At 37.8% G+C, this 144179-nt stretch overlaps 3 protein-coding genes and 1 long non-coding RNA gene across 5 annotated transcripts; 2 read left to right on the forward strand and 2 right to left on the reverse strand.

The window, feature by feature from the left end:
- The first annotated feature begins 48226 nt into the window (after positions 1-48226).
- LOC149829009 (enoyl-[acyl-carrier-protein] reductase [NADH] 1, chloroplastic-like) lies at positions 48227-55783 on the forward strand. Its single transcript, XM_090017026.1, has 13 exons — positions 48227-48455; positions 50419-50733; positions 51694-51803; positions 51891-51946; positions 52040-52124; positions 52255-52302; positions 54023-54097; positions 54183-54294; positions 54747-54798; positions 54889-54940; positions 55034-55091; positions 55275-55373; positions 55450-55783. Exons 2-13 carry the CDS (start codon positions 50460-50462, stop codon positions 55605-55607), a joined length of 1179 nt encoding a protein of 392 aa, XP_089873152.1. The 5' UTR covers positions 48227-48455; positions 50419-50459; the 3' UTR covers positions 55608-55783.
- Positions 55784-69979: 14196 nt separating this feature from the next.
- LOC149829010 (uncharacterized) lies at positions 69980-71292 on the forward strand. Its single transcript, XR_016434100.1, has 2 exons — positions 69980-70259; positions 70771-71292. It is a non-coding gene; the product is annotated as an uncharacterized LOC149829010 (long non-coding RNA).
- Positions 71293-74673: 3381 nt separating this feature from the next.
- Positions 74674-108750, reverse strand: LOC149829011 (protein N-terminal asparagine amidohydrolase family protein). 2 transcript variants are annotated; one of them, XM_090017864.1, is made up of 8 exons: positions 108543-108750; positions 101471-101535; positions 101271-101367; positions 101146-101184; positions 100849-101037; positions 96910-97088; positions 77008-77127; positions 74674-74945 (listed from the first exon to the last, which is right to left on the reverse strand). In XM_090017864.1, the coding sequence occupies exons 1-8, from the start codon at positions 108600-108602 to the stop codon at positions 74816-74818; spliced, it is 879 nt and encodes a 292-aa protein (XP_089873990.1). In that variant the 5' UTR covers positions 108603-108750; the 3' UTR covers positions 74674-74815. The 2 variants fall into 2 exon arrangements, with proteins under 2 accessions (XP_089873990.1, XP_089873989.1); XM_090017863.1 differs by having other exon boundaries at positions 100849-101040; positions 108543-108749.
- A 9184-nt stretch (positions 108751-117934) lies between these two features.
- LOC149829012 (uncharacterized) lies at positions 117935-118381 on the reverse strand. Its single transcript, XM_090017196.1, has 2 exons — positions 118274-118381; positions 117935-118138 (listed from the first exon to the last, which is right to left on the reverse strand). Exons 1-2 carry the CDS (start codon positions 118379-118381, stop codon positions 117935-117937), a joined length of 312 nt encoding a protein of 103 aa, XP_089873322.1.
- Between the last annotated feature and the right edge of the window lie 25798 nt (positions 118382-144179).

Raw genomic sequence — 144179 nt, forward strand, 5'->3', positions numbered from 1 at the left:
ACGACTAGGATTCAATTATTAAAGTTTTTTTTTTATAAGCTTACTCTAAAGAATACACATATCTCTTGTAGACCGTAGATGGATGTGTTGTTATATATTGTTTACAAACATAAATAAGAGCAATTTTTAAAAACAAAAATCCCGTGTTTATGTATAATCAAGTGAATGCTCGGATTACAAACTAAAGTATTCAAAATGCATCCTTTTGTGGTGACTCTCCGGGGGGGGAGTGGTAAGCCTTGGCAGCCAGAGCCAGCGTGACTAGGTCTATGATCTTGGGGTGGTTGCTTCGAGTAAAAATAAAAAAATGCACCCTTTATTTTTGCATCATCATTGTCAAAATTAAGTGGACCTACACGAAACGGTTTGAGGTTCGAACTTGCGATCTGAACTGCTTGCAGCTGGTTTAATTTAAAATTTCTTCTGGTTGATGGCTAAATTATTGTGAGAAATGAATAAAACAACAACTAAATGTCCATTAATTTCCCATGAGAAATTGAAGTTTCTCGTATTCTTGTGTTTTCATCAGCAAAAGATATTTAACAAATTAAAAAAAGAAGAAAATAAAAAATGTTTAGAAAAATATAAATGTCATTTTTATCCCTCAGCATTGCTTTAAAAAGATGAATATCATGATAAATCATGACATTTAAAAACAATAGAAAGATTATGATATTTTGAGAATATTGTGATAATTTAGCTGTTTGAAATGGTTGGCAAAAATATTGTGGTTTTCTTGTAAGCACTTGAATGCCCATATACAAAATTATTGTGGGGGTGAAGTATATGTTATTACACTCGAAATTGTCAAAGAGGTCCACACTCTCAACTCACTTACAATTTGGATGTCTTTCTTGTAATCGTATGCTTTCATACTTCTGTTGTATTACATTTATAACTTTGTAAAGAATTCAAGTTTGGGACACATTCCTGAGAGAAATCCCTTTAGCCTTAAGAGACATGTCGCTTTGCATTTTAAACATAGTGACTCTTGGAATAGCCCCCAAGAGTCACTTTATGGTCATATAACCTTATATCTCTCACTTGGCCATAAGGGATATCTTGTGTTTATATGCTTGTTCTCAATCGAAACCTTGAATACACACTTTCTGAGTGATTTTTACTCACTCACCACTTAGACATATCTGAGTCTCATCTGACTCACACGTCTAGTGAAAACATCCTTAGTGACTGCCTTGGTTAGCAGCTCTGCTACCATGTCACTTGAAGGAATATAGTCCACTGTTATTTTATTTTTCATAAGCATATTATGAATATATTGATATTTAACTTCAATATACTTACTTTTAGAGCTATCAACTCATGTTTGTATTAGTATTATAACAGTTTTATTGTCACAATAAAGTTGAATTAGATATTTTAGAATATCCAATTTCAACTCATTTAGAAAGCGATTTATCCACACACCAAATATGGTTGCCATATTACAGGCAATATATTTAGCTTCCTGAGTATGTTGTGTCACACACCCTTGTTTCTTGCATGACCATGCATTTGCCCCACCTCCTAACATAAATACATAACTAGAGGTAGACTTTGCTTCATCTCTATCATCAACAAAGTCAGTATTTGAATAACCTACAAGCTTTAAACTATTTGACTAATAACATAGTTTGAATTCCTTAGTTTTCCTTAAATATCAATTTTTTTTTTACTGCTTCTCAGTGAGAGAGCCCAGGATTACTTTGATATCTACTTACTAGACTTATAACAAAACTTAAATCAGGTCTAGTGCAAAGCATTGCATACATCAGGCTTCCAATTATCTGAGCATAGAGAACATTCAACTTTTTTTATCCATCTTTTGGACAATCATTCTTACTAAGTTGTAGACCTTTTACTACAGAAATACCCTTTACCTTGATACTTTTCATTCTAAATTTCTTTAGAATGTGGTCAATATATTTTTCTTGACTTAGACATAGCAATCTCGATTTTCTATCTCTTTGTATCTTAATTCCAAGTATATACGAAGCTTCACCCATATCATTCATTTTAAATCGAGAACTTAACCATGATTTAGTCATATTTATCATGTCTATGTCATTTCCTTTAATTAATATATTATCAATATAGAAGGATAACAAAGTAAACTTACTCCCATAATTCTTGGCATATACACATTGGTCTACACTATTTGCCTCATAACCCAATTTGGTTATAGTATTATGAAAAGTCAAATACCACTATTGGTGATTGCTTAAGTCCATACTAGAATTTATTCAACTTGTATACTTTATCCTCTTAACCTTCAATTTTAAAACCTTCTAGTTGCTACATGAAAATAATTTCATTTAGTTTACCATTTAAGAAGGCCGTTTTCACATCCATTTGATATAGGTCAAGATCAAAATAAACTACCAATGCCAAAAAGATACGAATAGATGCCAGTTTGGCTAAAGGAGAGAAAATTTCTTCATAATCAATCTATTCTTGTTGAGAATAACCTTTTGCTACTAATCTTGCCTTTAATTTATCAATAGATTCATCAGCCTGGAGTTTTTTTTTGAGAACCCACTTACTACCAATTGCCCTATATCCATTAATCAATGTGGTTGGTTCCCAAAGTTCATTCTTTTCTATCGAGTCCAACTCATATTTCATTACTACATTCCATAGTTCAGAATCATTGGAAGCAACTGCTTCTTCAAAACTCAAGTTAAAAGTTTTATCTAAATCTATGGAATGACATAATTCCTCACTCAAGAATGTATAATAATCATTCAAATAGGACTAAGGAGTTCTTGTTCTTTTTTGTTCAATTACTGGTTATGAGTTTTGCTCATTATTTACAACTAGATCGTTATGTTCTAACTCTTGAGTAGGTACCTCCAGATCATTTATGATATCTAGAAAAACATCATCATTTTCGAGATCAAAATTTCTTCCTTTTGTTTTCAAGAATTCTACCTCTCAATCTTTATAAATTCATTTTCAAGATTATATAGACGATATCCTTTTGATCCTTTTGGGTATCTCATGAAGGTGCATTTGATAGTTTTTCTATCTAACTTGTCTCTCATTTGACCAGGAATCAACAGATGAGCAGGTGACCCCCACTTTCGCAAATGACTCAAATCTGACTTCCTGCTAGTCCATAACTCATGAGGTATAAGCTTTATAACCTTAGAAAGAACCTTATTTAAGATATACATAGCAATGCAAATTGCTTCTCTTTAGAATTTCTTGAAGAGATTTGTATGTGCCAACATGGATCTTGTCATATCCATTAATGTTCTATTCTTTCTTTCTGCTACACCATTCTGTTGAGGTGTATAAGGCATAGTTGTATGAAGAGTTATGCTATTATCATTGCAAAAATTCTTAAACTCTTTAGAGTTATATTCATCACCTCTATCAGATCTAATAACTTAGATTTTTCTTTCTAGTAATCCTTCAACTTCATATTTATATACTTTAAACTTTTCTTGAGCTTTAGATTTCTAAGAGATTAGGTATATGTATCCATACTTTTAATTGTCATATATAAATGTGATGAAATAAGATTTCTTTTCATGTGTTTCTACTATTAAGGGTCCACATATATCTGTGTGTACTAAAACTAGTAAGTCACATGATTTACTTCCTTTAAGAAAAGTTTTTCTGGTCATTTTACCTGATATGCATGGTTTACATCTTTCAAATTCTATATTTTTAAGAGAAGGTAATAATTCCATGCGAATTATTCTTTTTATTTTATTGATATTTACATGTCCTAACCTTAAGTGCCATAAGTATGCATCAACATTAAATGCACAATCAATATAACTAGAAATATTCATTGCATTATTAATAGGAGTTACATTTAAACGGAAAAGATCATGGTCAACATCATAGCGACCCGTGAGGTTCACTTTTCTATCTTTTTCAATAGTGACCTTTTAACCCCGAAAGCGAATTTAAAAACCCTTTTTAGCAAAATCTCCTACTGCTAAAAGATTCATTTTCATGAAAGGTACATAAAATAAATTTGTTAGTAGGAGACCAGCCCCTTCTACTTGGAGCATGTAGGTCCCTATCCCGACCACATCACTATAGGTGTTATTTCTCACATACACTTTGTGATCTCCAAGATTTAGCTCCTTTAACTCTACGAGACCTTCCTTTAACTTAGACACATGTCGCGTTGCCCCTGAATTAATCCACCATCCTGAGAGATCATTATATGCGATCAATGATTCAGACACAATGCATATTATTTTTCATTCTCTATTTACTTGCTTTCTTGGATTCTCTTTCTTGGTTCTATTTGGGCAATTATTCTTGAAATGTCCAATTTTTTTGCAAAAAAAACATGCTCCCTTGATTGTAGACTTGGAGTTTTTGGTTTGCACTGGACGCTTCTTGTTGAATTTATTCTTTTTAAATTTTTTGAAGAATGTGCTTTTAGGCTTGAACTTGTGAGAGGTTGCCGAGAATGATTCTTGGGTATTCATGACTTCTCCCTTCTTGTCTTTTGACATGTACTCTTGCTCGGGGGCTAATTGGAGACGAAGCTCAGTTAGAGTAAGACTTTTCTGGTTTAATCTCATGGTAATTGACACCATCTTCGAAGTTGGAGAAAGACTGTTTAGTATGGTAGAGATTTGCATTCGCTCAAGAATATCATTTTCAGCTATGGCTAAGTTCTTAGTCATTATCAGCATTTGATTCACATGATTGACTACATTGTCTGACTCTTTCATCTTGCACGAGTTGTATTGCTCCATAAAAAGTTGAATGTGGGTTTCTGAAGTCATATCATACTTTTTTCTAACTTCTTCTATCATTCTATTTGCAGTGTCAAAGTCTTCAAATACTCGGATAAGGTCATCTTGAATAAATGTTAGAAGAGTTGCTCTAGCAATTGTAGATCATCTTCGATAAACTTATTATGAGCTTTCTTCTCTTCTTCACTTGATTTATCAGTTAGTGAAGATTTTACATTACTCAATACATATAGAGTCTTGTCATATGTTAATAGATATTTTATCTTTCTTCTCCACTTTCCAAAATTCATCCCACTAAGTTTTTCAATTTTAGACAACTCAGTCATGACTATTCGATTTGCCATTTTCCTAATTATAAACAAATATTAGAATTAAAAAGTTTATTTCAACTAATATTTATAAATGTAACTAGTTTTGATCCTTTTAAACAAGTTTAGAATATAATAAGATACTTAAATGTGCAAGAATGTGCACAAAAGTGCTAAATTCTAAATATTTTTAACAAGAAAATATGTACTAGGTGGTTTTCCGAATTTCATGACTATTTTTCTGCAATTTCAGAAAACAAAAGAAGATGCTTTATGTAAGCAAAAGCACATAAACCTCTTTCTGCACCTTTTTGAGTTAAATAAAAAGTTTTTAACCCTTTTTTTGTAAAATAAAAAAAGATTAGATGTTTTGCTCTTAAAAAAATCAAAAAAAGCAGAACACTTTCTAAAATTTTTGAGTTTATCAAAAAAGATGAAACACCTTTCTGTAATTTTCAGAAAAGCAGAAGTCTTAATAAGCAAAAACGAAAACAAAAACTTCAAACTGAATTTTTTTTGAGTTAAACAGAAAGATTCAACCCTCTTTCTATAATTTCAGAAAATATCAGTAGCCTTTCTATAATTATCCAGCAAGCTATATATATGTTTAAAATTTCTCGAGTTTAATAGAAAAGAAGAGAATCACTTTTCTGTGATTTCAGAAAAGTCAGTGTACTATTTTTTCTGTTTTTTAGAAAAACCTGAATTAACTTGTTAATGAGACCTGATTTGGAATTTTTAGAAAATTTTACTTCCAAACTGAAATATATATATATATATATATATATATTTTAAGTAAAAGCTTATAACAAAAAAATGAAAAAAGAAAACCCGATTAGGGTTTCTTTTTCATTTGTTTTTATTGAGAGAAGAGAATGACAACTGGAGCAGCGAGGGATTTTTCTGCAATGGGTGGCAGTCTTATGCTTTTTTCTGGCAATAGGTTGTAGCCTGGTGCTTCTACCGGTGAGCCACTGCCTGAGAGTTGAATAGAGCCGCCTTTTACTCGGAGGAGCGTCGATGGCATAAGAAGGTGAACCGCATGAGTTTTCTGGTGAGTTACCGACAACCTCTTGCGGTGGCTGATGGCGGAAATAGGGACGAGGAGGTTCAGCTACCTCTTTCGGCCTGTTCGACGACACCTAAGCACCAACAAAGGTAAAAGCCCCTTTTCTCTTTTTTCGTTCTGTCTCTTTAGAAATGAGGGTTTTTCCTCTTTTCGGGTAATCGACCACCACTGTTTAATTAGTGGTATCCAGCTACCGAGAAAATGAGTTTGAATGTTTTACCTTCCTCGACAACCAACGATGAATATGGAGACACTCAATTTTTCGGCGACACCATGGCTACCGGTGGCGAGAACTTCCGCCACCGTACAGATAGAGTATGATCTCAAGCCCCTTTCGGCTTTCACAAACAAGATTTTTTTTCGCTGTTTGTTTGTCAAAAAACAAAATTTTTTGCTAACCTTATTTGGTTAAAATATTCTTTCTCGTGTTTTTGCCAAGATCGACTGAGTTTCCCGCACACACAGACTGCTTTCGACACCATCAAGGATTTGTCAAACCCGCTCTAATACAAGTGTAAGAACTTGAATGCTCAAATGCAGAATTATTGTGGAGTGAAGTATACCCTATTACACTCAAAATCACCAGGGAGGTCTACACTCTCAACTCACTTATAATTTGAATGCCTTTCTTAAACCCATATGTTTTTATACTTATATATTGTATTTATAACTTTTTAAATAGTTCAAGTTTGTGACACATTCTTAAGAGAAATCCCTTCTGCTCAAGATAAACGTCTCTTTACATTTTAAATAGAGTGACAGTTGAAATAACCCCCAATAGTCACTTTATAACTATATAGCCTTTCATTTCTTAAGATGTTCTTGAAAATATCATGAGAGTCGTTTCCTGGTCATCAACAAGAATTAATAATAGTTCCCAACTTTAAACATCATGAAAGCTGAGCTAGTTTTGGTCACCCTGTGTTGGGACAGTACAAGTTCAAAACCCAATGGTATAGCTTATAACTGGTGGGGGTCTGCCTAACCCTAGCTTGCATATAAAAAAAAAAGTGAACATTTGTATTATGTCCTATTTTTTTGGTAATTAAAAAAATACAATGGTTAAAATTTTCAAATTTTTGGGATTTGTTTTTTTTTTTTTTATATTTACATGGAGAAACCGCCCCAGGATCAGAGGGGTACTAAGATGGGGATGACATAAGAGAATCTTTGAAGATTGATCTAGTGGTCCATCTACCTCCATCTATATATTTAATAAGCACAAAAAAATATGCATTGGGACAGACTTATCTTAGATTGGAACTTTTGAACATTGGAGGATTGGTTCCATAATTACTCTGTCAACCTATGTGTCGTACTCTTCTTGCATCAGTGACACCACTTTACTTGACAATATTCATCTTGTATTGAATAGCACTCTCTCTCTCGGTCAACATATTTGTCATACTCTTCTTGGATCAGTGACACCACTTTACTCGACAATATTCATCTTATATTGAATAGTACTCTCTCTCTCTCTCTCTCATACACACGTAAATAACAAAAAGCTGCCAAGTTTGGGTTGGGTCTAAAAGTAAAACCCAAACCCGACCCAATCTAATTGGAGTTTGAGTAGGGTTAGAAAACTGTGGACCTATATAGTTTAACGGGTTCAGGTATACATCAGATCAGGTATTTAATTGATCCGTTTTGATTCATGCCGGGTTTGAGTATGGGTATGGCTAAAAAATTAGACCCATATAGGTTAGCGGATTCGGATTCGGGTATACATCAAATCAGGCATTTAATTGATCCATTTTGATTCGAGTTGGGTTTGAGTTTGGGTATGGCTAAAAAAGTAGACCCATATAGGTTAGCGGGTTTGGATTTCAGCTTGGGCCTTGATATGATCGGTATTCTAGGTCTAATTACCATTCAATAAAAAATATGTAAAATTAATGAAATCAACTGTTTGTTAAGAAGATTATATGTTAACAAAATAGAAGTTTAATAACTATTCTAAATAATGTCAAAATTTGTATCTATGCTAAACAAACATTTTAAGTTGAAACAAAAAAAATGATATATCATATTAAAAAATGTATGTATCAAGTTCAATGACTTCTCGAGTATTATTCTGGGATTCACTTCAATCCGACAATTTCCACGACAAAAAGACAATATGAAGTATACGAAAAATGAATTAAAGTTTAGATTACTAAAATGCAATGCATATTATTTCTAAGTTTATCAACATCTTTAAATGTTTAATTGAAGATATAATATTTACCCATTAGAAACTTTCAAATAGATCGGGTACAAAATGGGATCGGGTACAAAGCGAGTTCGGGTACATAATCAGGTCTGGTTCAGTTTTAAAATATCAAGAACCATTTGGGTTTGACTACATAATCGGGTCAGGTCCATTCGGGTTTGGGTTTTCATTTACAATACCCAAGACCCAACCCGTTTTCACTGTGGGTCTATATTTGGACTTGACCCAAACTCACGTGTCCACCAATAACGGGTTACACCCTTAATTCTCAGTCATGATCTTAATAGAGTTTGATTTGGATGACATGCGATATTTGTGCTTAATCTTACGTACACTCTACGGCATGATCATTGATGGAGAGCTCTCTATCAAGAAATGATATCCTGCCTACTTGTTTTGTGTAGGCATGAGTAGAGTATGGTATGCATTAACTGCCCACTTGACCTGATTTGTGTCGGCACGAGTAGAGTTCTGGTATGCATTACCTGCCCACTTGATTTGTGTAGGCATGAGTAGAGAGTATGGTATGCCCCCAAAGGGGTTTGGTGTAGTGGGACGAGGCAGATGGTCTAGGTTCAAATCTTATGGGCGTCACCCCTTGCACAAGTCGAAACTTGGTGACTCCAAGGCAGATGGTTTAGGTTCAAATCTTATGGGCGTCACCCCTTGCACAAGTCGAAACTTGGCGACTCCAAGTTTCCCCGCATACGGCTAAAGTGGCCGGCGAAGGCCCTTGTAGAATCAATTGGAGAATCCATGTAGGAAAAAGCCAGCACAGCTAGGTCTCTGATCGTGTGAGTGGTTTCTCCGTATAAATATCAAAAAATTGAAAACTTGGTTTCCCATGTTAAAGTTTTGCACATTAGAGTCATTTAAATTTTTTTTTTCAAAAGATGCTGGGCTGATTGCCTAAAAGTTGATTGAAAACTGGGTTTTAGATGTTAACCTGATTAATTTAATAAGCTAACTTGTATCTCCTTTTGGCATTGTCTCAATCAAATTGATTGTGCAAGACTGTCAACTGTCTTTTTAGTGTTGCCTTATTCCATACTCCAAAAAAGCAACAAACGAAAAGCCCACGCCTATCGTATGAGTAGGGGCGGGCATTGGGCAGCCTGGCCCAGGGCAGTTTAGAGCACGCCAAGTGCAGCTTGGCCCGTTTACTAATGGGTCTGGTTTCGGCCCGGTTCTTAACGGGCTCGGATATAAAGAGCAAGCCATGGTTCGGCCGGGCCTGGCCTGGCTCAAATCTATTTGTAAATAGTAATAATTAACAAGTTCCCAACTTTTCATGCACCCAATTAATTATTTTCTAGTTTCCATTAAATTAATGTAACTAACTAATTAGGTAAATAATAATAGTAATTAATTAAGTTACTATGCAATAGTTATTTTTTTTAAATTTTTTTTATTAAAAAATTAATAAATAACTCAGATCCATCAGGTCGGGCTAGGTTTCAGCCTAGTACCTAACGGTCTCGGGCTTTACACCTTGTCCTAAAGCCGACCCATGGCGGACCGAGTCAGCTTGGCCCATCGGGCCTCCCAACCTGTTGTCCACCCTTACATATGAGGGCTTAAACCTTATATAGAGGTTTAGGCATCTTTAGGAGGCCTCATTTTCCATCAGAGGCCTAGGCCTTGAGGCTTCCTTATCTTTTTTTTTTTTTTTCTCAAAAGGTAAACTTAATTTTATTAATCAATACAATATAAATGACGGCCATGAGGTATCAACCCCAAGCATCATCAGATAGTATGTGTGCAATCGGCGGAGAGACCGGCCTAGCCCGGCCCTCAAAAATCCTGGCGTTGCGCTCCTTCCAAATTGCCCACCAAGCAGTCAGAGGGCCATGCCTTGAAGCTTCCTTATCATAGAAAAGGCGCCTTTAACACCCATAGTGACAAATATTGCGAGATTTATGAAAATCTTGCGATAATATCATGAGAAATTGCCTGAAAGTTTAAACGGCAATTTCTGGCGAGATTTTCAAAATATCGCAAGATTTATGAAAAAACCCCATAAATACCATGATTTAAATACAATATTTATGTTTTAAACCACTATTTATCATGAAAAAACCATGTATTTTTATTTTTAAATAATTTGTATTAATATTTTCTTACAATTTTTATATTTATTAATTTGTTTTTTATTGCCGAGATTTTGGCAAAAAATGTGAGATTTATGAAAATTTTTTAAATTCTGGCGAGTTTTTGAAAAACGAGATTTTGCAGTTTTTTAACATTTGTCACTATGTTAACACCTCTATGAATGCCCTTAAAAGCTCTGGGTGTAGTTTCTTGATGTAGGGCAAGAGTATGATGTATCTGGGTCTAAGATCCATTTTGATCCAGTTTTATTTGAGTTTTTAGGATTGTGTGTTTTTTTTTATTGGATCTATCTTGGTTTAAAATTACATTTAGGGTTTTCATACTCTCACTATAAATACACTATAGGGACTTTTGTGGGGAGGGTGATTGATTGATATATAGTCTCTGGTTACTTTTTTTTTTAGTTTTTGCAAATTTTAATTCTTGTATTTACATTAGCTTGCTGTTTTCCATAACTTAGCATAGTGTAGGAGTAAATTCGTAGCGCAGATCTTGCAACCTCGGATTGAAGTTGCATTACTTCCGTACCCATTTAAGTTTGGACTAGATACATGAAATAGAGGCATATCAAGAATCAACCCGTTCATCAAGAGCACCTAAACATATTTCTTGGGTAGATCATGGAGTTGAGCTGGATTCTGGTTAGGAAGAAGTTGGGTCCCGGTCAGATCCACTCAACAGGATCAGATGGACCCAAGTGGGTTCACCAAGTTTCATGCAGTCTGATTTCTAATTGCTAGGGGGGTCCAAGCAGAAGTGAAGTGCCCCGGATGTCTCTCCTACTTATTTAAGATCATGAATGAGAAATTGAGAATTAAGGGTGTAACCGGACCCAATCCAACCCGATGTCTCAAACCGTTTATACCCAACCGGAACCGATATTGGTGGACCTGTGATTTTGGGTCAGGTCCAAATATAGACCCGTAGTGAAAACAGGTTGGGTATTGTACATGAAAACCCAAACCTGATTTTGAATCTGATGAAAGGTTAGATCCATCTAGTTACAAGCAGAGTGAAATATCATGGCCAAACACACATGCTTAGAACAAATATGAATGTGTGTAAGTGAGACCTCGGGGCACTGATTTTGGATCAGATACAAGTTGGTCTGGGTAAGATCTGGATTTGCACGAGGCTCAAATTTAGTTATTATTTTTTGTAGTTTTGGTGCGCAGCGCCAGTGAAACCTCATATTCTTTGGCCAGAGAAACCTCGTTTTACATGCAGGGCGTTACTGGTGAGATGTATTTGGGCAAGTTGAAGTTGCGCCAGAGAAACTTGGTGAAGTGTAGAGTTGCGTCAGAAAATATATTTTCACTGGCGCTAATTTTCCTGCACCAGTAAAAACTCGTTTTACACTGGCGCTACAGTTTGTGCGCCAGAAAAACTCAGATTCAAAGAGTTGGAGAACCTGCTCTGCATCTAGCGGATCGACTGAGATCATACCTTTGAGGCACTTGAGCTAGGTTGTTTGGAGTGTCTCCTGTTACGAATCGGGTTGGTCAAAGTGTGCCCCTGGCTGAGTGGTGTGCATCTAGGCAGGAAAGTCAAGTCTTTTGTTGTGTGTTTGACACTGTTTAGGTAGACTTGGTCATGGCATTGGTGAGTTGCAAGATTATGTTTTGAAGAGCACAAAAACTCAGAAGTCCATATCACTTTTTACAAATACAACAGTCCATCACATTCACAGTACCATATGAGGATCTGATCCAAAGAAAATGATAAATGGTCCACCTTAAACACGTTCCAAGGTTAAGTTCAAGCTTTTGATGATCTACCTGATGGATCAATTTTCGGATCACCCGTTAAAGAATCTAAATATCCACAGAAACTTTGAGCAAAAAGATACTTTGGTCTTGATTGGATATGGCCTTAAAGGGCTAATTACCCCAACCCGAACCCCTTTTTCTTAGGAACAAGTGTAAGAGTTTACATGTGGGTTATAAAGCTCACAATAAACTCAAACACCATCAATATGAGACTATTCCACATCATCAAAACCAAACTTTCTCTAAGCCCACGTTTCTTTTTTTGAATTCTCTCTCCCCTACCTTCTTACACCTAACACTACCAAAACTGAAAGTATGATACAACACCTCTCTCTCTCTCTCTCTAGGTGTGGATGAGAAGGCTTTAGATGCCAAAAAATAAAAAATAGTAATAAATAAATAAAAAAGAGGTTGATGATGTTCTATCCCCTCTTCATGAACTTTTGTAGGTTAGGTAGCCAAAATTTTTAGACTATCTTCCCATTAGATGATTTTATATTACACCCTGGCTTGCCATGATACATTATGTGTAGAGCACCCGTGCAATTGTACGCAGGAGAAAGAGAAGAAGAGAAGCTTGGCGACTCCCTTGGGTTGAGGGGTGAGCCCTCTAGTTTTACGCAGACAGGACAGCGACCGTAAGTATGGCAGGCTGAGCCAGCGCGGCTAGGTCTCTGCGTCTGGGGCAGTTTCTCCGAGTAAAAATAAAAAAATGACCACATAGCATATTAGCCAGTAAGATGTATATACTGACTATTCAAGTTGGGTACATCAACCAACGCGATCTATTCACTCCTTTGCTTGGCAGTTTTGGATCTACAACAGTACATTGATAAAAATTATGTTGGTTTAGAAGCATCAAACATAAACCAATAAATATCTTGGCGGATTTATACCCAATTAAACTAATAAAGTCTCAACCCCATTGGTAAAATGTAACAAAAAAGGTTGGAAACAAGTTGGGTCAAGAGGACCCATTTTTTGAAGAATAGATCCTATTAAGGATCTGGTTCATTCAAACATCATGTCTAGGATCCAGATATCATATGAGTCAAATATGTATTGGATCCACTTAAAATATGTACAACCATATCGATTTCTAGGTGGAAATGGTAAAATGGCTCATATTAGATCCAAGTTAAACTCAGATCTGATGATAATTTTTACTAGATTCTGAGTCAGATGCAACCAAGCACGACCATATTTCTTAGCAATCCAAAATGGATTTGGATATACAGCATCTGGATCTGATAGTATGGATCAGACCAGGTCAGAACTCCAACTCATTTGGCATCCATGCCCAAACCTAGAACCTGCTTCACATTAGCTCAGGTTAGTTCAGGTCTAATTTTAAACATTTGAATATGTCAACATTATACCAAAAAATAACCCGAACTCAAAACATATTGGGTAGATTTTGGTGTAATTTCAGACCTGGTTCAGTTATGGGTCTAATTATGAAAACCTACCTGACCCAACCTAGTTATGCCCCTCATAAATAGTAGGGATGAAAAAGGGGTGGATATACATGGCTTAGCTAGGTCAGGGTAGGTGGTAGTACTGGATCCAATTTCTGAAGGGTGGGTCAGTTCCAGATCCGAATCTGACTCAAATCTTGCAATGAAGTTCCAGATCCAGCTCAAAATTGGATCCAGGGAAAAAGGAAAGAATCCATCAATTTTTAAGTGGGAAAGATAAACAACTCAGGTTTGGCCTCATTATAATCCAGAATCATTTTCTTATGACTATCTAATTTCAACTTGGATCTGAATAGAGCCAAATTTTCTATTCCGGACCCAACCTTGGTTCGGATATGTACTATCCTGATCAGATAATGTAGGTTGGATCCACTTATCCGTCGCAAACAGGACAAGAATGGTCATCGTGGAGAATACATCAAAGCAGAAAATAATTTTGTATTTAAGGAAAAAAGTAATTTTAATTTAACATGAAGATAAGGGCAATATTTGTAAAAGTAAAATGAGAATTCCAATTCACGAGCCAATGTTCACTCAAGGTTAAGCTAACGGTGGTTCTCATGCATTTGCTTAGCAGTGGCATACTCTGGTGGACATAAAAAAAGCAAAATACTCTGTCGGTTATATTAATTAATGGAGAAATTTTGGTGGTTATTGGAAAATTACCCCTATTTTTGTGCAAAGATCAATCGAAAACACGATTTATTTCATTTTCATTGTCAAGCTGCTTTTCTTATAGTTGGCATAATTACTTCATTGATTAACTAAGAGATGTAACAGCTTTTTCCAGGTTTTTAGCTGTGCATAGAGGGAAACTAATCTCTCTCTCTCTCTCTCTCTCTCTCTCTATATATATATATATATATATATATATATATATATATATATATATATTCAAAATTTGCAACCAATGATGATCCCACGGTGTTATTTTCCTAACGGTTGTGTTTTTTTTATTGAGCAGACTCTAGATATTGGATTTTTGTCATTTATTTAGTAAGCGATGCTTTTAAGATATGTTTATTTTATATTTAGACATGTTCTTTAAAGAACTAAAATATGATAGCCCACAATAATTTGTATTATAAAGTTTTAAAAAGCATTGTGTCATATTTTTAAAGACATGTTTAGATATTATAAAATCTTTGTGGAAAGCAGATTTCTTACTAAATAAATTATAAATAATAATAATATATAAGATCCAATCAATGAAACAATCAAATATTAGAAGAGAGCGGTCGAACCATCATTGATTGAAGATTTTGGACATTCTTGTGGTTGGATACTCTCTCTCTCTCTCAGTGGTAGCTGCCTACCACCAGCCTGCTGCCAGTGAATGAGTGTTTTTTTTTTGTTTTTAGCAAATTTGGCTTTGCAAATGTATTTGAGATGGTCTTTTTGCTAAAAAATGACAATTGGATTATTTTTTATTAAAAATATATTTTTTGAGCCTTGAATATTTATGAAAAATTTAGACCATCCGTTTTAAAACTTTATACCTCCTTTGTTTGGCAACCCGATGCAATCCTGTCCCACCATGAATGAAACAGCATCAAAACATCACCGTGGAAAATTGACACAAGTAGGCCCCAATTTTTTCCACCATAAATCACTTTATATACCTAAATCCATTAATACATCCCCTTATTAAAGCTTTCACATTGACTAAGCTGACAGTATTTTTTTAGAAATCAGTGCTCGTTCTCATAGAAAGGCTTTACATGGTAAAGAAACAAAAGAGAGCTAAGAGGTCATCTTATAAAAAACAAGCATGTGGAAAAAAAAACTGAAAACTGAAAACAAAAAAACTTTAAAAGCCTGTTAGGCTGGTGGTATGTCAGAAAAGTGGCAGGCATAATATATATATATTTTAAATGAGCAAGCAACAGTGAGATCTGAAAACTTTTCAAAACATTGAGCTTCAGGCATATATAATAAACAAACAATAATTTAGGGCATATTGTTTTGCTCGCATGTGAGAAAGTAGAGATTGTGATTGTGAATTACAAGGTCAACCTTGTGGTCAAGTTTTACAAGCAAAAACAATCATACAATCGCAGCTAGCAATTACGATCACAACTTTTACATTTTCATGTTCCACTAACCTTAAGTACGAGTGGGCAATGGGCCATGCGGCCCAGTACACCAAGCCAACCTGGCCTACCATGGGTCGGGTTTGGGTCAAGGTTTTTAGGTCCTAACCCGTTAGCTACGGAGCTCATGTTGGCCCAGATACTACCGAGTCAACCCGATGAGCCTAACCTATTGCATAGTGTTGGTAAAAATTTATAAGGTTGGAAAAGAAAGACTTACCCAGATTATGCAAAATTCTTTTTAAAAGTATGGGGATGTCATATGCAAGTCTTGACCGTCTTATGCCGGAAGAAAAGGTAAAGTTTAGATCAGTTTCTCGATTCATATAACTCGAATCACACAACCGCGGATTTAGCTATGCGAATAAAATGAAAACATGTATAACTACCAATCAAAATATTAAATAAAATCAAAATAAACAAATTAAGGATATATAAAGTATCTTTTTCAGACTCGAGGGTATGTTTTGTTCTTTTTTACTATCTTTAGTCTGGCACCACCTCCGTGTAGGAAAAAATGTCCCACAATGATGTCAGAACAGACTATAGGCAAGACTTGAGTAAGCTTGTTATGCAGAGCCAACACATGTGCATATGATTTTCAGATAACTAGACTCTAGGGGTGGGCCCCTATTTATAAGATTCAGAATAAGATCTGAATCATGAGATCGTCTGGGTTTGAATCCAACCCAAATAGATCCGAGTCTATCCTAAATGGAGATAAGACTCATCCAAAAGAGTCTCCCATTCCTGAGAGGCACGCAAAAGAAAATGGAACGGTTAGGGATGATATAGGAATAAGCCAAATGGCTTATCCGCATATTCGGTGTAGCAGACGACAAAAAAGTTTCAATTTGAAGACCGGATGACAAAGCCTTTTGCCGTCCTCAAAGCTGAATGTGTCAAACGAGGATGGGATGACACTATATTGTGTCGTCCCCCTAAGCTGGACGATATTAATGGAATGTCGTCCCTAGGGACAGAAGGGGACAAAATGGGTTGAAAAAGATTGGACTGCAGAGACACTTTGTCGTCCCCAATACTGTATGGTAAAACCTACCAGACGACCCTCCTGCCGGACGACAAAAACCTAAAAATTAAGAATTTTTGCTATATTTTAGGTATTTTTGATATTTTTGTAGGATTTTTTTAGAATTCTAAGGGTTATACCTAACTTTTGGGGAGTTTTTTCTAAACTAAGGTAAAAAATGACTCAGTTTTGGATTTCTTCCTTAGGATTTGAAAAAACGCTTTCTAACAATGTTATTATTTAGGCATCTTAGAAAAATTGGGTGTCTACAAATGCTCTTTTTTGTTATTAATCGAACGTGATTCGATTTTTGACAAAGAAATAGACACCCTTATATTTTGAAATATTGGGTTGTCGAGACCAGTGTTTTAAAACCCAGTGACTCATCACTCAGCTTGTCCTTGAGTGACTCGTGACTCGGCTGGGTCAACTCGATGAGTAAGCCAGGTCATGTTAACTTTTATTTTATATAAAATATATAAATATATGTATATTATCAATATTTTATAGTATTTTACCAATATATTATATATAATATACATTATATGATATTTCTTGGCTCTCTTCAATTCATCAACACCTCCGTGTAGGTACGAGGGTTCCTCAGTGACGTCAGAACAATGTGTAGGTAGTGCTTGAGTAGGCTTTCTTTGCAGAGCCAATACTTAGGTATGTGATTTTCATATGACTAGACTCTAGGGATGGGCTCATATTTATAGGATTAACAACAGGATCTGAATCATGAGATCTTTTGGATCTGGATTCAACCCAAATGGATCTGAGTCTATCCCAAATAGGGATAAGACTCATCCAGAAGAGTCTCTTGTTTATGAGAGATGCACAAAAAAAGGATGAAACGGTTAGGAATGAGGTATAGATAAGCCAAATATCCACACATTCGGTGTAGCGGACCACACAAGGGTTTTGTAGTTCAAAGACCATACAACAAAACCTTTTGTCATCCCCAAAGTTGGACAGGTCAAACGGGGATGGGATGACACTATGTTGTGCTGTCTTCTAAGTTACCCGATATTACTGGAATGTCGTCCCTAGGGACAAAAGGGGACATGATGGGTTGGACAAGACTGGATGGCAGAGATATTTTTCCATCTTCAATATCGGACGACAAAACCTACCAGATGATAGTTCTGTTGGATAACAAACATACCGAACGACAAAACCCTAAAAAATGAAGATTTTACTATATTTTGCTATATTTTTATATGTTTTTTAAGATTTTGCTAGAATTTTAAGGGTTATACCTAACTTTTCGAGGATTTTTTCCTAAACTAGGGTAAGAACTGACTCGGTTTTGGGATTTCTGCCTTAGGATAAAAAAAAGCACTTTCTAACAATATTATTATTTGGATATCTTGAAAAAATTGGATGTCTACACATAGTAACTTGCTAACTATTACTATTTACCTAATTAGTTACATTGATTCTATGAAAAGTAAAAATATAATTAGTTGGGTGCATTAATCTTTTATTTAATTCATTATTTTTTATATTATAAGAATTAATTTTTGAACTTCATTAAAAAATAACCTACAAATGAGTTTGAGCTGGGTTGTACCGACCCACTGAACCCATTGGTCAGGGTCATGAGCTGCTCTTCAAACCCGTGCCCGTTAAGAACCGGGCTAAAACCCGGCCGTCGCCGCGCTTAAAACCTGATGGGCCGAGCTCTAAACCTTGAGAAAGTGTGGCAATTGTGATTTTCAGTCACAAGATCGAAGAATCACATGGCATTGCAAACATGCCCTTAAGTTCTCAGATTTTCTTGATAAGTGGGAGACTACCTCCAACAACCTTAAAAGGCATGGATGACATTAGCTCTCTTCTAAGTCTATGCATGCATTTAAAGAAACCTGTTGTGTTGTTTCGTGTTAGGTGGGGGCATTGAGAAATTTTGTTGCACAGTCGTTTTTTTCCCTGCTATTAAGGGAAAACATGCAATTTCAATACTATTTTAAGATGACTTTAGCGAAGAGCAATCTCTCTTACTGTGGTATTCCATACAGAAACTTTTTTTTCTTAAGACAAGAAAGCCTCGCAGAATCAAGGAAAATCTCAAGTGGGGCCCTATGATCACCTTGCCTTACGTGGCCCACCTTTGAAAGCTACGAAAACACCCGCGTGCTAGTGGGGTTTGATCTCATGCCTTCGTCTCAACACCCTCACAACTACCCTGCTAGCACTATTCCATACATAAACATGCTGTAGATCTTTCAGTTCTGCTCAAAGCCACACAACTCACCCTAAATATAAATAAATCAGCATTTCATAAACTGAATGTGTAAAAAGGAATATCAGGACCAACACATCACATTCCTTTACTTAAGAAAAAGAGTGAAGATGGTAACAAAAAGCAGGGTTTGCTTATGAGAAGGACGTGTCCATTGCACTCTGATACGACTTATCAGGAGGAGTAGGTTCGTCACTACCCCATGTCCTTATCACATGATAAGCTGTCTCCCACTCCACTTTTATGATATATAAGTGTCATGCTCTTTCACCTTTATCTCATCTTTTCTATGTTGAAATTTTAGGAAAAAGTTGAAAATGCACCGAGCACTATTCAGCTTGACCCTAGATTTGGAAGGAGACAAGAGGTCCATTTGTATGCAAGGCAATTTGTCCAATATCATACAAGAAATGTATATCAAAGTGCCAAGGTAGGTGCTCCATTGTCAATGAACTGGATCTATAGACATGTTTTTTTTTTTTTTGAGTTTTACTCGGAGAAACCGCCCCAAGTGCGGAGACCTAGCCGTGCTGGCTCAGCTTGTCGTACTACGGTCTCTGTCCATGTCAGCGTAAAAGTCTGAGGGCTTACCCTTCGAGCCCAGAGAGTCACCAAGCTTCTGCTTATGAAGGGGGTGACACCCATGGGATTTGAACCTAGACTGCCCGTCTAACAGTCTAGGCCCCATCCCACTACGCCAACTCCCATGGGTCTTATAAAAGATATGTTTGTAATGCCCCGTGATTTTTTATTTTTTATTTCCAAAAGCAAGCTGGAGTTAGGCACACCTTGATAAGATTCACACTCTACACCAAAAAGATATTTGCAGTATATCCATGGAAGTAGGGCTGGGAAACAAGCCTAGTTGCTCGTGGCTCAGCTCATGTTCGGCTCATAAAGAGCTCATTCAAATTTGTAAAATAGGCTCGGCGAGCTAAATATGAACAATAGGTGCTCGACTCGGCTCAACTCGTATAAGCTCGTTACATAGTAAGAAATATATTTTACATGAAAACTGAACATATTAGGCCCGCTTTTTTGTTAGGTCTAGTTAGACATCATAGTTTTAAGTGTTTAATGATAAATATGAACCTTAGATGTGTTTAGCATGCTCGATTTAGTAGGAATTGACTCTTTGATCATGTTTTTTCGATGAAAAAAATGTATTTTATGAGCTGAAAAAAATTGATGCCTTCGTAGCCACTGATTTTTGGATCACCGAAAAAATCTGTATACAAGTCAGATTCTGGCGATCCAAAAGCCGGTTCCCACTAAACAAAACCTATATGTCACATCTATGGTGTTAGATGTGAGAAAAAAATAATTAAAACTACTATTTTTTAAGGGGCCTAACAAGACCTAAGGAAAAAGGCAGCCTAAGGAGCGCATTACTCATTTTACATATATTTTTTTGTAATTCTATTTCTTCCAAAGCCAGCTCAAACTTGGATCATTTAACTCGGACTCCAACTCAGCTTGGCTTGTCGCAAGAATGAGCCAAGCTTGAACACTTCAAGCTCAGTTAGTTCAGCTCATTTACCAGACCTAAATGGAAGGCCTCCAATGGGAAGGTCTGTCCTTCCATGAGTGTTCAAATGAGGACACTGTCAATCTAGCAAGGTGGCAGGCCATAGTATTACACACTTGCGGGGGCATAAACAATGCTGAAGTGATAAAATCCATATAAACTATTGACGATTCTTGAATTTTCTAGGCTTTGTATGATTGCAAATGACAATTCTAACACTTCTTAGGTTTAGGGCACATTTAGAAGCAAAAAAAAAAAAAATCGTAAGAAAATAAAATTTTGCCTACGAGAAGTTTTCATATATATGAGACCTTTTCATTAAAAAGAAATACATTCTCTTGTTAGTGTGACATGAGAAAATTATTAGAAAACCGCACGTATTCATCCATCAACCATTTCATATCCACTGTTTGCCTCATCCATGAACCTTTTGTTGAATCGTTTCCACTTCTCCATCCGTTTTTTCCTGAGCACAAGTATTTATACTTGTTACATGGGTTCTGTAAAAGATATAATAGAAAGAAAACCTTTGTTTTTCCCTGTGGACGTAGGCCAATTGGCCGAACCACGTACCTCTTGTTTCATTGTTTGACATCTTTCTTTTTTTCTTTGTTCGTTGCTTTCTTAACTTGGTATCAGAGCCACGTTGAGCCTGTTGATCCTTTGCTTCCATTTTCACCATGGCAGACGGGTCCACCCCAGTTCATAGTGAGTCAACCAAGGTTCTTGTTGCAGAACAGAATCCAACCCTCAAAATCACTACGATCCCCTTGAATGGCTCCAATTACGTTGGATGGGCAAAGGTTGCTACTCTATTTTTGAGTGGAAAATTTAGGCTGGGTTATGTCAATGGTAAGATTCAGCCCCCAAGCAAGGAAGATCCGAAATATGAAGATTGGGAGTCTGGAAACCATCTAGTGATGTCATGGTTACTGAATTCCATGGATCCACACATCGTCGAGAGTTTCCTGTTTTTGGAAACTACTCGAGAGATCTAGGAAACTCTACAAGAAGTCTATGGCGTAAAGAATTATTTGGCTCGAGTATATCAACTTCAGCGTGAGATTGCGTCTCTCAAATGGGATACAAAGCCTTTCCACGAGTACCTTGGTACGTTTAGAGGCCTATGTGATGAATTAACCCAGTATTGTCCAACTACCCATGATCCTGACATTGCAAGACAATGTGTAGAGGAGGATAAAGTCTTTGGTTTACTTGCCGGTCTTCATGAAGATTATGATGCCATCCGAAGCCAGATTCTTATGACCATATCATTACCCTCCTTCAACACAGTTTGCTCCATCATCCAGCAAGAACAAGCAAGACGAAAAGTCATGCAGCCCAACGTTAAGGTAACTGATAATGAACCAGAAAAAATGGCATTTCAGGCTAATTCGATTTCCAGTAATCCCTCAGTGCAGACTGCTATAGCCCACAACAAAAGGGAGAAAGACAACAATACCGAAAAAGCCAGAATGCGATCCAGGTTCAAGTGCAACTATTGCAAGAAGCTTGGACATACCCGCGATAGGTGTTGGGAGCTCACGGGAAGACCCGCACGTGATAATATGCAAAGCACAAAGTGTGAGATAGCCCAAACCGTTACTATGGAAAAACTTGCAAAATTTTTCCAACAAATGAGCAAAGCTCACTTAGCCACTACGCAGCTGCCAACCGTTGATAAGGATGCACCTACAGGTAACTATCTTGCCTTTCTCACTAGAAAAGAACACCAGGGATGGATAGTTGACACGGGAGCCACCAATCACATGATGGGAAAACTTGAACATGCTACTAATATCCAATTATCCCTTAATAGACCTGTGTTTATAGCCGATGGCACGTCAGTTCTTGTTCAAGGAATCTGAACTTCACATTTTTTGGATCATGACAAACCATCTGACGTTTTATATGTGCCAAGTTTTCCTTCAAGCTTAATGTCTGTCAGCAAGATTACTAAAGAGCTAAATTGTATTGCTATTTTCTCTTCTAAAAGTGTTATTTTCCAGATGAAGAAGGAGATTGGTAGAGGATATGAACGTAATGAACTATACATTCTTGACTCACCTGACAGAGGAATGACTGCTTGCCAAGAAAACATGATTGATTTATGACACTTTAGACTTGGGCACCCATCTAACCGTGTGGTGCATAGTTTATTTTCTGATTTACCTTTGATGATGCATGCTTGTGATTCTTGTGAGTTTGCTAAATCTACTAGATTGCCTTTTCAATTATCAGAAAATAGAAGTGACATATTTTTTGATTTGGTTCATACCGACATTTGGGGCCCAACATCCGTTGACTCTTACATGGGTTACAAATACTATATCACGTTTATTGATGATAAGTCTCGGGTGACATGGATCTATTTTTTAAAGGGGAAGGATGAAGTTCCTAAAGTTTTCAAAACATTCTATCGTATGATCCAAGTACAATATGGTGGCAAAATTAAAAGGGTGCGCTCAGATAATGGTGGTGAGTTCATCAACCTCACTATGAAAATTTTTATGGATGAGCATGGTATTGTTCCTCAAAATTCTTGTGCTGGGACGCCCCAGCAGAATGGAGTGGCAGAGCGAAAAAATAGGCACCTCTTTAACGTAGCCCGGTCATTGATGTTTCACATGAATGTGCCCCCTATTTATTGGTCAGAGGCCATTGCCACGACTTGTTTTATGATAAATCGCCTACCCAGCAGCAGTATTCAGGATGAGATTCCCATGAAAATGCTTCTTAACAAGCCTATATCCTTATCTCATACTCGCATCTTTGGATATAAGTGTTACGTACACGTTCAAGCAGGACTGAGAAACAAATTTGAAAAGCGGGCCCTTAAGTGCATATTTTTAGGATATTCCAACATCAAAAAGGGCTACAAGTGTCTTGAATCTGAAAGTTCCAAAATATACATATCTAGAGATGTGAAATTCTTTAAAAGAGAAGCCTTCTTTGAACCCGATCGTGGTAAGAGAGAGTGTAGATCAGATTGGAATCAATACAGTCTAACACTACCCAACATTCAGTCGGTTGATAACACCCTCAACTTCCTTAAGTCGCCTAATACCAGTGGTCATCTTGAACTTGATCCCCATAATGTCGACACTCATAGTACTACTGGCGTCATTCCCAATAGTGAGACCCCTAATACTGATACCTCAGACTCCACTTCACAATCAGACCAAATCGAGCCCAAACGAAGTACTCGTGTATCCATACCTTCCACTCGACTCAAGGATTTTTACACCTATAGTGCTTCAACATCCACTCCTTATCCTATTGAAAAATACCTCAACCTTGATCATTTCTCACCAAGCTATGTCACCACTCTTGCCAAAATATATTCTCTTCGTGAACCCAACTCCTACCAAGAAGCCAAAACCGACACCCGTTAGAGAAAAGCCATGATAGAGGAGCTCGAAGCCCTTAAAAAGAATAAGACTTGGGAAGTTGTGCCATTGCCAGAAGGAAAAAAACCTGTTGGATGTCGTTGGGTCAATAAAATTAAACACCATAGTGATGGGACAGTTGAGAGATATAAAGCCAGACTCGTTGCTAAGGGTTATACCCAAACTGAGAGAATCGATTATAACAAAACTTTTGCCCCAGTTGCCAAGATGAATTCTATACGAATTCTTCTTTCTGTTGTTGCCAACAAAAATTGGCAAATTCATCAACTTGATGTCAAAAGCGCCTTCTTATATGGTGAGTTAGAAGAAGAAGTTTTCATGGAGTTGCCTCCTGGCTATAGACGGGAAGAAGGTATGGTCTGTAAATTAAAAAAAGCCATTTATGGTCTCAAACAATCCTCGCGTGCTTGGTTCTCTAGCCAAGCTCTCAGAGAAATTGGTTTTAAAAAAAGCATTGCCGATTACTCAATCTTTATTGCTCATAAGGATACCGGTACTACCATTTTGCTGGCTTATGTTGATGATATTATTCTCACAGGAGATGATGAATTATTCATTAGACAGGTTAAAGAGTTTCTTCATCGAAGGTTCGAGATAAAGGACTTAGGTAAGCTTCGTTACTTCTTAGGAATTGAAGTTGCGCACTCTAAGGAAAGGATATTTATTTGTCAGAGAAAGTACGCACTTGACCTCCTCAAAGAAACCAATATGCTTGATTCTAAGCCTATCGACACTCCTATGGATCAAAACCACAAGATTCGAAAAGAAGAAGGGCAACCTCTTAAGGATAAGACGAGTTTTCAAATACTGATTGGGCGCCTCATCTATATGACTGTGACCAGACCTGATATTACTTTCGCCGTTGGTACCATTAGCCAATTCATGCACCAGCCTTACACTGTTCACCTTGAAGTTGCTCATAGAATCTTAAAGTACGTCAAGGGAACTCCTGGAAAGGGTATTCTGTTAAAAAAGAATTAATCATTCGTCATGGTTGGAAACGCTAATGCAGACTGGGCAGGAGATCCGAATGATCGAAGATCCACTTCAGGTTTTTGTATCATGGTCGGCGGCAACCTTGTCATATGGAAAAGTAAAAAACAACACGTTGTTGCACGATCCAGTGCGGAGGCCGAATATAGAGCAATGGCATTATGTGCCTGTGAACTTATCTGGGTAAAAGCATTGTTAATGGATATGAGATTTGAAGTCAACTCACCCATGGAGCTGTGATGTGATAATCAAGCAGCCATATATATAGGCGTCAATCCCGTTTTTCATGAAAGAACAAAACATATAGAAGTTGATTGCCACTTCATTCGTGAAAAGATTCAAAAGAAGTAAATTTGGACTCCTCATGTTTGAAGTGAAGACCAAGTTGCTGACATCTTCACTAAAGCTCTTGCTCGGGAAAAACATTGCCTGAACGTTAGCAAGTTGGGGCAAATAGATATCTGCCACCCAACTTGAGAGGGAGTATTAGAAAACCGCACATATTCATCCATCAACCGTTTCATATCCACTGTTTCCCTCATCCATGAACCTTTTGTTGAATTGTTTCCACTTCTCCATCCGTTTTTTCCTGAGCACAAGTATTTATACTTGTTACATGGGTTCTGTAAAAGATATAACAGAAAGAAGACCTTTGTTTTGCCCTGTGGACGTAGGCCAGTTGGCCGAACCACGTACCTCTTGTTTCATTGTTTGGCATCTTTATTTTTTTTCCTTGTTCGCTGCTTTCTTAACAAAAATCAGGTCAAAAAATCGTTAAAGAGTGTTTGATTAAAGTGAGGGCTACCCTCAAAACTGATTTTTTTATAGGAAATGCCAAAATCAAAGATAATTACAAAATTTTTCTTTTCAAAATTTTTCTAATGTTTGAAACAAATGGAAAAGTTGTCACTTTTCTGACTTGCAACTTGCATTTTTACTAGCATGTTCCTGCTTCTCAACACTCTCATAGTGAAATATGAGAGTGTAAGTTGGGATTGTGATTCTCACTTGAGAATGCTTCTTCATTAAATCCTATAAAATTGGTCATAATACTGACCTTATGACCAATAATCACAGCTTTTGGATTCTTGGTTGTGATTGCTCGCCCCATCCATGACTCAAGTAAGGATGTAGATCTGGACTGCGAGCTCCATTGACAATGGATTGGATATAGATTTAACAAGATTGAGATCCAATTCAAATGGCTGCAAGTGTTTGTGATTGGATCTAAGAAAAATTCATTAAAAGAGGTGGATAAAAGTTGTATAATGTAGAAACCAGACCTGAACCTATGCCATGTGTCCAAAGCATTTTTTTTATAAATGAATAATGACAAATAAATCTACAAACTCAGAAAACACCTAGCAATGATCTCTCTGCATGGTCTTAGCGATGGTCCTAATGAATGCACGTGCACACACACACACACACACACACACACACACACACACACACACACACACACACACACATATATATATATATATATATGTGTGTGTGTGCGTGTGTGTGTGTGTGTGCGTGTGTGTGTGTGTGTGCAAAGCAGGTTATATGTTCCCCCCGAACAGGGCAGTTAGCTACATCTCATGTTCGGGGGTCCCAAAGAGCACCACGTATGTAAGCATGTGTGTCTCGTATCCCCATGTTTGTCAGCATTAATTAGCGTTGGAGTTTGATGCGATTGCAAAGACTTAAGTACCCTCTCCTCCATTGGTGCAAAAAAAAATGACGGTTCTTGAAAAGGAGTGGTTGTAAAGACTTAAGTGCCCCAAAGATGATTATTTAAGACCCAGTCTCTGCACTGCAAGATTATCCGAGAAAAAAATCTCCCCTGGAGGAGGCCATGAACATCAACCCTCTCTCTCTCTCTCTCCCTTCTATTTCTGCTTCTGTGCACATCCATTAGAAGATCATACATTGCTCCATCAAGCACCGACTGACCCGCACATTGACTGTTGTGGAGCCTGATTCAAAGTTTTTACCCTTACAGGAGGAGGGTTTGGGGGCTCATCCCAGCGTGGGTAGCATCATTCAACTCTCACTCTCTCTCTCTCCCTTTTATTTCTGCTTCTGTGCACATCCATTAGAAGATCATACATTACTCCATCAAGCACCGACTGACCTGCACATTGACTGTTGTGGAGCCTGATTCAGAGTTTTTACCCTTATAGGAGGAGGGTTTGGGGGCTCATCCCAGCGTGGGTAGCATCATTCAACTAAATGAGTTGTAAATCCTGATTCAGAGTTTTTACCCTTACAGGAGAGGGGTCTGGGGGCTCCTCTCAGCGTGTGTAGCATCATTCAACTTGAAGAGTTGTGGAGTCTGATTTTGAGTTTTTACCCTTACAGAAAGGGGGGTCTGAGAGCTCCTCCCAGTGTGGGTAGCATCATTCAACTTGAAGAGTTATGGAGTCTGATTCAGAGCTTTTACCCTTACAGAAGGGGGGTCTGAGGGCTCCTCCCAGCGTGTTCATGGCCTTTTGCCCTTACAGGAGGGGGGTCCGGGGGCTCATCAACCCTCTCACTCTCTCTCTCCCTTCTATTTCTGCTTTTGTGCACATCCATTAGAAGATCATACATTGCTCCATCAAGCACCGACTGACCCGCACATTGACTGTTGTGGAGCCTGATTCAAAGTTTTTACCCTTACAGGAGGAGGGTTTGGGGGCTCATCCCAGCGTGGGTAGCATCATTCAACTCTCACTCTCTCTCTCTCCCTTTTATTTCTGCTTCTGTGCACATCCATTAGAAGATCATACATTACTCCATCAAGCACCGACTGACCTGCACATTGACTGTTGTGGAGCCTGATTCAGAGTTTTTACCCTTATAGGAGGAGGGTTTGTGGGCTCATCCCAGCGTGGGTAGCATCATTCAACTAAATGAGTTGTAAATCCTGATTCAGAGTTTTTACCCTTACAGGAGAGGGGTCTGGGGGCTCCTCTCAGCGTGAGTAGCATCATTCAACTTGAAGAGTTATGGAGTCTGATTTTGAGTTTTTACCCTTACAGAAAGGGGGGTCTGAGAGCTCCTCCCAGTGTGGGTAGCATCATTCAACTTGAAGAGTTATGGAGTCTGATTCAGAGCTTTTACCCTTACAGAAGGGGGGTCTGAGGGCTCCTCCCAGCGTGTTCATGGGCTTTTGCCCTTACAGGAGGGGGGTCCGGGGGCTCATCAACCCTCTCACTCTCTCTCTCCCTTCTATTTCTGCTTCTGTGCACATCCATCAGAAGATCCTACATTGCTCCATCAAGCACCGACTGACCTGCACATTGACTGTTGTGGGTCCTTACTGATGAGCTGCCTCTAAATTTATTCGACTTTGGGTCCTTACTGCACTTGAAGTTGAGTCGTTGTATTTTTTGTTGTTTGGTGGGTGGTGAGGCCCTCCTCTACTCTCTCAAGACTCTTAGCTTGGGCAATCTTTCTTTTGATGATTGTGGTTGTAATATATCGTTGAAGTTAAAATGGGGAATGAAATGACAATAGAAATCACTGACCCCCCTCCTGTAAGGGCAAAAACTCTAAATCAGGCACATAAATAGAGAGTGAAGGGAGAGAGAGTGAGAGGGTTGGTGTTCATGGCCTTCTCCAGGAGGAACTCTTTACCTCCCTTGATTTCTTCTCTAGAGAGAGAGAGGGTTTTACAGTGTTTTACGAAGAAGAAAGAAGAAGAAGATGATGATGGAGCAATGTAGAATCGTCTGTTGGATGTGCACAGAAGTAGAGAGAGAAGGGAGAGAGAGTGAGAGGGTTGATGTTCATGGCCTTCTTCAGGAAAAACTCTTTGTTTCCCTTGATTTCTTCTCTAGAGAGAGAGAAAGGGTTTTACAGTGTTTTACGGAGAAAGAAGAAGAAGACTTTGAAGAGTCAACATCATCCTCGACTTTCTGGATAAAGGACATGTTTGTCCTTTTTTTGAACAGAAAAAGAAGAAGACTTTGAAGAGTCAACATCATCCTCGACTGGATGGAGGACATGTTTGTCCATTTTTTGAACTGTTTGTTTTTTCTTTTTTAAATGAAGGGCATTTTTGTCATTTTCTCAAACCATCACTTTATGAGAAGAATAGCAAGAAAGGGTACTTAAGTCTTTGCAACAACACCAGAGTCCGATGCAAAGTTATGTCAACATACACGGGAATACGAGCCTCATGTGTTTGTATACGTGGTGCTCATTCAAAGCCCCGAACACAGACGTGGGATTCAGTGAATCATCGGGGGCGAACATACACCACCCTCTCGTGTGTGTGTGTGAAAAGTTTTTATAAGGTTTATAAAACCAATGGCCTGAAATCTTTGTAAATCTTGGAAGCTTGAATAAACATATTTTTTTTATAAAAAATATATGATTCAAGGTGTTGATTTCTAGTAAATTGACCACGCTGAACACATTTACGAGGTAAAATTGTGAAAACAAGTGCTGATAAACCCATTTCATCCTTCAGCACTATATATATATATATATATATATATATATATATATATATATATATAGAGAGAGAGAGAGAGAGAGAGGTCAATTTTGGACACTAGCGCACGTATAAGGTAAGATTTTTCTTTTATTATGAGGAACCTCACCAAGAACCGGCTCACTTAATTTGGCCTGCTCCTTGTGAGATAGACACCGGGTGGCCCACGAACACCCAAGCTGTTATGGAGCCCACCAGTTCAAAGCACTTGCACACTGGGTGAGAGACAAACCTAGGATGAAGGGGTCAGCACCTTCTTTCCAAGCCCGCGCCCGCTGCCACTCGGGCCGTCTACGGGCAACTGTATAATTAGGTAGGATTTTATTGTCCAGCTGGCCCTGCTGGCCACATTTGTAATTAGGTATTATCAATCCAAGTGATGGATCCACTAAGAACAATGCTTGCACCCCACGACGAGGGGATCTCAGTTGGTTGGATCAGATTGATTGATTGAGAAGTTTGAGCTCAGGATTCATCTGAGCCTTGTGTAAGGCATAAAAAGTCTCTGTTTTAACACGACACATTCATGCTTGCAAATCATGCTTACACGTGAACAGTATATTTGACATCACATGAAACCAAAGCAAGTTCATATTCTGTCAAAAAAAACAAAAACAAAGGAATTTTGAATTTAATTTACACATAATTTCAGAAAACCAGCTGGTAAGGGTGTCAACGGGTCGGTTTTATCCAGACCAAATCTTATAGGGTCCCGGCATGTGACAAATAAGAAGACTCCATTAAGATCTGGGTCTAGACCCGAACGTCCGATTAATACATGGACTCAGGTATATAGTTTGTGAAATATTTTACCAGACCCGGGCCCAACTCGAGTTTCGATTAAGACCCGCAAATTTTCAATGTAAAAATGACAAAATATTATTTTACCGGGTATGGTCTGAGTCTGGTTAATGTAGTTCTTATTAGATCCGGGTATGATTTCTCTTATAATAGACTCAAGTTCGACCCGATATCATACCGAAAAATCTGGTCCAAGTCTGATTTCACCTGGTCCAAACCAAACCCGACCCGTTGACACCCCTACTATATGGCATTTTTGAGTTTCTTTTACCACCTTTCTCCACCACCACTCCCCCTTAAATCCAAATAATAATACAGATCAATTACTTTTACCTAGCACATAACATCTACCAGAAGACTACTACTCGCTAATTTGACTTCCCGTCTTCCATCGAATCTCTTTTCTTTGCTTGTCTATCAGAGCATTGGGAAAAAGTTGTTGCTTTTCATCCCCATGTTGAACTTGTTGCACCATGTTCAATTTCCTAAATGCATGAGTCAATTGTTCCATTCTCATGAGCTGTGTCAGCCCCCACATTAGATATTTTTTATTGAAATTTCAAGTGAAAATTTGGTCCTCTTTTCTCATTTATAATCTCTAATCTGACATTTCATCAAGTATCAAAGATTCATTAAAAATGATTTTGCATGCACACACAAGTCTCGTACTTTCATCATTGCTGGAAAGCAATTCTCCATTAAAGACGCAAGTCTGCAGTTATCAAAGATTCCTTAAAAGTGATTTTCACATGCACACACAAAAGTCTCATATATACTTTCATCATTTCTGGAAAACATTTCTTGATAAAGACAATTAATTAGTCTCTGAATGAAGGTGCAAGTCTGCAATTATAAAAAATTCATTAAGAAAGATTTTCACGTGCACACACAAAAGTCTCATACTTTCACCATTGCTGGAAAGCAATTCTCCTATAAAGACTCAGTTTGATCTCTGAATCAATCAGCAAGTCTGCAATTATCAAAGATTCAGTAAAAATGATTTAGCATGCACACACAAAAGTCTCATACTTTCATCGTTGTTGGAAAGCATGCAATTCTCCGATAATTAAAGACGCAATTTGATATCTGAATCAAGCAGCGAGTCTGCAATTTGTTAAAGCAAGTCTTATGACCCGGATGACTGAGTGTAGCACGCCAAACTTGAGAGGAAAAGAGCTTTTTCACTGCATATGCCACATTGATCTGATTTGAGTTGTCCTTGTGCACCGGCCATATGTACATCCTTGCCTTAATCGGTCTGCTTTGAACTATTTTTCTTTTCTAACAATCCTTCACATAGAAATCATGAGGATGAAACTCAAAAAGCATTTATGATCTTTAGCAAATTTAGAAACCAAGATCATAATTTTTTTTCACATTTGACACATGTAACATATTCTTTAGGCAAAAATGATTAGTTTGAAATGATAAGAGAACATTACTGATTCCTGAAATAGGCAGATTGTTACCATTCGCCACCATTATTTCCTCTATGCCATGATAATCCTTTTTTGAATCATCACCTGTTACATGATGAGATGCCACACTGTTAGGGTACCAATTTGGATCCACCCTGCTGTTCAGGGCCATATCTGTAAAGGCCTTCAATATGTCGTAGAACTATCGGGCGGTGTAGTTTCTTCTTCCACAAAACTGATTAGTGACCTGTGAGTAGAGTTGGAATTATCCTGCAGACCTCCTTCATTATGATAATTTTTTTTTTTCCAAAATTTTGATTTCCACAATCGTAGTTACTATTCTGACCACACGACCATGATTGGTAAAAATTTTCACGGCCTCTTTCCCTTTGACTAAAGACAATCATGATAGTATTTTGATAATTGCTTGAAGGCTTAGGAGCTATTATTTATAAACTTTTTTTTTTATTTAATAACATTTCATATATGTTAATGAAATCAGGAAGAGGAGTCATAGTAGTGAATGTAGTCACGAAGCACTCATAGTCAGATGACAGACCATTGAGCGTAAAACTAACAAGATCATTATTAGATACTTGTTCATCCAAAATACTTAAAGAATCCGCAAGAAACTTGACCTCATTCAGATAATCAACCATAAGTTTATCTCTTTTCTTGATATTTTGTAACTCTCTTGAGTTGCAAAATTCTTAAACTCGAGTGGAATGCATATGACTGCTCTAAGGCAACCCATGCCTTATGAGTCGTTGGTACGCAAATGATTTGAGAAAGAACAGACTCACATACCGTGGCTTTGATCCAACTTAGGAGGAGCTGATCTGCCCTTTTCCAAATATCATATTCTGGATTTTGAATTTGAGATGAATCTGCACATTGAATAACCGGAGCTGGGGCTTGAGATGTCCCATCCACATATTTTATCAAATCTTGGGAGTACATAACAAATTCAATCTGTGATTTTTACATCAGATAATTGTTGCGATCGAGCTTGATGAAAACTAAACTTGAAAAAGCGATCCATATAATCGCTTGATTGAGAACAAGGTTGCCTAAAGACACCGACAATGAGGACGTTATTGGCTCTGATACCATGTGAAGATAGAACGATCTCAAAAAAGTCTGCAAACACAAGATCAAAGCTCACGAAGAACAACACAAGTAAGAAAAAAAAAACTCTCACAAAGAAACAATTTTTTATGTGGTTCGGCACTTAGCCTACCTCCATGGTTCCTCTATCAAATCTGTGTTTACCATATTTTTACTTGTATTTAGAAAATAAATTGTGTTTTAGATTAGTGAAAATGTTGTGAGTGCATGTTCACCTTTTATATCAATTAATTTGAAGAGAGTAAGCTATAAAAGATGAAATTAACAAATCAAAGAGTTGTTAAACAAAACAATCAAATTATTACTTCTGCACATCTCAGCCTAATCCGCACTCTACATTCTTACTTTTTTCTTGGCTTGCTCCCAACTAGCATGTTGCTTCCAACTCATGAATCCACCATCGAAGGCTAGCATTAGCTGTCCATAGGTTTACCTACTCTGGGCCTGACCTTCTAAAGGAAATGAGCCACATATGGTCCATCAACATCTATGAACAAGTAAGCCATGCGTTGAGTACTGATGGGCCAACTTCTGATAGCCTACCTAACAATGCCCCAAAACACAAAGATTTCTTAGGGATTCTGTTGTTGCCTGGATTGTCCTTTGCGTTGTGGGCATGCATGTCGAGCCCACAGGCGGGCCATGTGAGTCATGACTAGGGTTATGATGGGTGTGCACAAACTAATATGTGCTTCCCACAAGTGATTTCATGACTAGGAGTATGATAGGTGGGCCCAATCTAAAATGTGTTTTCCCTAAGTAGGGCCTGTAAATGAACCAAGCAGCCCGCGAGTCGGTTCGGTTGGGCTAGTCACAAACTTATTTGTGATTGGTTCATATAGCTGGCAAGTTGAGCCATGAGCATCTCGTTTAGCTTAAATGAGTCGAGCACGAACATAGCATGCTCGGCTTGGCTTGGCTCAGCTCAGCTCAGCTCGGAAGAGCGCATATATAATATATAAAAAGAAAACTGCATAAAATATATATACAAAGAAAAGGATGCATGAAAAATATATATACATAAAATACGAACTAAGTGTGATATATAAAACATACTTATTTTAAGTGTAATATATGAAAAAACATGTATTCCATGTATAAATAACATGTAATGTTTTTACCAGAGCCAAGAGCTTAGCTCGGCTAATCACGAATACCAGCCGAACCGTGAGCTCAATCCACTGGCCAATGAGCTGAGCCTGAACACATCCTGTTCGGTTCGTTCTGCTCGTTTAATTACCAGCCTGATCCTTAAGTCATATTCATGACTAAGAGCATGATGGGTGGGCCCAATATACTATGTACTTAACCTAGGTCACCCCTTTCATGATGTCTAGTGCCGTTGACTGATAAGAAAGTTCTAGATCATAGTGCTTCCCATTTCAAATCTGATATGTCAAAGTCTACTCAATGACATCATAGAAGACATGTTAGTTTTCATTATGTGCTTACAATCTAGAACAAGGAAATCATCTTGTGGAAAAAGATGAGAGAGATGTGTGAAAGATCGTAGGGGACAGAAAAAATCATGAGCATCATCACACTAAGTAAGAAATTGGTCTGAGGTCTTTTATTTTGGTCCATGGAACTCGGACCAACCGTCTTGTATCCACAAATAGGCACAAGAAGAAAGGAACCAAGAGGAAAAAAACAAGAAAAAAGAAAAAGAAACACTAGGGCTTGAGAAAAAGGACAGTATGTAAAGACAAGAAACTCCTCCATAGGACAGATTAAGGCAATACCTGATAGCCTTTGTCCTAGAAGGAGAATTCTCTCTCTCTCTCTCTCTCTCTCTCTCTCTCTCTCTCTCGCGCGCGCGCGCGTGCGCGCTTAATGTCAATGAAATATTTACCAAGTACTGATCACTTGCATAGACTTTTGCTTTGCTATTGATATTTAAGATTGGGGTGGTGGTTGATGGAATTGTATGTTATACAGTTTGGTCAGCTCATCCCCTATGTCATCCTCAGTCTTCATATCCCTCTTAAATCTTATGATATTCCAGTGATTTTGATCAAAGCTGACTCTATAGATGGATTCAACATGGTCAATTTAATATGAATAGACTCTTGGCCCTCTGCTAAAGTTTCAAAAAAATGAAAGAAAGTTTGAAAATGATGGTTGATCTCGAGAGCGGATCCTGTCAAACGCTGGGTGAGATTAGCAATGTCACTCTGCATTTACAACCACAAACCCCGCACCTCTTTACTAGCTTAGTACAAGTGGGAGCCACAGACGGGTTTGTGGTTGTAAACGCTGAGTAACATTGCTAATCTCACCCAGGGTTTGACAGGATCCGCTCCTGTTCTTTCTTTGCATGGTGAAGAATTTGGGAAGAACCTAACAAATGTCTCTTCTCGTTATTTAGTCATTACAAAATAATGTTGTCCTAATTAGGGGTGCCAACGGGTCGGGCTTGACCCAGACCAGACCCATACAAAACCCTATAGGGTCAGGGTTTGGTGACAAAAAAGGTCCGCTAAAAACTGGGTTGGACCCTTTGATTCTATTAGTATATGGATCCAGACATGGTTTGTGAAATTTCATAACAAACTCGAGCCTAAGCGAGCTCCAATTAAGACCCATGATTTTTTAATATAAAAAGATAAAAAATTAAATATATTATTTTACCGGACATGAACCGTGTCCAATTCATGTAATCCTTTGTATGGTTTTGCTTATACCAGACCCAATGTGAACTGAGTCCGCACCTGGTACCCGTACCTCAAAACAGATCTGGGTTTGAACTCATCTGGATCCAAACCAGATCCAACCCGTTGACACCCTAGTCCTAATATACAAGTCACACAACACCAAAGAGCATAGTTGGCAACTCGCCAAGTGAGACCGATGACTCGTGTCTCAATCTGATGTGGGACCCAAATGAGTTACACACTGAAATAAACACAGAAATTACCAAAAATTTAACATAAATCGATCTAACTCAGTGCTGAGTTTATTCTCAACCATTCAAATTGGCCTCTGCTTGTCTGGCAGGAACAGTTAGTGCATGTCACCTTGTGTTGGGATGTTGCAAGTTCGAACCCCAAATAGTATGGTTGTATAACTGGTAGGTGTCTGCCTAACCCAGTTTTCCCTGTCGAAAAAAACAATCATTGTCACCATGCCAGCATAATTTTTTTTTTCAAACATATAAGTGAAGATGGAGAGGTGCTCATAGAGCACACTTTCATTGTAAAGGAAGCAAGATTAATAACCCATAGATCATTTTGATGATGTAACTGCTCCAAGTGCTAAAGAAACGATGATAGTAAATACATACAACCATTGCTACCTATAAATATGTACAAAACAATTTTTACAAATTTTTCATAAATCCAAACTCATGGATATGTTGTTAAGGGTCTATTTGATTGACTACACGTTAGATGCTATTTTTTAATTAAAAACATGATTTTTTGAGACTTGAATATTTACAAAAATTTTAAGACGTCTAGAGCTCTGAAAAAAACTTATTCATGTAACTTAATCTTTCAATTTAAGAGATAATTTCCTACAAAATCGGGTATCTATATATATAAGATTTGTGTGGTTAAGTTTCCAAAAAGAAAAAAACTATATGCTAACCCAATTTAAAATATTTAAAAATGACTACATTTTTTTCTTTTGTTGGTTTTATGGCTCGTTAAGATCTATATTTAATGCAAACCAAGCTAGTTGACCATTGTCCGTGGCTTGAGAATAAAATTGATATAAATTATGCTCTTGTGGGGCCCCCACTTGGGGTTTTCCTCGCTTCGGCTAGCCTTCCAGCAGGTTGTATGTTACCCCCTGAACACGGGGCCGCATGTTCAGGGGTCCGAATGAGTGCCACGTAGCACTCATTCGGCTGGTTATGTATGGAGGAAGGAATATTGCAAAACCCAAGATCTTCTTCCATACATAACCAGCTGAATGAGTACCACGTGGCACTCACTCGGACCCCAGAACACGCGGCCCCGTGTTCCAGGGGGAACATACACCACCCTCTCAGCCTTTCGCGTTATAAAAAAGAAAGAAAAAAGGAAATCACCCGTGCAAGAATTAATGGGCAATGCCCCTTCAGGGGCCAAAGGATGAGGTACAATCACATTGTACACCATCAACTGGGGCTCTTGTTTGGCAGAAGCAGTTAGTGCACGTCTCCTTGTGTTGGGATGTTGCAAGTTCGAATTCCAATGATATAGTTGTATATCCCGTAAGTGTCCGCCTAACAGCAGCTTTCTTTGTCAAAAAAATCACATTGCACACCAAAAGTGTGCTGCAGCATCTAACCGCGGCCCATATCATTGTTGGGCCCCACAGCTGACAGGTTGTACCCAGAGATAGACGGGCAGTCGGGTGTGGTGTGCAATGTGATTGCACCTGTCTTCCTTACCTTTAGGGGCCTCAACTATTCCTTACATAATCATCCTCTCTAGTATAAAACCTAGAGGTACCCCCCACACTTGCCTACCAAGAATGTCTCCTTACTGCTTCAGTGTTACAGAGGGATATTCTGAATATACACTACAAGGATAAAGGGACAGCAGTGATGACTTTTTTTCAGCTAAAAAAAATCTAATTACTATTGATAAAGCAATAACAATGAGATTTTTGTCCTAGGTAATAACAGAAACATAAATATATCACCGTTATTACTCTACCGTAGTCACGAATCTTGTCGCTATTAGCTTCATCAACAATGATAAACTCTTAAAATGCTTTGTCTTGCACACATATGGCTGCTAAAGACATATGTATAACGGTGAGATTCTTTGGTCGTTAGATATTACCATTAAAACACTTTGACGAATATATTTAACGGCGAGAATTAAGATCACGTTGTTATAAATCAATAAGAGTAAAATCTGACTCTCACCTTTATGGAGCGACGTCTATAAAAAGAGCCCGAAGGGCAGAAGCAAAGGTAGAGGCACGTTAAATGAAGGGTGAGAACATGCCCACCCTAACTAATCCGCTGAAACCCATCAAAGGGTTATGGATCAGGGTTGGCATTGCTCACACTGACCCAAATGAATATAAGGTTAGGGACCAACCTAACCCGTCAGTGCCCACCCTGACCCAAAAGTCGGCCCCCTATATATATCAAACTTGCAATATCCTTAACCTTGAAGCTTCTTAAGCTAACCATCTATCTAGGTGTGCATATCCCTCGTAGGCCTTATATATATCCCTACTCAAGTTATCCATAAGTTGGAGTCATCCTTGAAGAGGTTCTTATGGCACGAGGAGTTATCATGTCCATCTTCTTAGCTGGATATTACTTAACGTATGCTCAAGGGAGGATTAAGAATTAGAACTCTACACAATGCTACCTAGTTTTCTATTGTATGGGGCAAAGGCGGAGCCACGTTAACATTCCTGAAGATGGATATTGGTCAGGGTGGGCAATGCCCACCCTGCACTGCCCACCCTGACCAGCGTATAAGGTGGTCTGTGCCCACCAAGGTGGGCATTGGTTCCCTGACCAAAAGGGGGCCGACGACCATCCTCTCCCTCCGAGTAAGGCGAGCCGAAACCCGATGCTGGTCGGAAATGCTCCCGCCCCTCCGACGACAGTGATGATGAAGACTTTTGGTATGATGATTTTTCGGCAAAGTTTCCGGCAAGGTCATGCAACATCATCATCTACATCATCGTATCCTCCATCCAGATCGGCGAGTCATTGGCATCAAGAAAAAACCATATACGCGAGTCATTTGAGTGTGAGTGTTACAAAGTAATGTAAAATGGAAAGCGAGATGTGGTTGTAAAGCAATCATGCAAACACACGAAAAATAAAATGGAAATACTGACAGCAATATGAAGCACGGGTAAAAGCAAATAAGAAATAACATGAACACAAGTATAAATAAAATATAAGCTAACATGCAAGCTTGTTATAAAAATTTTATTTATTTTAATATAAAAGTGAGAAAAAAAGCAAGTGAAAAGTGATAAGAAATGAGAGAGAAACATTAAGCAAGCCAGAAGGAATCAATTTAAGAAACAAGGATGAAGCCATCTACCCACTTAAGGGAATCAAGTTTCCCATATTTTGGAAGTGGGTTTACCAAAACTTTCTCCTTTAGGGAAAGTGAAGAGTTTTTCACTTCCGAAGCAAGCTTACGGATGTAACAAGAAGCTTCCGGTAACAATTGTCTTACCTTCATCTCACTAAAACCAAATATCTTCTATTTGGTTAACTTTGAGTTAGTTGGCAGTCTTATCGCGTGTAGGGCTCAAAAACTAGATAATCAACTTGTGGCTCGGCTAGTGTTTGGCTCATAAGGAGCCTATTTGAACTCATGAAGTAAGCTTAGCAAGCCAAACATGAACATGGTGTTTAGCTTAGCTTGGCTCATACAGGCACCTTAACCAGTGATAAATATATTTTGCATATAGTTTATACCATAGAGTGTAGATGGTTAAAGTGTTTGACTTGCAAGTAATAAGCTTAGAGTTCAAATACTGTTGCTTATAACTTTGAAACAGTACAGTTATTTTGTAAATGGGCTAATTCAAGTTTGGATCAATAGGTTTAGAGTCTAAATTCTATTATTTTAAATTTACAATGTTTTGTTTTTAAATGAGCCAGCTCAAGCTCAGTGCATTTAACTCAGGCTCGCCATGAGCTCGAGCTCAGCTCAACTCACCACAAAAATTGTGCCAAGCTTGAACACCCTTTGTTTGGTTTCTTCGACTTATTTAGCAGCCCTAGTCGCGAATCATTAGGAGTAGAAGAATCTTAAAGAAATAATAGGTGGCATTAAGAAAAGGGCGCATATAGGCGCCTGAGTGGCTTTCGAACACCACTAAGTTAGATGTTAATTGATCGGGGTCTGCCTAACCCTAGCTTGCCAATCAAAAAAAAAAAAAATCTTCCATGAGAGGTTATCTTCTGGAAGCATGGAATTCCATGAAGAAAAGCATTTGCAGTAGCATCCACTTGATTTTGTTCAGGACACGTGCCCACAAGGCTCTGCACACCTGTCTAGAAGGACCAGCTTAAAGGCTTTCAAGTTGAAGGAGATCATGTGTTCAATACCCAGGGTGCTCATTCTTTACCTCAAGGGGGCTCTTGTTACACTCCCACTCAAATGAAGCTTCTTTCCTTTGAAATGACCACTTTGAAGGGAAATTGCTTCTCCAGGGGGAGGCTTGAAGGGAAACAGATCAGGTTATGCTGAACATGAGCTTTTTTGCTCGTGTTGTGGCGGTCCGTAACAGTTATATGCTACGTGGCACTCATCCAAAATGCAAACAGACCGCCACAATGTTGGCATGAGAAAAAAGCTCATGTTCAGCAAGACCTAATCTGCTTCCGGTTTGAAGCCATTTTAAGAGGAAAACAGTTTTTTCGCATTTATTATGTGAGTTCCACCATATGTTTTTCATAGACATGTTTGTTTCACCCTTTGTAGGAGATAATGTATTCAATACCCAGGGTGCCCATCCTTCACCTTAAGGGGGCTCTTGTTACACTCCCACTCAAATGAAGCCTCGTTCCTTTGAAACAACCACTTTGAAAGGAAAGTGCTTCTCCAGGGGGTGGTTCCAAGAAAACTGCTTTTTTACATTTATTATGTGAGTCTCAATATATGTTTCTCATAGACATGTTTGTTTCACCCTTTGTAGGAAAGATGTCCTATTTCCTACGAAGGAGAGCTTCTTTCATAAGAAATGGAACGAAACAAACGCCCCCTGAGAGTAGGCCAAATGGAAAACTATCACTTGTGGGGATAAGAGAGAGTACTCATAGAGTTTTACATTATGCATAGACATCAACTCAGGTCCACGGTCAACATGACACCTCTCAGCCCGTAACAGAAGATCCAAACCATGGTGGTGGGTTCTCCATGCTAAATTAAAAAGAAAACATGTGCCCTAAAAGCGATCTCATGTTTGAAGTGTCTAATAGACCTCTTGTATCAAAGATTAAGTAAATTAGGAATTTGCCTTGTTGGGTCATGTATTCTTCTTAGACATGTGGAGTTGACCCTTTCCCATATGCTTTTCACTTGCTTGTTTTTTATATATTTACACTGAGAAACCACCCCAGGATTAGAGACCTAGCTGCGCTGGCTTTATCTGCCGTACTTATGATCACTGTCCTGGCAACGTAAAACTCTGTGGGCTTACCTCTTGCCCTCTGAGAATAATCGCCATGATTCGGCTTGCGCAAGAGGTGACGCTCATGAGATTTGAACCTAGATCGCCTGCCTAGCCGCCTAGGCTCCATCTCACTGTGCTTTCACTTGCATGGTTAGTAAACAAATTTGAGAAAAAATCACCAATCTCTTTGGCACATGGCAAAGTACTCCATCTTTGGGGGAAGGAACAAACTTCAAAAGCTAAGATTATCAATTGTTCTTGGGTGGTATACTTACATTTATCATCTTAACAATATGGGATGTAATCCTAGTATGATATTTGAGGAGTCTATCAACCAGTAAAATTGTTCCCTTTTTCTTTTTTCTTTTTGCTAGGCAAGCTAAGGGGAAAACCTCCATGAGGTTCGAACCCGAGACCCTTTGGTTATGATAGTGAGACTTAACCATCGGATTGTTGCGAAAATGCATCGATGCTATGCCAGAAAAGGTCTTGTATATAGCATAGAATTATATAAGTCCCACATATTCAAACTGGCTTCATGCTGTAAGTTAATACAGTGTGTGCTTTTATAAATGGTAGGTTAATAATTTTATATATGGGAAGATATGTGGCAGTTCTGTGGTTCTGGGACAAGATACCTTACTGTCCTACGCATTCTTGATTTCATGGATCTAGTCACCAAGTCTTGGATCTAATTAACCACATACATGTGCTTTACATATGTTATGGTGGTTCAGTACCATACTAGAAGCATCCTATATATGTATATAAGTTATGGTGGTTCGGATCAATAAGTTTTATCCGAGTTGGTAAACCTAGGCCCAATATGGTCAGGATCTACTATAGACAGTGCCTGGGTCCAGGTCCTGATTCAATCAAAACACCCGAGAATTAATCTAGATCGATTCTAGCCTCATGTGCCTGGTCCACATTATTGGGATTTCGTTGATGCAAGTTAGCTTCTGTACTAGGCTAAGGCACATCCCCTATCTTCCTACCCATTCTTGGGATTTCGTTGATGCAAGTTTGTTTTGATCAAATCGGACTTCGCAGATGTGATCTACATCATTCATTTAGTGAAGATCAGCATTTAAATCACCGAAATCCGACTTGTGTGAGATTTTTTGGTGATTCAACAAGACTTAAAAAATCATATTTTTGCATTGAAAAAGTATGGATCCAAGGGTGAGTCTTATTAAATCGACAATATTGAATCCATCTATAAGGTCAGATTTGATCAAAACAACTTGCATCATAAGATTTAAGAGGAGTATGAAGATAGGGGATGACATAGGAGATGAGTGAAACTGAACTGGATTGGCACTCTGGTTGGAGCCAAGAATGGGTCAGAGTTCAACACTGGGTCCCTTGTTCAAACTCAAGTTAGCTTGATTAGGTCTGGCTTGGGATGTGAACAGGCCAGATTTGGATGGGATGTAGGCTTTACTGAACCCGAACTAATTGGATACTATACCTAATTGGATTCGAATTAAGATAAAAAAGGGTACTACTAAATCAGATCCAAATAGCTTGGAATAGGTAAAGGCTATACTTTTACACATAACCCGATTTGGATTCGGTTCAGACTCCGAATGAAATTCAGGTGTAAAACTGAACACCGGATCTGAATCTGATTGTTAATTGGATGCTACCTATTTGATCGAATTTAACTAAATGGATTAAGATTTGGTCTGGCCACCCTGAACCAAGTTTTATTAAACCCATATGGACCAAACATATTTTATCCATTTTCTTCGAACTAATTAAGTGTGAGAAAGAACCGAACTCCAAACAGTTTCTGTACCTAAATCAGGATCCTAACTGCCATTGCCATGCACATAATTCCTGTTGATCAAAGAGGTCGTTGGAAAGCTGTTGATATAAAACAAGAACATTAAATATTAAATTAGCTTAGCTAAAACATGTTTTCATATTTGCATTGAGAATTGCTAAATAACAACACATCTAGCGTAGGGGTGGACATCAGGATGACCCAACCCGGCCCGATCCAAGGTACGTTAGGGCCCGAAAGACCCTGGCTAGTCCCTGACCCGTCGAACCTGACTCATGCCTTATCAGTCTCTGTTAGAGATGGTAGGGTCAGGCCTTTCTAAACCGGAGCTGTAAACAAGCCGGATGGATCAAGCTCCATTAGGATCATCTTCCATTCATACCTAGGTGGTCATCTAGCCTGGCCTGATAAGGGCCAGGCCTAACTGGCCCGAATCCTGGCCGGACTTGGGTATAATTGGTCTCAAGTCGGGCTTGGGCTGGGCCCTCTAGGCTTGACCCAGTTAATAGGTCGGTTCTGTTTAGTCCTGTATATTTTATTAACCAAGCTAAAATGATGAAAATGTGTTTTTTAATTTAACAAAAAATAGATTTAAGTGTTTTTTATTACTATTCAAAACTTAGTTATGTTTTTTATTATCTGCGAAAGTTTATATACGTTTTTAAAAGATTTCATTTCCATAAGTGCGCAGTCTGAGCTTCGACGAAGTTTTGACGTCACCCAACCAAATGGGCTGCTTCTGTAACATGCAAACGCCCCCTAAGGACTCAATTGTTTATTGGTAAAACTTTTGAGAAAGGAGAAAGTATTTCTCAAATAGGTGGGATCCATGCATTTTACCAAGTGCAAAACAAACATGAGAAAAGTTTTCCCCTTAAAAAACTTGTATTTTAGACAAGTTTTTATCCACTTTTTCAGGAGAAAAAGAAGTCTGATTTAGAGAAGTTTGGCTTTTTTTTATCCAGATAAACTTTATTCCAACTCTTTTATTGCTGTCATCAAACGGGTACACGTTTTTAGCCTTATAACCTGATAAAATTAAAAGTTAAAGAAACAGTTCTTTGTTAATTATTAGGTCAAGTTTGGTTAATATTTTGAACTGACCCACCTAATTTCCTGGTTTTGTTGGCCAAACCAGCAGGGTCTATTTCTGGCCCGACCCGGCGAAGGGTTACGTGCCCTGGGCTGAGTATCTGCTAACGGGCCAGCCCAAACTGGGCCTAGGCCTGACCCATCAATTGATGGGTTGGGGTTTGATCGGGTCGGGCCTGATCGGCCCGGTCCATATGCAGGGGCCGTTGCTCACCTCTAGGCTTGGCTTTATTGCCTAACCTCATGTTACATGGGGCTAAATGTGATATATCTGAATTAACGAGTTATCTTAAGTTCTATCGGCTCAGGTTATGGGATATCGTGGATAGGACTTGGGTCGGATATAGTTGAATCTAAGATAATTGGTTTCAGAGTCAGATTTGGACTCCGATGAATAGAAGCTATACTAAATATTGATCTGATTAAGGTGTGTACCCTAATCAGATATATGTTTACATGTCAACTGATCGAAATCCATCAGACTTTGGGTGAGTCAGATTCGGATCTAGGTTTGAATGTGAATATGCTAATGCCAAAAACTTGATTCTCTTTATCAAAACCGACTAAACGGACTCAAATTGGATCGAATGTTTGATTCAAATCTGAACCCTTTCTTTCTGTATATAAGGAGTGCCTACTCAGTTTTTTTGAATTTATAACTGGAAGAAACCGCACCAGCAAGACCTGGTCGCACTGGCTCAGCCTGCCATACCTACGGTCATCGTGTCGACAACGTAAAACTCTGAGGCTAGGACCCCTGCCCTTAGGGATGGCAGGGGACAAGGCTCCACCCCCGCCCCGTCTCAAAATCCAAACCTTCATCCCCGCCTTCATCCACGCACGGGGATGGATTTTAACCTCCACCCCGCCTCCATCCCGGTTTCATGTCCTCCATCCCCAGTCCAAACAGGGGTGAGGCGGGGCGGGGCCCCGTTTCCCCTTAGTCTATAGTCATCCCTTAAAGGATTGGGGATGAGATGGGATGGGATGGGGTGGGGTGGGGCGGGATTGGGACGGGGACAGGGACGAAGACGGGGTGGGGAAAAGTGTAAGTCCATCCCCGCCCGGGGATAGATTTTAACCTTCATCTTCGGTCCAAACGGGGCGAGATGGGGCGGAGCCCCGTTGCCCCCCGGTCCACTACCATCCCTACCTGTCCCCAGTGCCTATGCTATGCATTGGCTTGCGCAGAGGGGCGACGCCCATGAGAATTGAACCTTAACTGCTCATCTTGCAGCCAAGGCCCCACCCCCACTACGCCAACCCCCTTGGGGCAAAAAACAAAAAGAATTAGGGTGGGATTTGCCGTGCTTACCTTGTCATTCTTAGAATTGAGATCAGGTGCAATATGATCACACATTTTAGAGGGTGTTTGATTAGTGAACAGGCCTGGACAAGGATAACCTGTTCTGTTTTGTTTGCAGGCAGCCCTGGACGAGAATGAAGGACACTATTAAAATGTTTTTTTTTTCAAGTGTCTGTCCTGTTTGGGGACAGACCTGGACAAGGATGATGGACACTATTAAAATGTTTTTTTTTTCAAAAGTGCTTGTCCTGTCCTGCCCTCTTCAATTTCAGGAGGAAGGGCAAAATACTCTCGGACAGGAAAAAGTTTTCCTCTGCAATGCTTTTTGAAAGCGCATCCCACGTTTGGGTAGGCATGTGGCGTGAGTTGGTCCATGCATTGTGCAATCCGTGGACACTGCCATCTGCACAATCAAATGCCCCCTTAGGGTATACTTGATGGCTTGTCCAAGATTGCCTTAAATGAACCAAAAAGAAGGAATTTGTTTTTCACCAAGTCTAATGTTTGTTTCAATTGTACTAAGATGTGTTTCAAATGTCTGTTGTTTGATGATGCTGTGTATAGATAATGGGTCAAATTACTTATCGTATGATCCGATTTGCCCAACAATATGAGTGTTTCAACAGGTTTATCATGGATTTTAACGTTGGATATAAATATTGAATTTGATCTAAAAACTACAAATTAATTATTTAAAATTTGAATAATTTGAAAAAAAAATAAGAATTGATATTATATATATACATATATATACACACTTTAAATACCGATGGATGACTGTTTCAAATATTTGGGATTTATCATTGAAAAGTATGGAGAAATTGATGGAGACGTAAATCATAGGATAAAGGTTGGGTGGATGAAATGAAAAAGTGCAACTTGAGTGTTGTGTGATCATAGAATGCTATTGTGGTTGAAGGAAAAGTTTTATAGGACAACTATTAAGCCCACTTTACTATATGGTACGAAATGTTGGGCTGCCAAGAGATATTATATTAAAAAAATGAGTGTAGCTGAGATGCGTATGTTAAGATGAATGTGTAAAAATACAATAAAAGATAAGATTTGGAACGAGGAGATACGTTTGTACCCATTGAAAATAAGATGAGAGAGAATCGTTTATGGTGGTTTGGACATATTCGGCGATGGCCTAATGATGCTCCAGTTAGAAGGATGGAGAAATGAGAAAATATATTAGTTAAAAGAAGTCGGGGTAGGCCTAGGAAGATTTGGATGAAGATGATAGAAAAAGATATGAATGCTTTGAACCTCACCGAGGACATATAATTGGATATTAATGATTGGAGGAGAAGGATTCATATGGATTTGGTTCATATCGCCGACCCCAATTGTTTTGGGATGAAGGCGTAGTTGTTGTTGTATATGCTTTAATGGGTGTCATATTAGATGTAATTATGAAAGTTTATCCAAAATTTATAGATTGTAGCTCCAAATATATATCGCAAACTGGATCCAAGAATGAAAAAATGTTTAAATTTTAGGTAATTTGAGAAAAATAAGAATTCATATTTTTTTTATATATAAATGCAAAACCTATAAATAAATTATAAAACCTTAAAATATAAGAAAATAAATTATAAATAAATCAAAAAAATCCTTAACTACAAGAAAAATAAATTATAAATAAATAGTAAAATTAAATATAAAAAGGCCCATTTAAAGATATTTGATTCAAAGCTCCAATCAAGAAAAAAAAGCCCTAATCAATAAAAATCAAAGAAAAACCCCCTAATCAATGAAAATCAAAGAAAAAACCCTAATAAATGAAAATCAAAGAAAAAATCTTAATTATTTTGAAAATCTAACCTAAACAACAAAAATCAAAGAAAAATGCCCTAATCAATAAAAATCAAAGAAAAATCCCCTAGTTAATGAAAATCAAAGAAAAAACCTTAATTGGTTTGAAGATCTAACCTAATCAACTAAAATCAAAGAAAAAACTATAATCAATGAAAATCAAAGAAAAAAACCCTAATCAATAAAAATCAAAGAAAAACACCTTAATCAATAAAATTCAAAGAAAAAAACATCCTAAGTAATGAGAATAACACTTTAATCAATAAAAATCAAAGAAAAACATCCTACTTAATGAAAATCAAAGAAAGACTCTAATTATTTTGAAGATCTAACCTAATAAACTAAAATCAAAGGAAAAAAAATAACTAATCAAGAAGAAGAAGAAGAAGAAGGGGGAAAAACAGAAAAAGAGATGAACGAGGAAGGGAAAGAAAGAAGAAAACGGGGCAAGAGAGTGAGAGCTCGCCGTTGGCCTCCATCCGCCAGCCTCACCACTGCCGATTTCACTGCTGCCCCTACGCCGGCCCCTTCGCCCCTCTGGCCGGTGCACAAGAAAGAGAGAGGGTCACCCTCCTTCGCCCATTTTTTTTTTAAATTTATTTTTCCCGTCTCTGTTCTCTTCGTTTCTGCGCATCCGCAGTGTCCAACGTTTGTTGTGATTTATGTTTCATCCCGCTCACGTGCTCTTAAGTGCCCCGTAACTGTATTTTAAAGATGATGATGATTAGGTGCAGCAGCACACAAAAAATGTTGCACGCTTTTATGAGAAGTTCAGGCCATCTACCGATGCCCACAAGCCAATTGTTTAAACCTTTAATATATCGTGTGAACTTGTGTTATATTGAAAATGTAGCAAATTCACCCTTTAAAATTGAATACCTTGTGATATTTACGTTTTTTAATGGTTAAAAGATTAAGAAAAATGTTTATCTTATTTTTACAGTATTAACTTTTTTATTCCTTTTATTATATCTTTTGTATTGTAAGTTTTGTTTACTTTTAAAAATGCGAGAAAAACAAAAATTTCAAAACACACGAGAAAAAAAAAACAGCTGCAAAAGTGTCGTTTTAAACGTCTTCCCCGTGAGAAGACAAATAAAATTTTCCGCATCCCATTTTTATTTTAGTTTTTTGTTTTTTTTACCTCCTCCGTTATCCTCTTTTTATCCTCTCACTCAGCTCCCGTTTTCCCTCTCTGTCCCTCTCATCTTCGTTTGAATCGCCCTAGTCTGGATCTTCGCTCCCTGGCCGTTGATCTAAAAGAACGCACGGCTCGGATACTGTTGAGTTGTTAAACGACGGGCATCCCTCGGTTGCATCGACACACTCTTGGAGTGAGGGGTACACGGAGAGCTCTGCAGAAAAAGGCTGAGTCTCGGCGATAGGAACGGGGTGGATAGAGCTCTCTCTAAAGGCAAGCTCCTCTATTCTGGCTCTATCGCCTATCGGCTTGGAGAATACCCAGAAGCGGCGAAAAAAAGAGGGATTTCTCTTGCTAGAGAAGTAAAATTAGAGCAAATCGCCTGATCTCGACGTACATTGGAGTAAAGTGGGTGATTAATCTTCATTTTTCTCTCAGATTCGTATAGATATGGAAAAAAAATAGACGGAACTAGACTAGGATTTTGTTCGTTTGAGTTTCTGTGATGCATTAGGATGGATTTTGCTTGAAGTGCTTCGGTTTTGGTTTTTCTCTCGGATTTTTGTGCAAAATCGTGTTTTTTTTTCACCTTCTGTGGCTTTCAGTAAGATTCTTACTTGAAATGATGCTCAGAAAGGTAAATGTAGAGAAATAACGGCCCGATCTCTATGCACGTTTGAGTAAAGTAGGGGTTAATTCCCGTTCTCCTCTCAGATTCGTATGGATGTAGGTGACCATGAAATACATGAAATTTGTGCTGGATTTCGCTTGTTTGGAGTTTCTGTGATGCGTTAGGATGAATCTCGAACGAAGTGCTTAAATTTTTTTTTATTTTTTTCTCGGATGTTTGCGCAAAATCATGTTTTTTGACTCTGTGGATTCCGGTAAGATTCTTGCTTGAAGATGATGTTCATTTGGATGCTTAACTTTTTTTTTAAAAGTGTTAACGCCAGATTTTGACAAATACTTGAAGATGATGTCATGCGGATTCTTATTTCTTCTTCTTTTTTTCTTATGTATTAACGCCAGATTTTGACAAAATATGGGGCCTGCAATTGTTTGAAAAGTCCATCGATTTTCTATTTACTAGGCCGCAGTTGAAAAATGTTCCGCATTTGCGTCTAATATGCTGATCTGCTGAATATCTACCTATCAATCGATACAGAACCATGCCGCAGCTAATTAATCTGTTTCCTTTTTCTTAATTCTCTTGTTCGTTTTCTTCGGATTCTTGAGCATGCATAGGAAAAATCGTTGGTTGTTCTTGCACCACTGTGTTCGGCATGCTTTTCAAGTTTTGCGTTTCGTAATTGTGTAGGAAATTTTACGCACTTTTTGTATACATGTATTGTGTTTTGGCTTGTGATTTTGTAATTTCTCTGCTTTGGCAGTTTTCTTCATGGTTTCGCTAATCTTGTCTTGGCATCTGCTTAAACTTTCCCGACTAGTTTTCTACTTTGAATCCATACTCTTCAATTTCTAAGTGCTTCTGAACTTTCTATTCACAATTTCTACAGTTATAGGTCAAGCCAGTTGAGTAAGAGTAAGACTGAATATATGGAATGTCGGTTTAGTAAGCAACGAAGTAGTGATGGGAGTGTAGTGAAGCTTGGTGAGCAAGATATACCGGTGAATGATTATTTCAAATATTTGGGATCCATCATTCAAAAGTATGGAGAAATTGATGGAGATGTAAATCATAGGATAAAGGTTGGGTGGATGAAATGGAAAAGTGCTACTAGAGTGCTGTGTGATCGTAGAATGCCATTGCGGTTGAAGGGAAAGTTTTATAGGACGACTATTAGACCCGCTTTACTATATGGTACGGAATGTTGGGCTGCCAAGAGACATCATATTCAAAAAATGAGTGTAGCTGAGATGCGGATGCTTAGATGGATGTGTGGAAATACAATAAAAGATAAGATTCGGAACGAAAAGATACGTAAGAAGGTAGGTGTTGCACCCATTGAAAATAAGATGCGAGAGAATCGTTTACGGTGGTTTGGACATATTCGGCGAAGGCCTAATGATGCTCCAGTTAGAAGGTTGGAGAAATGGGAAAATATATTAGTTAAAAGAGGTCGGGGTAGGCCTAGGAAGACTTGGATGGAGATGATAGGAAAGGATATGAATGCTTTGAACCTCACCGAGGACATGGCGTTGGATAGAAATGATTGGAGGAAAAGGATTCATGTGGAAGACCCAAAATGAATTTCTTTTTTGGTTCATATCGCTGACCCCAATTGTTTTGGGATGAAGGCGTAGTTGTTGTTGTTGTTGGAGAATTTTCTTTTCAATTGCATATTTTGATTCTGTATTGGAGTAACTCTGTCTGACCCAAAAAATGTGACTCATTTTGATCTTGTAACAGGTTTTTCTATAGTTATTTAGATTACTTTTGGTCAGTTGAGGATGGCTGCAGCAACAACATCAAAGTTTCAAATGGCAATGGCCAGTCCTTGTGTTTCCCCCGGAAAGCTTCGGAAGCCACGGTTTGCATTGGTTAGAGCTGATTTGGGTGGAGATTATATGGCCAAGCTTTCAAGTTCTTCATTTATATCATCAGTGCGTCCACTGTATCGGAGCTATGAAAATCAGGCCAGGAAGCACAATAGGGCTGTGACAAAGGCCATGTCTAGTGCAGATGGAAATGCTTCCACTTATGGTTTACCTATCGATCTTAGAGGTCAGACGATACATCTGTCAGTTACTTTCCTCTACAAGTAATACAGTTCTTTTGTCAAGGAAATATCTATAATGACTGGTATGAGATGCATGAAAGAAGTCAAGCCATGGAAACTTGTTATTTGTTTAGTATGATCCGTGTTGGGTTTAGTATAAAAAATTGGAGGAACATTTTCTTTTCAAGCAACCTCATCTGGATTCTCTGTTGTGTCAATTTTGTGTTTAATCGATTCAATCACTCCTATGGGATTTTGATGTACAGATGTTTTTTTTTAACTTTTTTTTTCTGAATATTTTGAGTCAAACCCAGTTATCAAAATTAAAAGAAAAAACTGAAGAAGTTGCTATCGAGCTTCTCTTAACTAGTCTTAAATGGGAAGCACTTTGATTGTGAACAACATGACCTTTGCCAGATAGACTGCTTGCTTGCATCTTAGTGTACTTTTGTTCACCAGATGCCAAGGCTTGAGGGTGCTTTTTAGTATGCTTGGTCAGAACATGTAATTGATGGTCAGACAATTGGAGCACCGGTAGCTTCCTACTTAGGTGCTGGATGAAGGGAAAAGTAAAGAACTGGGTCAACCATTGGATGTCCTCATCGTGTTATTTCTGGCTTAACCATAATCATCACTATTTCCATGACAAGGCCTCTTAGTTTCTTCAATCGATGTGTGGATTCAACATGTACTACTTTTTCTATGGTAGGACAACTTAGGTAAATGAGGATTAGCTTTGCTGGGGATGATTTTCTTGTAATTGAGGTTGTTACAAGTAAATAGGACTCTTCTGCTTCTTAGGAGACTGCTTATCACCTTTGCTTTGCACTCTCTATACTTTCTTTATATTGTTCTTAGGAGTCTATAAAGATGGCTAAATCCTTTCCTCTTTGTTACCATCAAGAGTTCGTGAGAGTCCCTGGATTTTTTGTCTTTTTTGACTCCTAGTGTTTTGTAAATTTCAGGTAAAAGGGCATTCATTGCTGGAGTTGCTGACGCCAGTGGTTATGGTTGGGCAATTGCCAAAGCACTTGCTGCTGCTGGGGCTGAGATCCTGGTTGGAACTTGGGTACCTGTAAGTCAAATTGTTTTTTGTTTATATATTAGGTGGTCTACAATGTGAATAAAATCATTCCATGCCTAATTCCTTGTAATTTCTCAGGCACTAAATATTTTTGAGACAAGCTTGAGACGTGGAAAATTTGATGAGTCACGTGTGTAAGGATTCATGTTCTTATTTTGGTTCTTTTTTCCTTTTCAGTGAAAGACTGCTTCTGTTGATCTTCATGTTTTTATGCTTTTATTTGGCAGATTGCCAAATGGTTCTCTGATGGAGATAGCGAAAGTTTATGCTTTGGATGCAGTTTATGATTGCCCTGAGGATGTTCCTGTAGATGTAGGGTTCAAAACATGATTCTTTGTTTCTTGACATGTAGCATGTGTATTCTCTTGTGTATCTTTTTTTGCTACAATTAGAATCTGTTGGACGAATATGCTGAATTACTGGATTGATGATATATGTCCAGGTTAAAACAAACAAGAGATATGCTGGGTCCTCAAATTGGACTGTTCAGGTGTGTGATTTCGCTTTGGTCATTGAGTAGTATATTCTGCCTTTTATTGCTACTACTTATCTTAGACCTTTTTGTTTCTTTTGGGTTCAATTCTGGGCGGACACTGATTTTTCATGGTAAGATGCATAATGAACTTAAAGGGTCCTGTTGCTTGCAACTTAGGCTCTGTTTGGGAGCTGGAGATGGGATGGGAGATAATAAGTGCTGCCTACCCCATTTACCATCATTGGTGTTCAGAAGCCAGGTTTTGGGAAGATGGGAAGGGTGATGTGAGTGGAGGAGAGTAGAGATAGACCTTTTCCAACCACCTTACGAGGATGTAGTTGAAAACTCAACTCTCATCACCCATTTTCTTTTTCACTCCCATCACCCCTCTCATCTCATCTCCAACATCGGCTCCCAAACAAAGCCTTAAAACAACTTCTGAAACCCACTATATTGTTTGGCTATGTTGTTTTTACAAAGTATTGGTTTATTCCATGCGATGTCTGGTTGTTGTAGCAGATGGCATATTTTACTGTTTCTGGAATAACTCGAGTCATTTGGGTAGTCCATGCACGAACCTTAGCCAAGTTGATTTTCTCCTATGTCACATGGGCGCGGGTACGGGTACGGGTGCGACACGGGTGTGGAGCAATTTAAAAAATTTTGGACACGGGGACACAGCTATATATATATATAACAATAATAAGATTGTAAATTTTAAAGCTCAAAGTTGACAAAATATATATAACAATAATAACAATAAATATATATATATATATATAACAATCATAAATGGACAAAAATAGACTCGGTCAAAGTTGACCGAGTCCAAAAATGTGGACAGACTCGACCCCGGTGTGTTGACCGAGTTCGACACTTAGTTGACCTTGTCTGCCCCGTGTCCGAAGCCGCACCCGTGTCGGGGCGTGTCGACGCGGGTGCGTCAACCTTTTAGCCGAGTCCTTGTGACTTAGATTTTCTCCCTTGTTTTCCTTAGTTTATTCCAAGTCTTTTGCATGTTTTCTATTTTCTTGTTTATAAGTCACTTACCAAGTCTATATTCAGTTTGTACTGCATTGACATTGTCAATCTTAATCTCATTTATGCTTTTACCAGCCATAATCTGCCTCAATAGTTGAGTGGTTACCCAGTACACTGTGCGCAGCTATGTCACCTGGGTACAGGTGCGGGTATGGGTACGGGTACGGAGGGTACGACGCGGTAATTCCAAAAAATATGGGTACGGGGATACGGCTATATATATTAAATATCACAAAAATACAAAATAAATTCAAAATAAACTGAATATAATCTAAATATATATGTTATATCTAAAATATGTATTATATACTGAAAATATAATTATAAATTATAAATTAAATGCAAACTTGTATGTACGGAGGGTAAAATGGTGTGTCCGGGTGTCGACGCATGTCGACACGGGGATATGCATGTCAACACAGGTATGGAGGGAAAAATGGAGTGTCCAGGTACCATAGGTCTGCAGGTTATCTCTAGATGTAGATGTTTTGTGCCTTTAAAAGAGGTCACATGATAGCTGGTCGTGACTGCATTGCTGCTTTGATATTAAAACTGCTGTTAACCTTAAAATCAAGCATTTGAATAATCTCTTTCTATATTTTTTTTTGCTGACATGTTTTAAATATTGTAGCTTATTTAGGTGTCATATTCATGATTTAACCAAATTTTGTCAAATATTGTTTCATCTTCTCAGGAAGCAGCTGAATGTGTTAAACATGACTATGGAACCATCGATATCCTTGTTCACTCTCTTGCTAATGGCCCAGAGGTACAGTTTGTCATTCATTTGGTCATGGTTTTTCTTCTTCTTTTTTTCCTATTCACCAGTTCTTAGACAGAATACTTTTAATTAGGTCAAGAAGCCATTGTTGGAAACCTCAAGGAAGGGCTACCTGGCAGCAATTTCTGCATCAAGCTATTCTTATGTTTCTCTGCTTAAGCATTTTCTTCCAATAATGAACCCAGGTATGTAATATCAGTCTGAACACTTTTTCAGCTATTTTTATCTTATAGATCATTTTCCTGTTTCCTTGTGAAGCTCTGAGTTTCTCCCCAGTGGCATATATGAATGTTGTGTATGGGCATCCACGTGCTTGCTTTTTTGAGGGTTTAATTAATTAGTTTCTCTTTCATAGCATCCTTTTCTTAGACGGTTGCCCTTTCAAGAAAACATATTTTACCTTTGTCAGTTGCATATGCTGTGATTTGTTGGTTTAGCATGCAAATCTCTGAGTTTTATTGACTGCTTCTGATTGCCAGTATGCACAGTTTCCTGCAGAAAGAAATATGTTTGCATGTTATTTAAATTATTAAATGCACTTGCACAGGTTTATGTAAGCCATTATGGTGTATGTATATATATATATATATGTGTGTGTGTACAAAATTAGCGTGCTCATAGTATTTACATTGTGCAGGTGGCTCATCAATATCTCTTACATATATTGCATCTGAGCGGATCATTCCAGGGTATTAATGGTTAAAACTTTCAACCTGCTCTTATTTAATGAATGCTTGATGCATTGTTTTCTTTCCATTTATTTCTTGTGGAACAATCAGATATGGTGGCGGCATGAGTTCAGCAAAGGCTGCCCTTGAGAGCGACACCAGAGTAAGCTACCCCAAAGTCGAGCATCTTTTGTGGAGGCATGCTGAACCTGTATGCTTGACTTCAGCTCATGGCTTTCTTTTCCTTGGTTTGCAGGTGCTTGCTTTTGAAGCAGGAAGGAAGCACAAAGTTAGAGTCAATACCATATCTGCTGGTAAATATTTTAATTCTGATATTTTGAGATGGCTCCTTATTCATAGGGCCTTGAAATCATCCATCCATTACTGAAGAAAAGTAGTTTATTATTACCATAATTTGATCGTTGCTTATCTTCTGTTTCAATTGTCTATCTTGCACACTACTAGGATTAACATGGTTGTACTATGAATTTTATCAGGCCCATTGGGAAGTCGTGCTGCGAAGGCCATTGGGTTCATCGACATGATGATCAACTACTCGTTAGCCAATGCACCACTGCAGAAAGAACTGTTTGCAGGTGCGCAGATCATGAGAAGAAAAACTTTTTCAGAGTTTTCATAATTGATATTTATTCTTCTTTGGAAATGTGGCAGATGAGGTTGGCAATGTAGCTGCATTCTTAGCGTCACCATTGGCTTCGGCTATGACCGGAACTGTCACTTATGTCGACAATGGGTTGCATGCCATGGGAGTGGGAGTGGACAGCCCAATTTTTACAGAGCTTGATATCCCTAAAAGCGAGGAAAACTAGGCATACCAGTTCCCAAGCAGAGCCTTATTAATGTAATCCAGAAAATCCTATTTAAGTTAACACGTTTAATGCAGTTCCTATCAAAAAGTGGTTTCATCCTTGTGGATCATAAACCACCACCTGAAATGCAACTGCACAGATGACGAAGAAATTTAAATTGGAATTTTTCACCACAATTACTGCAAGGCTTTATGCATTTTTCTTCTTTAAACGAAACAATGATTTTGTAATGTTTCATCTTGCTTAAAACAATGTTTTAATCTTTCATCTTGTGCTTAAGTTGGGCCATCTCAGTCACCCTGTCATGAAGACGGGGATTGCTATTATATATTTTTTATGTTTGAGGCTTCACCAAATAGTAGTTTGGCATGTCCATGAAGCTCATGACCTGCTTCTGTCCTTTCAGACAATAAGCACTTGAATAGGTTTCTCAGTTTCAATTCGGTTTTGCAATGGCTTCCTTCTCTGACACGAGCCTGGCTATTAAAAGTTAAAAAGGTGGATGTGCATATAAGAGAGGCAGCAATTGAAGTCCCCATCAAGATCCATTTAGCTTTGGATTCTCAGGCTAAGATTTGGGATGCAAACTGATCAGATCAGGGCCAGCTAAATACATATGAAAGTCGCATCCAGATCGGGTTAGAATAGCCAAAAGTCATAAAAGTTTCATACTGGATCCAGTCCGTTTGCATCAGCAGGCAAGGGGTACCAGATATAGGACATGATGTTCAGGGTTGAATTTCATGAGGTACCTGGCCCATGATGAGCTGGGTTTAGGCTGCAAATGTAGCTGGATACGTACAAATATTAATTTCGTATTTTAATCATTTTTAATGCTTTTTAGTAATCTTTTAGTAAAATGTATTTCAAAACATTATAAAATATAAAAGAAATAGTTTTTTGTTTATTAAAAATTCAGAGTCCTCATGTCCTATATATTTTCTAAGTATCTTTGTAACATAGGTGGTCAGACGTTGGAGACTGATGTTGCATGATTTTTTGCAGTAATAAAAAACGTTTAATATCACTTGAGAAAGCTGTTGTGCCGTATTTTTCAAACTGGATACCGGATATCAAATCATTTTATCAGCTTTGGCCAACTTGGGATCCACCATTTGATGGAACTTAGAACCTTAAGATGTCGGTTCCCACAGATCATTGGAGTGCCCTTCAATGGGAACCCTTGCAAGCTTGATCTTTTCTCCAATTTCGTAAGTGATCCCACTCTTTGCTACTTGTATCTTGCCTTCTTTGATCGCTAGCCGATTCGCTATTGCCACCAAACACTGCTATCACAGGGACACGCCATTTTGGCCTTGTGCCCCCGGTGACACGGCGGGACAAGACCAGACACATGGATGTGGATACTGACAAATATGGATATTATTTTAATAGTTTTAAATGTTTTTTACAACATTTCAATAAAACTAATTTTTAATCAAAAATATTTTTATTGATTAAAAAAATTAAATCATACCATGTCATGAAGTCCTATTTTAAAAAAAAAAAACAAATTCAAACATGCACCTCAAACGCATGTCAAAGGTCGAGTCATACCTGTATCTTTGTGCCCCTGGTGACACGACGGGACAAGACCAAACACATGGATATGGATACTGTGTTCATATTGCGTTCTCGTCAGAAGATACACATAACGAAAAAAAGGAGAAATGTGGACAATATCGATAGACAAATAGGGTTGCCTGTATAAGATCTCAACCATTTTCCTAGGATTTGAAGCCCCATCAATATTGTGGACAAGGATAATAAGGCTTAAGCAAACCTCTATTTGATGAAGCATGTGGTACAAAGAAATTAAAATTTAAGCAAACATAGAATCATGTCCTAAGAATGACTTGGCTTAATCTGCTCCTCTTCAAAGCAAAGCAATGCAATATAAACTCATGCTTGAGATCCTATTTCAGGGTGGAGAATCACAAGAGGATACAAATGCAGGAAAAGGATGGCATACAAGACTAAAATGATAGGAAATCAAAACCAAGACAAAAAGCAAAATATAGATTTTTCCAGTAGTTGGTGTCCAAGAATAATAAGTCTTGGTAGCAAAATACAACAATCAGATTTTTGCACTACACAATGCATGGCAACAATCATATCCTCTTTTGTTTTTTCTTATAATATCTGCATGGATGCCAAAATTCCCCCTTTAGCAAGAAAATATATATTCAAAAAACTCATAAGAGACGCTTGCTGTAGAACAGATCAAAACAAACACTTTGACCAGGTGCACCCTTTGTTCATCAGCCAAAACCTCTGCTATAGTTCGTGCAAGTGACGACTCTCAAATTCCAGGAAAACAGTTGTTTTTTTATTACACAACAGTTTCTTCAATGGTCTGACTACGTTTTCTTGTTATCCTTCAAATAGGAATTGTAAGTATTGCCTGGGAATCGCTTGTAGTGAGACGCCTCTGTTGCAGAACTGCTGGCATATGCAACACTTTCCCTACTGCATGGCATCAACTCCTCCCCAACCCCTACTTGGTTCATCATTAGCTGAAAAGGGAAAACCACCAAATCGGACCCTCTAAACATCAAATGAATAAATACACGTTGTCAACCACATTGTTTTCCAAAACAGCATGGTGAAGAGAAAAAACTGACAATTTTAATGAACCAAATGGAGTTGTGATGCAGTTGCAAATATCCACAGATGATTAGACAAACTCAGCTGCTATATCCATTTCACCTGATTGTATGAGCTATGACAAAGAACACTAACTAGGAATAGAACCATAAAAAGTATCTCAATTCTTTACTATATAAAACCCTTTAAAACTCCAAAACTTCAGAACTCCCAAATAAATTAGGTAGCTCTACCTTTTGATCTTACTAAATGGACATATACATCTGACATTGGGTTTACCTTTCTAATATGAACTCCCACCAAGTACCCTGAAAACATGCACAAATTCCATCTATCTCATTACGAAGTGAATTTGACTAAGCAATTATAAAGTTTAAGCTTCAATAGCCTGTCCCTTGTTTGACCACATTTTAAATGTGATGTTCTCATACATGCATAGTATGACCCAGTCCAAACCACACAAGAGATTCAAACCAGGTGAACCCAAACCTTTCTATGTTAGTTTAGGCCCTATGTTTCTCAGGCCTGAGTATTTTTAATTCAAAGTGAACCAAGCAAATCATAGTTTGATACCAGGATGCCAGGAAGGGAAACTGAAATGAGAAGCAAAAATGAAAAACGACTCTTTTTGCACTCATGTGGAACAGAAAGCAGGAAACCAGACGCAAATGTCTTGGAAATCAAAACAGGAAATAAATCATAAAGCTTTTTTAAAGTGTTTGAAGACCAAAAAATGGCTTTTGTTTTCATTAAACAATAATAGCATAAACTTGCAATGTTTTTGCTCGCTTTTCCAAACTCCTAATCAATATACACACACACAAGTGATCTAAACACCTATATTTTTTTCCATCCTCCACCTCCCAACTTCAATAAAATGAACACACAAGTATGGCCTCCACAATCTAGTATATAACTTTGAAGATGGTTGCTAAAGTGGTATTAAATAACTTAAGATGCTTGCTAAAGTAAACATACAAATGTTTTTGCTCACTTTTCCAAACTCCTAATCAATATATCGTGTCACAGAAATAGAACACACACAGAGAAGTGATCTAAACACCTATATTTTTTTCCATCCTCCACCTCCCAACTTCAATAAAATGAACACACGGGTATGGCCTCCACAATCTACTATATAACTTTGAAGATGCTTGCTAAAGTGGTATTTGATGAAATATTGTGATGATGATCATTATTTCTTCCTTATGGAACAGAACAAGCACGAATTTGTTCAACTCCTTGGTGAACTTTACTATACTTCATGACAAGGTAAAATAGCAATTTATTGTTTAAAAGATGAATAATAGATCTCTATAGCATTTACTAATCGATTCTTCCATGTGCAAGCCCATGGTGAAAGACTGGTATTGACTCTGCTTCTTTTAGCTACCAGATCCTTGATCTTTATTTCCACTTAATTTTTGTTGTTATCTACCAAACCGTGGATCTTTGAACAAGCTGCTTAGTTTCAACCACCAAGAAGTCCTATATGGGCATGATTCTTCACTGACCAATGTTTGTTATACTGGGACAAGCTATTGGTAAATTATTTATGTGTTTCATTGGTCTTTACCTTCTTCCATTCTTTTAGCTTGGCCCTGAAGTTTTCTTTTCCTTATGAAATACAGGGTGGCCATTGGTTATGAACTGGTTCCAACCACCAATCCTTAATCTTCTCGTCATTATGGAAAGTATATGTAATATAAAGTAGTATAAACATGTGCAAAGTAAGTTTATAAAGTTATTATGTACATACACTATAGTAAAGGGGGGTATACTTGTCTTTCATCTTTGATGTACTCTAAAGGAAGTCGACCTTCTTAACATGTAAGAGAGTTCTCTCAAAGTATTGAATATAATGAAACCTCACTCTCTTTACCAGTCTTCATCTTCCATTGCCCTTTGCTCTCTTGTAGCCTTCTTGAGTTCTAATATGGTATCAGGATTGTAGCAAGAAAGAGATGGTGAGAAGGTGAATCTGAAGGAGGGAGCTTCATTCTTGCTGGCTTAGAGTTGCCTTGAAACTCATGCTGATGACATCATCATTGACTGCATCTTTGGTAAGGGTTTGATGATTTGAGTTAGGGCTTTGATTAAGCTCTATTTTAGAAGTTTTTTTATTCAAAAATCGTGTCTATCGGTAGAGATTTGGATTCATTATCCATTTTTCTATGATTTTCTAAAAAGGCCGGTAGTTTGGGTACATATTTTGGTTTTCTGCTCATTGTGACCAAATCAGAGGGTATTGGTCACTGCATATTGATGCATCTGGGTCATTTTTGTGAGGGAAAATGACTAGAGATGGTATTTTGACCTAACATATATAGTGAAGTTTTCTCGAATTTCTTGAGGGTGAGTATAAGATGCCACCTACTATAATATTGTGTATTTTAATACTTAGTTAAATTCATAGACTGTTGAAAATTTGGCTAAATATTATAAAAATATAGGTAGAACCCTCGATGTTAGGGTGTGATATTTAAGTTTGGGCTTGGCTCGGGTCTCATCAATAATACCTAAACGAGTCAATTAAAAGGTGACAAAAAGTTTTATTTTTGACCTTTAAATCCAACTAAAATTTGAGTGAAATTCAAGTTAAATTCTAGTGGATTTCAGAGGCAAAATTTGATTTTTATATCGTTAGATGTGCTTCAAAATTCTGAGTATAATGGTATTTTACTTTTTCGAATTCGGGCTATAGTTGGCCAAAAAATTGTATTTTTTCTAAAAAAGACCACCTCGACGGGTCAGGTTTGGATTTGGATTGGATCGGATCCAATACCTATAATCCAAATTAATATGGATCTGGACTCAGTTCAAGACCCATATTAATAAGGAATTGATCTAGCTTAGGATTCAAATGAATTTTAGATATGGATTCCGATAATGGATCTGGGTTCAGATCTAAAATCGAGATCAAATTAAAATATAACTTTAAATTCAATATATAGGTTTAAATTGAAGTTATTTAAAGTAAAAAAAAATTCCTAGTGGGATAAGGTACTCTATGAAAGCTTTTGGATATTTAATTAGTAATAAATAATAAATAATTAATTAATTTATAATTAATTATGAATTTCAAAAGTTGCTAATGGTGGGACTCTAGAGGAGTTCACACTTGCCAAAAGACAAGAATAAATAAAAAGGAGTAACAAAAAAAATGGGAACAAAAGAAAGGTTTGAAAAAATGTCAAAGATTAAAATTTTATGAGAATAGGAAAGTGTGTTGGAGATGGACTCCTATATGAGAAGTCCAATCTCCAACACACAATAGAAGGTGCTGAAAAAATAAGGGGGTATTCTTTCTATTTAAACCAAAAGAAAGGAAAGAAAGTGAAAGAAAGAGGAAAAGAGAGAGAAAGAGGAAGAAGAAGGAAAAGGGAAGAGGGAGAAGAAGAAAAGAAGGAGGATGCTCCACCTTCTCCGGGCATCCGTCTATTTTTTCGTTCTTTCAAAATCTTTTTTTTCAGTCTTTTTAATCTTCAAGAAAAGGTATGAGTGTTTTCTCTTGTTTCAGATGAGAAAAAGGGCCTAAATAAGCTTTAGGCAATATTTGTAGATAATTATAGATTCTATTTTGGTTTTTCACCTTCCGATCCATGGAAATCGATGAATGCATGCTTAGAATATGTGCTTTTGGTTCCTATACTAATATACATGCATATATCTATGTGTTCCTTTTTATGTATATATATATACATATATGAAAACTATGTATATATGTATATATTTGGGGTCGATCTAGACAGATATGTTCCATGGAATGAGTGAACAGATTTGACCATCGTAACGATGGGCAGATCTGGACCCTTATCCTTTCTGTCCGATTTGGACAGATCTGTCTACTGTACTAGTGGACAGATATGGACAAACTTAAAGTATTTTTTTTTCAGCAATAAATAAGATACCGAATATATATATATATATATATATATATATATATATATATATATATATATATATATATAAGCGAGTCTCCAACCGACTCAGTCCGCTGGACTGAACTGGGATAGCTCAGTCCCAGCTGACTGATTCGGCTTGGCTGGGTACCTGTCAATTTTTTTTTTGAATGAGTTAGAAATAGATTGCAATATGTTTATAAACTATGTTTGTTCTAATGACATGATGAACTGGGTTATCTTGGATGAAGGACCTTAATTTCAATCATGAAAATGTTAACTTTTCTTTAAAAATTACTTGTTATTAAGGATTATGGTGAAAAATGAAGTATGCCTATCTTGTCACCCGAACAACAATTTTTATGTAACCAAGTTGGCAATAGGTTATCACTTGTCACCCAAATAGGAAGACTAGGTTTCAGAGTGTTTATGAAACCAGGCTTTCAAAGAGGCTTTCAGAAAGCTAGGCTTCATTAAACAAAGTTTTCTCAATTTATCATCCAAAATTGGATCTTAGGCTGAAGTAAAAGAAAAACTATTATTAGGTAAAATATTTTTTTAATTGTGTTGGGCCAAGCCGATCCACTGTTGGCTAGGCAGTTGGCCAGATTATGCCCAGTCGATTGGATCAGCTGGGCAGGGTTTAATCCCCAGCCGACTAGGTCGGCTGGGCTGAGTCAGGTCAGCTTGAGTAAAAAAAAAGATTTATTTATATTTTTAACAGGCCCAGTCGAGCCCTTGGTTTGACTGGGCATGTGTTTGTAAACCTTGAACCCAACCGACTGGGTGAGGTTCAGTAGGATACAGACCCAACACAAACTAAAAAAAAAATAATAATAAATGCATTTAGTTATTAGAAAAAAATATCTATATATAAAAATTTTATGAGCCTCAGCCGACTCAGTCTGCTGGACTGAACTGGGACTATTCAGTCCTAGCTGACTGGCTCGGCAGGGTCCCCATAAGAAAAAAAATTGGGCAATGCACATACTCAAGATTTCGGCTTGTACATGCTTACGTTTTCGGCCTGTGCACACTCTGATTTTTCGGTCTGTGCATGACCGAATTATTGGCTTGACATAGGGTAGATTTTTAGTTTGTCATATAGTTGATGCATGGCCTGTTATATAACAAAAATCTCAACATGTCTTATAGCTGATTTTCAGCCTATTACATGACATATTAATGGACTGGTTAAATGCATAATCATGTAACTGTTTATGAATCTCGTTGTTTATGTTCAGATTTATGTATAGTTGAGGTTCAGATTTGAGTATGATAAATATTCATATTTTTCACATTAAATGCATTGATTTGAACGTAAAAAAAATTCAGTTTGATGTACTTATTTCCAGAATTTGCCTATAATGAAGGATTAGGTTGTACACAAGTTAAAAATTGGGTTTCACATGCTTATGATTGATTTATTATGCATGACCGATAATTCTAATGCAGTGTTACTCACGTGTGCATGTAGTGGGCCTATGCAAATCCTAAAAATTTATGTTATTCTGTATATGCATATTTGCATGATGCTTACATAACGAGCATAAGAGGATTCATGTAAAGAAATATATATTTTGCAAGATCATGTGAACACATGCACGTGAAAATTGTTATTCATGTGCATTTTTGTCTTGCATATGTGAATGTGCATTTGAAAATATGATAAATGAATGCATAAGTAAAATGCACATGATAATTTTTGCATTTAGATATATTGGTAGTTAAAAGTGGATCATCGTAGGTCGTGTGACCCTCCATGTTTAGCTTTTTCTTATACATCATAAAAATCAACTTAATGTTTATTGAACTAATTGCATTGTTCTATGTTGCCATGGGTTGTGGTTCCGTGATGAGTTTCACATGTTGACTTGTGAAACACATGTTGTGGTGTTTTGTATGTTGAATTACAAAATAAAGAATTAAAATAAATTATTTTTTTAATAAAAAGAAGAGAACAATATAATTTACGTTTTTCCTGAATGTCCCTTCTTTAGTGTGGAAATCTTGTACTGCAGTTATGGAAAACCGTAAGGATATTAAAACTTCGTGTGTGTTTGTGCCTCTAAACCCAACTAAGTGGTTCACCTCCTGACCACGGTTTTAGAGAGATTTCATAACTTTTGCCTAGGGGTGGTGTGTAGACATAACTTTTGTTATTGGTGTACCAAGAAACTAACACCATCAGTGGATGTTGATTTTTTTAGTGTTGCGACATTAGATGTTGATTTCTAATGCTCCGATGAATGATATTAATTTTTGATATCGATCGATGGATAAATATGAAATCAAATAATAAAATACAATTTGCGTGCTAAGCTACAACTGAGAACCTAACTTGACCTTGAGAAATGTTGTACTCGTTTTCAGTATTTGAGGCTTATGGTAATAAAAAGAAGAATGCGTGCATTTAATAGAGACATGCATATAAAAGAAAATCTGACAAAAGATAATAAGTTACTCATGCATGTGCGCAAATGCATTAACATCATGCATATTTACATATTCTCTTATTTATGATATATTAATGATTGCATGATAATAATTTTCTAATGCATGATAAATGTTTTTTATTGCTTAATAGTTGTTCCCTGATTAATTGAATAATGAATTTATTGTAATTGTCACTCTTTAAAATGTTGCATGAATCTTATTTGTGTTTTTTTTACTTATTTGATTCATTAGAGAGGCTCGTACACATGATCTATAATTCTGACACCCTTATTTTTATGTTCTTTATAACCTCTAAGACCTAGTGAGAGGACCTACTACTACAAGGAGCTACGGGAGTTACACGACTGCTTGACAGTTTTTTTAGTAATAGAGTGTCTTCACTTTTTTATTTATTTATATTCTTTTCATATTGTTCTCAGATTGGTTATGACTGTAACTGCCCCAAGTCTTTGAGAATAATTTTGCAAATATTTAAAAAAAAAGTTTTTCACTTTTTAACGGGTTTGAGTTGAAGTCGTTATTGTTGGATCTGAGGCAGCAAACGCAACTCTAGAAGAAGCAACAACAGTTTGAAGTTCCCGAGTTATAGAAGAGAGAAGAAAAGGGGAAGAGGATAATTGAATATCGACTTTGAGGTTTGCTTTGAAGGCCTCTCTCTTTACAAAGTTAGATTTCTCTGTGTGTATGTTTTAGGGGTCGAGTCCCTTGTACTTATAGCCTTCTGTTTCTCTCTCTCGGCTCAACAGTTAGTTGAGAGAATCACGGTGAGTCCGAGGATTTTGATAAAGATAAAATATACATTTTGAAATGCTTTGTAAAACTAACTCTGCTTATCCATGAGCAGGCCTACTCATGGATAAGCATAACATGCAACACATGACCACACACACCATCTCCCACTTGGACATAAGAATGCTCAGTTTTCTTCCACTAGCATGGGCTTCCTTGAACTGATTACAGATTTTTCCATTAAGGATTTCTTTCATAATCATACATATCTCAATCCCATACGAGCAACATGCTTGGTAAACAAGTCTTCTTAAATGCCTTTAGTTAAGGGATCAACTACCATATCCAATGTAGGAAGATAGTCCACAACTATTTCATTATTCTCAATCATATCGTGTATGTAGTGATATTTTACCATTATATGCTTGCTCTTGGAACTATCAGCTTCACTTTTCATTAAAGCAATGACAACTTGATTATCACAATATATCTGTACAAGTTCACATAATAGATTTATCTTTAAGTCTTTAATGAACCTATTGATCCATACTGCAAATGTCGCGGTTGCATTACACGCGATATACTCAGCCTCTTGAGTATGCTGAGCCACACAACCCTGTTTCTTACAAGACCAAGCAACAACAACTCCTCCAAATAGGAAGATATAGCCAAAAGTAGATTTGTTGTCATCTTTGTACCCTGCAAAGTCAACATCAGAGTATCCAATCAGATCAAGGTTGTCAGCTTGAAAGCTCAGTTGTAAGCCTTTAGAGCCTTTTAAGTATCAAAATATTCTTTTAACATTTTGCCAATGAGATCATCCTGGATTACTTTGATATCTGCTAACAAGACCTACAACAAAACTTATGTCAAGTCTTGTACATAGCATCACATATATTAGGCTTCCAACAGCCTGAGCATAAGGAATTTCAAAACTTTGTTGGCCCTCACTTGGGCAATCACTTTTACTTAAATTTACTCCTTTTACAACTAGAGTCCCAATGGGTTTGGAGTCATGCATTCTATATCCTTTTAGAATATAGTCAATGTACCTTTCTTGAATTAGAAAAATAGTCATTGAATCTCTGTTTCGGGTGATTTTAATTCTCAAGATATAAGAAGCTTCACCCATATCTTTCATTTCAAAGTTGGTGTATAACCATTTTTTTGTGTTGACTATCTTTTCATTATCATTATCAGTCAACATAATATCATTAACATATAATGATAAAATACAGAATAGACTCTCACTTTTCCACACATATACACAGTAATCTAATTGATTTGGTTCGTATCCGATCTTTGTTATGGCCATATGAAAAGCCAAATACCATTGTCTTGGTGATTGCTTTAACCCGTATAAGGATTTTTTCAACTTGTATACTTTATCATTATTTGTGACATAACCTTCTGGCTGAGTCATATATATAACTTCTTTTAAGTCACCATTTAGGAAGACAGTCTTTACATCCATCTGCCATATGTTCATATCATAATGAGCAACTATGGATAATATGATCCTGATGAATGTAAATTTAACAACTGGCGAATAGGTTTTCGTATAATCAATCCATTCCTTTTGAGAAAAACCTTTCACAACCAGTCTTGCTTTAAATATGTCTATAAATTCATTAGCTTTATATTTTTTCTTAAGAACCCATTTACAACCAACCGGTTTCCTTCCTTCAGGAAGATCAGTTAAATCCCAGACTTGGTTCTTTTCGATGGATTCAATTTCTTCATCCATAGCATTTTTTCCATTCTGATGCCTCTTTCGAATTAATTGCATCAACATATGAGAGATTATCGGTCATCTCATCAAGGTCTACAGAGTAACAGAGTTCCTCACACAAATACACATAGTAGTCATCCAAGTAGGATGGAAGAGCTTTAGACCTTTTATGACCACTTAGTCCTTGAGAGATAGAGGGTTCAAAATCAGTTGGTTCATTGCCTAACTGTTCCACAATTGGTTTATTACCTAACTGTTCATCCTGATCATCACAATCATCTAGCAAATCAAATGGATCCTCAATTGGACCATTGGATTCATTGTTGAGATTTTTCAGAAACTCAACATCTCTACCCTCAATCGGTCTCAGCCTTTGGTGATACAATCTGTAGCCTTTTGATCCTTTTAGATAATTAATAAAGATACATCTTGTTGATCTGTTATCCAATTTATCCATAGTTGGATCTAAGATTTTTACATGAGCTACAGATCCCCATCTCCTAAGATGATTTAAATCTGGTTTCATACCAGTCCATCTTTCATATAGAGTTATTGGGACAACCTTACAGGGCACACTATTTAAGGTATACATAACTGTATTTACAACTTTACCCCAAAAAACTTTGGGCAGTTATGCATCTGCCAACATGGATCTAACCATGTTCAAGAGGGTTCTATTACACATCTCAGCAACACCATTTTGTTGCAGTGTTCTTGGCACGGTTCTTTGCCTATTAATGCCAAGATCTTTGCAATAATTACAGAATTAGTTTGAGGTGTATTCACCACTTCTATCCGATCTTATAATTTTAATGTATCTACCAAATTGTCTTTCAACTTCATTCTTGTATTATTTGAATTTTTCAAGTGCTTCTGATTTGTTTCTGATGAGATATAAATATTCATATATTGAGAAATCATCAATAAATGTTATAAAATGTAACATGCCACTATGAGTTTGGACTCTAAAAGGTCCACAAATGTCTGTATGAATTATTTCTAACAATTCAGTGGCTCAAATAGAATTAGGTAGAAAGGATTTTCTTGCCATCTTTCCGAAAATACAAGATTAACACTTTTCAAAGTGAGATTCATTAAAGGTAGGGATTATCCCTTATTGTGCCAGATTTTTCATTTTCTTTAGGCTTATATGCCCAAGTCTTTTATGCCATGCATTCACATCAATAACTAAGGTACAATCAATATAAGAGAAAAAGTTTTCTTTATTGTCAGATAATTTGAACATTCTGTGTTCTTTATCAAAATTTCTCTCAAACAAGATTCTACCATGTTTCTCCATTGCGACCTTTCTAGGAACAAAACAGACCTCAAAACCTTTTTCAGTCGGGGCTGATACAGACACAAGGTTCCTTCTTATTGAAGAGATATAAAGAACATCTTTAAGTAAAACACTAGTTCCTCCCACATTGAGTCTGTAGGACCCAACTCCCAGAACATCACTATAAGAGTTATTGCCCATGTAAACCTTGTGCTCTCCTGATCCCAGCTCTTTGAGATCCACAACTCCATCAGTGGACTTGGCTATGTGGTGAGTAGCTCCAAAGTCCACCCACCATCCTGAGAGCTCTTCATTCGCAAAGTGACATTCATATATAACACAGATGACTTCATTTTCATCATTCTTCTTGTTTGAGTTGTATCTTCCATTACTCCAATTGCTCTTATTGTTGAGAAACTTTATCCTGCAATTCTTCTGTATGTGCTCCATCTTGCCACACTTGACCTGCGAACCTTTATTGCCTTGAGGTTTGAAACCTGCATTTTGCCCTTGATGGAACTTGCAATTATCCTTCTTCTTAAAGTTATTATGCTTAAAGGGTACTCGGCTATGAGACGGTGTGTCTTGAACCACCATCAATTCAGACTTCTTTTCTTTAGCCATGTGTTCTTGTTCTATGACTAATTGCAAGGACAACTCAGTCAAGTTTAAATTCTTTGAATTTAATCTTAATGCAGTTGTCACCATTTTTCATGAATGTGGGAGACAATTTAGTATGATGGACACCTACATTCTATCTGAAATTATATTTCCAACAATGGTTAGGTCTTTAGTTATGACCAACATCCTGTTTACATGGTCTACTACATTGCCACTCTCTTTCGTTCTATATGAGCTGTATTGTTCGAGTAGTAACTGGATGTGGTGTCATATTTTGTGGCTATTGCCTCCATCATTTCTTTGTCAGTCTTATAGTCTTCAAAGACCCTAATCAAATCATCATCCATATAGGTGAGCATGATTGTTCTCGCCATCAGGTCATCTTTTTGAAAATTTCCAAATTTAGTTATATCGTCTTGAGTTGCTTCGTCATTCAATTTATCCATAGACATACTAAGGATATATTTCAGTCTTTCTAGGGTTAAAGCCAAGGGGATCCGCCTTTTCCAAATAGGAAAGTTGGTCCCATTTAGCTTGTCAGTTTTTGCTAGTTCGGAGGCATAGGCACGGCTAGTCATTTTATACTAAAATATTTTTATTTTATATATATTATTTATTTATTTATGACAAGTCAACATAAATAGACAAAAAAGAAGAAGATTGCGTCAGTCTATACTGAGAACAAGCCTCTAATTGTAAATAGACCTATTTTTGAGTTTTAAATGGAATTTCAAAAAAGTCAAGTATTTTAAATTAAAAGGAATAGAGTTATTTAAAAATTAAAATAGTTTTGGGTACTGAAAAGGAAATACTATTATTTTTGACAAATTTTCAGAAATTTCAAAGTCGCAAATTTGTTTTTGCAAAAAAAAAAAAATTAAAAAAGATACGCGAGTTAAAAATAAAACTCGTTTAACCCTGTTTTTGAAATATGCAGAAATTTCAGGGGCAGCGAGGTCTTTTTACTCGTCAGGCTATATAAACCCTAACCCTTTTGAAACAACATATTATTTTTTTGGGTTTTTCTCTCTCCTCTTCGGCGAAGCTCCAGAGCGGTCAAAGGCAACCGGGGTGTTTTTTGGTCATTCTCCGGTGGCGATGACCCGACTCTCTGGTTGGGTTTTCTCCTCTCGTTGCATGATCTCTTTGTGTGCAAACCCACGGCCGTTCCACTGGTGGAGCTTCTAGAAATGACTAAAAATTGATTTTTCGGCCGTTCACCGACGACGATGGCTCAACCCAGTGTTTGGGTTTTCTTCTCTTGATGCAGGCTTCTTCTGCGAGCAAACCCGAGGCCAAACAGTGGCCCAAAATCAATTTTCTCGGTAATTTAGGGTTTTTCCCTTTTCTGACTTTTTATTTTAAGATTATGTGTTCTGGTGAATTTTTTCTAGATAGGGAGAACCAGAAAAACGTCAGAGGTCTTCTGTCCCTGCTCGTTCGGTGCTGCCAGAAAAAATGGCAGCCGATCGATTTTATCCAGCGACAAAAAAAAACTATCTGATTTTTTTTTTCTTTCTCGGTTTGTCTTTCTGTTTTTCTCTTTTTTTTCTTTTGGTTTGCATAGACGGACAGGAAAAATATCGCCTCTTTCGTGAAGAAGCCGAGTCTCTTTTTGCCCTTTTAGGTTTTCAGAGACAGACAGGGAGAAGAAACACTTCTTTCATGAAGAAGTTGAGCCTCTGTTTGCCCTTTTGGGTTTTCAGAAATAGACAGGGAGAAGAGACGCTTCTTTCGTGAAGAAGCTGAGCCTTTGTTTGTTCTTTTGGGTTTTTAGAGACAGAAAAAAAAACGTAGAGCAGACTTACCTGTTTAACGATTTTCCTTTTCCCGCAGGTTGAAGGCAACATAGCTTGGGGAGCGTCTTCGAACCACGACTCTTATACCACTGTTGGATCTGGGACAGCGGAAGCAACTCCAGAAGAAGCAACAATTTAAAGTTCCCGAGTTACAGAAGAGAGAAGAAAAGAGGAAGAGGAGAATTGAATATTGACTTTGAGGTTTGCTTCGAAGGCCTCTCTCTTTACCGGGTTAGATTTCTTAGTGTATATGTTTTAGGGGCCGAGTCCCTTGTATTTATAGCCTTCGGTTTCTCTCTCAGCTCAACAATCAGTTGAGAAAATCACGGTGAGTCCGAGGATTTTGATAAAGATAAAATATGAATTTTGAAATGCTTTGTAAAACTCACTCATGAGCAAAGGGCCACAAGCACCAACAGTTACACCTACATTCTTGGATATCAATAGTTTTCTTGGCTGTTGCGATATAACAGTTGTATTGTTGTGAGGAACTCATATTGGGTTGTGCGAATCTGGTTACGGCAATATATGTGTATGCTGTCCTTGGTGTTTGCTTGCATAGTGATGAATCTTTGAAGTAATTGGCATATCAGTTTGTTTTCAGTTTTGTGCATCAATCTTGGCAGCAGATCAGTGATAGTGTACGACCGGTCCCAATCTCCCTGTATATGTATATTGACCCAGAACATGACAATCAACAAAATTTAACAGTGAAGGATCAAGAAGGAAGAGTGTGCAATGTTCTGTTCCATTGAACCAAAGAACCACGATCTCACTATTGCATTATTTATCTTTCATTCGTTCATTAATTTATCGTACTCCAGCACTCCCAGCTTCGGCTTCTCACGTGTCCCATCCAAGTAGCCTCGTAGACTTCGACCTTCTATCATGGCCATCACGAACTCTGCCCAATATGTGTGATTTTGTCAATCAAGCTTTACTATATTCGTGAAATATCAGAACAAATCTGAGACAAACGAAAAGGAAAAACACTGCCAAAATGTGTTTCAGGTTCTATGAAGACGTGCACAAAGCTAAGAACCATTAGACGATGTTGTCCGACTAGGACTCTAATCTAGCACTAATATTTTCAAGAGCAACTTTAATTTTTTCTCATCTCTCCCATTCATTGCAGATGATATTATCCCTGTATTCCAGGATATTGAGTCTCGAACAGCCATTTCATCAAACAAACAGCATTAAAGACCAATCAATAAAACATCGCACCGGTTTTAACAATCAACCCATGAATCAGATCACCAAATTTGATCCCCTGCATCAGTTGACGTGCACTAACAACCATCCATAAACGAAACATCCGGTGGATGCACATCCACCCTCCGTAGCAATTCACATAACAATACGGATGCATCCACTGAAAACCCAAGCTTATCAAACCCCAAAATCATCGTTTTCCATGTCACTACGTTTGTTCGAGGAATTTTATCAAGCAATTTCAGGACATCATGTAGACAACCATCTTTCGGTAACACATCCGGCAATGTGATGCCGACGTAAACTTCGTCAGAAAGGCCAGTCTTTACCATCAACCCATAGAACACAAGGCCACACACACGCGCACAGAGAGAGAGAGAGAGAGAGAGCAAAACTGGCCGTAAGAAAAGTCCGGAGACCTTTTGTGGCCAGAAAAGAAAAAGGGGCAGAGAGAGACGTACCATCATGACGAATTCATCGATTGAGCCCAAGAAATTGAATCCGGGAGAACCCCAACAAAATTCCATTCTTACCAAAACTCATGATTGAACAAAACACCATAAACCAAGAAGGGGAGAATCGACAGAAAAAAGGAAATTGCCTCTTTGAATAGCAGCTTTTCTCAAACAAACAAAACTCGACAACAAGAGATTGGCGGGCCACACTATCGTTCACAGAGTGCACTAGAGATTCAAGTCACACGAAGTTCTACAATGAGAGAGAGAGTTGGGCCCTCTGCTGTTTATTTATTGCTTCAGAAGCAGCTCTTCTTTTGGGGGGACTGGGAACGGGTCGGTCTCCAGATGGACCCAGATGGATCCGTTTTATTACGGGTCTGGAATATTTGGATCAGTCTCTGGATCTGGGGCGTCCTCGTTTGAGATGCAAGTCTGTGGCTGGTCATCGGGTTGGATATGGGTCAATATGCCAATGGAGCTCGGGCCTACCCAGCCTGATAAAGGTAAGGTTTGAAGGGCTCAAAATGAACTTGAGAATACATGTACAGTTCAGGTTTCCGGGCAAGTCGGGGTTGGGTCTGTTGGGCCCTAACAGGCACCGGGTCAAATAGGGGGTGTAACCGAGTCAATTCGGGTTGGGTTTGATCAAACCCATTTAAAATGGATCCAAATATCGGGCTCAGGCCCAGTCTAATCTGATTCGGGTTCAGGTCTCTGTCCAAATGTAACTGAAATTGTAGGCCTGTATGGGTTAATGGGTTCCAGTAAAACCAGGTCAGATGCAAAGTGGTTGGGTTTTAAATAGACCCATTTCTTTATCAGGTCTTAAATTGGAATAGAACCCTATCCAATTAGATTCATGTTCGAGTTTGGATAAACATTTGTAAATTGAAAAGCTTAATAAAAATCGTTATTCTATGACACACCGAATTTTGAGTCTGAAAAAAAAAATAATTGAAACAGGTTTGGATACAATTAAAGGTTTGACCCGTTTCAGTGATGGGTCGACTCAGGTTCTGGTCAGCAACCAAATGGGTTTGGGTACAAGCTGGAATTGGCTTTGGTCTGCTTGAGTACATATTGCATTAAACCATTTGAATGAGAAAAAAATGGCTATAAACAGGTTTGTGTGAATGTGGCTATATTTTTATCCAAAAACTAACCCATTTTAGAGATGGGTCTAAATTTCCAACTCAACCCAAACCTACAGATCTATCAAGATTGGGTTGAGTTGGGTCTAACCAGACCCGAGTCATATATATGTGACCCAGTTACACCCTTATGGTTGGGCCAGCTTGTTGATTCAGATCTAGCAAAAAATACCCAAAACCATGATTTTTGGAGGGTCCTAACAGCGACCTAACGAAAAAGGGAGCAAGATGATCCCCATTCTCGTCAATGTTTTGGATTTTGTCAAATATCCCAACAAATCTAAATCCATTTGGATTGATTCAGTAGGGTAATGTTCAGATTTGTATAATCTTATACATCTGAATATGAATAAAACCAGAAGCCATCCAAACGAGATCATGGCCTGACAACCACCGCCAAGCCCCATCCCTTGCCACAAATCTTAAGCCCATTATTTACCCTTTTTCATAATTCAGATTTACCTATAATATTTGGTAATCATGTTTAATCACCCTTGATTAATCAGTTAGATATCTTTAGAAAACTTAACCGCTACAATGCTTAAACAGCTACTATTGGGACTTTGGAGAATATATGGCGGATCTGAACCACGATACCATATGGTGGCACTCGTTCTTATTTGCAGGATCTAGACACTAATGATGAATCTAATCATACAAATGTGTTTAACATGATTTATTTATTATATTTGAGAGTTTTAAAAGGCCTGATATTCTACAAGATTCAAGTTTTAAGATTGTGAAAATTCAGTGGCGCCATATTAGTGAAGATTAAGATAGTTTAAATATGACCCAAAACATCATGTTGGAGTCAATTTCAACACATGAAACTAGTAAATAAAACATAGTAAACATGATGAAAAAAGATAGCTTTTGCTTATGGAGATTATATCTACGCAAATCAACTGAAGCGTGTATCACCATAAGTTATGATTGTTCAGTCCCAAAATAGAACATACATTTTTAGAAAATGCCATTATTTTTAAGGATGCCATTTCAATCAGTTGAATGCAGCTAATGTTAAATGCAATATATATATATATATATATATATATATATATATATAGAGAGAGAGAGAGAGAGAGAGAGAGAGAGCACTTGCATGAAATCTAGTAGAAAAATCCGAGTACATCATTATGATTTTCATTAGAATTACATGGGCCTATCACATGAGACCAATTTGTGTAGTATTTGCATGGAACACAAATAATCTTATTAACATCAAGTATACTAGCACATAAACATCTAATGAAGCTTTTCAAGCTGAATCGCTGTAAATCAATTCACATCTAGTCCATCCCCCATTGGCAGTCCTCTTGAAAACACGTGGTTTCCTTAAAGGAAAAGTCTTCCTCCAATCCGGATTCTCCGCAAGATATCTGTAGACCCTGCAAAATCAACATATCATTAGCAAAATTACTGCAGCTAAGTTGCTAATAAATGCTATTAAGCAGTTATGTCAGGTGTCAAATAATCCATTTGGGATTCCTTCGCTGCAGATTCATTTATGGAGGAATGAGGGGTACTTGGTAAATTTACAAAAACCAAGAACAAATTTTGCCATGAAAATGACATTCTTCTGCCTTGAGCAAGACTCTATTGAACCTTTGGAACAATTTTCTGCCTCATTTCTTAGGAACAACTGTTCATGACTAGTGAATATGGATAGGTCTCTCTATACAATGTATACATGTTAAAAATGCACCTGCAATTACAATTGGCGGATATAAATAATCTGGTAATAATTCATTTTATTACCAAAAATCAGCACAAGAGCACATATGCATACCATACTAAAGTCAATTGCTACCAGTTTCTTTAATATGTTTTTACTTGTTCAGGGATAATTTCATCAATTATACTTATCTCTACATGGATTTAAGAAATGACCAGAGGGAAATAGTAAGTAGAAGTTGCCCATGTACAAATGCATCCTAATTTTAAGCCGTGCAACTTCATTCATCCTTGTTCATGAGACTAGTGCTGTACAGGCCTTTCATGCTATATGGTTCATCTGCCCGACTCAATCTATTCGTTTAAACTTGGAAAAATGTCGAACTTATTTGAGATTGATTGGGTTCCAAATAGACACTAGGGGGGTGTTCATTAATTTTAAGTGGTTAGTCATTAATTTTACTTCCTAGACAGATAATGAATAAGTAAGCAAGCCTGACATAACCGGACAACTAATGGATCCACCTGTGCAACCCCACAATATGAGCTTCTGAGCACAAGTATTTCTCCAAGTTTGAAGGAGAGTGTTGAAACATATATGTAATTTAGCTTTTGCTTAGTTTTTATTCTTTTGTATATAGTCTTATAGGTAAGGGGTAAACTTGTAAAATAGCTCTTTATGTTACTTTTCTTTTGACCCAAATATAAGAGGGCACTCTCTCATTGCTTCTTCAAATCTGCTTGCTTTGTAACCCTAACTCTTCTCTTTCTCTAAACCCTTAGATTTCAACAGGAGCCAGTAGCAGATCTGCCCAGATAGCAGATATCATAAAGAATAAGTCACATACATGTATAAGTACTTCATAAAGGAGACAAACAGCGTTTAATGCCCCCACTTAGGGTAAAAATCAAGGAGCAATATCATCAGGAGAGTAGGTCATGAAGTGATGCTAACTGAAACAACTTTGAAATTGGTCACACTTGATTCGTTTGTTCAAACTTGAGAGGAAGTATTTTTCCTGGCCCACCTAGTGTTCTACATCATATTTGCAATTGCAAGTAAGTGGTATTAGTTTTGGTCAATTCTTTTTGTCATGTTATACATAATAACATAGTGAATAAATTACTTATTTGATGCTCACAAGAGTTGTGACCCAATGGGTGCATTTGACTGCGCATCCAGCAGGATGCCGAGGACACACAGTCAAACGCCAGATGCACAGAGCGCTGGAACAGCATATCCGTGTGTCCTGCAGCATTACGACCCCCCCCCCCCCTTGAAATTGAGTGGATAGGGACGGGTGGACGGTTTTCTAAAAAAAAGATCATCAGACAGTGTGCCCTGGACAAGAACATGTCTGTGCTGGACAGGACAGTGTGTTCTGTCCAAGCTTGGACAAGCAGTTAAATGTGCCCAACAGTTTCACCATCTCTTTTTCTGATACCCCCTTGTCTTTCTTCTATCCAACTCTTAACTTCATTCTATTTTTTCCATGGAAACACTTAATTATATGTAAATAAAAACTCTACAAAAGCTGGGCCAAATGTAATAGTACACACACAATCCTTAACCAAAGGGGTCTCAGGATGTATCCTAACAGAGGTTGTCCTTAGATTGGTCAAAAAATAAGAATAAGAATAGAGGGCAGTTGGATTGTCAAAATGCATGCACCAGACTATCTAGTTTCAACAACAATTAGATATACAAGTATAATGCAAAATTTTAACCTGCAAACAAGATACTATCAATGTGAAGGCGCTCTCAACAGTACATACCGCCTCTCATTTTCTACAAACTCAGGGCCCTCAGCATCAGGTGAAGTTGAACAAGTGTTCAGCAATTCTAAATCTGAATATTGTAGGACTTTTAAAGCAAAAAACTTCCAACCTGGGTTCCTGAATAGAGAATGCATACCACATAAGTTACTAACCAACAAAAAATGTTCATGTAACTTGAATCGAGAAGCAGAACATGGAGAATTGCTCATAACATAAAATTAACTGGGTAATTTGAGTCCTTGTTCAATGTTCATAAGAGGAAAAAACACAATTATTATTGATCATTAAATGATGTGTGGCCATCTTTCTTGTTTTAGAAACTCTCTCTCTCTTCCAATTTGATGTTCATGTCACACAAACAAAAGAAATTTTTCTCGTAAATTTGTCTTTTCATATGGGCACAAAGAATGCGCCAATATGCTAATGATTTCCTGCTATGACAAATAGAAACCAGTGCAATTAGTGCTGCTTAAAAGGGTGATGTTCCATCTACAAATATCTGGCCCTGTGGCCAAAATCCAGCAGGAGTTTATCCCATTACACTCACACAGACAACTTAGCAATAAGTGAAATAATTAAGTCCAAAGAATACTTCCTAGTAAGCAAACAAAGACAAACACATCAAGGTTCAGATTAAGCAAAAAGTTATCTGCAAATACAACTCTGGATAGGGGTCCACTAGATAGCATGGTACCATCAACAACAAATATATTCCCCCATACAGTCCCTGTTAAGTTGTATATATATATATATATATATATATATATATATATATATATATATATATATATATGTATGTATCTTCATATATATATTTGTTTCACATTGTACATATATACATATATATATTCTATTTATAATGATGTAATAGGTAATACCCTCTAGGGGTATTTTGATCATTTCACAAGTATTATTATAGGAAGTAACCATTAGGGGAACATTAGTACTTTTACTTTATTCTTTTTTTTGTCCTTTTTTGTTTTTATAGGGACTATTTGATCAAATATCAAATAGAGTTGTTGGGTTCTGTTTGACTAGTCAACATAGAGTTGACTAGTCAATAGAACTATTGGAACAGCAGTCCAACAACTCTATTGAGACTGCCTCTTGTGTATAAATAGGGGCTTTGTCCCCCTTCATTCTCTAATGCTTCTCTTAAGCATTCATACTCAATAAAATATATATTTTTTATATTCTTGTGTTCTTATTTTAAATTCCTTAATGTCTTGTAGGCACTTAGTGCTTGTTTAGTGCCTTAGTGCTCTTGAATTATCCCTTAGTTGGACTTGTGTATATGCATGTGCACTTTATGTTTATGATCATGTAAGCCCTTAGAGGCCTTTGTATTTCCACATATTTCATTAGAGTCCCAACTGTGTTTTATCAATTTTATGTAAAATTTGACACATCTATCGATTGTATTTTGGGAACATAAATGCATCAAACTAATAACTAGAACAGTAATTTCAGTTAACCATACTCATGTAAAAAATTTCAACTATATAAAAGGTGAGAAACACTTTCAATAAATATGATTTCATCTCTTTGTTGATTTTTTTATCACTTCTTTTTGTAGAATTATAAAACAATAGGCTCAACTATTTTCGTTTTTACGGCTGATTTTAAACTGATTGTATATAACGTCAGTAACTGTAGGTTGGAATTTCACAAAAACCATGGTTCAATAGCCAAAAGAGGTATCCACTTAATTGAGTTTCCTCAATTTTCCTTTTTTAAATTCTCAATAAATTGGTGGCTTTATTGGCCTAATGTTTTCATTAACCTGATACAGGCCATTTTGGTGGCTACTTGTCTTACATGTAGCAAGTATGAAGTGCTAAAAAGAGATTTTGTATATATCTTATTGGATATTACTTGTGTATGTAATACTTGTTACAGATAGTTCTTGGTGATACTGTTGTAACTTTTCCTTTTCCTTTCTTTTCTTATTTTATTTGGGTATTTTTGTTACTTTATTCATTTATGATGTTGTACGTACTTCACCTCATTGAACTTTGAAGCATTGAATGAACCAATATTTTTATATTACACAAGCCTCTTCTCTCTCAAAATCCTACTTCAACTTGTATGGAATTAGATACAATAAGGTTCGATCTCCTGCTGCCTGTACTGAAGAATCTGAATTCTTCTTCTCATATGTTGTTCATATCAGCAAAACCCCTAAGTTTGCACTAATCATTTCTGTGGAAATAATACGTTTGTGACTAGGAACATAGTCAGCACTTTTTTTCTTTGTTATGTACCATTTGTAAATATGCATAGTTAGTCTCTTTTAGTGTCCTCTGTATATATTCTAAGGGGTATTTAGTCCTTGTTAGACCTTTTTGGTCATGTAACCTCATAAAGACGGTCAATCTTATTCTTATGTGTTTCTTTAGTTTTTGGTCAATAAGATTCGATAGAGGTTACCCCTCTATATTGCTTGAGTTCTTTTCCTAAACTATCTGGAGCATTCGGGTTGATTAGAAGGGCTTTATTAACTGGGCATAAGAGGGAGTGACATATGAATTATGAAATCCTAGGTGTTTTTTATGGTACTTCAAGCTGAGATGTATTGCACCTATTAGAGCACTACAAAACAGATTTTCTGAGACAAATCCCATGCCATTTGAAATCCTAGAGAGTAATTTTTGAATTTTCAAAACATTTTCTGGTTATTTTCTGAAAAAAGGACCTGAATTGGTTTCTTGAGTTTAGTTTTTTGTTGGAACTTTTAAGGCCAGAATTGTTTTCATTAGGGTCAATTTTATATAAGGCCCTGTTAGAAGAGTAATTTCAGCAATATATTCTCTCATTTGAGAGTAGTAACCAATGTCCGCACTTGTGGAGGGGTGACAACCAATTTTCCTATAACGGTTGGGTTACATCAAGGATTTGCTTTAAGCCCTTTCCTATTTGCTATAGTGATGGATGAGCTTATGAGATCAATTCAAGAAAATGTGCCATGGTGTATGTTGTTTGCTGATGATATTGTTTTGATTGATGAGTCTAGAGCTGGGGTTAATGCTAAGTTAGAATTATGGAGACAAACGTTGGAAGCAAGAGGTTTTAAGTTGAGTAAGAGCAAGACAGAATATATGGAATGTCGGTTTAGTAAGCAACGAAGTAGTGATAGGAGTGTAGTGAAACTTGGTGAGCAAGAAATACCGGTGGATGACTGTTTCAAATATTTGGGATCTATCATTCAAAAGTATGAAGAAATTGATGGAGATGTAAATCATAGGATAAAGGTTGGGTGGATGAAATGGAAAAGTGCAACTGGAGTGTTGTGCGATCGTAGAATGCCATTGCGGTTGAAGGAAAAGTTTTATAGGACGACAATTAGGCCCGCTTTACTATATAGTACGGAATGTTGGGCTGCCAAGAGACATCATATTCAAAAAATGAGTGTAGCTGAGATGTGTATGCTTAAATGGATGTGTGAAAATACAATAAAAGATAAGATTCGAAACAAGGAGATACGTAAGAAGGTAGGCGTTGCATCCATTGAAAATAAGATGAGAGAATCGTTTACGGTGGTTTGGACATATTCGGCGAAGGCTAGGCCTAGGAAGACATGGATGGAGGTGATAGGAAAAGATATGAATGCTTTGAACCTCACCGAGGACATGGCATTGGATAGAAATGATTGGAGGAGAAGGATTCATGTGGGAGACCCAGAATGATTTTCTTTTTTGGTTCATATCGTCGACCCCAATTGTTTTGGGATGAAGGCGTAGTTGTTGTTGTTGTTGTTGTATTCTCTCATTTGGGAGACTCATTTTTCAAACTAGTACCAAGGGGCAGCATTCTTATTTAAGAAGACTTTTATGTTTTCTGAGGTTCTCCATTGGTAAATGTTGAATGGTTTGAGTGAGTTTAGAGTTTTGAAGTGGTTTAAACTGGTTGATTTACTTGTGTTGTTTGACCTAGAGTTGTATAGTGTGAAGCATGACCACCAAGTGTTTGATCAAATGCATGAGAGATTAATGGTAGTTTTCACTTTTCATAGTCGTTTAAAGTGTGCATTGGAGCATGTGCCTTGCGTTTAAAATGAGATGTTGATTGATGTTTTGTTGAGATTCATAAGGTTGCTTGATATACTTTGTGCAGACTAAGTGCTTCATGTTTTGCTTGAGTGACAAATAATTTTTTAGAAGTTAGTATCTCAGTAGTTGTTGGTTAGTTAACCGTAGATGCCAGAAATAAAGAAAAAATCAAGAAATGAGAATACAATGAAGTGTAATTACCACAAAAAACATGATCATATGAAGTTCTCATGTACTACGTTGGAGAAAAAAATAACTATTTTGCCTGCTCTTGAATCATCTACCTAGTGAAGCTATACCTATTGATAACAAAGTTTATATGCATACTCGGGTGCTAGAATATATTCAACGACTTCTAACTCAGTTAGTTGTTCTTGTGTTTTCACCTTCTTCATCTTGTACTGCCCCAATAGGTATATCTGATTTTAACTCTAGTTGGTTGATAGATTTGGCAGTGTCATGTCCTAAGATAGCAGATGAATTTATGTTAATTGTAAACTTTGTCATGTTTCCTTTTGTACTGTCAATAGTGCTACCATGCTAGTTTTTCTAGGTGGGATCTATCTCATTATGGTTGGATTTGAGATATCGGTTGCATATCATTGATGTGTATAATGTTCCTTTTTCTATGAACTTGAGTTCTATTGAAATTATAACTTGCCATAATTGTGATATATATATATACACACACACATTGTGTTTTCTCATGATGATTGTGTTTTACAACACTGGCAATTAGGAAAAAGAATGGAACAGAGCAAGAGGGGATATCTGTATTATCTTGATTCTTTGGTCCTGAGACTTAGCCAATGGTTGTTTTGAGTATGATACTGCAGCCTTAGATTTGTCAATTTTGGGGCATCAACATCTTTGGCATGTATCTAGTTCAAGAGTTTTGCATATATTGTCCATTGGTCTAGTCAATGAGTAAAAAATAGTTGTACCTAATGTGGTCAAGAAGTACAAGAGTTCTAAGCTGGCCAAGAGTCATACATTGCTATTTGGAATTAGTAGTTCTGAGCAGTGTTGTGAAAAGCGTTGAGGCGTAGCGAGGCGCTCCACCAAAAACCGAGGCGAGGCGTAAGCCTCAAATAATTTTTTTGAAAACTTTAAAAAAATAATAAATAAATAAATGCTTTATCAACCAATAAGAAATAGAAAATCTCAAATAAGTACTAAAAAATATGAGATTAACATATAAAAGTAACTAAAAACTGATTACATAACTGGAAAATATATGAGATTAACCAAAAAAAGTTAAAATATACTAATAAACAAATTACATAACTGAAATAACTGAAAAATATATGAGATTAACCTCCAAAAGTTAAAATATATGAGATTATTCTAAAAATTATGAGATTAACATATAAAAGTAACTAAAAACATGATTACATAACTGAAAAATATATGAGATTAACCAAAAAAAGATAAAATATACTAAGAAACCGATTACATAACTGGAAAATATATGAGATTAACCAACAAAAGTTAAAATATATGAGATTATTCTAAAAATTATGAGATTAACATATAAAAGTAACTTAAAAACTGATTACATAACTGGAAATATATAAGATTAACCAACAATCATGGTGGAACGAGGATGTCAAATTAGCTATTAAGGTTAAAAGAGAGTGTTATAGAAATCTAAGTAAGAGTCGTGATAATGAGAATTTGGAGAAGTATATGATAGCAAAGAAGGAAGCTAAAAAAGTAGTTCGAAAAGTGAGGGATAAGGTATATAAGGAGGTTTATGACAAGTTGGATACCAAAGAGGGCGAGAAATATATTTATAGGCTTGCAAAGATGAGAGATAGAAAATCGAGGGATCTGGGTATGGTTAGATGCATCAAAGATGAAACGCAAAGAGTTGTAGTCAAAGATGAGGAGATTAAGGAGAGATGGAAAGATTATTTTGATAAGCTATTTAATGAAAGTCATGCTCAGGATCTTGGAGACTTCTCCATTCCTTTTCATGAGATGAATCGTGACTTCATGCGCAAGATTCAAAAGAAAGAAATTACAGAGGCTTTGAAGAAAATGAAATCAAGAAGGGCAGTTGGCCCAGATGGTATACCTATCGAGGTTTGGAAATGCTTGGGTGAAAAAGGTTTAGAATGGTTGACAAATCTTTTTAACAAGATTTGGCGGACAAATAAGATACCTAATGAGTGGAGGAAGAATACTTTGGTGCCTCTATATAAGAATAAGGGTGATATACAAGATTGCACAAACTATCGTGGTATAAAACTCATGAGTCATACTATGAAACTTTGGGAGAGGGTGATTGAGTATAGGTTGAGGAAGGTTGTCATGATATCGGAGAATCAATTTGGTTTTATGCCTGGAAGATCAACTATGGAAGCTATACATCTTCTTAGACAACTTATTGAGAGATATAGAGAGAGGAACAAAGATTTGCATATGGTTTTTATTGATTTGGAGAAGGCATACGATAGAGTACCTAGGGATGTTCTCTAGTGGACAATGATGAAGAAAGGTGTTTCTCTCAAGTACATTAGTATAATTAAAGATATGTACGAAGGAGTAGTAACCAATGTCCGCACTTGTGGAGGGGTGACAACCAATTTTCCTATAACGGTTGGGTTACATCAAGGATCTGCATTACGCCCTTTCCTATTTGCTATAGGGATAGATGAGGTGTATGTTGTTTGCTGATGATATTGTTTTGATTGATGAGTCTAGAGCTGGGGTTAATGCTAAGTTAGAATTATGGAGACAGACGTTGGAAGCAAGAGGTTTTAAGTTGAGTAAGAGCAAGACAGAATATATGGAATGTCGGTTTAGTAAGCAACGAAGTAGTGATAGGAGTGTAGTGAAACTTGGTGAGCAAGAAATACCGGTGGATGACTGTTTCAAATATTTGGGATGTATCATTCAAAAGTATGAAGAAATTGATGGAGATGTAAATCATAGGATAAAGGTTGGGTGGATGAAATGCAAAAGTGCAACTGGAGTGTTGTGTGATAGTAGAATGCCATTGCGGTTGAAGGAAAAGTTTTATAGGACGATAATTAGGCCCGCTTTACTATATAGTACGGAATGTTGGGCTGCCAAGAGGCATCATATTCAAAAAATGAGTGTAGCTGAGATGTGTATGCTTAAATGGATGTGTGAAAATACAATAAAAGATAAGATTCGAAACAAGGAGATACGTAAGAAGGTAGGCGTTGCATCCATTGAAAATAAGATGAGAGAATCGTTTACGGTGGTTTGGACATATTCGGCGAAGGCCTAATGATGCACCAGTTAGAAGGATGGAGAAATGGGAAAATATATTAGTTAAAACTTAAAAGAGGTCGGGGTAGGCATAAGAAGACTTGGATGAAGATGATAGAAAATGATATGAATGCTTTGAACCTCACCGAGGACATGGCATTGGATAGAAATGATTGGAGGAGAAGGATTCATGTGGAAGACCCAGAATGATTTTCTTTTTTGGTTCATATCGCCGACCCCAATTGTTTTTGGATGAAGGCGTAGTTGTTGTTGTTGTTGTTGTTGTTGTTGTAACCAACAAAAGTTAAAGTATACTAAGAAACTGATTACATAACTGAAATAACTGGAAAATATATGAGATTAACCTACAAAAGTTAAAATATATGAGATTATTCTAAAAAATATGAGATTAACATATAAAAGTAACTAAAAAGTAAAAACTGATTACATAACTGAAAAATATATGAGATTAACCAACAAAAGTTAAAATATACTAAGAAAATTATTACATAACTGAAATAACTGAAAAAATATATGAGATTAACCTACAAAAGTTAAAATATATGAGATTATTCTAAAAAATATGAGATTAACATATAAAAGTAACTAAAAAACTAATTACATAACTGAAAAATATATGAGATTAACCAACAAAAGTTAAAATATATTAAGAAACTAATTACATAACTAAAATAACTGAAAAATATACGAGATTAACCAACAAAAGCTAAAATATAGTAATATACTAAGAAACTGATTACATATCTGAAATAACTGAAAATATATGAGATTAACCTACAAAAATCTTGTTGATCATGTCTCAGAAATCTTGTTGTAAAAAAAAACAATTTTTCCCCTCAAGGCACATTTTTGATAACACTAGTTCTGAGTCTTTGTATGCCTTTGATCTTGTGCATTTTAAAGTATGGGGACCTTCTCTAGATCATCCTAAAGGAGAATCTATCTACTTTATGAAATGAACACCCACAAAGAAGATCCAAGAGCACCAACACCACGAATCCGATAAGCACAATAATCCACCAAATCAGCCACTAAGGGCACAAACACAAGGGCCACTAAGGGCACACACCAAGGGAGCGCACACAAGATAAAAAATAATAATTTATTAATGGGTTAAATACACAAATAATACATAACATACAAGGGGGAAAGAGTCCACATCAGTGTTGTTAAAAATGCGCCTCAAGGCGCAAAAAGCGCGCCTCGCCTCGAGGCCCTTTTCGCCTTGAGGTGCACTTAAAAAGCGCAACACCGTTAAGGCGTACGCCTCATGCGCCTTGAGGCGTACGCCTTGAGGCGAGGCACGCATTAAAAATCGGATGGCCCAGACCCGAGTTCGACCCGGATCTGGGCCCGTATTCTCGAAAGATCGAAGCGCCTGTGTCTTTAAAAAAGACACAGGCGCTTCGGGGCGAGGGAAAGCCCTCGCCCCTTCTCTCTCTACTCTGTCCCCTCTAGTCCCCCGCCACTGCTGTCGCCGGCCACCACTCACAGCCGGCCACCACCCGTAGTCGATCATCGTCGTGCGACCATAGCCACCGTCGTGCGACCACTCGCCAGCGACTCACAGCCGTGCCAGCGACTCACAGCCACCGTCGTGCTACCACTCGCCGCCGCCACTGCTGTCGCCGGCCACCACTCGCCGCCGGCAACCTCTGCGTTTTCCGGTAACAATTTTCTGGGTTTATCACCTTGGGCAAGATGAAGTGGTTGCTCCGCTCCCTTGGCAACCCTCATCTTGAGTTTAAGGTGCCACTCGAGATCAGAGCACCACTATGTCTAGTGCTTCCAAAAGAAAGCTTTTTTCGATTACATTCAAAGGCTGATTTTTTCACTCACCCACATAACGATTGTGTCTTATGTTCTTCTCTTCATCGATGGAAATACATTGGCTCATTGTTGTCGCTGAGATTTTTTCTTTCTCGAGAAATTGTTTGATATTTTTGAAGACCAATTTTCACCATATTGCATGCTAGGCTGCTTGAATCTTTATGTGCAATTGCTTGAAATTTCTATTTATGTTTGCTACAATAGTTGACATGAATTTGCTGAATTTCTCTCCCCTCCTTAAACTCACTCATTTGATTCGTTGTGCGTTTAGGCTGTCCACATTTCTGGTACCAAGGGAAAAGGATCAACGGCCCAATTTATCTCTAGTATATTGATGGGACCTTTCTCTTTTAATGTTCTCTTGTTTGTAATGTTCAGTGGACTTCACCTTCCACAGTTCATGCTTTTATGTTTGTGTGTTATTTCCTTTTGGTTTTTCCAACTGTAGCTATAGAAAAAGGCTCAAGTGGATGTTTATTGTTCTTTGCCATTTATGTTACTTTTACATGTTAATCTCATATTTTTTTCGTATTTATTTGAGATTTTTTTATTTCGTGTTGGTTGGCGCTTCATCAATAAAGCATTTCTTATTTATTTATAATTTTAGATCATTTTTATAGTTTTTTTAAGTTTAAAAAAAAAAATTTTGAGGCTTACGCTTTGCGCCTTAAGGCTTACGCCTCGCCTCAGATTTTGGTGGAGCGCCTCGCTACGCCTCAACGCTTTTCACAACACTGGTCCACATTATATACACCAAAGGCAGCCTCAACTAGCCGTTAGGCTAGTCCTAACGGCTAGAATCCTAGCTCTAAAATACAAAAATAAAAAATAAAAGAAATATAGTACAAATAAAAAATATAAAAATACATATATTTATATATATTAATATGTACATACATATACATATGTACAAATATAAATACAAATAAATATATATATATATATACAAATATGTACATATATATACAATTCAACTCTCCCTCAAACTTATGGTACAATAATCAAAGTTTTCCAAAAAGAAAGTGAAATCTAGGAGTTGGGAGAGGTTTGGTGAAAAAATCTACTAACTGGTACTCTGATGTGGTAGGGAAAAACAATGTTCCCTTGAAGATACTCCTCTCATTTTATAAGTCTGGGAGGAAAATCGTTTGAGGCTCGATTTTTAGACTGATGTCTTTGAGTCTGGGCTTGACTCAAGTCTCATCGACAAAGTCGAAGCGAGTCAATTGAAGCATGAGAAAGTTTTATTTTCGACTTTTAAATTTAAGCGAAATTCGAGCAAAATTTGGGTTATTTTCGGGCAAAAATCGGAAATTGATATTAGTGTTATATGCCGTTGGATGCGTCGTAGAATTTTGAGCGCAACAGTGTTTTACTTTCCTCAATTTGGGTTCCGGTTGGCCCCAAAATTGCATTTTTTTTAAATTGAGCAGTTTGTCAAAACAAATACATAGTTAGATCGGATTGAATCCAATGCATAAGATTTGAATTATTATGGATTTGAATCTTATTTAAGACCCACTTTAATATGAATTTAATCCAGATCTTGATCCATTTTCGTTTTGGGCATGGGTTTGGATTTCTGGATCCGGATCCAAATCCAAGCCCCACGATTTTCCAGCTTTAAATTGAATATAAAGTTTTAATTTGGGGTTTAATAAGGTTAGGGAGCCTTCTGAGTTAATTTGGTCATTTTTGAAAGATTTTAGATAATTTTAATTAATTAATATTTAATAATTAATTAATTATATTATATTAATTCTGAATTTCAAAAGTTGCTTTATGGTAGGCCTCTAGAAGAATCTACATTAACCTTAAAACAAGAAGAGAAAAAGGCAAGTAAAAGTAAAACAAGGTAAGTGAAAAAGTTGAAGTTTGAAAAAGTTGCTAAAAAGAAGGGAGTTAGAGAAAAAGTAGGAAAAGTAACTTTTCCTCCAGCCCCAAAATGAGAAACCCTAGAGGGGCACCACCTCTAGGGCCTCTTCTTATTTAAAGTAAGAAAAGAAAAGAAGGGGGGCGTGAACTAGAGAGAGAAAAAAAGAGAAGGGAAAAGAGAAAGAAAGAGGGAAAGAGGAGAGCGAGAAAGGGAAGGAGAGGAAAGAGAATGAAGAAGAAGGGGAGTCTTCTTCTCCAACAGCCCCTTTTCCACCATCGTTTCTCATATTTTTCTTCAACTTTTGCAAGGTACGGGTCTCCTCTTTTGAAATAAGTGAGAAATCGAATGTCGGTTCGATTTTATGTAATATCTTGGATGAAATCCATGGAAAAAACGCATTTATGGTGGATTTCTCAAAACCGCATGGAGGATGATCCATGGATCTTCCTCCATGGCTGGATTCTTGTTTTTCTTGCATCGTTTTCATGAAAAAAAAATTGTACATGTTATGACAAAATTTTATTTGATGTAGGAGTGTGTTAAAATATGTTGATCCTTAAATGTACCTTAAATGTACATATATATATATATAAAGATACGTATACATATATATATATGTATACATATCTCTATTTATATATATATATATATAAATATATATTTTATCTTCCTAAAATACCCTCAAGGGTATTCTTGTAAATTAGCATATTACGCATATTCCAATTGGAATATGCATTGTAATTTTTGTTTTATTTTTATTTTTTGTTTTTTATATTTTTGGATTTCGTACCACATTGGGGGCCTCCCAAAAGTGACGTTGGGAGCCCCCAACGGTCACAAATGTGACCTTTGGGGGCTCTCCAACGTCCCCTTTGGGAGCCCCCAAGGTGGTCCCTTTTCATGCTTATAAATAGGGGATTTCCCTTTTGTATTTTGTATTCTTGAGGGAGCTCTTGCTCCATTGTAATGGGGTTTTTACCCCTTCTCCATTATTTCTTCAATTATATGCAACTTATGACTTTATGTCATATTTTTCCCTTTTTATGGGTTTTATGTGTTAGCACATTATGTGCTTGTGTTGTTTCCCTTTAATGGGTATATTTGCACTTCACGTGCATAGGTATGGGTTCATTATTGAACCCAATGTATTTCAAGTCATTTTCTAACATGGTATCAGAGCGAGGTCACGATGGGGTTGTCCTTTGGTGCAACGGAAAGCGTGTCGCTCAAGAAATGGTGAAGTATTCATTGCTCTTCCCTTTTGTTTTGAAGTTATTCGGTATGTATCCCTTTTCTTAAAGTATTATGCATTTGAAAATATGTTTCTTGCATATAGTTTGTTCGTTTAATGGTTATGATAGTTGTCTTTTCGCATTTCGTGTGCTCGTATATTTTAAAAATATCTCCCTCAAATTTGGTAAACTCGTTTGTTGTTCAAATATATAATTTGTGTTTATCGAACTACTCATCGCATATAATAGCAATTTTATGTTTTTTTAAAATTACCTTCAATTATGTGAGATTTATAATTCTTACATAAGTATCTCATGATTGACCTATAAGTTAATTTTTTAAAATTATATATATGATTTCTTGCTAAAGTAATGATCTTTGCTTAAAATTTTTTAACTCTCATATGAACCCTAATTTGATTTGAGTTCCTCTTTTGATTATGAATTTTAGTGCATTTTTTGAAAAATTTGATATAATCCTTATATGAAAATCTCTCACATCTAAAATCTTTGTTGAATCCTAAAGTAGTTCTTGTTAATGATAACTTATAAGAACTCCTAAAAGTTTTTCAATGTTTCTTTTTTGAAAAATTGTTTATGATAAACCATTAGGAAAGATTTTTTTTAAGGAATTTCTCACACTACATAGAGTGCATAGTTCATCTATTGCATCCTTTTGGTATAAATGATTTCATTTTTCATCTTTATAAACTTGTTGGTTTGTATTTTTCATAAGGTTTCGAAACCTCTTAATAATATCTTTTAAAAATGCCTACATTGGCCATAATATGGTTTTCTTTCTCCTCAATTGCAATTGTTAAAGTTTGAGAATTTCAAGCATTGCTCTTTTTATAAAGTGCATACTTGCTCACTTTTGTGTATTTTTGTATTTTGTGCACATTTGTTTCTCAAATATTTGCGCTTGTATGCATTCCCTTTTTTTATAAAATACATGCCTTAGTGCATGTTTGTTTACACCTTGGTGTGTATTTGCTCAAGTATTGTATGAGTGCCTTCGTGCACATCTTTTATAAAGCCTTTTGTGCTTACATGTGTATTGTCTCTTCGTAGACATTTTTGCATTATGGAGCCTTTATGCACATTTCTTTTTGTGAAAAATATAATGAATTTAGATATTGAGTCCTTTTTAAATCATTGTAAGTGCTTTTAGCACTTTGTATGTTTCCGCATATCTCATCACAATCAAAGGATTTTTAAAAATTGTTGTATGGGATTTAATCCCAAATCTATAAATTTTCAAAGTGTTTTAAATATTCTTTCCTTGAGTATTGTGTTAAAGCCTTCTTTGTGAACCATTACGGTTCTTATGATTTCTTTGATTAAAAGCTTGATTGTCTTAATGAATTCTTTATGTTGTTGTGTTTATTGCTTAATAAGTCTTTTTTGGTATAAATGACTTGTTTGAAGATTAAGCATAATTTGTGTTTATGCAAAATTGTTGTTATAAAGCACATTATTGATTATTGGACCTTTTGATTCAATTTTTTAATCGGTCCTCTTTTCTTTGAAAAATGATTCTTAAAGTGTTTATTGCCTTTTTGTGGCATTTATATTTGTCCATCACATGTTATTTAATGCATCTTTTATTTGGCCTTATTATTGTTATATTAGAGATGTTTGTTGAGGTGAGTTATGGGCACCTCGTGTTATATCATTTTAGTTTGTCCACCCTCCATATTATAGATGGTTGTTGAGGTGAGTTATGGGCACCTTGGGACTCTAAAATGATTTGTTGTATGATCTCTAATTATGAGTGTGTCACTCATTTTTTCTCTTGTGGCCTTTGATATTATGGATGCTTCTATGTAAATGTGATGGACATATGGTGTTTTGAGACCTTAAATGTTTTAAGGTATATTAAAATCAAGGGTTTTGGGATTATTGCCCAACCTTTTCTTGTTTATGAATCTTATGAGTGCATTTGCACATTTATGATTTTGTGTTCTTGTGTTTTTGCACAAGTATTCTAAGTGTTCTTGGTGTGTGTATGTTCACACATTTGTTCTCAAGAATTTTATTTTCTCAATTATAGTATATTGTTGAAGATATGTTTTACATGCATGTTATTGTTTTGAGAAATCATTTTAAAAGGAGTATTGTTTTATTCAAGGTTTATTTTCATTACAAGTTTATTGCCTCAAAGGTTTTTTTTTCCTTTTATGCCCATTATCTAAGTGTCATCATATGTAGACAAGAATTTTATTACACCTTCGTGTGTTTTTAGCCCTTTGTTGGCTTTTGCTCTCTTGGTCTAGTAGATGAACACACTTGTCTTGAGTGTTTTTATATGTAGACAAGGCACGTTGATTCACACCATGGTGTGTGATTTTTAGCCTATGTTGGCGTTTGTGTCCTTGTTCTAGTCGCTTAAGATGTATGCTCATGGTTGGCTTATTTCACTCATTTCAAGTGCTATCATATGTAGACAAGAGATGTATTATGTTTTACCCCATGGTTGACTTATTACTCTTGTTTTAGTAGCTGAACATACTTGGTTTTAAGTGTATTTTTTACCTAGACAAGAGATACTTTTTAGTCCATGTTGGCATATATTCTCTTGTTCTTGTCGTAGATGCACTTATTTCAAGTATTATTATATGTAGACAAGAGGTTCTTTTACACACCTTTGTGTGTGTCTTTGGCCTTTAATGGCTTTATATTCTTGATCTAGTAGTTTATACACTTGATTTATGGGTTTTGGAGGACTAATGAAGAAGATGTTTGTAATGGATAAACTATTGTTGAAATTTGCAAAATTTCATTCATGACTTATGTTTTTCAAGCAAATCATATTTTTGATATGCATATCAAGTTGATTTCTTAGCATTTAATCTATATATTAAGTGCTTATGGTTTTTGCCACCCTTATATGCAAAATGTGTATTAAGTATGTCTTTCATAAATGATTTTAAAACCTTGTGAACTCTTGGGTTTATTTTGCCTAAAGTATGCTTGGAGACTGTGTTTCTCTTGTTTGGCACTTCATTACATGTTTGAAGCATGTTCATTAATGAGTTCTTTGAGTATTAATTCATTTCATGATAAGTATATGCATATGCTTTTTATGGCCTTTTTAGGCCCTCATTCAATAATGTTTATGTATATCATGCCTCTTCGTAGGCTTATTGTGGTGTCCCTTAGTGGACCATTTTGTTATTCCCCATTATCGGGTTATATTTGTCCAACGTTGGACCTTATAAATGCATTATGCATTCTTGCAATTTATTTCTGCATAATTTGCTTCCGCTCATTTTGTTTTAAACATGATATATGATTTTGAAACTTTGGTGTCTTTTTTGCATAATTTGCATCTCTTCTAACCTGTGCTAGTTAGAAATGTTTCATTTGAATAAAAGTACAAAGATTTGTTTTACTTGTTTCTTTGTTGTTATTTCACAGGATCTTGGAGATAGGACAAAGAGAAGTACCCTGAATAGTTCGGGAAATTTGAAGACAATAGGAGGAAGGCCTTTTCAAGTTCCATTGCATCCTTGCCGGAGCCTCTTGGAGTCTTGCCCTTTGTTCAATCTTTTCGTTTCCCCGCAAAGATTGAGGGGGGGGTGTTAAAATATGTTGATCCTTAAATGTACCTTAAATGTACATATATATATATATATAAAGATACGTATACATATATATATATATGTATACATATCTCTATTTATATATATATATATAAATATATATATTTTATCTTCCTAAAATACCCTCAAGGGTATTCTTGTAAATTAGCATATTACGCATATTCCAATTGGAATATGCATTGTAATTTTATTTTTATTTTTATTTTTATTTTTTGTTTTTTATATTTTTGGATTTCGTACCACATTGGGGGCCTCCCAAAAGTGACGTTGGGAGCCCCCAACGGTCACAAATGTGACCGTTGGGGGCTCTCCAACGTCCCCTTTGGGAGCCCCCAAGGTGGTCTCTTTTCATGCTTATAAATAGAGGATTTCTCCTTTGTATTTTGTATTCTTGAGGGAGCTCTTGCTCCATTGTAATGGGGTTTTTACCCCTTCTCCATTATTTCTTCAATGATATGCAACTTATGACTTTATGTCATATTTTTCCATTTTTATGGGTTTTATGTGTTAGCACATTATGTGCTTGTGTTGTTTCCCTTTAATGGGTATATTTGCACTTCACGTGCATAGGTATGGGTTCATTATTGAACCCAATGTATTTCAAGTCATTTTCTAACAGGAGTGGTTCTTTTAGAAACCACTTTGATGGGTGTTGATTCCCATGGATGGATCTTGATGTGGGTGGTTTATATGTATAGAAGTATGTGTTGAAATCATGTAGTGTGCATGTATTGTGCATAAAACGTGTGTAAAATGGTGTGCCTATTGAAAACATTATATATATAGGCAATATCGAGTAAGTATCTTCAAGAAAGTTATTGTCCATATGATATTTCTGAAATTGTATAAGTTTTAATTCGTTTTGAAGGCATATGTCAATGTGATTACGTTTATAGCATGTTTTGCTTTTAATATGTATTCAAGTAACTATGCACAGTTCACGCATAGCTTGAGAAAAAAAAGAGGGATAAAGCAGGGAATCTGTTTTTCAGCAGGGTTCCATTAGTGGTCTGGTCGGCAGACCAGTCGAGCTCTGCTCGGCTGGCCAACCGACCAGGCCAACTTCATGTCCTGGTCGGCCTGACAGGCCTAGCTTGCCAGGCCAGCCGACGTTGCTGAACCCAACCGAGCCCGCTCGGCTGGGCAGTTTTCTTTTATAAAAATAAATGTGTCTGGGCTGCCCTGCCCTGACAGCACCTACACAGGCCCGGGCTGGGCCTGTGCAAGGGCTGTCAGGCCCGGTTGGGCTGGCTCAACTAACCCAGGGCTGGCAGGGTCTTGCCAGGCCCAGTCCGACCTTGAGCAGGACTCGGACAGGCCCCGGCCTGGGGGCAGTTAGATATAAACCCAGCCGACCAAGGTCGGCTGGGCCTATTTGGAACCCCAGCCAACTGGGTCGACTGGGTGTAAACCCCTTTGTAAAAAAAAATTTGTATATGAGTACAGGTGTTTGGCTCTTGTATTCCAATTTTTTTTTAGCATGTGTTGTGTATGTATTGATGTGCATATATTTATTCCAAAGTGAAACGGTGCATTGACAGGTAAGTGCAATGCATTGAGAGTCATATGCAAACCTAATGAAAACATGCATCTACAGGTAAGTGCATATTCAAAAGAAAAACATTTCATTGATAGTTATGTACGCACTTGGTGAAATTATGCATATTCAAATGGAAGCATGCATTGATAAATATATGTACACTTAAAGAAAATATGCCTTAATGTCAACACGTGTATGCAATTGACATGAGTACGCGTAATTAAGGGAAGTGTGCAGTTGATTTAAAGAATGACAATAAATGAAAGCTTGCATTTGTCACTAGCATATGAAATGAAATAAAGCATGCTTATGAATATTTTTGTGCCATGTGCATAGCTAAAGAGTTGCGTATATGAATGTGCATTTGAAAGGCATGTAATTTATCTTATATATGACATGTTGTTTTGGTTTTTGCATATGGTGCATCGATGATCGAAATGGATCATCGTGGGCCTGGTGGTTATCGAGCTTTGGTTTTGCTTCTCTTTATTTATTTTAAATGCATCACAAAAATTATATTTATTTTTATTGCATTATATTGCACTATTCTATATTTTTCTACGGGCGGGAGTCCCGTGATGACTCTCGCAGGGGTAGATGCGAGCTTTTACCTTTGCTTTTGCATGCTGAATTGCGAAACTTAATAATTGGCATTTAATAAAAAAATAATAAATAAGAACAGTATAATATACGATCTAAGATCTCTCATCGAAAGAATGGGCATCTTAAAGATTCGGTTTGGGGGGACCACGAGAATACATAAACTTCGTGTGCTTTATTTATTACCCCTAAACCCGATATTGAAGTCCTTTCTCCTGACCACTGTTTTAAGGAGAGTCTGTCACTTGACCTGAGGGTGGTGTGTTAGACACAGTTGTTGTTTTGGTATACCAAGAAAGTGACACTATTGGATGTGAAGGTCCTTAGTGTCCTGACATTAGATGTGGAGGTCTAATGTTCCGAAGGTGATTCGGTCGAGGGCTAAGTTTGAAACCCAGTAATAAAATACAATTTGTGTGCTAGGTTACCCTGAGAACCCTACTTGACCTCAAAAAATTTTACCCGTTTAGTGTATCCGCGAGCAACAATAATTAAAAGAAGAACTTAAATTGTGTGCATTTAATAGAGACATGCATATAAAAGAAAACTATAATGAAAGATAATAATTTACTCATGCATTGCACTGAAGTCATGCATATTCCTGTTATGCATTAGATCGTGCATGTTTACCTGTTCTCTTAACTGTTAAATATTAGTGAATGCATAATGTTGTTCCCTATTGTATGAATGCTTAATTGAATTATGTATTTGTCATAATGACATTCCTCCAAGTTATTGCATGAATTCTTATTTGTATTCTTTATGCTCATTTATTTCATTAAAGGAATTCGTATGCAGAATTCATCGAATTTCTGACACCCTTATTTTTGTGGTTTTCGCAGCTGAAGAGGATCGGTGAAGCGACTAACTTCTAGGAGAGCTACGAGTGTCACACTTTAGCTAGACAGTTCACAGAGGGACAACGTGACTCAGTTTTCTTTTATTTACTTTTATGTCATTTAAATAACTTTGATATGTCTCTTGCAATTATTGTTAAATACTTTTTCTTTCAGGATTAATAAATAATGAGTTATGATTTGGGGTGATAAATATAAGATCTCTTGTGGTGTGTTTGGCTATTCAATTGGAAGTAGAACTGTAAAGGCCTCGGGTCTCTGGGAAAAAATTCTGCATTTTCAAGATGTATGAGTTAGGGTCATTACATTTATGTTGTTTGTATACTATTTGTATATATTACTTTGCTTAAATGTAGTTCAGATTCATCAAACGAATGAAATGTTTCCTCAATTCATATGGGCTTCTTCTCTCCTAAACCTTACTTAGAGGCAGCAATATCTGCATTAATAATACTTAATAAATTAAGGTGACATTGACCACTTTCAGTTACCATAGAAAATGATATCACAAAAGGTACGAAAAATAGCATCCTGCCACACCATCTAGGTTAAGCCACTTATATGTTTAATCAAACTGTGCCAATCATTTTCAATAGGCATGATGTTCTGCATATCCATGGGACCTACCAAAGCTAGAAGTCTGGAAGAAAGGAATCAGTACAACTGGAATACACTCTTATTCTCATTTAGTGAGCAACTGATATAACATATTTAATAAGCATGTGCACATAGAAAACGTCATACATGTTTTCAATAACCTAGGCATGAATATTGCTATAAATGGCAAGATACTTTTGTAGCTACCCCAACTAAGAAACCTAATGAACAACCACCATCATACACCTGCGTGAGGGGGATGTGTTGGCTGACACCAGCAGTTTCCAGACACAAGGAATATAAAGATGACAAAAATGGGGTGCAATAAAGAAACTGAATGAGGACCAGATTTTTGTAAAATTTCCAAATAAATTTTCATTATATATTCAGATTTATGTAAAATTTCCAAATAATGGTAAAATATGTTACAAGACAGTTTTCAGATTTACCAACGGCAAGGGGCAATATAGAACTTGTCTTGATGAGTATCATAAGTCTCCAGTAACTTGCCATTCCATGCAGGATCTTCAAATGAGAGACTGATTCTAAGTCTCCTGACAATTTCATCAGGAGCCCTAGAACTTCTGTCAAAACAGGCTGGTCTGATGAATCCAGTTGATGTTTCTACCTAAAAGCAAGAAAGAATGACTCAACAAAATTTGCACCAAGAGAACATGATCTCAAGTATTCACAGCAAGCATGTGAACGAAGAAAATACATGTGTAAACAGATAAACCAGATGCTCTAGCATTAAAAAGGAGTTTCATATGCCTGAGAAAGGGGTTTATCTAATGCTCTCCAAGTACTGTCCAAATCTATGAAAGCTAGATTCTGCATCTCCAAGCATAGTTACATAAAGTTTTTTTTAAGAAAAGGCATCATTCTGCATGAAGAAATGCATCACAATACAGTAAGAATTGATGATGATCATGTTCACCAAAAGATATCAACTAATTCACATATGCTAAAATATATCAGAGGGGTATGTACAACTATTGGGAAATAGTGAAATATTGACGTGTTCATCAAGGCAAATGACTACTGCACTGTAGCCTTGCCACAGATTCCTAATAGTGTACACTTTGGCTTCTTCTGTATATCTATTACACTGTGAACTGGTAAATGAACCAGGCCTCTACTGACTCTGCCTAGCTAACAGCTTATTCAGGATCATAAAACAGGCTGTTGAAGCTGAATATGGGCTTGTTTTACATGATCGTAGTATTCAACAAGTCCAAACAAGGTTCTTGCCTCGGTTAGGCTCAGATAAGCTTGTTAAAGAAGAATACACACCCACAACGTCACCATTGATCATGTAGAATAATAGCCAATTAGGGGTTGTGGCTCTCACATAACATTAAAGAAGATACTAAGAAGATTGCTGTTACAGAAGCACAAAAAAGGAGAAACAAGAGTAATCATGTGCCCCAGTATCATGGATAGTGTGGGTCCCCACTGTTAACTTTATAATCATCCTAATTAAGGTATTGCAAAATAATGTTAAAACAATAAAATATTACATCACATAACTGGATCTTTGTCTGGATCATAGTCACAAATATCGGTATCGGCTATATCTCGGCGAGGCTATTTCTTGCGATATTATCGGTTTGGTAATAAATCTTGGGAAAATCTTGGGACTTAAAAAAATAAAAAATAACAAAAATAAGAAAATTTCATGTTTAGACAAAAAAGTACATAAATAATAAAAGAAATAAGCAAAATATGTAAAAGAAAGAAGAAAAACATATTTAAAATGTAAAAATAAATAAAAAGTAAAACTAATTGATAATATCGTGATAATATTACGATATATATATTTCTAATATTTTGAAAATATCACGATATTTTACCTTTAATCTCGGTTTTCCATCATATCTCAATATTTTCAAAATATCGCTGATATCCGTGACTATGGTCTGGATGCACTTAATTACTATGATTCAAATCTAGAACTGACCCATTTTTCAGTGTGATCTCATGTAAATGTGTATCAGGTAAAAGCAGATGCACTACTCTAAATACCACGTAGATCAACAATTGAATCAAAAGATATGAAGGCCATAATTGTATTCTTGGAATGCTAGGAGCTACATTTTTTCATTCTCCAATATAAAAAAATCTTCAAGACAGATTTAGAAGATAAAGTCACATTTTATTTTCCTTTCTATTAATGTTCGACTGTGTTGGCAGATACGAAGCACATAAAATGGAAATACATAAGATATGACATTGCTACCTATGCCATGTAAACTACAGCAGGATAGAACAGAAACAGAGTTTATATTCACAGCATGAACATATTTGATGTGTGTCTTCAAATATGAAAGAAGCAATAGATGATAAGGCATGAGGCCGGCAAGTGGTTTTTACAGCACGAAGTTTACATCAAACATTGAAAAAGTGGGACCATTACATGATATGCCCACTGTGCCTTCTCAAAAAGATCAAGTACCAAGTTCATTTAAGCATCCATGGTGTACAAAAAAAAAGCTCCAATCCAGTAAAAGCATTAAAAATACCAAAACCTTTTAGTTTAGATTTATGCTGGAGATTATACTTAAAAGTAATGGAAATGTTGGCAGTATTCAAACATGAATATTATGAACTAAAGTTCTTCAAAAATATTGTCCATGACATAAGATCATAATACTGGAATTTAGAAAAGACTTATTACCATCTCAACTAATAGGGAATTTTAGAGAGAAGATACTTTTTTGAAACCACTGAACCTGTTATTTCAACCTTTTAAAACCACTGAACCTGACATTTCTAGTGCAGATGGAAACCTTTAAAAACTTTCAAAGAGAAAATAAGGCTCTGTTTGGAAACTGGCAGCTGGGATGCGAGTTTATGCATTTGGTAGAGACATGGTCAAACTACATTGGTGGTGGGTGTTAGGAATCTGGTAGCCGGGATGGGAGTTTTATGCATTTGGAAGAGGAAGTGAGACTGTATCATCTTTATATTTGCATTAAAGAGTGGATTTGGTTGCCATGACCTCCTAGAGGTGGTAACTACCAAATCCAGGATTTGACAGCTACCACTTCTCCAAATGCATAAACTCCCTCGGATTACCAGTTTCCAAACAGAGCCTAAATAAGAACCACTCATGGAAATTCATTGGCACGGAATAGAAATGATTTCCTAATATATATTGCCGCAAACTGCATCAAAAAAATAATAAAAATGGAAAATGACTGTATTGCACGTCAAAAATGACACATCTCCTGAAATGCCTTATAATTTTTTAATCTGCCCGATGTCCAAATTCGCAAGTTTTTGGCTATAAAAGGACCTTTTTACCCTTCACACAAGCGAATTTACTCCAGATATGCGAACTTCCTCCAAAATATCTAAATATGTTTATTTTTCCCACATATGCGAAATTCCTCCTAAATATGCAAGTTTCCTCCCAAATATGTGAATTTCTTTCCAAATATGAGAATATGCAAATTTTCTCCCAAATATGCGAATTTCCTCCTAAATATGTGATTTTCATCCCAAATATGTGAATGTCGTACTGTATTTATGAATGTCCTCCTGTTTGTGCCATTTTTTTTAATGAAAGTTTGCACATGTGTGAGGACATTCACAAATGTGGGAGTATTTAGTAAAAGGAGGTTTGCACATTTTAGGAACATTTGCAACCATAAAGTACGGTCATTTTCCACATATATATATATATATATATAGAGAGAGAGAGAGAGAGAGAGTGGTAGCTGCTTACCACTCACCTGGCGAGATGCTAGTGGACTCGCGCACGCTAAAAGGCAAAGGACCTTTAGCAGCGACTTTGAAGTATCTCTAAAGGCTTTAGCAGCACTTTTGAAGATTTTTTTACCTTTAGTGGCACTTTTCCAAATACCAAGCACGAGGCCCTTTGCCTGACATTCGCAAAAGTACGACATTCGCAACCATAAGTTGCAAAGGTCCCCAAAATGTGCGAACTCATTTTACTAAAATTGCATAAGGGGCACAGACAGGAGGACATTCACAAATGTACACATTTTGGGGACCTTTGCAACTCATGGTTGCGAATGTCACTAAAATGTGTGAGCCTCCTTTTAATAAAATCGCATAAGGGGCACAAGCAGGAGGACATTCGCAAAATGTTAGGAAGAAATTTGCATATTTGGGAGGAAGTTCGCATATCTGGAGGAAATTCGCTTGTGAGAAGGGTAAAATGGTCCTTTTAAAGCCAAAAATTTGTGAATTTGGAGCGGATTTCAAAATTTGTAGGGCATTTCAGAAAATGCATCATTTTGGTCGTACAATACGGTCATTTTTTCGTAATAATAAACTGATTCATAAAATTAACAAATTTCATGCACAAGCTATAGATGAAGAAAGAAACTGAGAAGTCATAGTATGGACTATGGACTAACCAGAAAGCCATTGACAATGGGAAGTAAGTTTCCAGAGTTATATCTCCGAGCATTATGACCCAGGACACACAGAGTTCGAATGTGAAAAACTGCATCACTGTTCTGTAATACTTTGATTATTTCAGAACACAAAGGCCAAGAAGAGCCACCCATTTTTCTGTCGCCTTCTGATTCACCACTATGATCTAGCTGCTGCAACAAAAACTATGTCAATAATGTATATTCCTACATCTTAAATAGAATGATTGTCTTTCTTTTTATTATTAGCAAAAGATAATTATGGAATCTTGTACAAACTTCAAAAGGTAAATCCTCATAGCCACCTATCAGATGCACCTGCAGATTTATAAATTCCTACAATGTTAATTTGTGTTGAAAAAGAGATGCAAATCATACTTCAAGAAGAAAGATAAAGAACCCACATCTAGCTCTGCATCTAAAACATTATTAAATAATGACAACATTCTGTTGAGGCCCAACGCAATAACTTTTGGAGAGTCCAGATGCGCAACACAGGTGCTGTATCAAAGAATAAAATAAATAAATAGCACTTCTGATATGACTGCTAAAAATCTATAATATTTCTAAATCCACGTCAATAAGTTTAATTAATATAACTTACATTCCATCTTTCTGGCTGCGAAGTACAAGTCCAACACATGTAGTTGCCTCATCTGTTCCAACAAACTGTTTTGCATATAATAGAACAATATAGTTGTGAACTTAGAAAGCTAGAATTAGAATCTGTTAAGATAAGTGGCATTACAGTGGTGGTATTTTTTCCATTTCATTCATAGTGGACTCCTCTATGTGTATCAGCGGTACCCCACTCTATGTATTTTATTTCAGATGTTGTTTACATGGTGTTTCCTTTGTTTTGCATTTCTTTTCTATGTAACTTTGTAATATGACTTGGAGTGGCATTGTTGTAATTCTTAACATTGACTTTTCTGTACCACTAAAATTAGGGCCTCTCTTATTAATAAAAGAAAGTAGTGTGCAGCCTCCACATCAAGAATAAAAGTTTTGGGGCTAAACTCTCTTCCCACAAGTTTCTCTCCCCCTTTTACTTTGCTCCAAGAAGAATTGTTAGGAAAAAATCCCAACCTATGCAACCAAGATACCATTTTCACTCATGTACATCATGGGTTCATATCTTGTCCTGAAGTAATGTGCCACCTAAATTAGCTTTACCTGAACTACAGTTGTGTCATGAAGTGGCACAGAATCCAAGACAAAAGAGGTACTAAAGAAAAACAATAATTTCATCAAACATAAATGAAATCCAAATGCATTATAATGCATTTGGCTAGATCAAATAATACACACCCATGAGCAAAAACAAGACATGAAAAATTAATACTTTATTAATGATAAATATTCACACAAATATAGAAGGTAACCTCATAAGTATATTTATCTCATACTAATAAGTATACCTATCCTAAAATACATAAAAGTGTATACCTAAAGTATACCAGGAGTACAGCTCAAATAAAATATACAGGAATACACACAAAAGAAAGAAAAATATCTAAGTACACTTGGTTTATACAAGACAAATACAATTACATAAGAAAAGACTACATATATCTTAACAGTATCTTAATAATGTAGCCTGAAATGACATAAAACATATCAATTACATCTTTCTATGATTCATTCTGTGATAGAATACATATAAGGAGATTTTCACAAGTATTCATTAAAAAGTAGGGACCTTACAAGAGGGTAAGGGCAGAAGAGTTCAAAGGAAATATATCAGTTACACAATTTAGTTCTTCAAGAGTTTAACTAATGAACTTAATCAAGCTATTGAAACGAGAATCAGGTAGAGAACACCATATAAAGAGAAAAACAGGATTAACCAGTCACAAAGTCCAACACTGATAACAATAAATTGACCAAAGAAGCAAATAATTCAGATTACAATTCCTAAAAAGCAGCATAAAAAATAAAAGGTCTCATTTTTCAAGTGCAGATTGGCAGATAAGATGATCTGGAAGCTTGATTTTTCAGTTGGATTTCAATATTTTGGGTGATGGTTTTAAATTATGCAAAAGGGGAAAAAAGGACAAAGAAGCCAAAGAGATAATGATAGTGAATGAAAGCAGCAAGCCAGCCGTGCAACATCCTGAATAGTCAAAAGGTCAAAAGAAATCACAAAAAAAATAAGAGCCAAGAGGATAGAAAAAACAGACAAGACACTGCAGCTAAATTAAACGCCTAACATTTTTCTTTTTATTTTATCATCTATAACTTGCCCAGGGTTTCAATGTCCTAAAATCAGAGTAAGGTTATTCCTACAATCAACTCTGATTCAGGTGAAATGACTAATATAATAGCAGAACCATCCTGACACTACCTCATTCATATTCGCATATTATATCACACATAATACAAGTACTTATAGTAGGACAAGAACAGACCTAAATAATCTTTATCAGGTCAAGATGGACGTAATTGGTCAATCATAAGTAAAAAAAACTCCTAGGAATGGCAAGTGTGTGCAACCATTAATTTTGATGTGAAACACCATCTATTTGATAAGTGCAATCCAAAGCCAGCATATAAACCTCAACAACAGAATTGATGTTTGAAAGAGGGATTCTCAAGTATGAAGAAAAGAACTTGGTTGATACTCATTTATGATTTTATGATCTGCAAAACAAACAAGTACAGCCTAAATCGAGGAAATAGCTGTCACCTGGGTAAGGGTGCGGGTGCGGGTGCGGGTAGGAGTGGGTATGGGTACAGAGGGTACAACACGGCAATTCCAAAAAATGTGAGTACGGGGACATGGCTATATATATATATATATATATATATATATATATATTAAATATCACATAAATACAAAAGAAATTCAAAATAAACTGAATATAATCTAAATATATATGTTATATCTAAAATATATATTATATACTGAAAATATAATTATATATTATAAATTGAATACAAACTTGATGTGCGTAGGGTAAAATGGTGTGTCCAGGTGTCAACGCGTGTCAACACGGGTACGGAGGGCAAAATGGAGTCTGTGTGACATAGGAAAATAGCATTGGAATGGCAATGCAACCATAAACTAATATTTGGTTTGCACTGGTCTACTAGATTCAAGCTTGAGAAAAATCTACAGCCTGAAAAGCAGATGCAGAAACAAATACACCATGATGAGAATTTGTGATAGAATGGTCATTTAAAAGGCACCTTTAAAAACAATAATCTATGGTTTTTCAAGAAACCAACATACATCAACATGTGCAGGATCAACAATTGCATATTCCCTTTGGAAGACGTAAACATGCTTCAGTGGGCAAGAGCTATCAGTTTGCACATCAGAGATTTAGACTTTCCATTCTGGTATTTCTTTAAATGAATTTGTTCCAGAGACCAATACAGGGTGCTCTAATAGTTCAACCAAAATTTCATGTCCCTGCAAACAATAGAGCCAGTGCATTCATTATGCACAATAAATTTAACACAACAAATACAATTGCTTCCAACAACTGAAATTATAAGAAATTGATTGCCAAGCTCATTAATAGTACATGAATAGTTAGTAATGCTCTGACTACACTGGATAGGCAGTAAGCCATTAAAAGTAGAACCAGCCATTGCCAGAACATCTGAAGAAACAGATGTTCTAAGTCAGTCTTCATGATATTATGTCATCACTAGATCATTCTTATTTGTCAGCAAAATCAGTACACAACAAATTATGCCAGAGATGTGATTATCTAAGATAAATACATAAGAGAGAATTACAGTACAAAACCATACAAAATATTAGTGCTGCAAACTAGGAAGAATTAATATCTGAGGTCATAATTATGTTGAATAATTTGGATATTCTCCAAAGGGTGGAGCAATATTAGTGCCATGACATATTGAGTTAGAGATCAAGAGTAATTGACTGAAAACATGAATGCAAGGTGTCACTGAAATCTTGAATGATGAAGGCAACATGTTTCAAAGTTTCACAACGCATGCCCTGAAAATCAAGCATCTGTGCAGGCATTATGTACTAAAACCCTTAGGAAGAACGGACAATTTTGGATATAATTACAACTTATGTTCTATGTCGCATGGATATGGCTGGGGTACAGGTTACAACCATTTTTATAAACTTTTCTATAAGACAGTATAATGGGGGCCAAAATGGAGTATCCGTGTGAATAGGTGTCTTTCAAAAATAAGTAGTTGATACTTTGACAATACTTTTTTGTTTTCTCAATTATTGACTATATAGTGAACAATGATGATGTCTAGCATCAAATAACCTTTGAGTTTTACTTTTCCAACAAGCCTTTTTTCCTCTTAACTTCAAGGATTTTACAATTTACATATTTCTTCATTTTTTATCATGCAATACCCCCCCCCCTCCCCTCTCTCTCTCCACCCTTTTTCCTCTTCTTTTCCTTCCCTGTTGACTATAAGAGAAGATTTGTAATCCTCTTTCTTACTCTTACACACACACACATACATACATACATATATATTTCAAATTCTTCAAACATTAACATGTTTGGCACTTCATATATAGAATAAAACACAAGGCAAATTTGAAATACGTGGGCACAATTTATTCAAAGTTAACTTGAAATATCATGACTTATAATTCACCTTAATTTTCCTCCACAAAAAACCATAGTTAAATATCCAACCTAGTGGCACATATAATTGAGTGTGGAAAGAGGTGCAAATGGAGTTTTTGGTTTTAAGGCAACAGCAGCGAGGAACCAGCAGTATTTTGAAGACAGGGGTTGGAAGATATATATATATATATATATATATATATATATATATATATATATATGTATATATATATATATAGAGAGAGAGAGAGAGAGAGAGAAATTTATACAGTTCAAATATCATCCTTGAACCTTGACAGTATGATGCCTTGAATATAGTTGATAAATCACGATCATGACCAACTTACCACCAATAATCTCTATCTTGTACAAAATGACAATGAAGGACCTCAGTAGAAATGTCAAGATTGATAGAAATTGACAATCAGCCTCGCTGCATTTTTATCATTTGTGGAAATACCTTGAATATGGGTAGCTATTTGACAACTCAGAAACCTCAGAAACCAGGACACTCCATTTTGGCTTACATACTAGTTTCAACATGAAACTGCAGCGACCACACAGGATGCTCGATAACACATTATGCACATAACTGAAGGTGTTTTAGACAACTGTTTAGCCACATATTTTTAATTCTGGAAACTAACGTCAAAAATTAAAGACTAAGTTTAAGAACATGTCAAAGACTGTATATAAACATAATATTTTCCTCTCATTTAATGAGAAAATTATAATTGAGTGATTGCATTGACACAACCCTTCATCTAAACATCTGATCTCACTCTTCCGCATACAAATACACATATATACATGCATGCATATATTCACCATTATATATAGGACAGTTTGAACTTGGAAGTTGAATGTGCCAATTTTCTTAGACTCAAAACTTGACCTACACATAAATTGCTTACATCAGTATCCTAGGAATAAATGTTCAACTTGTTAACCTTGTATTCTATCATCTAGAGAACCAGCAATTTTGGTATCCAAGTATTCTTTTTCCAAATGGAGTTTCCTTAAAGAGCACAAGCCAACTAACGATTACAGCTTGAACTAATGGCAGGTTTAAATATAATAAATAATAATAATTAAAAGAGGAATATATTTAAGTAATATTTTTACTAAAATGATGAAAGATTTTTTAAAATATGAACACAATAAGATTGAATAAAAGTATTGTTTAAAACATCGAAAATAAAAATTAAAAATATCATTGTTAATACCATGATAGTATCGTGACATACAAATTGTCGATTTTCAAAATATTTTGTTATTTTAAAATTTCAAATTATTTACTGGATATTAACCAGTAATATAGTGGTATTTTGATAATATCCAATGTTTGAGATAATGCTTAGGTCACTCTACAAGCAGCTGACTTCAGCATGAGTTAATGCATTTGCAAAATGTATTCTTTTAAGCAAGGCTTTAACGATCTTATCAAGCCCTTAATTATCCCATGTTCAACATCAATGCTAGCTTGTTTAACTAAAAGATCACAAAATAAGAATAAAGTTCAGCTTGCTTATTAAACGAGTAAGCTTGAGGCTCTCACTACAGGCTCCACCCATTGTGCAACCTTAAATTCTAATATGGCAGTGCAGTACTCTCATTCATCCTTCTTCCTCCTATTCTGACTTGCTAAACAGGAAAAAAAGGGAAAGCAAAGTGCTTTCCTTTGGAGCAAGCTCTCCAATCAACATCAATAATAATGAGAAGAGAACAATTCACTTAAAAATAATATTTTTTTATATATCTCACAATGCAAAGAATGGCGGTTAATATGTACACCAGTGGGGGCTTACAGGACTTGGTATGAACTGCATATGGGGTATCTGGTCAAGAGATGGTTCAATAAGTACCCACTAATAATTGTTTGCATGAAATAAGAGTAGGTAAAGGCACACCATGAATAGTTCTCGTATTGGAGTTTTTACAACTCAGGTGTGTTGACCAACTCACTAGATATGTAGGATCTTGGTACGACATTAGCAACAAATTTCATCTGAGGGAGGAAATATCCATTGGGTGAGAATATGCAACTTCAATCATCAACTAGAGAAGATACCCCAAAATTATAATCTCAAAGCTTTCACAAGTTGATTTTCCACTTGCACAATGACTTACAATTTCTAATAATATTTATACCATCTACATAATGTATGAGGATGAAAATTTCAGCTTCTGATGACCTCCCCTTACAGACATAGTTGTATCAATATAACATGACGTAAATCCAGCAGTTATCATAGCACTACTAAACATCATCCATGCTCTTGGAGCTTAATTGAGCCCATAAAATCAGTCGTAGTAGTAGAACCTTGAGGTAATTCCAGTGCTGCTTCTTTCAATATTGCAATTTCAACTTTCAGTGGACAAGGTGATTGGTGATTTTCTAGAGGATAAGGATACCAAAGATCTATCAAGGCAAGTGCTGTATAACTTCTCTTCACCCTTGGCATGCTCATAGAGACATTTCTGTTGCATGTTAGTAATCCTGCATCAGTTGAATGCTATCACATGTTTAACTATTCTATTATATACCAACAATCCCTAACAGACAAAGTATTTTCATTTTTAGCATTCTTCATATAGAAACTTCTCCTTGTTCCTCTTGCAGAAGCAATAGAACTATTCCCTCATATTCCTAATATTTCTTGATGACTACCGACGAGATATATTGAGGTTAATCTGATGCGAGCATTTTCACAAAATCATGCAAACCAATTTGCTTAAGTCGAAACGTCCTCTCGTTTAATTGATCCCCAAAAACCAAAAACACCACCCGTTTTCAGTACTACTGAACTGTCTTTGAATAGGAACAAACAGAAGCAAAAAAACGATTTTTGAAGAAAATAATTTACTGGGTAGTCGAAATTTCAGCAGAACAAGATATCCCGGTCCCCTGCATTCAATATATATGAAGGAAAACTAAGTATATTTTCACAATTAATCAACAATACATATTAATAGAACAAGGAAAGAACCAACATTTGTTCGAGGAATACTGCGGCAAAATTAAGGTTAATTTATATCTTCTGCAGCAGATTACTGGCGGAAACTCTTTAGTGGTTGGGAGAGAAAGTTCGATACCTGAAGAGGGGATACCGATGAAGAAGGTGTGGAGAAGGGGACCCCGCCAACGTAGATCATGATCAATTTATATGAATTCCAACCTCAATTCTGTATATGTTATATAATTTAGGTGGAACGAAGAACACCAAGTTTCTGAGGAAGAGGAGACGAAGATGCAGAAGAAGACGGGAAACTCCTTCAAAACAATTGAAAGGGTGTGGTTTTCGCAGGTTATTTTTTCTTCTATTTCTTAACCCTTGTGTTTCAACTGGTTTACATAGGAAAAGTTCACAGTAGCAGGCGGGTCGTTTCTCAAACAAACGCCTTGGGAAAAATTACGCCTACCTGGACCGGCCCGACCCGACCCGATTAAGGCCTGACAGGCCTGACCCATATTCCAGCCCGAGCTCCACCTGATGCAGTTGCAATCGGTCTGGGGTGGGGCTTGGACCAGACTTAGTTAACAGGCCGGGTCTGTCAGCCCCTGTGCATTTTACACATGGGCCCGGCACATTTCAGGCACGATTCAGCAATCGGGCCAGGCACCAGCCTGACCCAAACGGTTGCCCGTTGATCACCCCTACCTATAACAAACCAAGCCACTCGTAGCTCAGTTTGTGTTGGGTTCAGATCGGCTGCAATCACATGGCACAAAATTTATGCCTTAAGCACCTGATCGCCATTCATCAAGCTTTGGGCCCCACAACTGACAGGCCCTGTCCCCAAGATGAAGGGTGATCAGGTGCTTAATGCACAAATACTTGTCCAACCATATTACACATGATCTTTTCACGTTTGTGCTTGGCTCGTAAAGGAAGCGCGGTTCTACGTTCAGGGCCAAACACTTACAAAGTCTTTGGCCCTTTTAAGAGGGGGCGGGGGTAGTATGCCTTAATCTTTCTTGTCCAAGGATTCATGCTTAACTTTATAAGGGTGTAATTGGGTCCGGTATACCCCACCCAAACCAATGTCCCAAACCGATATTTGTGGACCCGTAGAGTTGGGTCGGGTCCAAAATGTAGACCCGTAATGAAAATGGGTTGGATCTTGGGTGTTGTAAATGAAGATCCAAACCTAAACAAACCCAACCCGATTATATACCCGAACCCAAACCGACCCATACCAGACTATATACCTGAATTGGTTCACTTGGCCGAGTTGGCAAGTCAGCCTGTTCAGACCGAGTTTAGGTAAATTTGTTTTTTCATTTGGAATTTAGAAAGTTCCTTGGAGATGGAAACCAGTTGCATGGTCAATTGATATTCCCCGTGAAGATTATCACTTCATTGGTTCTTAAAAGTCTCAAAAACCCAACTGTCTTGTTTTCTCTTGGCTTCTATTTCATCTTCTCACTAATTTTTTGCCTGATTGCAGCTTTTGAGAGTTGAGACTTGAGTTGAAAGAAACCAATGAATGACCATTGTAATGGCTTGAAAGTTGCATCTTTCTCTGGTTTGCATCTAATCAGAATCTCTCTCTCTTTTGCAACTTGAAATGATTGGTTGGCATGAAAACATTCTTTCCAAATTTGAATTTTGACATTATTGACAATAATTAACAAGTTTTTGATTTGTTAGCATATAATTTTAATAAAATAGTTAATTTCATTAATTTATATATATATATATATATATATATATATATATATATATATATATATATATATATATATATTGGCAAGTAATGAGGTCTAAAATACCAATCATATCAAGGCCCGAAGTTTAACCCAAACCCGTTAAGACCCGAACCAATAATACCCTAACCTGTTAAACTATATGGGTCTATTTTTTTCAGTCAACTCAAATTTGACCCGAATGAAAACGAGTCTATTAAAGACCTGAATCGATCATACCCAACATGTTAATCAATATAGGAATTCATAGTTACTAGGTATACTCGAATCTGAATGAGATTGGGTCAGGTTTGAGTCCTACTTTTAGACCCGATTCAGAATTGGGTCTTATCAAACCCGAACCGAACCCCAGCCTGGTTACACTCCTACTTAACTTGATGACCATATGTTTTTCTTTTCCACTTATGACGTAGAAACGTGTTCACCATAACCCTCTATTTTTTTCTTCAAAAACAACTTGATAATTCTTTTGGGCTTTATCCACCGAGGAGGAATAGCACGCGAAATCTCTAAGATTGAAAGGATAATTGGAAGCAATATTTTTTGTTTAATAGTCAAGCTTGGGTTAGATAGACCTCCATTAAAATTTGAACTTGTAACGTCCCAACACAAGGTGAAGTGCGCTAACAGCTCCTATCATACAAGGAGAGCCCAAACACAAGGTGAAGTGCAATAACGCCTCCTAGGAACCAAGCCCCTCGTTGGTATAATTAAAAGCAATAAGTATACGTGTCACGGGCCTATTTCCTTCAATGGGTCAGCGCGGCGCGACGATCTCTCCTCACCATCGCAAGCCTACTTGTTAGCTCGTTTGCCGATCGCGGAAGCTTGTAATCAGAGTGCAAGAGAGCAAGAGAGAATAGAGGAAGAGAAATTACAATCACAAGAAGCAATCACAATAAGGGTGAACAAAAGAAAGCTCAACGCATTTACTTCATTCACAATTTTGCCCGCAGGTGATTATAGTTCAAGTATACAGGCTGCCCCTTCGGGGTATTGATTCACCTGAACCGGGCAGCTTACATCAGACTCAACAAAAGCAAAACAGACTCTAAGCGTAATTGTATAATGTAAGTCGTAAGGGAACATGCTCTTCCCTTCAAATCATGTGTCATCCTCGGTGTCATCTATTTTGTGGTAAGCCCTAACTTCAATCGGGTAGCGATTGTTCATTCAGAATGCAGGCTCCCGCGTTGGTTTCATTGTTTCCTCCCACTGCACCAAGTATTTCTTCGTTTGACCCAAGTAGTTGACCTTGTGGCGAAGGATCTGGCTGAGGTACTTTTCGACCCGTTATGCTGCTGGGGCCCTCTGCATGATAGGAGCGTGTTGTGGCACACTGTGTTCTGGGTCTCCATCATCTGGATGGAACTGCTTGAGGTTGCACACGTGGAACACTGGGTGCACCTTGAAGTCTGGGGGCAACTCTAGCTTGTATGTCAGTTTGCCTACCTTCTTTGTGATGGTGAAGGGTCCTTCATACTTTCTTAGCAGTCCGCAGTGCCGCCCACGGAAGATGCCTGTGGGACCAGGATATAGCTTCACCAACACTTGGTCCCCAACTTGAAACCTTGCGGGCCGACGATGCTTGTCCACCCACTTCTTCATTCTCTTTGCCACCTTATGTAAGAATGCTTTCGTCAACTCATTCAGCTCGTGTCAGTCGTGAACAAACTGATAGGTAAAGGATGTCCTTCCCTTTTCTTGTGTAGCAAGAGTGTGTGAGGCCAGTGGTTGTTGCCCCGTGACTATCTCAAATGGGTTGTGGTCTAAAGACTCACTCTTCTGCAGATTATAACAAAATTATGCCACGTCAATGAACTTCACCCAATTTTTCTGATTGGCACTAACAAAGTGCCTAAGGTACTGCTCAAGTAGCATGTTGATGTGCTCTGTCTGCCCATCTGTCTGCGGATGAAAGCTTGTTGAAAACAGCAAATCAGAGCCAAGCAGCCGGAATACTTTATGCCAAAACTTGCCTGTGAAGCGAGTATCACGATCGCTCATAATGCTCTTTGGTATGCCCCAGTGCTTCACCACATGCTTTACGAACAACTCTACAGGGCACTCCTTCAAAGCTGGAATGAATGTGACATACTTTGAAAAATGATCCACCACAACTAGGATGAAACTGAGGCCCTCTACCTTTGGCAGACTAACAATAAAGTCCATAGAGATGCTATCCCAAGGACGTTCTGGAATTGGTAGAGGCTCAATGAGACCTGCAACCTTCTGGTTTGTCCCCTTATCTTGTTGACAGATGAGGCATGTTCGCACATACCACTCTACATCATCCCTCATCTGCGGCCAATAATAACCTCGCTCAAGGAGTGCTAAGGTACGCTCCTGACTAGGATGACCGCCCATAATGTATCATGGCACTCCTTAAGCAATTATCGGTGGAGGCTTCCCCACCGCGGTATGAAGATGCGTCCCTCTTTTGTCACGAGGAGGCAATCCTGTAACCAAAATCGTTGAGTCTTCCCTGCTTACGCCAGAGAAACAAGGTGTTGTGTTGTCGGATCCTGCTGCATACCTTAACGGATGCGGCTCAGCAATGTGCCCTCCAAATGCACTTTAGAAGGCTCCGCACATGCAGCTGCCAATTCAGCCTTGCGGCTCAAGGCATCTGCCATAATTTATTTTCTTTCCAACCTTGTACTCTAGGGCAAAGTGGAACTCAGCCAAAAACATCTATCACCGAGCTTGTTTAGGCGTCAACTTCTTTTGTGTCTGAAAATAGCTCGTGGCCACATTGTTCGTCTTGACGACGAACTCGGCACCCAGAAGATAGTGCAACCAAGTCTTAAGGCAATACACGATGGCTGTCATCTCACGTTCATGCACCGTGCAACGCCTCTCTGCATCCTTTAGCTTACGACTCTCATATGCAATCGGATGGCCATCTTGCATAATAACTCCGCTAATGGCAAAGTTTGAGGCATCCGTGTGGACTTCAAAGGGTCTCGAGTAATCAGGCAGTCGCAGCACTGGCTCTCTCACTAAGGCTTTCTTTAAGCCATCAAAAGCATCTTCGCACACTCCTGTCCAGAGCCATACCCGATTCTTCTTTAGCAAATTAGTGAGGGGCGCAACAATGAGGGAATAGCTTTTGATGAAACACTGATAGTAGTTTGCCAAACCAAAAAATGATCGCAACTTTGACACTTTGTAAGGCGGAACCCATTCTTGGATGACTCTTATCTTTTGTCCATCCATACACAGCACACCACGCCCCACAACGTGACCAAGGAAGTTGATCTCCTCCTGCCCGAAGAGACACTTCTCTCGCTTAACATAGAGGTCATTCTCCTTCAGCACCTGAAATACTGTTCGCAAGTGCCCGACATGTTCCTCCATATTACTGTTGTAGATCACAATGTCATCCAAGTAGACTACCACGAACTTGTCTAAGTACGGGTAGAAAATCTGATTCATTAGGATCGTGAACGTAGCTGGAGCATTCGTCAACCCGAATGGCATTACTAAGAACTCGTAAGCACCATAGCAGGTGACACAAGTTGTCTTCGGCTCATCACCATCTGCAATCCTCACCTGCCAATAACCCGATCTCAAGCACTACCTAACTGGTCGAACAAGTCTGCTATTAGGGGTAATGGGTATTTGTTCTTTATCGTGACCTTATTCAAAGTACGGTAATCCACACATAACCGTTTGGAGCCATCATGTTTCATCTGAAAAATAACTGGGGTGCCAAATGGGGCTTTTGATGGACGAATAATGCCTGCATCCAGCATCTCGTTTAGCTGCCTGCGCAGCTCCTTCAGCTCAGTTGGCCCCATACGGTATTGAACCATTGTAATAGGCTTCACTCTCAGGGTCAACTCAATCTTGTGGTCGACCTCACGTCTTGGCGGGAGACGCTTCGACAATTTTAGAGGCATCACCCCCTCCCCCCCCGAAACTCCTCCAATAGTGCGGCTAGGGTCGGCGGCACTGCTGCTTCTACCCTCTTTTCTTCTGCGCGCACTGCAACTAAGAATGTCTATTTCTCATGCTTGACACCCTTCTTCAGCTGCATTGCCGATATCACTAAAGACTTGCCTTTCTACGTAAGGCACTGCACTGTGTGGGACAGGTCTGACCTCATAATCGTCAATGTGTTAAACTTTGGTAGTATCAAAACATTCTGGCTTCACAGAAACTCTATACCCAAAATCACCTTGAAATCGTCCAGGGGCACCACAGAGAAGTTGGCTTTATCGACCCAACTCCCCACTTGAATAACCACATCTCTTGCTTCACCAATGATGAACTTGACCTCAGAGTTTACTGTTTTGATGGTCCTCTGCTTTGGCCCAGGCTTCAAGCCCAACCGCTCTGCCTCTTCCTGCGAGACAAAGTTGTGTGTGGCTCCGAAGTCTATCATTTTTGAAGTAGACTTTCCATTCATAATGCCTTCCAAGTACATAAGTTCCTTACTGACCTGCATGTTCTTAGCCGCGCAACTTTTAGCTGCATTAATCGATCGCATGACCCCCATCCTTGGTTGCATTGTCTCAGTGTCACTGCATTCAGTATCACTGCATTCTTTCTATGCAGCATTAGCTTGCCTGTCGTCCTTCACGAGGCACTTTGGGCACTGCCTGGCGATATGTCTATCGCCATAGAACCAACATGTCACAACCGCACCCTTGTTGTTGTTGTTATGCTTTGTGAAGTTCAGTTTCTTTTTAGATTGATGGTGTGTCGACACCTCACCTTTATCATCGCGTCGCTCGTCCTTCTTGCCTTCGTAGTCAGGCTTCTTTCCGACTTTGGTTGATGGAGTGAAAGGCTTGCGCTGAGTGTCAACTAAGCGCTCGACCACCACATATGCATCTTCCAAAATACGAGGGTTGCTTCTTTCCACTTCAGAATGTGCCCATGGATGAAGTTCCACAAATGAACAAGTTAAGCTTGTCGTCTTCTGGCATGTTAGGTATCTCCAGCATAAGCTTTTGGAACGTCCTGACATAGTCTTGCAATGAACCAGAGTGTTTGATCTCATGAACTATCTGGTACGCCTGCCTCTGGGCGTTTCTTGACGTGAAATAGTTGCACAACTCTATTTTGAAGTCATCAAAGGTGTTTATCACGCATTGACCCCTCTCCATGACGCTGCGCTTCTGCCTTCACCAAGTGATAGCATCTCCATCAAGTAAGGCTGTTGCGGCCTTAATCCTCATATCCTCATTGATCACATTCTAGATATCCAAGTAGTCTTCTACTTAGAAAAAGAAGTTCTCAATGGTCTTGCTATCATGAGAACCATTGAATTTCGCAGGTCTTGGCAAATCAATTCTTGATGACCTCTCACCATTTTTGTCATTTAGGGTCACCGTCCACTGCAATATACGGTTCTTCAACTGAAGCTCCCCTACTTCAGTCTGCAAGTCGACCACTATAGTTGTCAACGAGGTGACCTGCCCCATTAGTAAATTTACATGCTCTTGCAGGCTCGCCACCACATCATTCAGTCCACTGAATGATTCACATACGCGTGAAATTGCTTCCTCATGTGAAGTCACATCTTCCACCAGCTTGTTAACAGTTGCAACCAACTCTTCTTGGCCCCAAGGTGAACCCATCTCTTCAGCTTCGGCAACTACCTTGCCTTTGGTGTTACGCAAGTTTTGATAAGGCGCCACGATGTCTTGCTTACAAATCGCAGCATGTCGGTGTGTTTGTCGACATCGACTCCAGAGTCCCTTTCCCAGCACAAGAACGGGCTCTGGTACCACTTGTCACGAGCCTATTTCCTTCAATAGGCCAGCGCGACGCGACAGTCCCTCCTCACCGCCACAAGCCTACTTGTCAGCTCGCTTGCCAGTCGCGAAAGCTTGTAATCAGAGTGCAAGAGAGAATAAAGGAAGAGAAATTACAATTACAAAAAGCAATCACAATAAGGGTGAACAAAAGAAAGCTCAACGCATTTACTTCATTCACAATTTTGCCCGCAAGCGAGTACAGTTCAAGTATACGGGCTGCCCCTTCAGGGTATTGATTCACCTGAACCGGGCAGCTTACATCAGACTCAACAAAGGCAAAATAAACTCTAAGCGCAACTGTACAATGTAAGTCACAAGGGAACAATACGTATGTATAATAAAAATAAATTTTGAAATGGTGTAAATTAAGCAACATCAAGCTTAAATCTTTTTATCGTTCTCTCCCTCTATGGTTGTTAGGCTATATTTTTCAAGTAATTAAGAGGGTTGATTGTAAAAAACATGAATACATTTTTTCTTGTGGCAAGCAAATTGGAGGAACCCTCCTAAGGAATTTGGATTCAAGAATTGAGAATTTACATTAAATACATTAAGGTCACAGCTGTGACTCCTTAGCCTGTGATTGTCGATCACATGTGTTCACATCTGTGACCAACTTTCACAGGTTTAAAGGTCTCAACTTTCATAGTTAAGAGTTTATAATTTGCATGTGCTTGTGTTTGTGTTTTTAGTGATTCTTATCTTCTTGTAACCAAGAGTTATAGGTAGTTAATAAAGTTCAAGAATTATACTAGATATTTATAACTAAGTGGTGTGTACGAGAAGAAAAGTGTTGCATATAATAAAAATAAATGCATAGTGTGATGTATTTGCATTATATACCTAATACGGGTAAACACTTAATTTGTAATTTATATTATTTTTAATGCACATAGTTTTGTTATCTACAAGCACTTAGCAATAAATATCATTTATTTTATTTTTTTTGTACCTGCAAATCAATTAGCACAGTGCATATATATATATATATATATATATATATATATATATAACTAAACTATTAATTTCATCTAAGCACATTTCATTTGCTAATATAAACTATGCACATGCATATGCAAAGACAGCATTAGCAAAGGTAAAGAGCTTTAAAGAAAACATTGATAGAAGAAGTTTTTCCAACCAAATGACACAAATATGGTGAGTGGCTTCGTCCACCAACACCTATACCATAGGACAGTAATTAAATTAGTTGCAAAGCACCGTCTATGAACTGCAGGTAGGGATGTCGATGTAACCCGAAATCTAACATGAATCCATAGGGATGGCAGTGGATCGGGGGAAAACAGGCCCCGCCCCGCCTCATCCTGTCTGGGTCAAGAATAAAGGATATTAAACGGAGGCAAAAATAAGGTTAAAATAAAAACTCGTGTGAAGATGGAGGTAGAGATGAACTTACACTTTTCCCCGTCTCATCCCCGATCCTCATCCTCGTTAATAAAATAACTAAAATACCTTTAGGGATGGACAAGGCCCCATCTTGACTCACTCGGTTTGGACCAGGGACGGAGGACATGAAACGAGAATTAAAGTGGAGATGGAGGTTAAAATTCAAACTTGTGCGAAGATGAAGGCAGGGATGCAAGGCAGAATTTTAAGACGGAGCGGGGGTGGAGACCTTGTCCCTCGCCTCCTCCCCGTCCACTGCCATCCTTATGAATCCGTGTTCAATAGCCAGATTTGGTCCGACTATTTATCGGATTCGGGTTTGGTATTGAGTTTTTCATTAAACTCAACCTGGAATCCAGCCAAAACCCGACCGGATCAAGTGTAAACATCAGGTTTTATTATTATAGTCGTGCGAGTCAACAACCAAAGGAAAGCCCGAACTCCATCGTTCCATTATTATTATTAAATCCAACGCGAATTACATGCTCAAGACCACAGTAGACATCCATGAAAAAACACTACCACAACAACAGAAGCTCCGATGTAAGGACACCAAGATGAACCAAATCAACCAACAAGAACAACAACAAAGACCATCTCTAGGGTTCGCCCCTACCATGTCCAGGCAAGGCCGAGTGCGCACCGCCCCCGGTGCCAGTGGTGTTCACGCGGGTGCGCTCCTTCTCCGCTGCATTCAGAGTGCGCGCTTCCTGCTTATTGTGCTCCGCCTCGCAGATCCTCTCCTCCTTCTTGAGCGTCGCCGCCTCCTTCTCCAGCTGGTCGTGTGCGGTCATCTTCTCCGCCTGATCAACCAATTAAACCATGCGTTGTCATTCATTCAAGACCGATTTAACTGTTTAAGCTAATGAGACTGTAAATCACACGAGAGAGAGAGAGAGAGAGAGAGAGAGAGAGAGAGAGAGAGAGAGAGAGAGAACCTTCTCTTGCACGGAAGCCTTAGTCTTGTCCATGCCAGCTTTGGCAGATGCTGCAACGTTCTGTGCCGCTTCCTTGGCGGAAGCAGCAGCATTCTTCGCCGACTGCATGCTTTCTCAACGCTACTAGCGCACCACAAATACACACAAAGAACCGAAACACTTGATACTTGAGATGTCTACAGTAACCAACCAAGATCCTCACCGGCCAAGAGACGGAAAGACGGATGGGCTTTATGTACAGAGAGAGCGCATGGATTCAGGACCCGCACTGTTTTTTTCTTTTTGTTGTTGGACACGTATGACATTTTGAGGGTTTACGTGTTGATTGGAGAAGGATGAGTATTCCGTTTTTTTTTGAACTTGTCAAAGCACATGGTTAGTTGACACGTCGTTCGGAGCAAGCAGCTGCAGAGCGTAACGAGCGCCACCGCCGGAGCCATGCTCCGCTTTGACCTGGCAATTAGGGGTGTCAACGGGTCGGGTTTGGTTTGGACTCAGGTGAAATCAGACTCAAATTAGATTTAAGATGATGGTACTAGGTTCAGACCCGGGTCTAATCAGATATACTATAAGAGAAATTATACTGAGATCTTATAAGAACTACATGAACCGAGACCATACTGGATAAAATAATGTTTTTTTTTTTATCATTTTTACATTGAAAATTTGTGGGTACAAAATTTCACAAACCATAAGAGAAATCATATTGGGATCTTATAAAAACTACATGAACCAAACTCAAACCATACTCGGTAAAATAATATTTTTGTATCACTTTTACATTGAAAATTTGTGGGTATAAAATTTCACAAACCATACTCAATCCATGTATTACATGTATTAGCAGGACCCTTCGAGTTCAACCCACATTCTAATCCAGTATTTTTATTTATCACCAAACCCTAACCCTATAGGGTTTGGTATGGGTCGAGTCCGGTTGACACCCCCACTGACAATGCTTTGAAAGTGACAAATGAGAGTGAAGTGAGAGTGGTTTGGGTTGAATATAATTTATTAATTTTTTTTATAGGACTACCCATATCATGCAAGGAATGTTGTGATTAATTATTATCATTTACTAAATTAATTGTGGTATAAATGTATCATACAACATATAAAAGCAGAAGTAGGAGTATTTGATGTCAAAATTTTAATCTTTTTATCATTTTTTTAAATAGCTCTCATGCCATGTTCTTTTGATATGAAATTATAAAATTTATCAAGATATTTGCATTTTTTTTCACAAAAACCCAAGCGTTGCTTATAGAGATTTATGAAAATCTCGCGATAATATCGCGAGAAATTGCCCAAAAGTTTTAAAATGGCAATTTCTTGCAAGATTTTCAAAATATCGCAAGATTTATGAAAAAACATAAATACCACGATTTAAACACAATATTTATGTTTTAAATAACTATTTATCATAAAAAATTTATGTAATTTTATTTTTAAATAATTTTTAATAATATTTTTTTATAAAAATTAATTTTTATATTTATTTATTTGTTTTTTTATTGCCAAGATTTTGCCAAAAAAAATGTGAGATTTATGAAAAATTTTCAATTTCTCATGAGTTTTTGAAAAACGAGATTTTGCCGATAAAAACTTTTGTCACTATGTCTGCAATGCATTAGGTTCGTTACCTATCAATTTGAGATGTTTTTACATTGCCTTGAGGTTGGTGTCAAACCATGAAACACCATTGTGATGACCCATGTTACCTGTAATACATTAGGTTTGATGACAGTATGCCTACCTAGGATCATAGTGATAACCTGTTCTTTTTCGTTAAATATTGGCAGCCAAAATTTTGAAAAATTTGAAACTTTTTTATATATCTCGGGGGTTTTGGCAAAAAAAAGGTAAAAACATTGAATTAAAAAATAAAATTAAACCAATCTTAATTAATTTTTACAAAATAAAAATAAATTTAAAGTTTTAAAAAAAATGTAAAATTGTTATACAAACACACTCACTTTCTTGTTAGTACCTGTTCTTTGGATGAGCAGTTCTACTAGTTTTAATAGAGAGATAAATTAGGAAAGCTATTAAAACTTGGCTGGAGAGAGAGACAAAGAGATGTCAATGGATTACATTTTATCAGCATCCAACTAAATTTGGCTCTTGGATCTGGTAAGTCAAAACCATATCTGATTATAATCAGATGCAGGTATGGTTTTGATTTTTTGCTACGAAATCCAATGAATATCCAAATTTGACAAAAATCCAAATCCATCTACATAAAAAAAAAACGGATCTATTTGACAAGAGTTTTTTGCTGTTTAGATTGTAATTCAAATTAGCATCCATTTATCCAACATTGGATTAGTTGGATATGGCATCAGCTACATCTGACTCAAATGTGAACTGTTTGCCGCTTTATTACTAGATTAAGCTATGCTCATCATGTTTGATCTCGGTGTATGTTTGGTTTAAGTGCAGGTGTTCATTTATACATGACCGTTTCATGATGACCACCGTTTGCTAGTGTTATAGAAAACCCAAAACATGACTCTTGCTCCTTGGGCTTAGAAAAAAAAACTCAATGGCAGTTTTTTCTGATTTTGGTAAGATCAAGATTTTGTGGACCAAAGGTGAGGGGCGGTGCAATCACATTGGACACTTTGAGTGTGCTGCTGCACGAGACCCCTCTATCTTTGGAATAGAGCCTGTCAGTTGTCGAGCTTAACAGAAGATGGAGGGCAGATAAGGTGTATCGGCAAAACAGGTAGTGAGTTTGAACGTAGAGGAGGATCAAGTGAAATGTGATTGCACACTTTTAGTGTGCTGCACGCTGTACCATGATCACCCTCTCGATCTTTGGGATGCAGATTGCAACTGTGACGGCAGATCAGTTGCAATCACATTGTACATTTGAGTGTGCTGCTGCACCTGGCTGCCCTCCATCTGATGTTGAACCCCACAACTGACAAAATCAAAGATGAAGGGCAACCAAGTGCAGCAGCAAATGTGCAATGTGAATGCACTTGATCTGCCCTCGTCAGTTGTGGGGTCCAGGCCAGAGTTGCCCGAAGCTTCTTAGGTGGGAAGCTTGCTTCCTAGAAACTCTTTTTTCGAAAACTCGCTTCGGAAGCGTGATATTCTTTCGCTTTCGAAACTTGTTGAAAACCTCGATTCTCCAATGCTTCTCCTATGCTTTTCATACGCATAATTTGTTCTTTTTATATGTTCTCTTACCCAACTTTTCATATTTTTACTCTTCTTACTAACTTTCATGTGCTTTCTCTAAATTGATAGTCATTATTTTTAGATTTTGTCAAAAATTTAATTCTAAAACCAAAAAATCATGAAATTTAATGTTAATAACTTTTATTTTACTTTTTATTTGTGTTTCATTTTATTCTCATTCAATTCTTATATTTCTTTTTTAATTCCTTGCTTTCCGCTTTTTATACATTTTAAAATGCATCGTTGCTCACTTCCTATATCGTTTTCCGCTTCCGCTTCTGGCAACTTTGGTCCAAGTAACGATGGAGGGTGACACACACAGGAAATATGCAATGACATTGCACCTGTCCTGAGCCGATCCTTCGGAATAGGGCATGCGCAGTGCAGAGCTCTATTGAGTGGAAAATGCATCGAGTGTAGGAATGCACGGTATGCGTTAGCTCGATCGGTGACGTGCGATGGTAGCATGACACACGATAGGCAACAATATCGTCATTAGCGCATCATTGTATGATGGGACAAACGTGGAGTGTTGTTTGGTTAAGCAATGCCAACAGATCAGAGGATGTTGCTTTTGGAGATTTGGTTAAGGACCTCTCGGTTTGCAAGAGTTCTCACACGTAGCTGTTGGACACACAAAAGTGCATGTGGGTTAGGGCTAATTCTCCCAGGGATCACATTAGGTGATTCCAATCGAGTATGGTGACTCGGGGCTAGGCTAATGAATGCCTAGGCACCGACGAATGAGTTTGGGAGATGCTCTGCGCTATGGTGTTCAATCATCAACTGGTCTTCGGACTGAGGGTCGAAAGACCTTGTCCCTTTGGTGGTGAGGTTCTATTGGGGTTGTGCCCATGGGGTCGCTATCTGCTCCATGACATGCGAGGCTAAGGCATCCGTGCGTTGTTGGCTTGGGTGACTAAAATTAAAGAAAGGTGGCTCGCAATGATACTTGAAGGCTTAGCATGCATCGATAAAGGTTTTGGGGATGCGTCATGCTTTTTATGACCCGTGTTGGATGTTAGTTAAGTCGGTAGTGCCGCGTAGGTACGTTTCGACCTATGCCAGTGTACACTTGCTTGTGTGAGCGGCAAGATACGTTTGGCCATTTGGTTGGAGGTGCTAGTCGGTATGGAACAGTTATGCACATAAGTGGCTATCAGATGTGTGACGACCATGTCAAAAGGATTTCTTAAAAGAAAGGAAAGTTCGCTAAGTTGAAGTTTCATTGTGTAAGAAGATTTTGTGTGGAAAACACATGCTGTGAGGCTGACTAGGCCGCGAGGCCTAGTGCCGCACGAGCATTCCTTAGCTTGAAAGGCAAAAAAATTGGCATTAGAATTTAGCCCGTGACAACTAGTATCAAAGTAGATTTGTCAGCTATGCCATGTTGAGTGATGAGTTTGTTTTGAGCAGGAGCATACGAGTTCCTAAGTGGTGGATGTGTTGGAGAGCATTTGGTCGGGTTTTTCTTCACGTTGCCAAGGCATGTTCGAAGCACCGAAGCTGGAGTGTGACACTTCATGGTGGAGTTAGCATGAAGGTTGGTTTGCTGAATGTGGGTTTAGCTATGTAGAAGGCCAACTATGTAGTCAGCTCAGGACAGTAATGTGCAGTTCCTGTATAGATATAAAAGATGATTGTTTTCATTCATTCCTCGAAAGCTTTGTGAGGCACAATGGCATACCAAATGTGTGTTTAAAGTGGATGAATCCTTTGGGTCACGACGGCACTGAAGAGGGCAACGTTCGCTTGTTACGAACTCACCAACCACCAAGAAAATGCTCTAAGAATCAGGGCTTGTGCGCGACAAAAGGTCTTTATGGAATGCGGTGGACCATTGTTGGAGTTGCTGGAGGCACGCTATGGTATGAGACTTAGTGTGTTCAAAAGTTGTGATGACTGCGGGTTGAAGCCAAACTATATGTATGTCTTTGGGTTCGAGGATGCCTTGGGTGTTAAGGGCAGCACGAGGAGAAGCTTGGTTGTCGCTCGTGGTGGAGGACAGCACAAGGAGGATTGCCTCGGTTGTCGCTCATGATTAAGGGTAGCTTGAGAAGGATGAGTTGAGGGCAACACGAGAAGGAGTGCCTCAATTGTCACTCGTGTGTGCCGACATACTCTCCACGGACCATGAACAGGAGAATATGTGGTGTGCAGTCGAGTATGGCCGAAGTGACAAAACCTGAAGTGATCGAGCTAGCGAATGGGCAATGAGGGCTTACAGGGGAGTCAAGTGAGGAGAGCCCCTATAATGGGCTTCATCTTGTTTTGGTGGTTTGTGCATGGGCCTCATGATTGAGTGGTGAAGTTAGAGCGAAGGGGGCACCCGAGTGGGTAAAGTGGTCGTGTACAAAGAGGGCACACGTGTGAAGCGAGCTGAGATGACAAGAAGTTGTGACATCATGGGAGACCTACTTGAGAATTGGGACTACGCTGGCACTATAAGAAAAATGCAGATTAGCGATGAACGCTATCCGTCACTAATCTATCGCTAAATGTGTTTAGCGATGGATTGGCGATGACTTAGCAACAGATAGCGTTCGTCATATATTCTTGGTCGCTAACTAGCGACAAAACTGATATGTCGTTAATTCGTTGCAAATTAGCGACGAACATGATTCGTCACTAGTCTGTCGCTAAACAAGCATAGATTTGGTTTTGCGACAGATACATATCTGTCGCAAAACCAAATATTAGCGACGGATATTATCCGTCGTTAATCCATCACAAAATTTGTAAAAAAAATATTTGAAATATAAATATAGAGAAAATATAAGTTGTGTATAAAAGACAAATTACACATAAAAAAATACATATACAAAGTAGGTAAAACAAATTTAACACAAGTTGTGAAAACAACAATGTTTATTTCCCAAGAATAACTTAAAGGCAAATATTAGATTGAAAATAAATTGTTTTGCAGTTTAATATAATCAAATAAATATGGCTTCTTCCAAAACAGTAACTGTAACTATGAAAGGAAATTAATTAACATGTAGATGCATGCTCAAAATGTGACCAAACAATGACTCACCAACCAACTTAGAATAGACAAATTTATTGAAAAGAAAAGAGAGTACTCCCTGATAAAAGAATGCTACTGAACATGGATCACCTTCTTCTCCAAAACTGCGTGCAATGTCCTTAAATCAATAGAGTGCTCCACAAAGAAAAGCTAGCTTCCACTAAAAAACATATAAGAAATTGGAGTATGCAGATATTCCTTGATTCCTAATTGCATAAAAAAAAGCTTTCATGTAAAAAAACAAAAATTTGATAATGCTGGCACAAACACTCTTCCATATTGTACTTATCATTTGCAATTGAATCTTCTCAATGTTTCCATTGACGTATCTAGCAAAGAAAGCTTATAAAAGTCAATGATAGATGATTATACTAACCATTATTTCTCCACAATATTCATTAGTTATGGGAACATAAAACAACAACTTGATTTTTGTTGTAGCCAAATTAAGATATTTGGTACATACGAATAAAAAAGGAAAAAGAAACACCTATTTTAGATACCTTAGCACCTCCCAGGAGCATGGTAAGAACACTGAAAATAACATGGACAATAGCCAGCACAAAGATAAAGATATGCAACTGATATATTGCTTCAAGTGATAAGAGTTGAACCTTTCCCTGAACATATCCAAAATCAGTCTGTCAAAAATTAAAGAAATGGAAAAAAAATATCAAGCAAGAATATTAGAACCACAAAAAGCACTACCCACAATTGGTAATTGAAAATAGCTCAAAAAAAAGAAGTATATGGACAACATCCTAAATAAATAAATAGGACATGCAAAGTATTATGTCTAGAAGAGATTATGAAGATTTCACCTTTAGCTCATAAGCAATGCCTGCAATGAAAGATCTATGTAGCTATGTGTCTAATATTTGCAACCACCTAACCTACCTTGAAACACAAATGTATCATTCACATAAAGCATTAGCCAAAAAGATACTTGACAGGGTTTGACAGTGACAAAGTATACATGCTGTCAACGGCCAAAGCATCATATGTATGATGATGTAGCAATGCATTAACAAAGGAGAAACAAACCAATTAAAATCTTTACAATGTGACGTAAATACTAATCCTAAGACATCTATATCAAACAAGACATAAACATCCAATCAGCTTCCAGTCACAATTAGTGGCCTCATGTAGGGCACAAGCAGATTACTGAGCACAACATTTGAATTTCACAATAGAGCGAACAATGTATCATCAAATTATCCAGACCTACCTTCAGACTACAATGATTCAAGCTACCACCTGTTGCAAGCAGGCATCTTTTGCTACCGATAAATTGGAAGAGCCCAAAACTTGATAGTGGCTCACTGTCTATGTAGATGTGGATTCCCTCTCACATGGAAGCAAGCGATTAACAATGGTTTTTGGGATGCAGATGTGACTTATTGGCCCTTGAAAAATGGTCAGCAACAGAGATATGAACCCTAAAAGCATCAACTCTGAAAAAGATCATCAACAAACCAGAATTATGAGAAGCATATATATTGTGTTTGAAGTCAACAAAAAATTGTCAAACCAGCCATATGCAGTTGCTCAGAAGCAAGTATGATGATATTTCCTCAAGAGGACAGTTTAAGCGCGAAGCACATGAAAAAGTGATGGTATCCCATCATCTCATGGTAGCTTTGACCTTTTAACTACCTTTAGTTTGAAAAAACTTACCAAATGATTACTCTATTGTCGTGTTTAAGCATCTTGATTATTATTTTTTGACAATTGTCAAAGAAAAAAAATTAAAGAAAAGAGAATCCTCATGTTGTCGATGTGAGTATTTCAGTAATCAAATTTCACACCTTCTGAAAACACCCTTGCTTTGACTAGATGGTTAATTCAAACAGCGGGAGTCTTCTTTGGTTCTTTTTCCCACTCTAATGGTAAGGAAAGCAAAAGGGTATTTACAAATGTTCGATTAACCAACTATAGAAGAGAAATTTGCGCAAAATGGCCTGCGCCACAGATATCCCCACCTCCAGGCCCTTTGAGTTCAATTCCTCGAGGAGAAAGAACAATACCGAACTCAAGCATCTACCTACAATCTATTATTGAAGATTAGCCATATTAGGATGAGGAAACCAAAAAAAGAAATGGATAGACAATAAAATGTTGGTAGATGGGATTAACATGGCATACACTAGTGAACCATCGGCTTAGGAAGAGAAACCATTTGTACTTGTAGATTGTCGATGATGACAGGTGATTCGCGGTAGGGATCAGAGATCTTGCGCCCATGGATAGACTCGCTCAGACTGACGACGAACTCGAGGAAGTTCTTGTCGGATTCTAAGTAGTGGAAGTGGCGGATGTCACCGGGGGACTGGATGCGCTTGACGGGCGTCTGAAAGCGGAAGGGAGGGGAGAGGACGATGACCTTCTGGGCTTGGGGAATGGGGGAGACGATGATGGGTTGGGTGTTCGGAGATGAGAGGACGGTCAGGGATCTGATCGGCCTGTATTGGTTTTGGGGCGGCGAGAAGTCCATCCACGGTGTAGGTCGACCGTAGGAGGAGTAGGCACCACCGTCAGTGGTGGATGAGCAAGGAGGATGGCGCTTTTCGAGTGGGAGGTGTGATCTAGGGTTAGGGTTCCATCAGGATGGTGTCGATCATCTCCCCTCGATCGGTGGGTTGGTTTAAATCGACTAGAGAGAGAGAGAGAGAGAGAGAGAGAGAGAGAGAGAGAGAGAGAGAGAGAGAATTTCGCGCGGTTTAAATAAAAAATTAGCGACGACTTCACAACAGAAATATTTCATCTCAAAATTTATCGCTAATTAGCGACAGAGTAGCGACGAAACAATTTTGTCGCTCATCCATCGTGAAGTTGCGACTTAGGTTGAGACAAAATATTTTCATCCCGAAGTCGTTGCTAATTAGCGACGGATTTTGAGACCAGATAATTTTGTCGCTAATTTCAATTTTAGGGATGACTAATTTTCTCTAGCTAATTCATCATAAATTTACGACAGAAATAATCCGTCACAAATTTCCATCGCTAATTAACATTTTTCTTGTAGTGTGGGGTCTCGTGATTGCGAGAAAAGAAAAGGAACCGAATGGGACGAAAGAGCACAACATCCAAATGGGCTGCGTTGTCGAAGGAAACTCCTTGGTTGTTGGCAAAGAGACCGTCGAGGATGACGATTGCTTGAGTGGGGGAGAGTGTTGCACACAAAGTCTCGGAGAGCCTTGCAACGTGCCAGTGGTATGGGACTTGGTAATGTGCTTGGTATGAAAGAGGTGTGTGCATGCCACAGAGTGTGTCCTTTGCCTGGGTTCGGTACTGGGCTGTATAAGGGTCGTGGCACGTGCACAGGCATGGTACAACGCAGGTGCGGTAGCAGATGCATGGATGTGTGTGAAGTGTGGTAGAATTTCCCTTGTTGGGGTAAGAAGGCACCCCAACCATGAGCATAAAGATGGTAAGTTTGTCGTACGGGCGAGTATGACCTGCATGTGTATGAGACTACATTGAGGTCTCACGAGCAGAAAATGCTCGATGTTGATAAAGCAGAATACTGTTGTCTAAGTGATTGGAGATACGTTAAGGAATGGGACTTGGAGTGTTAATTGTTGCAGCGATGGTAGATGTAAACCAGAATAAGTTGAATAGACTAAAGAAAAAGAGTAAATCAAAGATAAGTACAAAGAAAAACTGGCATATCAGTGAAGACTGTGTTTTTACCTACATCAACGTTGTCAAGGATGGCAATGGTTTAAGTAGAGGAGAATGTCCTGGGCCGATCCTTCGAAATGGGACATGCGCAGTGCAGATCTCTACTGAGTGGAAAATGCATCGAGTATAGGAACGCACGGTATGCGTTGGCTCAGTCGGTAACATGCGGTGGTAGCATGGTACACGATAGGCAACAATATCGTCGTTAGTGCATCGTTGTATGGCGGCACAAACGTGAAGCATTGTTTGGTTAATTAAGCAGTGTTAACAGATCAAAGGATGTTGCTTTTGGAGATTTGGTTAAGGACCTCTCGGCTTGCAAGAGTCCCCACGCGTAGCAGTTGGATGTATGGAGGTGCGTGTGGGTTAGGGCTAATTCTTCCACAGATCACATTCAGTGATTCCAATCGAGTATGGTGACTCGGGGCTAGGCGAGTGAATGCCTATACGCTTGCGAATGAGTTTGGGTGGTGCTATACACTATGGTGTTTAATCATCAACTGGTCTTTGGACTGGGGGTCGAAAGACCTTGTCCCTTTGGTGGTGATGTTCTATTGGGGATGTGCTCATGGGGCCGCTATCCGCTTCATGGCACGTGAGGCTAAGGCATCCGTGCGTTGTTGGCTTGGGTAACAGAAATTAAGGAAAGGTGGCTCGCAATGATACTTGGAGGCTTGGCATACATCGCTAAAGGCTTTGGGGATATACCATGCTTTTTATGACCTGCGTTGGATGTTAGTTAAGTCAGTAGTGCTGCGTAGGCATGTTTCGGCCTATGCCAGCGTACACTTGCTTGTGTGAGCGGCAAGATACATTTGTCCATTTGGTTGGAGGTGCTAATTGGTATGGGACTGTTATGCACATAAGTGGCTATCGGATGCATGACAATCATGTCGAAAGGATTTCTTAAAAAAAAAGAAAAATTCGCTAAGTTGAAGTTTCGTTACGTAAGACGATTAAGTGTGGAAAACACATGATGTGAGGCTGACTTGGTCACGGGGCCCAGTATTGCACAAGCATTCCTTGGCTTAAAAGGCAAAAAAATTGACCATGGAATTTTAGCCCGTGACAGCACCCAGCCCTCCCTCCTCGGCCCTTCATCTCAAAACATTGCCAGATCAAAGCAGGGCGAGGCTCCGGTGGGGAAGTGGATCAGGTCGTGCTGAAGATGAGCTTTTTGCTCATTTCAACATCGTGGCCGTCTGTCTGCATTTTGACTTTTTAACTTTTCAAAATACAAAACGGACGTCCACGATGTTGGCAGTTGGTCTGAGGGCTTGTGGCGCTAAGGTGGCAGCGGAAGCACACGGTTTGTGCCATGCACGCGCCATGTCATGTGCATCAGCTGTGCTGCGGCGGCTGCTGCGCCCGAGTACGTGTGTCTGCCTCTATGGGTTGCATCACGTGGCATCCAGTGGTTGCGGAGCAGATGCAGTGATCAAAACGCACAGTCACCTAACCACGCCTGGGTGATTGGGGCATGTTTGGCTGGGATCTCTAGATCGGCTCCAGAGATTCATCTCATATAAATGAGAGATTATTGATTCTCATTGGCCCCATTTTCTTTGTCAAAACAAATATGAGAGAATGGGGCTTGAGAAAATGACTCTCATCTTAATCTGTAGTCGTGCCTGACCCAACATACCAAACGTACAGACAGAATCTCTCTCTCTCTCTCTCTCTCTCTCTCTATATATATATATATATATATATATATATATATATAGAGAGAGAGAGAGAGAGAGAGAGAGATCTCATTTTCACCATTCACTGGAACTTCATCCTCAAATTTTCATGGAAAAAAATACAGCTTCCATAGAAGGCAAATCCTTTCTATTCCACAAATCGATGGGGAGAGAAGACACAACACAACACAACACAACACAACACAACACACAAGATATACAAGAAATGCGACCCGAACTTGTTAAAACGATTTCTACACAAATATTTTTTAATCGAAAACAAAAAAAAACACATCTTTGAGAAAACACCAATAAAGAAATCTCCAAAGCAAAACAAAGGTTGAACACGTAAACTTCGTCTAAAACCAATATCGTGTATCTCGTAGATCCCAAAAAAAGGAAAAAGTTGAAAAACAATAAGTGGTAAGGTACTTTTAAGATGAGATTCGTCTTCTTTCTTTCTTTAAACTTCTCTCTACAGTACAGATTGCCTCAAAATTAATCAAATCAGAATTTACAGTAAATACATGCTTCTCTCTCTAGAGCCTTGAGTGCACCTCTTTTTCTTTTCATATATAAATGGCCTTCACTTTATATTTCATAACGTACTATATATACACAGGAAAGCATCGTTTGGCAATAAGCCCAGACTCACTAGAGTAGAGAAAATACCTCCCATCAGACCAACCAGTGCGAAGATGAAACTGTTGTGCAACTCGATCGAATCAAACCAAAACTTCTCACCGTACGAATCAGGAAAGCCCGAACTCGTTCCATTATTATTATTATTATTATTATTATTATTATTATTAAATCCAACGCGAATTACATGCTCAAGACCACAGCAGACAGCCAAGGAAAAACACTACCACAACAACAGAAGCCACGATCTAAGGACACCAAGATGAACCAAATCAACCAACAAGAACAACAACAAAGACCATCTCTAGGGCTCGCCCCTACCATGTCCAGGCAAGGCCGAGTGCGCACCGCCCCCGGTGCCAGTGGTGTTCACGCGGGTGTGCTCCTTCTCCGCTGCATTCAGAGTGCGCGCTTCCTGCTTATTGTGCTCCGCCTCGCAGATCCTCTCCTCCTTCTTGAGCGTCGCCGCCTCCTTCTCCAGCTGGTCGTGTGCGGTCATCTTCTCCGCCTGATCAACCAATTAAACAATGCGTTACGTCATTCATTCAAGATCGATTTAACTGTTTAAGCTAATGAGACTGTAAATCACACAAAAGAGAGAGAGGGAGAGAGAAACAAAGCACCTTCTCTTGCACGGAAGCCTTAGTCTTGTCCATGCCAGCTTTGGCAGATGCTGCAACGTTCTGTGCCGCTTCCTTGGCGGAAGCAGCAGCATTCTTCGCCGACTGCATGCTTTCTCAACGCTACTAGCGCACCACAAATACACACAAAGAACCGAAACACTTGATACTTGAGATGTCTACAGTAACCAACCAAGATCCTCACCGGCCAAGAGACGGAAAGACGGATGGGCTTTATGTACAGAGAGAGCGCATGGATTCAGGACCCGCACTGTTTTTTTCTTTTTGTTGTTGGACACGTATGACATTTTGAGGGTTTACGTGCTGATTGGAGAAGGATGAGTATTCCGTTTTTTTTTGAACTTGTCAAAGCACGTGGTTAGTTGACAGGTCGTTCGGAAAAAGAGCCGAACTTGAACTTATCCCGGAGGGAAGCAGATCTGAACATGAGATTTTTGCTCATGCCAACATCGTGGCCGTCTGTTTGCATTTTGGATGAATGCCACGTAGCATATAACTGTTTCGTTGACTTTTCAACTTTTAAAAATACAAAACGGACGGCCACGATGTTGGCATGAGCAAAAAAGCTCATGTTCCGCATGACCTGATCTGCTTCCATCCCAATAATATATAATATAAATATAAAATATATAATATGTATGCGAGCTGCTCGTCTCGTTTCTCAGCCCTACTTCTGATTAGGGGTGGCAATCGGGTCGGGTTGGCTGGTTGACAGGTCAGCATACCTCAACATGAACCCGACCCCTTTATTAAACGGGTCGGCTGTGGCAAACACGAACCCGACCCATTTATTAAGCGGGTAACTCTACATGACACGGTTAACCTGTTTAATAAACGGGTCGGGTCGGGTAAATGGGTTGACGGGTTAGCGGGCGGGTTGGCGGGTTCAGGTAAATGTGTAAACAGGTTGGTGGGCGGGTTTGGGTCGGGTAAACGGGTTGGCATGCGGGTTGGCGGGTCGGATTCGGGTAAACGGGTTGGTGGGCGGGTTCGGGTAAACATGTAAACGGGTTGGCGGGTGGGTCGGGGTCGAGTAAATGGGTTGACGGGTCGGGTTCGGGTGAACGGGTTGACCCACCCGCCTAACCCATTTATTAAACCAGTCAGATGGGTTGGCGGGTTGGCATACCCTAATACGAACTCGACCCGTTTAATAAACGGGTTAGGCGGGTCGACCCGTTTACGACACAAACCCGTTTAAACCAAACCCGGCTAAGAAACCCGTTTAAACCAAACCCGGCTAAGAAACGGGTTGGCGGGTCGTGTCAGATTTTGCCACCCCTACTTCTGATAGGCCATCCATGGTAACACTTTACCTGATCTGTTGCTTTGTTCATGTGAAACATAAATGCCCTAATGCTAAACCAGGCCGGGTTCAGGTAGGGCGGGGCTGGGTACTATTCAAAGCTTACGAGCTTGGGTTTGGGTGTACACCCAAACCCAAGCTCGTCCTAGTTTACTTTTTAGGCAGGTCAGGCAAGTTTCATCAGGCTGCACTTGGAGCCCACATCCGTAAAGGTACCCAAAAGCAAACTCATGACTGGTCTCGGTGTATGTAAGTCTGGGTGGTCGTGTTATCCTGATATTTTGACCATTTAAATGAAAATATCATGATTTTAGTTTGATATTTACATTTACATCAGCCATTCTTCAAAAAATTATTATTTTATACAAAAAATATTATTTTGTATATATTTTTAATTCACCACTTATTTATTTTTACAATATTTCAACAGATAAACATACACGAAAATTATGAACTTCAAAATTTTAAAGAGAATTTGGCTGCCATTATTTTGCCGTTTAAGGGGAAGTTTGAATCGGCGTCCTACCCTGTCGCGGGATGCCCGCCCTTGCACCCACGCAAATGCAGGACACCCAAACAGGAGGGACAATACGTCTCCTGCATCCCCGCGGGAGGCAATTTGCGGTCCCAGACTTTCATCCACCCTTGAAATAGGGAGCATGCATGAGTGTGAACATTGAAAAAAAAAAAGACGCTCTGCCCGTGTGTTTCATGCTGTCTGCGGACAAACACGAACAGAACAGGACAGACGGTCTTTGTACTCCCCTATCCTCGAATCAAACGCCCCTTTTGCGGCGATGCCCCGACCACAGTCTTTGTTCACGTGTTCGATGATTTTATGACTATAAGGCCAAACCCACCACGAGTGCATCAAATTGCAGTTTTTTTGCAATATTGACAGATACTTGTACTGTTGTAGAGCCCTAACTGCGATACATCAAATTGTAAGGTTTGCATGTGCATAAGAATAGACATGATGATGCAAGTCCAACACAATAAAACGTTCATTGGGGAGGTTTTTATTTCCCTACTCTGAGAACTGGAAATATGAGAACTAATGTGTGAACCTCAGTTTTCATGATTTTTTTATTCTTTTCTCTTGAATCTATGCATACTGATGTGATCTACATGCTTGGTTTTATAAGAACAGGCTTTTGAATCATCCGATTTGATGCATAAATGAGATTTAAAGGTTTTAAAATCAATGGCTCATATTCTTCATAAATATTCAAGCATTCAAAAATCATAATTTGTCATCGAAAATACATGATCCAATGTTTGATTCCTAGCAAATTCATGGTGCCAAGGACATCCACATGGTTGGATTTGCAAAAAAAAGTGTTGAAAATGCTTATATTTCCAGTTCTCATATTTTGGTTCTCATATTCTAGTGATTATATATATATATAATGGCTACTCTTGGGTTTCAAGACCCCTTAGTTGAAACTTATAAGGAGTGACATCATTGTAACTGAATTTGATATCATAGATGGATGTGTTCTAAATAAACATGTATTAAATAGTAACCAACATGTTTTTGACTATGATTTTTCGATATTTAGATGTGGTTTTTAAAGCACTAAAAATCAATGGCCCACAATATATACTTTGTGTTGAAAATTTTTAAATGTATTAGATTTTTGACATTTTAAAAAACATGTTTATATGTTGTAAAATCTTCATGTAAAACACATTTTTTACTAAATAAATTATAATAAATAAAAATATAAGATCTAATTGATGGCACTCAAACATTAGAGAAGAACCGTCTAATCATCATTGAAAGCCAAGCTGGGTTAGGCAGACCCCTACCAGTTAAAAAAGATACCATTGGGATTTGAACTTGCAATGTCCCAACACAGGGTGACATGCACTAGCTGCTCCTACCAGACAAGCCGCTGGCTCATGTGGGGAGCCCCCTGAGACAAAGTCGAAGTTAGGTATACTCTCCAGTGGATAGATGGGACCTCAGGGGTTTCATCAACCCGAGGGCAGCTAATGTGTGGTTTTCCCTTGAACTGTCCCAAAAAAAACAAACACCCTTGAACATCAAGAAAATGTACTTTCCTCGTAAGTGGAGCCATATAAGACCAACCAACTTATCATCTATGTCACAAAGACATGTGAACACGAGGGCGTGCGATGCGGATTTGATGCAAAAATTCATTTTTTTTTTATGAAAAATAGGATACAAAGACACATAAATTTTTTAATCAATAGAAATTATTTTTTTATATTTTAAATATTAAAAATAAAATTTTTATTAAAATAGTACCTTAAAACATAAATAATATTAAGATATTGGGCATAAGTGTCAGTGTCCGTTCATGTCATGTGGGACACACCACCTAAAGGGCGTGTCCCTGTGACAGCTTATCATGTGTATTTCTTATTCTTTTCTAAAAAGAGGCAAGTTGTACTGTGAGCAGGAAGGCTGTCTGGACCATAAAAAAAAAAGGACAGTGAACTAGACAATGAATGGGAAATCCTAATGTGCTCCATGTGTTGGCATGAGCAAAAAGAGCATGTTCAGCATGACCTGATATGCTTCCAACTGACTTGGGCTTGTCATTTTCAGGAGATTGTGCTAGGGGTGGCAAAATCTGACACGACCTGTCAACCTGCTTCTTAGGCGGTTTTGGGTTTGGATTAAACGGGTTCATGTTGTAAATGGATCGACCCGCCTAACCCGTTTATTAAACGGGTCGAGTTTGTGTTAGGGGTATGCCAACCCGACTAACCCGTTTAATAAATGGGTTAGGTGGGCTGGTCAACCCGTTTACCCGAATCCGCCTGCCAACCCATTTACCCGACCCAACCCGCCCGCTAACACGAACCTGGCCTGCCAACCCGTTTACCCGACCCGTTTATTAAACGGGCCGTGTCGGGTTACCCGTTTAAAAAATGGGTCGGGTTCGTGTTTGCCACACAGCCGACCCGTTTAATAAATGGGTCGGATTCGTGTTGAGGTATGTTGAGCCGCCGACACGACCCGCCAACCCAACCCGATTGCCACCCCTAGATTGTGTACAAGGGACGCCACATGAGACCTGTCACAATCAAGGGGTAGAATAGTTGGTGATACCACCTATGGTTTTTGTAAAGCTATGGTTCATAGTGGTTTATCGTTTTTGTAGAGCCTTGGAGGCTATATAGGTCAAGTGCTCAGCCTTGTAAAGGAGCTTTCGAATATCATTTGAATTTCAAAGAATTTTCTCTTGTGCTTGTGATTCCTTTATGGTCACACGGTACTTTTGGTGATCCAAGATCTTTAGGCTAAGTGGGTGTCAATCGATACCTACTTAGATTAGGGCATTCCGCCAAGGCACAGTCCTAGCCACGCTCATCCGACGAGTAGTTGCTTCACCGGCTAAGAGTTCAATTTGTGAATTGGGTTCGAGCAAGTGCAGCTACCACAAAAAGTTCGTGATCATCTATTCAAGATTGTCAAGCTCGACCAACGAATTGGTGAGTTTCTTGACCCTTTTGTCTAGGTGAATTGCATCCACTACATGCTTCAAATTAATTAGATTGATATCTTAATCAATGTTATCGGTTTCTTGGAAGCAAATTGAGGCGAATTATGGTGTTCTTGGAGCTTCTTGCAGTTCTTAGTGCATGAGCACCAATTCTTGAAGGCATTCTGTCAAGGGAGGTTCCACAAGCCATTTAAAGTGAGAGTTGAGCTTCCACCATTCAAGGGAGATAGGTTAAAAGAGTGGTTGTTCAAAGCACTCCACTTCTTCACTTGCTATCAAATTTATTATGAGCATAGGATCAATGAAGCCATTGCAAGGTTGAAAGAAAGTGCTCTAAGATGGTACCATTAGCATGAGATGGTTTATAAAAAACTTAATTGGAAGGTTTTTTCAAAATGCTTTGCTTGAGAGATTTGAACCAACGACATTGGTTAATCACAATGTGACTTGGAAGCAATTGAAGCAAAAAAAGCTCCTAGAAGAATACCAAACCGAGTTTGAAGATTTGGGCTCCATGGTGCCCCATATGGACCAAAACACCTTCTTTGGTTCCTATGTTGAGGGTTTGAAAGATGAGCTAAGGTTTAAAGTCTTGATAAGAAACAAAAGCTTAGATGAGGATTTCAAAAGCACACTCAAAGGCCAAAAGAGGTGTCTAAAGCCACCAAGCCTATGAAAAAGAAATTATATTTTCAAAAACCTAAGGTGAACTATGTCTCTCAAAAGCAATTAGAAGAAAAGAAAAAAAGAGGTGAATTCTTTAGATGAGAAGAACCATGGCATCCGAGTGACAAATGCAAGAGCCTCAAGATCCTCCAAATCGTAGATGATGATGATGAGGATATTGACGAAACTCTACAAGTGAAGAAATTGGCTACTCAAGATGAAGTTTGTATTGAATATCATGCTCTTTCAAGAATAATCGGTCCTCACTCAATGAAGCTAATGAAAGGTTGAATGGCCACAATGTCCAAGTACTTGTAGATACCGGGGCCACCCATAGTTTCATATAAGAAAAACTGGCCATGCAATCGAGTTGCAAGGTTAAAGAGCACCCAAGGTTTGATGTCATAATTGGATATGGAGGTTGCTTACCATGTCTCCAAATGTGTCAAGATGCCCCTTTAGTTCTTCAACAAACAAAGGTCTTGGTTGATCTCTATATTTTTTCAATCAAGGGAGTAGATATTATTCTTGGAATGAGTTAGCTTAAGAGTCTTGAAAAAGTGTCATGGGACTTTGACACTATATAACTAGCCTTCAAAGATCAAGACTCATGGGTCACTTTGAATGCTCAAGGGTCCACACTAGACAAGGCGAGTGAAAATAAGAAAGCTCTCAAACTTTACAAGCAATCCCAATGTGCCACCACCCTATGTTTGGTTCAAAAGCTAGACAATCAAGATGAAAAAAGCAAGGAAAAACTCACTCATCCGGATATGGACAACATGTTAGAGAAATTCAAAGAGGTCGTTCAAGAAACTAAGGACTTACCTCTCAAAAGGTCCCAAGATCATTACATAATCTTGGAACCCAATGCAAGGCTTGTTAGTGTAAGACCTTATAGGTATGCCATGTCACAAAAAAAAGCTAGGGAAGGAATAGTGAAGGAAATGTTGGAGAGTTGAATAATAAGACCAAGTTTGAGTCCTTTATCCTTACTAGTTTTACTAGTAAAAAAAAAGGACAATACTTAGAGATTTTGTATAGACTATCATGCTCTTAACATAATAACGGTCAAGGATAAGCATCCCATACCCGTTATTGAAGAATTGCTAGATGAATTACATAAGGCTAAGTACTTCATCAAATTGGACCTAAGGGTGATGTACCATCAAATAGGGATGGCGGAAGAGTGTGTGTTCAAAATAGCAATTCACACTCATGATGGGCAATATGATTTTCTTGTCATGCCATTCAGGCTTACCAATGCCCCGACAACTTTTCAAAGAGCTATGAATGATGTCTTCCGGTCTTTGCTAAGGGGACATGTCTTAGTCTTCTTTGATGACATTCTTGTGTCTTGGGAGGACTATCTAAAACACGTGAGAGAAGTACTAGCCATACTCACTATGCTAAAAGGTCTAAATATGATTTTGGACTTCACCAAGTCATGTATCTTGGGCATATTGTTTCGTAAGAAGGGGTGATGCCAGATCTGGAGAAGATTCAAAACATAGAGGAATGGAACGCCTAAGTCACCTAAGATGTTGAGAGGCTTTTTTAGACTCATGGGATGCTATAGGCAGTTTATTTGCGTTTATGGCACTATAGTTTCCCCTCTCACTGCCTTCCTTTGCAAAGATGCCTTCACATGGACCACAAAAGCACAAGAGGCCTTCGACCAACTCAAGAGAGCTATGACTAGTGCACCAATATCTACCCGACTTCACCAAGAAGTTCACAATTGAACATCTAGTATAAGTTTAAACCCTATCCAAACTCATTTGGGTCGACCAAAATCATTCAGAGATCTAAATCTAGAGAACTTAAAATTCAATGGATCCAATGCACTTATTTGAATAGTTTAAGCTTGTGCTTGTGAGGGTTGATCATCATGGATCTCTATTGACGTCCAAATCTAAATACCTCATAAATTCTCAATTAAATGCCAGATAATCTAAATAAATCTCAAAAAATTTGTGAGTATTATAAAGAGAGAGAAGGCTAAAGGAAATAGGGGGGCGTGTGAGGGCGTTCCCTTGTGTAGCCCTCAATGCTCTCCCAAGTAAAAGGTAAGTCTCCTAATCCCTCTTTTCAAGTTTTTAATTTCATTGTTATTTTAGAATCGTAGTTAATTTGGCTTTCTAAAAAAAAGTTAACTTTTAAAATATTTTGATTAGCCTATGCTTGGAGTATATTACTTTCTTTATTAAAGTTTCCATTAAGGAAAGGTAGATGGGGGATGTCTGACACCCCTTTTCCCTCTTGCTTGGGGTTGAGTCCATTTTAGTATGGACTCTGTAATATATATGAGAGGGGCCCACCAAGGGGCGTCCCACCTTATGGGCTAACTACTTAAAATAAATAATTTATTTAGACTAATTTGCCTACCTCATAATTTAGGAAACTATTAGATATTTTGACTTTCATTAATGTAGAATCCTAGGAAACAAAATTAGGAAAGTAGGGGATTCCAGCCAAGTAGGGGGGGAGGGCCTCACTCTTGGGATCTTACTTCCTATTTAATTTAATTAATTTACTAAATTTTAAATCTCATTAAATTTTTAAATTTAATATGCAATTGAATTTGCAAGTTGAATCCATACCCAAATTAGATTCAATTATTTAAATTCAGCCTATATCCAATCCAAATTCAAATGTCAAATTAATTTTCAAATCCATTTCAAATTCAACTAAATTTTAAATTGAAATTCACATTCAATTGAACTCCAAATTCAATTAAATTACAAATTCAAATTCACTTTTAATTCAACTCAAATTGAAAATCAAATTCAACTTGGAATTTAAATCTCAAATGAAATTCACTCTAATTGAAACTAAATTTCAAATGAAATTCAAATTCAAATTAAATCTCAAATGAAATACAAAACAAATTAAAATTCAATTTAACTTGAGATTCAAAATTACATTCGCATTAAATTCTAATTCAGATAAAATCCAAATTAAAATTAAATTCATAATTGAAACATAAAAATTATCTTTGTTGATTTAATAATTATCCAAAATTTGCAGGTATTACATTTATGGCCCTTGTTGCTGCAGTGGGAGATTCAGCCACTCATATAATGCGACAGTGAAGGCTTGCGCCCGATGGGTGGTTGTCGAAGAGTTGCATGCCTGTTTGTTCTCCCATTGGCTTGTGGCCCTTGCTGGCACCTCTCGTGCATGCATGGTGCCGACCTGTTGGCCCTTGCTAGGAACTTTGTCCTCCTCTTCCTTCTAGACCGTTGATTGTTCGTCATCTTCCCCATTCCCTGCTAATACGTCAAAATGGTTTCCTGGATGCCCGATGGGTGATTGTTAGCAATTGCTCGCAGCGATTCTCTGGAATGACGATGCATGGTTTCTGTTGATCCGGGGAGCTCCAACAGATCTTGATGAGGCATGTATTTTTTTTTAATTATCCACCCACCACTTGAGCCCAGGAGGCTGAGGTAGGTAGGTAGGTAGGAGGTATTGAATAATATGTCATTTGCTGGGGATTAATGCCATTGCTATTGTTCGGCAGGATGCATGATCTCCTGTAGAAGGTGGTAGCCACTCGATATCCAGCAACCACCGGCCACCTTTTCTCTCTCTGGTTCCATTGACTTGAACTATGTGTGGATCTAACTTACTTTCATTGAAACCATCAGCAAGGATCTCTCACTTCCATTGAGGCTGCCACAAGTAGTTATTTCTTTTTCTTTACTCTAAATATGATTTTTGTATTTTTTATATCAATTTCATGATTGAGATTTGAAAAGACATGCAAGAGATATATCATTCTCATACTTGCATATACTTCTCATAAATTCTTGCAACAGCTGACATCATTGGCTTGAGATTGTTTTATGTTTTTTCTTTATTTAGTTATTATCTTAAAACATATTGATTTCAATATTTTGCGTTAGATGTTGCTTTAGACATTGGCCCATTAACTGTAGCTATACATAATAAAATTTTAGTGTTTTTGCTTTTCTTAGAATTTCTTGTCACAATATATATGATGGTATTATTCTTATAACATAAATGATATTAAGTAATTTCAAAAAAACTCTTACCATCATCAAGGAAACCACGTACCAAAATCTTGTATATACCTCTATTAGAAACTCACACCATAATTTTCAATAAAAACGTACCAAAAACTTTTGAGGGCCTTGCGTACCCGTATATTGTACAAGCACTTGTCTCTGACAGCTAGTCTCACAGACTTAATCCCGGATCTCTCATTCACCCTCTCTCTCTCTCACCACCTGTTCGATCAAACCACTTCCCCCTTCACTTAACTGACTGTTTTTATGACGAGAACATGTCCAAGCACCCTATTGAAAAGAAGATTATAACTCAAAAGAAGCTTTCAACTCAGTTCTTCACGTTTTAATCAAGCAAATCAAATCCAGCATTTCCAAATCCCTTCCTTCGACTTGACCCAGATTCATGTGGCTCAACCCATCATCGTGGATCCATCTACACATGGTTCCAGGCCCAATCCATTCACACATAAACTTGCAACGTCTGAACACAAGGTGACGTGCACTAGCAGCTCCTACCAGATAAGTCGAGCCCCCCTTGGTAGCCATCGCTCAACCTTACAATACTTTACGAAACTCTACTGATGCTCAACACCTGTCATTCCCCCACTCTATTCACTGGCTACCACTGAACCTTAAAATCTAAGTAACTCCACGGATGCTTGACACCTGTTCAGCACACATGCATCCATAAGCTGACACGCACCAGAAGAGCGCAAATAGCTTACACCAACACAAATTAGAAAGGGCCTCACTTCTCATCCCAAATACATAAATCACTATAAATAAAAAGGTAATAGATACAAAGTATTAACTGCGTCATAGTTAGTAGTTATTAACTACGATTTAAATAAAAAATCATAGTTAATAATAAGTCCTAAAACTTTTAACTACGGCGGCTTAAGATATAGTTAATAATTTCATGATTTCTGTTTCTGATAAGATTTCAAGGAGAGGGTTGTGTATGTTCGCCCCCGATGATTCACTGAATCCCACGTCTGTGTTCGGGGCTTTGAATGAGCACCATGTATACAAGCACATGGGGCTCGTATTCCCGTGTATGTTGACATAACTTTGCATCGGACTCTGGTGTTGTTGCAAAGACTTAAGTACCCTTTATTGCTATTCTTCTCATAAAGTGATGGTTTGAGAAAATGACAAAAATGCCTTTCATTCAAAAAAAAAAAAACAAATAGTTCAAAAAAAGGACAAACATGTCCTCCATCCAGAAAGTCGAGGATGATGTTGACTCTTCAAAGTCTTCTTCTTTTTCTGTTCAAAAAAAGGACAAACATGTTTTCTTCTTCTTTCTCCGTAAAACACTATAAAACCCTTTCAATCTCTAGAGAAGAAATCAAGGGAAACAAAGAGTTCTTCCTGGAGAAGGCCATGAACATCAACCCTCTCACTCTCTCTCCCTTCTCTCTCTACTTCTGTGCACATCCAACAGACGATCCTACATTGCTGCATCGTCATCTTCTTTTTCTTCCTTCTTCGTAAAACACTGTAAAACCCTCTCTCTCTGTAGAGAAGAAATCAAGAGAGGTAAAGGGTTCCTCCTGGAGAAGGCTATGAACACCAACCCTCTCACTCTCTCTCTCTTCTCTCTCTACTTGTGTGCCTGATTTAGAGTTTTTGCCCTTACAGGAGCGGGGTCCGGGGGCTCCCCCCGGCGTGAATCCCGCTGCGCGGTCAGCGGGCGGGGGTCCAGGGGGGGCCGCCCCTGGCGGGAGGCTCGGGGGGCAGCGCCCTCCGGACCAAAATTTTTTTGGGCCTTCCAACAATGATTTGTAGTATTATCGGGCTTTCGTACAGCAATTTGTAGCATTTGTAGTATTATCGGGCTTTCCTACATCCAACAGCGGGATCCGCGCCGGGGGGGAGCCCCCGGACCCCCCTCTTGTAAGGGCAAAAACTCTAAATCAGGCACACAAGTAGAGAGAGAAGGGAGAGAGAGTGAGAGGGTTGGTGTTCATGGCCTTCTCCAGGAGGAACCCTTTACCTCTCTTGATTTCTTCTCTACAGAGAAAGAGGGTTTTACAGTATTTTACGAAGAAAGAAGAAGAAGAAGATGACGATGCAGCAATGTAGGATCGTCTGTTGGATGTGCACAGAAGTAGAGAGAGAAGAGAGAGAGAGTGAGAGAGTTGATGTTCATGGCCTTCTCCAGGAAGAACTCTTTGTTTCCTTTGATTTCTTCTCTAGAGAGAGAAAGGGTTTTACAGTGTTTTACGGAGAAAGAAGAAGAAAACATGTTTGTCCTTTTTTTGAACAGAAAAAGAAGAAGACTTTGAAGAGTCAACATCATCCTCGACTTTCTGGATGGAGGACATGTTTGTCCTTTTTTTGAACTATTTGTTTTTTCTTTTTTGAATGAAAGGCATTTTTGTAATTTTCTCAAACCATCACTTTATGAGAAGAATAGCAATAAAGGGTACTTAAGTCTTTGCAATAACACCAGAGTCCGATGCAAAGTTATGTCAACATGCACGGGAATACGAGCCCCATGTGCTTGTATACGTGGTGCTCATTCAAAGCCCCGAACACAGACGTGGGATTCAGTGAATCATCGGGGGGGGGGGGGAACATATAACCTGCTTTGGATTTCAAGAGCAGAAGAATATTTTCTACTTAACACAAAATGCTTTCAAATTCTATGTTTTCTTTTTCTTCTTTTTCTAATTTCTATCCGTATCTAGTGACTAACTAACTCTCCATATGTATCTGCATGTACAAATGTTGTGTGTTACTGATCCTGAATGTTGATACAAATCTTTTGACTGTTAACTCGGACATACACATTTGCATATGTACTACGGATCTTGTCCCCAAGTGTTTGCTTCTGTGCAAAACTTTTGTTTTTGTGGCCTTGGTCCTCACATTTTCCCTTAGTTTTAGTGATTCTGGTGTCTACACTTTGGAAAATGTGCTATATGGTAATTGTAGGAGACAAACATTTGAGAAGAAATAGGTATAATTCATTGCTGCCTAATTCTTTCTAGGGATGGGTCTTCAACCTTGTGAGTGTATGGGTTCATTGTCTTATGTGTGTTCTTCTCTCTTAAGGCTATCACAATTGTTTTTTTGATAACTTGCTTGATTAACCATTATTCTTGTGTTTAGTGAAAACAAAAAACTTATCACTAACTACGGCCATTGGCTGTATGTAGTTAAAGACTATTTACTAGGGATTCTAACCCAATTTAGCACAGGACCCCGCTTACCACATGTCATACTTTGTTTAGACTTTAGACATTCAGGATCCATGATAAACTTTATTTGGAAAAGTGAGATACAACTGCTTCTGTGCACATCACCATGAGCTAGGGGCTTTATGATTTTTTTGGATTTATTACTAGACTAAACTGAGAGAGAATCGTTTACGGTGGTTTGGACATATTCGACGAAGGCCTAATGATGCTCCGGTTAGAAGGATGGAGAAATAGGAAAATATATTAGTTAAAAGAGGTCGGGGTAGGCCTAGGAAGACATGGATGGAGGTGATAGGAAAGGATATGAATGCTTTGAACCTCACCGAGGACATGGCAT

This window comes from Nuphar pumila, chromosome 9, assembly GCF_984573655.1.
Source record: "Nuphar pumila chromosome 9, dmNupPumi1.hap1.1, whole genome shotgun sequence".
In the NCBI taxonomy this organism is placed as follows: Eukaryota; Viridiplantae; Streptophyta; class Magnoliopsida; order Nymphaeales; family Nymphaeaceae; genus Nuphar; species Nuphar pumila.

What these genes read in the sequence shown, in the direction of transcription:
- LOC149829011 (XM_090017863.1), bottom strand. Translation starts at nt 108,602, where the DNA reads ATGATCTACGTTGGCGGGGTCCCCTTCTCCACACCTTCTTCATCGGTA. An exon ending in ATGAGGATTTACCTTTTGAA is followed by an intron (nt 101,041 to 101,145) that starts GTTTGTACAAGA and finishes TTTTTGTTGCAG; the next exon opens with CAGCTAGATCATAGTGGTGA. An exon ending in CCATTGTCAATGGCTTTCTG is followed by an intron (nt 97,089 to 100,848) that starts GTTAGTCCATAG and finishes TCTTGCTTTTAG; the next exon opens with GTAGAAACATCAACTGGATT.
- LOC149829012 (XM_090017196.1), bottom strand. Translation starts at nt 118,381, where the DNA reads ATGCAGTCGGCGAAGAATGCTGCTGCTTCCGCCAAGGAAGCGGCACAG. An exon ending in AGGCTTCCGTGCAAGAGAAG is followed by an intron (nt 118,139 to 118,273) that starts GTTCTCTCTCTC and finishes TTGGTTGATCAG; the next exon opens with GCGGAGAAGATGACCGCACA.
- LOC149829009 (XM_090017026.1), top strand. Translation starts at nt 50,460, where the DNA reads ATGGCTGCAGCAACAACATCAAAGTTTCAAATGGCAATGGCCAGTCCT. An exon ending in TGGTTGGAACTTGGGTACCT is followed by an intron (nt 51,804 to 51,890) that starts GTAAGTCAAATT and finishes GTAATTTCTCAG; the next exon opens with GCACTAAATATTTTTGAGAC. An exon ending in TCTTCCAATAATGAACCCAG is followed by an intron (nt 54,295 to 54,746) that starts GTATGTAATATC and finishes TACATTGTGCAG; the next exon opens with GTGGCTCATCAATATCTCTT.